At 39.3% G+C, this 105,270-nt stretch overlaps 12 protein-coding genes and 1 long non-coding RNA gene across 25 annotated transcripts; 8 read left to right on the top strand and 5 right to left on the bottom strand.

Annotated features, from left to right (window-relative positions):
- Positions 1-10,838: 10,838 nt before the first annotated feature.
- On the top strand, positions 10,839-16,152 carry Sb (Stubble). The gene is made up of 9 exons (XM_064698581.1): positions 10,839-10,895; positions 11,735-12,295; positions 13,225-13,379; positions 13,456-13,763; positions 14,419-14,812; positions 14,890-15,079; positions 15,178-15,484; positions 15,540-15,689; positions 15,753-16,152. Exons 1-9 carry the CDS (start codon positions 10,861-10,863, stop codon positions 15,885-15,887), a joined length of 2,235 nt encoding a protein of 744 aa, XP_064554651.1. The 5' UTR covers positions 10,839-10,860; the 3' UTR covers positions 15,888-16,152.
- A 127-nt stretch (positions 16,153-16,279) lies between these two features.
- LOC135439773 (uncharacterized) lies at positions 16,280-16,973 on the top strand. Its single transcript, XR_010438176.1, has 3 exons — positions 16,280-16,497; positions 16,550-16,764; positions 16,832-16,973. It is a non-coding gene; the product is annotated as an uncharacterized LOC135439773 (long non-coding RNA).
- Positions 16,974-17,047: 74 nt separating this feature from the next.
- On the bottom strand, positions 17,048-18,233 carry Mic26-27 (MICOS subunit 26/27). The gene is made up of 3 exons (XM_064698564.1): positions 18,078-18,233; positions 17,840-18,013; positions 17,048-17,785 (listed from the first exon to the last, which is right to left on the bottom strand). Exons 1-3 carry the CDS (start codon positions 18,224-18,226, stop codon positions 17,245-17,247), a joined length of 864 nt encoding a protein of 287 aa, XP_064554634.1. The 5' UTR covers positions 18,227-18,233; the 3' UTR covers positions 17,048-17,244.
- A 197-nt stretch (positions 18,234-18,430) lies between these two features.
- Positions 18,431-20,945, top strand: LOC135439770 (growth hormone-regulated TBC protein 1-A). Of its 3 annotated transcripts, none has more exons than XM_064698561.1 (6): positions 18,431-18,588; positions 18,705-19,010; positions 19,122-19,358; positions 19,490-20,121; positions 20,179-20,291; positions 20,346-20,945. In XM_064698561.1, the coding sequence occupies exons 3-6, from the start codon at positions 19,330-19,332 to the stop codon at positions 20,562-20,564; spliced, it is 993 nt and encodes a 330-aa protein (XP_064554631.1). In that variant the 5' UTR covers positions 18,431-18,588; positions 18,705-19,010; positions 19,122-19,329; the 3' UTR covers positions 20,565-20,945. The 3 variants fall into 3 exon arrangements, with proteins under 3 accessions (XP_064554631.1, XP_064554632.1, XP_064554633.1); XM_064698562.1 differs by having other exon boundaries at positions 19,125-19,358; XM_064698563.1 differs by having other exon boundaries at positions 18,454-18,588; positions 18,803-19,010.
- Positions 20,946-22,335: 1,390 nt separating this feature from the next.
- Positions 22,336-24,386, bottom strand: Fer2 (48 related 2). 2 transcript variants are annotated; one of them, XM_064698603.1, is made up of 4 exons: positions 24,052-24,386; positions 23,674-23,864; positions 23,227-23,488; positions 22,336-23,101 (listed from the first exon to the last, which is right to left on the bottom strand). In XM_064698603.1, exons 1-4 carry the CDS (start codon positions 24,258-24,260, stop codon positions 22,762-22,764), a joined length of 1,002 nt encoding a protein of 333 aa, XP_064554673.1. In that variant the 5' UTR covers positions 24,261-24,386; the 3' UTR covers positions 22,336-22,761. The 2 variants fall into 2 exon arrangements, with proteins under 2 accessions (XP_064554673.1, XP_064554674.1); XM_064698604.1 differs by having other exon boundaries at positions 22,338-23,101; positions 23,242-23,488.
- Positions 24,387-29,080: 4,694 nt separating this feature from the next.
- Positions 29,081-49,311, top strand: LOC135439790 (organic cation transporter protein). Of its 8 annotated transcripts, none has more exons than XM_064698590.1 (8): positions 32,727-32,926; positions 33,559-33,943; positions 44,256-44,647; positions 44,735-45,002; positions 45,992-46,259; positions 46,592-46,883; positions 47,894-48,220; positions 48,293-49,311. In XM_064698590.1, the coding sequence occupies exons 3-8, from the start codon at positions 44,270-44,272 to the stop codon at positions 48,437-48,439; spliced, it is 1,680 nt and encodes a 559-aa protein (XP_064554660.1). In that variant the 5' UTR covers positions 32,727-32,926; positions 33,559-33,943; positions 44,256-44,269; the 3' UTR covers positions 48,440-49,311. The 8 variants fall into 8 exon arrangements, with proteins under 8 accessions (XP_064554658.1, XP_064554657.1, XP_064554660.1 ...); XM_064698591.1 differs by having other exon boundaries at positions 32,727-32,896; XM_064698589.1 differs by having other exon boundaries at positions 32,727-32,865.
- Positions 49,312-50,527: 1,216 nt separating this feature from the next.
- LOC135439838 (organic cation transporter protein) lies at positions 50,528-62,113 on the top strand. 2 transcript variants are annotated; one of them, XM_064698663.1, is made up of 7 exons: positions 50,528-51,024; positions 53,461-53,653; positions 57,910-58,309; positions 58,636-58,903; positions 61,055-61,620; positions 61,677-61,822; positions 61,881-62,113. In XM_064698663.1, exons 1-7 carry the CDS (start codon positions 50,660-50,662, stop codon positions 61,971-61,973), a joined length of 2,031 nt encoding a protein of 676 aa, XP_064554733.1. In that variant the 5' UTR covers positions 50,528-50,659; the 3' UTR covers positions 61,974-62,113. The 2 variants fall into 2 exon arrangements, with proteins under 2 accessions (XP_064554733.1, XP_064554732.1); XM_064698662.1 differs by lacking the exon at positions 53,461-53,653 and having other exon boundaries at positions 50,528-51,019; positions 61,881-62,112.
- A 928-nt stretch (positions 62,114-63,041) lies between these two features.
- Positions 63,042-68,367, top strand: LOC135439767 (uncharacterized). The gene is made up of 3 exons (XM_064698558.1): positions 63,042-63,204; positions 67,113-67,957; positions 68,012-68,367. The coding sequence occupies exons 1-3, from the start codon at positions 63,184-63,186 to the stop codon at positions 68,235-68,237; spliced, it is 1,092 nt and encodes a 363-aa protein (XP_064554628.1). The 5' UTR covers positions 63,042-63,183; the 3' UTR covers positions 68,238-68,367.
- On the bottom strand, positions 68,300-69,018 carry Bin1 (histone deacetylase complex subunit SAP18). The gene is made up of 2 exons (XM_064698560.1): positions 68,832-69,018; positions 68,300-68,761 (listed from the first exon to the last, which is right to left on the bottom strand). Exons 1-2 carry the CDS (start codon positions 68,895-68,897, stop codon positions 68,378-68,380), a joined length of 450 nt encoding a protein of 149 aa, XP_064554630.1. The 5' UTR covers positions 68,898-69,018; the 3' UTR covers positions 68,300-68,377.
- A 342-nt stretch (positions 69,019-69,360) lies between these two features.
- Positions 69,361-84,295, top strand: sra (RRM_RCAN_like domain containing protein Sra). The gene is made up of 2 exons (XM_064698559.1): positions 69,361-69,646; positions 82,625-84,295. Exon 2 carries the CDS (start codon positions 82,632-82,634, stop codon positions 83,478-83,480), a length of 849 nt encoding a protein of 282 aa, XP_064554629.1. The 5' UTR covers positions 69,361-69,646; positions 82,625-82,631; the 3' UTR covers positions 83,481-84,295.
- A 582-nt stretch (positions 84,296-84,877) lies between these two features.
- LOC135439776 (organic cation transporter protein) lies at positions 84,878-91,431 on the bottom strand. Its single transcript, XM_064698568.1, has 3 exons — positions 91,116-91,431; positions 86,165-86,802; positions 84,878-86,099 (listed from the first exon to the last, which is right to left on the bottom strand). The coding sequence occupies exons 1-3, from the start codon at positions 91,156-91,158 to the stop codon at positions 85,107-85,109; spliced, it is 1,674 nt and encodes a 557-aa protein (XP_064554638.1). The 5' UTR covers positions 91,159-91,431; the 3' UTR covers positions 84,878-85,106.
- A 685-nt stretch (positions 91,432-92,116) lies between these two features.
- Positions 92,117-93,088, top strand: LOC135439758 (uncharacterized). 2 transcript variants are annotated; one of them, XM_064698548.1, is made up of 3 exons: positions 92,117-92,392; positions 92,470-92,751; positions 92,809-93,088. In XM_064698548.1, the coding sequence occupies exons 1-3, from the start codon at positions 92,234-92,236 to the stop codon at positions 92,998-93,000; spliced, it is 633 nt and encodes a 210-aa protein (XP_064554618.1). In that variant the 5' UTR covers positions 92,117-92,233; the 3' UTR covers positions 93,001-93,088. The 2 variants fall into 2 exon arrangements, with proteins under 2 accessions (XP_064554618.1, XP_064554617.1); XM_064698547.1 differs by having other exon boundaries at positions 92,127-92,392; positions 92,452-92,751.
- mtSSB (mitochondrial single stranded DNA-binding protein) lies at positions 93,001-93,918 on the bottom strand. The gene is made up of 4 exons (XM_064698549.1): positions 93,772-93,918; positions 93,618-93,705; positions 93,421-93,529; positions 93,001-93,361 (listed from the first exon to the last, which is right to left on the bottom strand). The coding sequence occupies exons 1-4, from the start codon at positions 93,793-93,795 to the stop codon at positions 93,142-93,144; spliced, it is 441 nt and encodes a 146-aa protein (XP_064554619.1). The 5' UTR covers positions 93,796-93,918; the 3' UTR covers positions 93,001-93,141.
- Positions 93,919-105,270: the final 11,352 nt, after the last annotated feature.

Raw genomic sequence — 105,270 nt, forward strand, 5'->3', positions numbered from 1 at the left:
ATTTAAAGTGCCGCCTATATTACAAAACCGGAGCCCAGCTCTGGTATCTGTATCTCTATGCCTCTGGCACTGTCTACCGTCTCTTTGGCTGCTTAATATGCGTGTCACGTTGCCGGCCATCAAGTTCAAATTGCATTCGCTGTCAACGCATTGCAACATGGTACGTTGCGGCTGCAGCAGCGGCAGCACCAGCAACAGCAGCGGTAGCGGCGGCACGCGTTGAAATTTTGAAATTAACACTCAATGCCTTGCTGCATTGGCCTGGCAACTGGAGCAACTGCTAATTAAGAAATAAAATTTATCAGCCTCAGTGTTGTGCGTGAAAGCTGACAAAAAGGATAACAGCGAAGCAGGCTGCCTGGTTGGCTGTCTATCTGTCTGTCTGTCGGTCCGTCTGTCTGTCTATCTGTCTGGCTGGCCAGGCGAATGACCTGCACAAGTTTTGTTGCATTTTGCATGCCGATAACTCTGTCAGCGACATGCACACTAATTAGTTCACATTTGTGGCATACAGCTGCACACGGCACTCAACTTGGCACTTGTTAACATTGGGCGACGCCGCAGCAGTTGCTGTCGCCTTTGCAAGAAAAAGACAACAAAAAAAAGAACTAAGCAGAGAAAACAACAAAAACGTAGGCAAAAGTGAGTTAATACTCGTATTGTGGTGCCCGCTGTAGCCAGTTTTTCAGCTGTGCTGCAACTTGTGCTCTGGCCAGTAGGCCTGCTCCTGACTGTCAAATGCAAACGCTCGCTTCTACTGGGCATTGGTGTTACTGCTGCTCTTGCTGTTTGTGATGGTGTTGGTGCTGGTGTTGGTCTATGTGCTGCTGCGGTCAGATGCTGGCGAGTTACTCGTAAAGCATTTAACTGCAAAGCTAATGCACTCACACATATACTACTCACACCCATACATGTGCAGTTAATTAATTTCTTTGTTGTTCTCTACGGTAAATCATGCCACATTGGTGTTGGTGTTGAAGCTGGTGCTGCTGGTGTGCCTCTGCCACATGCACCAGTCGTACCGTTTGAGAGATTTCGCAAGCGAGAGAGCATAAGAATGCCACTTAGAAGCTGTCCCGTCCAGTGTCCCAAGCTGTTGTTCTCAGTTGCAGTCTCTTTGAGTCTGTTTATTGAATAGTTACTGCGAGTCTTCGCGTTGCACTCGACGACGAAGTCTTTTGTTGCTGCTACTTGAACTGCATTTGCATATAAATTAGTTTTGATAGCGCTCAACGCTCCGCACCAAAAAGCAAAACAAAGGCTAAACAACTGAGACTTAGACCAAGACTAAGACTAAGGCTAAGGCTTAGGCTATAAAAAAAGTAGCATCCACTAACAGTTTGATGTTTGTTCTTCGAATGCGTTGCGAAAATCAACTTGGGGCCTGGCTAACGGTTCTCATTAAGTGAAGTACAACAGCGACAGCATTTGAATAGCAGCACTTTTAGTGGGAACAACCACCACACACGACAACACAGTGGGGCCGCGACAGACCCTGAGAGAGCCAAAGACAGGATGAAGCGATAAGTTGGCAATAAAAATTGGCAGCACTTTGGCACATACGACAAACAAAAGACTTAGGAAACGAACTTGCTGCAGTTACAGCAACAGCAGTAGCAGCAGCGACAGCAACGGCAGCAGCAACTGAGCCAGTTAATTGTTAATTGTTGACAACTACTCGTTGTATGCAAAACGAAAAGAAGTGCAAATGTACGTTTAATGAGCAGCAGCCACTGGCAGCGCCTAACAGTGGTATCTGTGGTGTTTGTGGTTTTGCTGCTGAGATGAGAAGCTGGTTGCTGGCTGCAGCTGCAGCTGGTTGTGGCAGTAAGTGCAAGGGAATGATTTGCTTGCCTGGCAAGTTGCACAGATAAGAGAAAACACAACGTCAAATTGATGACTAAGAGAAAACAAATGCATGCAGCGCAAAAGGCAGTCTAAATAGTTAACCGACAGTTACCCTTGACAACTCACAGTTGTATAGGAAAAACGGAACTTGAATTCCTCAACGTAAATATATCGAGTTAATTAATTTATTAATTTTGTGTCATCAGTATTTATTTTTAGCTTAGTCCAATTTTATAACTTTGCGCAAACATTCAAATAATTAATTATTGAAAGGCCAATGTGCTGTCGCTTAAAGCAATTTTACCAAACGGTAAATTCGAATTTAATTTCCATTTGACAGAGGTGTTTTTATATAACAAGATAAGCATTCAGTTCTGCCCCTCGACCCACCTCAACTCCGAATGTTCCTCTCCATTTTTAGCAGCTACCTGCACTAACTAGTTCGTTTGGTCATTTGAATTTTAGTAGCCGTGAGTTCTTGGCCATTCTATTTAGCTGGTAGCACATGAAATGCAAATACGTTAGCGCTAAATAGGGTCACAGAATGTTATTTTTTTCGGCTGCACCCTAAACTTAAAGCTTATCGTATTTTTTTTTGCATAAATTCCCGGCTCGCTTATAACGTATATAATTATGCTTTATTTTGTAGAAATTCGACAGAGAAAGGCGAAAACTACAGCCGAGCCGACCTTTGCTGGAAAGGTGAAAAACAATAAAAAGGAAAACTTTAATCGTAAATCAAAATTGTGCAATAAAATAAAAACAAATATAGCATTTCCAGATGAAAAGAAACAAAGGGATAAACATAAAGTTTTAAAACCAAATTAATTAAGACCGAGTCGAAAAAGTGTTGGTGTATTTTTTATTGTAATGTTGGCGTGATCGTGAAGTTATTGCCCCACAAACTCGCCCACAAATATTTACAAAAGTTTATTGCATTCGAAAGAGAAGAGTGAAAATCAATTAAACAAAAATTAAAAAAAAAAAAGTTTATTATCATTACTGGATCATACACGCAGCTATCGGCCGACTTGGTGTTTTACTAACCATGAAAACGTTGGAAAGTGTGCCGATCAAAGAAAATAATTAACGCATTCTGTGGAGAGCGGCACAGAAAAGTGCGAGTGCGTGTAAAATAAAGCAGTGGCCAAAATGGCAGCCAGTGAAAATCACATTTGATAAGCTGCAGCAACAGGTCATTGTTCTTTGCGACTAGTAAAAATCAGATCGTATTTAAGCAGTCCAAGAGTCTTCAACGATATTCAACTATTATTTCTGTGCAGCGATCCAATTACGAACATTTATGGCTGGCAGCTCTACACTTAATTGAAAGACTAGTAAGTAGCAATATAAAATTTTACTTTTAGAATACTTAAAAAAAGAAACGGTTTTTTTTCCAAGAATACAGTTTTCAAATAAGTTTTCTTTTCTTTTTTCTTCTATGTAATACAAGTCCAATCTTAAAAAAGCTTCAGATCTGTTATTCTTTTGTGGAAAATTTAGAAAATTTAAATTTTTTTGTATTTGTTGTAAATTATCTTTTTTATTACCAGCGACAGCTGTTTAATTGAATTATCAATTAGTTTCATAATATAAATCTCTTAATTATGCCCACAGCGAATTTAAAAAGTAAGTCGATTAAATTTTAATTCCAATTTGTTGACAATAATTTGTAAAACTTTATTTTACAAAGCGTAAGGCTTATTAAGCTGAAATTAACATAATCGTGCTTTAACACACAATTATCATCCAATCATTTTTTTAAACGTTTTCACATTCTAAACGTATTTTGTTGCTCAAATTTAATTTGATTGCTTCACTGCGTCGTCATAAAGCCGGAAAACGTTGCGTATACGCAATGCGACATTCTAATTTGCAAATAAACTTTGTATGAGCGCACGACGACCGCATCGATGTTTTGCAATAAAATTGTTTATAAACTATTACACATACATCAGCATAAGCGTGTGTGCAATGCGAAAGCCAGGCATATGCCGCGATTATCTGGGTATTACGATAATAAAACCTGAAGCCATCTCTCGCGTTGTGTCAGTGCCATTTACTAGCTGCAGGCAGGCTGCCTTCTGTCACTCGCTGTTTGTGTGCCCGTCTGTCCGCCCGCCCGTCTGTCGTCTGTCTGTCTGTCGTTTTATTAGCGAAAGTCATCGAGCAGAATAATTGTTGCAATGTGGCTCCCGTAACTCTGCCCCTTGCCATTACCCTCACCGTTCTCCCCCACGACGATTGCAATCAAGGCGCGCGCTCGTAAAACACAATTCCAATTCACTTGCGCGTAAAACGAAATTTTTAGCTCTTATTCAGACAGCAAATTCGAGTGCGTGTGTGAGTGTTGTTTGCTTTTGGCGAATCTTATTGCAGCTCAGCCAACAACTGTGACCATCTTTGGCTTATTATATAATTTCTATAACCATTATTCCATTTGTCAAAATTCGTTTGCTCAAAATTGGCTAAATGCGTTAATATTTTCTTCGAGAAAATTATGAAATTACTTCAGTTGCGGCGAAAGACCTTGGCTGTAACCCAGCACAGTTATATCATAAAAATGTTGTTGTGCTGCCACTGGGAACAGGTGTAAATATCTAAGAACGAGTGGAGAGGTCTAATGTGGTACCAAAACCTCGACTTAATTAATATGTTAATTATGCGAACAGCTACGTGCAAGCCGTTGCTGAATATTCATTAATATTTTTGAGCGTAAAACAACATAATATTCAAAAATAGTGATAGTTTAGTACAATAAACAAACATCAAATTTCGGATACTGTTGGTACAAAATTTACAGATTTACAGAAAAGAGTTTACAAAGAATATATCGCATTGAAGGCATTGTCAACAAATGTGGAATACTATGAAATATTTAATACTTTAATTTTTTTCAGAACTAAGTTAAATTTACAAAAGTACAATACTTTACCAAATCCCAAAAAAATTAATAAAAATTATCATATAATAAAATTAAAACTTAAAAATTGTAATAACAAAATAAGAAAAAAAATGTTTTCAAATGCCACACCTTTATAAGAAAGCAAGAATGTTGCTGTTGAGTCTGCTGGACTAACAGATACTTTTTATTCAGATGCCTTGTGCTCTTTTATTGTTATAAAAACTGCGGAATAATGCGATTGGCCTCAAAAATTCAATTGGGAATATATATTTTAGTCGATTTTGGAGCAGTCTTAAGTAAATTGAGCTGCGCTCTGTATACCTATTTCTAATGGATATTAATTGAGTATTAACTAAAGGTTATTTTTATATTAATTGACTATTAACTAAAGGTTATTTTTACGACAAGGTGTCGGTGTGTAGATGACATTTAGATAAAAATCCAGACTGCAATAAACAAACATATTCACTCTACAAAAATTTGGTTGTATTCAAATTCATGAATTTACACAGGTCAGTCGCTTAGTAAGTAATATGGAAAGCAATTCAAGGAGTGTGCAGCTCTGAGAATTATAAGCAAGTACATTAATAATAACTCTCTTCAGTTGTTGTTATTGTTGTTTGTTTTGTTGCTGTGTCATCAGTCAGGCCAGGCCATTGACATGCAATGACATCACATTTGTACCCGTAGTCGACAGTATAACTACGAAACTATAATTAATATGACCGCACAGCAAAGCGAGCTACGATTACCTGTTTTGCTGAATGAATGAATGAATGAATGAATAAATACTCGTATATCCACATGCGAGTATCTGTCTGCTCGTGACTATCAACGGCCGACATTTAGCAGCAAACCAATAATTATTTGCATTCATTTGACGAGTCGTTTATTATGACGCCTGCGAAATTGTGTGACATAGTTCAAATACCTATATCCACTCAGGTAGTTGAGTATGAATGTGATATAGAATTGTTTTACCCCGTGCAATAAGTAACTCAACATCTGGTCAGCTCTAGCTGCCCGTTCGTCTGAAGTGGCTGTCTTTGCTGTGGGCCCTATTCAATTGACTGACTGAAAATGAGACAAGTGAATGCTGATTGACCCACTGAAACTGGATCGGGGTAGAGGACGATAGGTAATGGGTAGCCGAATGCTCGGGGCGTGCTCGAGCTTTGGCTGTGGGCACGGCAGCAACGTGCATTTCATGCAAATTAACGACAATACCTCTCCCTGGTCTGACTGTTCATTACAAGCATTTAAAGACGTCTATTTTGAAGATTTTCACTTTCAATCTGTCAAATAGTCGCACTCACGAATGGAGACTCGAGTCCCATTGTTCGATTTTTTGGAGCATTCAATAATGAAAAGTGATTGCCGCACGATTTTATTTTACTTAACTCTTAACGTTTCTAAATGCCAAGTGGCCGGCATGAGAAGATCTTGGCAACGGTTACGATGACGATGGAGACGGTTGCTGGGATCTGTTTTTATTTCTTTCTTTTTTCGGTTTGTCAATGATTCGGTCGCACGTGTTGGCCGGGCCACTTCCGTAGCCCACGATCATGATTGATTTTGAGTTAAGTTTATATTTCTCATTGAAATGGGGCCCTTTCATTTAAGGGTCTTTAATTTTCGGTCCATTGAAGCAGGTGCGACCGTTATGATATTGAAAATAAAGTAACTTATTTAGAATAGATTGCCATGAATAAACAGCTCTCTGCGAGGTTAATCAAGCTGGGCCCGCTGCTAGAGCCAGAACAACCAAACGGGCAGACAACTAAATCTATATTAATTATGCTGCCTACGGTTTGAGGGCAAAATGAAATTATAAGAAGCCGCAGAACTCGACCTTAAAACCAGCAGCGTCATGCTGCTCTGCACAGGGTATAGAAAAAAGCAAATATTTGGACAATGGGAACAAGGCAAAAGGTTCCGCCGGGGTCGCTCTAAATGAGGAAAAACGCTGAAAACCAAACATAAACAAACAGACAAACAAAAGAAGAACCAACAGCAACAACAACAACAACAACAACAATAGCAATAGCTGGGCTCTGGGCACTGGCCATTGGGCATTGGGTTTGTGGCCAGAGACGACTGGTGCAGTCAAAGGTTCAAGTGCAGCGATGCCGTCAGGTTGCATAGCACGGGCCCGGCCATTAGCCGAGGCAGGTTAATAAACCAGAGACACTCGCCAGCCAAGTGATTTATGCATGTGGCCCAGACTATGACACCTAACAGCTTGAAAACGTGTTGCTTTTATTTGGGCTCACTCTTCAAGTGGAAAGCGCATGCAAAGCGATGCCCAACAATGTTGAAGCATCCATCGCTTGACTCTGTTACCTGATGGGCTCACGTTGCGTATGTGTGATGTCTGTTAATGTTGACGCATATAATTGATTAATGTGCCGCGTTCAAAGTTGCAGCTCAACAAACAGGCGCCAGGTGATAGCTAAACAGTGATAGCCGCAAGTTAACGGACAGCTGAGAAATGGGAAAATTCAATTGGAACGCAAATTTAAATAAGTAAAAGGTTTATATCCGCTAGTCCAGCCAAATAATTAGGAATTGTGTAATCAATCAATGCGATCTATAATATATGAAATTGATTTAAAAACACAACTATATAAATGCAATTTTTCAATTCAATAATTTTTATTATTCCATAACTTTTCGAAATAGTGTCGTTAAATGTGTAAAAAAAATATTACTTAAATATCCTAGATGAATACCTCAAAACTGCATTAAAGGATTATAAATACTAATAAAATAATGTTAAAATAACTTATTAAACTACAGATTTTTTATGACAGATTTAGTTTGTTTTTTTATATAATCGTTATCGAAAGTCCAACAAATTTTTGTTTATTTAAAAAGAACTTGCAGAAAATCATTCTTTAGGCTTAGGTTTTAATATAACTTTTGAACATATTCCAAACATTCCTTCAGTTTTGATTTAGTTAATAAAATTTATTGGTATACATGTCTCTTCATTGTAAATAAAGTCTTATTCTTTTATTGTTCCAATTAGTCTCTACCGACATATCATTTATTAGCGAGATTATAATTTGTTCCAAGAAATATCGATGCTGATTTATAGGTACAATGATTTCTATTGCTCACTGTTCTGATCAATTGGGGCCGTCGTCGTCGTCGTATCAGGCCTCTGGCCATGTGTGTTTCACATGGAGAAGCCACTCAAAAATTGTGTTTACGTTACGCGCTGTGATTATAACAAGAGAGTGGCTCAAAAGATGCCGATGCCGATGCCGACGTCGACTTGTAGATGGACATGTGCTATCTAACGTATGTGATAGAAGCCCCGTCTTGAGGCTCAGCTGCGTGTCTGGTATAAAGCTAATGCTGCTGTTGTTGTTGTTGTTGTTGTGGTCGTGTGATCCAGTTGTTTATCTTTTTCATTAGCCTGGGCGGCCTGTCATCTAAGCCGTCGCCTGTCGATCGTCTGTCGATTGACAAAACGCCTACCGGGCAGGTTGGCCCGGCAGCCCACCATTTACCAAACGGGCTGTGACTTTTCCACACTTTACAGCACGCCAGACTCAATCGAACCTGCAACTGCAGCTGCAGCTAAAGCTGAAGCTGGAGTTGGCAGCCTTCGTCTTCGCCTTTGCCTTCGCCTGCGCCTGCGCCTTTGGAGTTAAGAGACTGACGCAAATTGCGCAATTCTTATTACAATTACTTGGCAACTAGCTGCCTATTGCAACATCGGCTGCGATCCACACGTAGTGTATACCTCAATCGTTGGCCTGTTCCGGGCACGTCAGTTTGTCAGTTGCTGTATTTTTCTAATACTTTGTTGAACAAGAACAAAAAAAAAAAAGAAAAAAGATTTTGCTACAAAATTATTCGGCCTTTGGCTTGGCTAGCACCGGGGTTGGGGTCTGGTTCTGTCTGATCGTTTGTCAGTCTGTGGCTACCCGTCTTTTTTCGTTGGGGTCTCTAAAAGATAGTCATTAGCACAAGAGATTGCTTTTGCTACGGCTGCCGCTTCTGCTTCTCAGGGGTTTAAACGGGGTAATTACCTTTCGGGTCTCTCTGTTAAAACAAAAATAAAAAACAAAACGACTACTAAAATAAGCAAAACAATAGCAACTTAACTGATCATTTTGTTGAGGAAATGAAAACGTAACGAAAATAATTTGCAACGGTTCAGGCGCTCAATGGCTCATAACTGGCGTGTGGCAGCCCACAGTTCCCATCGCCGACCGATCGACCGACTGACCGACCCGGTGCCTGTCTTTAAAATAAAGTTATTAGAGTGAAAATTACGATTGGCGTTTGGCGTCTTAAACTGTTATCGATTGAGTAGCCGTTGTGGAAGTCGGAAGCGTTTGTTAGCCTTTCTGTAAATAGATTCGGAGAGATCAAATACTGAAATTAAAGTCATTCGATCTCAATTTCAGTTTCAATCATCAGCTGCTTATATCTGCTCGCAGATGACGTGCAGAAATATTTGGGTTCCAGTTTTCAAAAGATTTGTAATTATCATTAACGTAAATGCCGGGCATTAAATTGTTGAGACAGACCGATAAACGGGTTTTTGGCCATATTTGCGATAAGCGTTACCATCAATCCAAGCCTTTCCAAGTGTGTAAATAATTTACAGTAATTGCTAGTAATCATAAAGATTTCAACACGGATTTTGATGGATACACATAGTCATAACAAGTTGATGTTTTTACTAAACTAGGTCAAGTTTAGAATCATTAACTGCTAAGTGCCTTACCCCAATTTATTAATGTAATTTGTATGTAATTCGGTTAATATTAAGACTAGTGACAGACAAAAAAACTCATTTTTCGGTCTTTCATTGGCATATAGTTGAATAAAGTATTACAGGCCTTATTTTTATAATTCACTTGAATTTATACACTTATGACCTTTTGTCCTCCTCTTTGTTTCTTAATTGCGGATTGCCCTTATGCGCGATGTTTGTGATTTTCATTTACAAATTGTTCATGATCAAGTAACAATAAAATAATTTCGTTTATTTCTCTTCACTTTTAAATTTATTTTTATCCCAATGTATGCTTTGCTAAATTAGCGCCTTTGATTGCGATTTTCATATAGTCGAGTACAGCTTTAAGATATATACTTTGTATGTACTCATATTTGAAATATAAACTTTATAAATATTATCTTGATCACAAGGTTTCGTAAACAATATCTTGATTATTATAGTACTAGCGGGTTTACGCCGGTCTTGCCGTGTTCTAGGCCAAATCGCTGAGACACGTGTTCATTAAGTTCTTATTTAGAGCTCTGAAAATAAGTTTGAAGCAAATCGGACAAAACTTAAAGCTTCACCAAAAAATCGGAGAATCGCACTTTCCACCGAGAAAGCTTTGATTTTGCGTGAAACACGTCTCAAATCATTTTTCATATAGATCCACGGAAATGAATTTGAGCGCGAAACGACACCCACCAAATCTTTGACCACCATTTCCACCAAGAAAGAATGATTTTTTCGAAAAGTGTGAAACACTCCAGAAATGAATTTGAACAAAGATTTTTGAAAATGTGTTAAAGGCCGATCGGATATTAATCAAAAAAGTTTCGTACAAACGTTATCCTTCATCCTTCATCACATAATCCTAGCTTTAACGGCTTGGGCTGTGCGCTGTTCACCAATCAGTGAGTTAGTCAGTCAGCAGGACAAACAGTTTTATATATAAAGATAAGGCATTAAAAGATGTTTTTATTCCAAATATAATATGCGTATATGGTACACTCAGCATCGTAGCAACTGCATTCCCCATCGATTTAATCTGCAATATTGCCGCAATCTTTATACGATAAAAACTAGAAATTGCGGAACCGCTTTGGTAGGCTTTGCATTGGTGGGTGGGCGTGGACCCAGGGCCAAGTGCAGCTCTTGCACCGCATGCATGACCAGTCATATAGAAGTATATACTTATAGTTATCCACTAATTATAGCCCGACAATATACCACTCAACTTTCGAGAGCAAAAAAAAAAAATAATAATAATAAAAAATCAAAAACGGAAAAAAATAAGCTAATAACAAACCTTCGCTTCTTCTTCACTCTACTCCATGACTCCAGACATGCGCCCGGCACGTTACCGATGAAGCAAACAACTTTAATCAGACACAGACACAGGTAAGTTGTCAACCTAGGACTGGGGTTGAGGTGGCGGTGGTGGAGGCAGTCTATGCTACCAGTTTGGGTTACAATATGAGTGCTTGTAGGGAGCTAATATGATTATTATACTTGTATTTGTGGGTGGCTGCGCGTGGGGCATCAGCCGAGACGCAAACATCTAATTTGATGGCGTGTGCTCTGTGTGGAATTGAGTAAACTTTTAATTAAAATTTCAAAATGATTCCGCTTTGATGAGCTCTTGGCCTGGCTGGGGGATGCACGTCTGACGTCTGACTTCAGTCGCTTTTACTTGCCACAAGATAAAATTATTAATTGTAGCATGTGTCGTCGGTTGTAAAACATATATTCGTGCGATCACAATAAATTTTTTTTTTTTTGCTACTATATTTGTTGTTCGCGTTGTGCCAAAACAAAAAACTGATTATGAGGCAAAAGTGAAAAGTTGTAATTAAACCAGTCACTGGCTGGTGTTGCAGTCTAGCAAAAACTGCAACAACTGTGACTGCAACAACAACAACGGCAACGGCACACCACAGCTGGCAATCATAAAGAGTAGAAATCGCTGAGGCGACGTGCCCGTTTTTTAGTTGTAGTTGTTGTGGTCGTTTTTATTGTTGTTGTTGTTGCTGTTGTTGCAGTTGCTTGGAGTGCCCAACATGCGACAAGTGCACTTAATTAGTAGGGATCAGAAGGAAAAGAGGAATGCGGTGGGGAGGGGGAGGGGGAGGAAGGAGGGTCATCTGCAACATGGCCAGTGTTGTGTGCACTGTTCTAGTGTAGTTCCGGCAGGTAACATGTCTAATGCTAAATTGCCCTGTTATTTTCTTTTTTGGCAGAACCGCAGCCCCGAAGATGTGGCCCAAACAGCGTTGGCTAGTCAACAGAGCAACTGCAGCGATACCAGCGAGGAGCAGACACCAAATAGTAGAAGTATTATTAGTAGGCTTAATCTTAGTCAATTGCCTTGCCTCAGCGACGGCGGCGCTTATCACACCACCAGGCAGTAGCAGGGGGAGCGTCGGCAGCAACAGCTATGATTACGAGTCCACAAACGAGGATGACAGCACATCCTTGCCCAGTTTCTATCGCAGTCCGCATCGACTGGACGGCTACTATACGCCAGCAGATCTACAGCGCAGCCACAATTTCAAGATAAGCCCCAAGCCGTGCTCCTTTGGACGCATTGAGGGCACCTGCATGTTCGTCTGGGAGTGCATCAAATCCGAGGGCCAGCACGTGGGCATGTGCGTTGACTCGTTCATGTTTGGCTCCTGCTGTGCCCACAACTATACCGACAACATTGTATTGCCACACACCGCCTTCTCCTACACGCGACCCACCAAGCCCCTGTCACTGCGGCCCCGACCGCCACCGCAGCCGCACAAGCCGCTAATCAGGTGGGTAAACAAAGGCATAATCTAACACATTTTCTTTGAAATTTACATATTATTGGCTTGAGAGTTTTCCAAATTAATTTCTCCACTAACAATTTTAATTTGTACGGCCGCCAAAAGACACACGTTTAGAAAGCGGGGATTTAAAAAAAATAAGAAATGATGGAATGTCATATTTGGGTTAGTTTTGTTCTAGATTTTAGTGAAATATTACTTTGAGAATATTTTATACCTCGGTCTAAACTCTAGTACCGAAATACAAAGGGAAAAAGAAAATGTCGAAATTTTAAGATTTGCAACATTAATACAAAACAAGAAAGTAAGGATACATTCAGATATATTAGAAAAGTGATGCTCGTAAATACTGAGAATCTCGGTTTCTTCCTATAGTAAAGCGATCTTGATAAGACTTGACAGACAAAAAAGTTCTTCATGCAAGAATTTAATTTGTAATCAATCGTTCCTATGGATGCTATATGATAAAGTGGTCCGATTTTAAAGATCCGGTCGGTTTCGTCATATGTACTATCTGCAACAGAAAGAACTACGCAAAGTTTCGGGACGATAGCTTTAAAACCGAGAGACAAGTTTGCATAGAAACAGACGACGGACATGGCAACATCAAATTCAACATTTGTTGACAAAAATTTGTTAAGACTTGTTAAAATGTTTGATTAAAAAAATTAAATTTAGTTGTAGCTTGTACTTATTAAAAAGAAATAAAATCGAAATTCAAGATCTATATCTATATCTCAAATCTGAGATGGTCAAATTTAGAGTTAAAACCAACAATGTATGGCTTATAGGCTTTCATATTAAAAACATTTTTTCAGAGACACTTGAATAGTTTCCACAAATATCCGTCAGTCTAAAAACTCGACATCTACAATTAAATCCTCAGATAATAGCAAATTGTTGTTGTTTTTATGCAGCGGTATGACAACCATAGAGCGTCCACATGGTGCCGGGACACTGGTTATTCGTCCTTCGGGTCCGGTACATCAAGGCACTCTGTCCAGGCCGCATCCGAAGCCGACGACGCCGCCAGATTTGCAGAGTGCGGCTAGCCAGGCGACGGGCAGTTCAAGTGAGTATAGGATGGCGCCTCTTGCATTGTTATGAAAGACTTATGGACTCAAAACAAATAATAATTACACCAACAGATAGTATTTGGCATACATCAACGCACCAGCAGACGCTGCAGCAACAGCCACAGCACCATCACTGGCACATGACCACCGAGCCAAGCTTTATTACCAAGCCGCGACCCACCGGCTGGACCAAGCCCGGCATCGTCAATTTGCCAGCGCCCATGCGCCCCTCCAAGCCGCCAAAGCCCACAAAGAAGCCGATTGTCTACGAGCGGCCACCGCCAACGCCGCTGCTGACGACGTCGTCGTCAACGACAATGATGTTGCCGGGGCAGACGAGTCCGAAACCCAAGCCCAAACCTATACCGACCAGGCCTCAGGTATGTAAATACGCGTCGTCCATCTCGCTGTCTGCTTGCCACAATTCTTCATTCTGTGCCGCACTCTCTGTGTGTGTGATGCATTGATGTCGAAAGCGAAACAAACAAGCGACGAGGTCATTTACTCCTCGATCAGCTCGGACTCCCTAATGCTCTCTGATGCTCTGACTGGGGCCGTAGCAGGCCACAGCCTTGGGGGACATTTTATTGTTTGCACAAAGCTGATGTAAGATTTGTCTGGCGACGATGCTGACGTAGTCGAGAGGTTCGTCTCTGGGGTGTGTTGTTGAGCCCTTGCTGGAAAGGATTAGGGTATCAAAAGAGTGCTTAAACTTATTTGATTGAAAAACCCTTTCATGCTTTAACAAAAAAATATAAAACAGCGATTATGTAAAATAGATCTGACAAAATTAAAAAAAAAAAGTAATTAAAATCATATTGAAACTAAATCTAGACCCCTCTGAAAATTGCATACATACATATTTGTATTCATTTATGGAAAGGGTATTCAAACGTCGAATTGCATGATTCACAATATGTTGGCCTCCGCAGAGATTTAGCAGTGGAATGAAAAATTGATTCTTTGCATGTGAAATATTTTAAGCTCCTTGGGTAACTATTAGCATAATGTTTACCACTATTGGCTACCTTCCAGCTGTTGCCGGGCACATCATTAGCCACGTCCTCCTCATCAACGGCAACAAAAACAACAACGTCGAAGGGCACAACTACAACAACGACCACAACAACAACCACTACGAAACCCACAAAGCCCTACCAGCGGCCCACCACAGTGGGCACGACATCAACATCCACATCCACATCAACAACAATAACGGCAGCAGGAGCAGCAGCAGGAGCACCAGCTGCGGCATCAACCTCGACCAGACCGCGTCCGAATCCAACATCGCAGCAGCCCACACGCCTGCCTATAGTACAGCAGCCGGCAACGGCGGGCATTGAATCCAATGAGATAACGGACTCCTCCACACACGATGCCGGCACAGCCATGCTGGGCCATGTGAAGACCATTTCGGCTGCACGAAGCGGTAAGTTGGAAGTACAGCCACGCCCAATGCATTTGACACAATCCAACTTGTTGTTGCACATACATATACATATGCAGAATGCGGAGTACCGATGCTGACGCGTCCAGAGACGCGCATTGTGGGCGGCAAGAGTGCGGCCTTCGGTCGTTGGCCCTGGCAGGTGTCTGTGCGACGCACCTCGTTCTTTGGCTTCTCCAGCACCCATCGCTGCGGTGGCGCTTTGATCAACGAGAACTGGATAGCAACGGCGGGGCACTGTGTGGACGAGTGAGTAGCAACCACATACAACTGACTGCAATTTCCGCTATAACTGAGCCCTCACACTCTCTCCCTCTCCTCTTCACTTTCTCTGTCTCTATTTGCAGTCTCCTCATATCGCAGATACGCATACGCGTGGGCGAATACGATTTCTCACATGTGCAGGAGCAGCTGCCTTACATAGAGCGCGGCGTGGCCAAGAAGGTGGTGCATCCGAAGTACAATTTCTTTACGTACGAATACGATCTGGCGTTGGTGAAGCTGGAGCAGCCGCTCGAATTTGCGCCGCATGTCAGTCCCATTTGCCTGCCCGAAACGGAGAGTCTACTGATTGGCATGAATGCCACGGTCACCGGCTGGGGTCGCCTCAGCGAGGGCGGTACGCTGCCCTCGGTGCTGCAGGAGGTAAGTGGAGTTATCACACACACACACACACACGCACGCACTCTCACATCTGCTCATTCATTAGGTATCGGTTCCCATTGTGAGCAATGACAATTGCAAGTCCATGTTTCTGCGCGCCGGTCGCCAGGAATTCATACCAGACATCTTTCTATGCGCTGGCTATGAAACGGGCGGCCAGGACTCGTGCCAAGGCGACTCAGGTGGCCCCTTGCAGGTAATTAAATCTCATATTAATCATAAATTGTGATCGGTCTCAGGCTATTCTTCAAAATTGCAGGCTAAATCCCAGGATGGCCGCTTCTTTCTAGCTGGCATCATTTCCTGGGGCATTGGATGCGCCGAGGCCAATTTGCCGGGCGTCTGTACGCGCATCTCCAAGTTTGTGCCCTGGATACTGGAGCATGTCAGATGATAATTATCGTGCATCATATACATCGTGCATGCTCAACTCTTGTTATTGTTTTAATTTATTAGTTGTCTATCTATAAGTTTGTGTGATTTTAATTTAAACGAATCTTAAGCTTAGTTAGCTTCAATTTAACAATTTGCATTGACCGAACTTGTGCGAAATTCGCCACGCCCCCACACACTTAGTCAAGCCCACTAAGTTAGTCTAGCGAAAATTGTTTGTAGGCTGATCTTAACTTGTCTAACATAATTCGAATCGTACTAAATGATATAATGGCATCGATATTTGTATATAGAGGTAAAAAAAAAAAAACAAAAATAATAGAAAAGTCATTTTCATTGTGCAGTTGTTGGTATTTTAGTCTAGGCATTAACAATTAACTAAATCTATATAATTTATAAACAAATTGCATACAAACATCATTATGTTGTATCTTGCCCAAAGAACAAGTTTATTTATAAAGATGAGCTCAAATAAATATATTGAAAATATTGAGAAAAAGAAAACGTTCAATTAACAATAATGTGTAAAAGATAAAAGGTATGAACAAGTTTTTATATTTTCTTCAAAGTTGGATTAAATGGAAGAAAACATTTCAAGCAATTTTTTAAAGGTAAACTAACTCCTATATAAAACAACATGGATCTGAAAACGTTGTACAGCAGATATATGAACAGAAAAATACTTAAAATATATCAAAGTTCCCAGCGTGATCTCTATTCCGATGCTGTCTAGACTGACGACCATTGCCGATTGATCTGCCCTCGCTGCGACAATTACAATAATATAGCACACAGCAATTATGCATTATCATTATTACAATCTTCAATTCAGACGCTTCAGTTCGGCTTTCTGTGGTCTTCAGCTACCCAATGGACAAGTGCGTAAATGATGTACAATTGCAGCTAACGGCAGCCGCAATTTCGACTCATTCATTAACTTTTCAGTCAGCAGCATGTACAGCCTCGGGGTTATGGGAATGATTGGCACAATCGTAGCGATGAGTACGGCTGGGGGTAAATCGATATTACATGTTCCCAGCAGAGTGAATTTCACTTTTGCCAAGTTGACATTTGACACCAGTTGAATAATAAATCAATGGCCAACAATGGGAATGAAATTGGCGCAAGATTCTGCCACAGTTGTAAGAAACACAAATTGGATTTCACTTTTGACACGCAACTTTAGTTTATTGCAGGCAGCAGCCGACAGAATCAATAGAGAGAACTGCTACGTAATATACAGAGGAATAATAAAGATCAGAAATATAGATGTGGGTTTAAAAAAGTAAAATTTGACTAAAATCATAACACATCTGAGCGTTCGGTTCGTATCGCTGGTAATTGCATGTCGCTAATGTTTACTTCTTTTTTGGGAAGATCGTTTCCTTTGCCTCGTCAAACAGGTCTAGGGCCAGAAACTTGAGCTCCTTTAGCGTTGTGGGGAACTTTTGGATTGGCTCAATTGGTATCTCCTCGCCAGGCTTCACGCCTTTGATAAAGTTGTAGGCAACGGCAAAAATCTTGCGCCCCTCGTACAACACAATGCGCACATTCTCCTCCGCCTGGCGTGGATAGCATAGGGATGCGACGGTGCCAGCACCAATTGTCGTATATACAACCTTCTTGAAGAATCCGCCACGTGCGGCAAATATAAAACCAGCGAGTCCACCCATTACAATGGCGCCACTGCGATGCATCGAATTCTGTGGCTCGTTCAGAAAATCGATGGATCGCTGTGTATGGTTCTTTGCAGTATTATAATATTCGCTCACAACGGCAGTTCTTTCGCCCACTGCCTTGTAACCGTTCTGCATTTCCAGGCGTACATAGCGAACGCTTTTCTCTAGACTCGTTTGCAGCGCAGAATCTTTCGGCTTATGCTCTGAACGTTTTTCTGGCCTACAAGATAGGGAAAATAAGTCAAGAGTTTCACAATTCACTCTAATCACTTACACTGGCTTTCGCAAGGAGCCGTAAATGGGCAGTTCACTTGGCTTACAGACAAGCGAGTTGCTCGCTGATTGATTTTCTGGAACCGGCGCGACAGCCACGGCGGCGGCTATCATTGATGCTTTGCGCAGCATTCTTTTATTTAAAGTTAGCCTATGTATGAACTTATCGACGCGTCTGCAAATTTATCGTTATTTATGTGACTGAAATTTATAGTTTGACAAAATTGTATGCTTTTTACCTCAGTTTGTTTGATACATTGCGTAATGTGTCAGCGGCACGGTACGATTGCTTGACCGCGGCATAATGTCGGCAGTTGCACAGCTGTTTGGTGATTGACTGCATCTGGCAACGCTGATACAAAACAGGTTCGTTCAAATAAAATTTCATAAATACCAAAATTGCCGCAATTCTATAATTAAGTAATTGATTAGAACTATAACATTATTTTAGATCGAATTTTGTTAAAATAAAAGTCATGAAATATTATTTATGATGCGAAAACCGGCTACTACTGCAGCAATTACTAAATATTCACTGTTAATAACAGCATATGTTAATGTTGTCGTCGGTTTGCATTGCTGTTATTATTAGAGTTACCGTATATGAATGGAAGAAGAAGAGACGTTTGCTGTTACCTGGTCTCGCGACTCGCGAGGAAAACAAAGTTGAGATAAGATGAAATAATTTATATACAATTCGGTTGAAATATGGCACCAAAGTCCAGGATTTACTCAATGTGACGCCAGCAGGTGAGTGCCAGTACTTATAACCATATGCATTCTGACAAAATTTTAATGCTGAGCCAATAACATTCGCCAACATAACATTAACATTTGCTTGTGATCGAATAATAAAAAATGCACAGAAAAAGGAAAAAACATCAATAAAACCATTGGAAATCGGAACCAGACAACAACAAACAAGTTATCAAACATCTAAACTAACCCAACCTCAATAACACAGTGCAAGCAGAGTGAAAGTCGGAACGTAAAGCGTGTGACAAAAATTTCCCTACACCTGCCACCCACTGCTGCTTGTAATGTTATCAGTGCTCGAGGCGCGCTAAGAACGCGTACGAAAACAACAACAGTAGCAGCACAAAAACAACAACAGCAACCGTGGGTGCTTAGCGCGCATAATAGCAAATTCTCAAGGACACATACAGTAAAAAGTAGGTGACATGGACATTTATAAATAAATTAGCCCGTCAAAAAAAAAAATTATCGATGCTGATTTTTTTTTTTATTATTAATTTATTGCGGGTAAACTTGTAACGCTGTAGCAGCAGGGAGAGCAGCAGCAACAACATAAAGCGGAAGCAGCGAACGTGCGCACAATTTCAAAAAGCAATTAATGGGGGCCATGAACCAAGAAGAACAATTGAGAAACAACGACACCAACAACAACAATATTTGACTAACGGACTAAAAGCCGTCAAATATTTACAGTTTAATCTGAGCAACTGAGCAATAAAACTAGTCATAGTTCATATGGAAGCGACCGCAAGTTCCAAGTTTAGGTAAGAGTAAACAACTATGCCCCTATTATATCCGGTGTATCCCAAGCGATGCTGACGCCCATATAAATATTTCTGTTATTTTTATCAAATAATGGCTACAAATGAAATTGTATAAATTCACTTGTACACAGCAATGTTGACGAGTACGGCTTCAAGCGGAGCGAGAAGTTCGACTATAAGAACTACGGAACGTTTATGGATAATTACTTAAAGACATTGACGCGGCGACGCATCAAATGGGAGGCTATACTGCAACAGAATCCCGATCTCAGCGTGATCAGTCCAAAGATAAAGCGATATATACGCAAGGGCATACCAGGTCCATATCGTGCGGATGTTTGGATGAAAATCACTGGTGCCGATGAGGCAAAGCAACGAAATCCCAATCTATATCGTAGTTTATTAAATATCGAACATTTCAACAAGGAAATTAGCGATTCCATATCAATCGATCTACCTCGTACTTTTCCGGACAATATCCATTTTGATTCCAAAAAGGAGCGCCTCTTCAATATACTCTGCGCCTATGCACACCATAATCGCGATGTTGGCTATTGCCAGGGTCTTAATTATATAGCTGGTCTGTTGCTCATTGTCACGGATGATGAGGAGAAGTCCTTCTGGCTGCTTAAGCATATCGTTGAGAAAATTGTGCCACAGTATCACTCACATAACATGGCCAATCTGTTGCGTGATTTGGCCGTGTTTAGGGAGTTGGTCATAAGGCGTCTGCCAGCTGTTAATCGGCATGTGGAAGACTTGGGTAAGTTTGGATCATCCCTAAAAATCCAAAAATGCACAATAAATCTTCGTGTTACAGGTTTGCCCTACGCGGTGATAGCTAGCAAATGGTTCATTTGCATATTTGCGGAGGTTCTGCCTGTGGAAACTGTGCTGCGAATATGGGATTGCGTTTTTGCAGAGGGTCCCAAGGCAAGTCATTAATATGCACACTTGGAATTTAATCAATAAGAATGCATTTTTCAGATTGTATTTCGTGCAGCCCTGGCCATGTTTATAACCCACAAAAGGGCCATACTGGGCTGCGAGGATATTGCTGCACTGGCAAATCTGTTTCGCGACACTATGATTCAGGATAGCATAGTCACCGACTGCCATAGCTTTATTGAGGCCATGTTTTCGTTGCGTTTGAAACGTAGCGAGCTCGAAAGCTTGCGCAAAGTAGCCGTGCTAAATGGGAAATAACTAAACAAACAAACACAAAACGACCCACAAAAAATCAAAACAAAAACATAAGAAAGCAATCGTAAAATTCAATTATTAGAGATGTAGTTTAAATGTGTCCAATGCGTATATATGTATTATATTTGTATGTACAATTTAATGTGTGTATTTGTGTATAGCCTCATTGTAGCCAACAAATTTGGAGTATTCGAAGCAAAACTAAATATGATACCAAAGTCAAATTCCAATTCGAAAAATAAACAAATTTAACTGCATGCACACATTTGTACAATTTATGCATGTACTTCTGTGTGTGTGCATTAGCAGTAGTTGTAGTTGTTGCCAAAAAAAAAAAAAATTAAATTACAAACGGATAGACCTAGAGTATACCGCCTGGCTAAACGTCACATACACAAGTATCTTTTATGTATGTCTGTAAATTTCATACGACTTTACGTTCTTAATTTTCTTGATCAAAAATATTAGTATTTATTTTGTAGTATATAAACTTTATATGCAGCTGTGTGTTAAAGGAAATTTCAAGCTATACATGTATTTTTTAAAGTGCTTTTAAATTGTTAAATGTTTGCAAATGCCTGTTAGTTGATCGCTACGTACAAACAAACAAACAAACAAAAAGAAAGAAATTACCATAACTATTTACTATTATGTACGTTTGTATTTATAGTTTGAAATACTCACTGTCTACACTGATACTAAATACATATATATATTTATATACATATATCCGGATATATAGTTTGAGGAATTGATTTGTTAACACATACATCGCGTATGTCAGCCTTTTAGGCAAAAACTAACGAACCAGCGAACAAATACAAACTTAAAAATGCTACAGTGTTGTTTATTTAGTGCAACTAAAATGCTTTTGAAATAAATATTACTGCTATTTGTTAGAAATGAAATTGTCTTTCTTTAATATTATGTTTATTTACTTATAAGACAAATGCAAGTATTCACAATTATTTAAGGGAAGACAGACAGGATATGTTATATTTTTGTGTGATCAATTGTCTAATTGGATCTGCTTCAATCAATTGTTATATACCATAGCATACTTTTTGGAGACCAATATTTGGAGTTGGGACTTACTGGATTTTCCGTTCCGATTGAACGTTGAGAAAATTATATAACGTTTTTTTTTTTATGGGTAAAAGGGGTTAAATGTATTTGTGCCAGTGTATGTAACAGGCAGAAGGAAGTTTCTCTGAACCCATAAAGTTTATATATTCTTGATCACCATCAATAGCTAGGTCGTTCTAGCCATGTCCTTCGGGCTGTCCGTCCGTCCGTATATATGAACGCAAGGATCTCAGAACCTATAGGAGCTAGAAAAATTTGGGGTCCTTTTATAGGTCCTCCTACTGCCCGCGCAGTACGAGTTTGTTTCCGATAGTCGATAGCATGCCCCGTTTACAAGTAATCAATACAAATCGATATCGAAATCCTGTTTTTTGAGCAAATCTCGTAAGTTCTAAGAGATAGCGTCACCAAACTTGACATGTAGCTTCTAGAAATATGTATATAACAAGTATCTTTCATTTTATAGCTATCGCCACCTCCCAATACCACCGCTATAAATCTAGTGAATAAACCAATTTGTATTGCACATCAATTTAAGCCACAATTTTAATGCAATTGTCTTTTTAAGAATATACAAATATTTTATAGCATATCTACTTTTGAAAATTTCATCAAGATAGGTTACGAAACACAGATGCTATAAAAGAAAACGTGTAGTTATATATATATATATATTGGCAGCCCACGTCTCAGCGGCAGCTAGCGCAAAGCGCAAGAATTTCTCGCTAAGAGTCAATTGGTGGTATGGCGATTGAGTAGGGGCTGTGGCAAGTAGGGTGGTCTGTTACGAGGTCGGGTCCTATCGAAGGAACTAATTTTTTTATTACATTTATTTTTAACACTGCTAAAACAAATGAGCGCGTAGCGCGATCTGCATTTGGTGTTGGTAGAAGAGGGTTCAGGGTATCTCCTAGTCGGGAGCTCTCGACTAGAGCTTCTTACTTGTTAAACTTCACAAAATATGTTTTTAATTATTTTGAAGCTAGAAATTACTTTCATAATTTCATAGTCTACTAAGCCAGTTTGAATATTTTTAAAATATCCCTTGCTGGCACTCAAAAACAAAGAATTTCTTTCCCCTAACCAAGCGCAACTGAGTTGATCTCGAATAGGCTTATGGCATGCCACAGTGTGCGCCGCACATTGGTTCCGAGGACAATGCCAGGGATGTGAGTAGAGTGCGACGTCCAGGATGCACGCCCAGATTCTCCCAATTGATCCAGGAGAGACGTGCCGTCAAATCGCTTGTATTCCAATTGGCGCGATCTGCTTTAATCTCACCACGCAGACACTTCTCCACATAGGTGAGAGGATCGTAGTCTGTTTGCAGCACCTCGCGCAGCAGCGATATGTAGGCAATGGCCAGGCGAAGGGTATCAATCTTACTCAGACGCTTCTCGTATGGAAATGTGGGCACGTGGACGCGCAGCTCATCAAAGGCCGAATTGATACTACTGCAGAGCGCAAGATAGGAAGAGAGAGAGAGGGAGAGAGAGAGAAAAGAAGTGCTCATTAGTGGACAGTTCGAGAAAGTGCAGGGCATAGCTAAGTGTGCAATGGAAAAGACCATTTAGTGTACCCAGTTGGTGCGGACCTCTGGATGCGTTTCCTTTCCCGCACATTTGCCTGTTGCCGTTGGATTTTGTAACTGGATGCGGCCGCTGCACCATAACTAGCACTCGAGGGTCCCGGTCCCGAGCTAGGACCTGAACCACCTCCACCGCCGCCGCCGCCGCCGCCGCTGCTGCTAGCAGTTGGACTATTGCACATCAAGGGCGTGGTGTTGTTGGAATTTAGCGCTATCAGCGTATTGGTATTAGTGGATGAGTCCAGCATATTTTCTGAGATCAAAGTAAAATGGAGCAGTTTTTTATTATCAGTTTTATAGATCCCATTGGAACAGTCGGTCAAAGTTTATATTAGCTTATATCCACTTGATCGGATTACCTAATGGCACTTCAATTAAATGTCTAGGGGTATTTAAAATTCGAAAATTCGAATTTATTGAAATTATTTGCTGACTTACCATTGCCCTGCTGTAAATAATGCTGTTGAATGTGCCGTAAGTTATTGGAACTGAGACGCAAACCGGACCCGCCAGCCGTGATGCCACCAGATGCACCGGCACCACCGACACCACTCTGATGTTGACCCGCATAGATGCAGGAGGGCAGCTCAGTAATTAGATCATCGTCAAAGTTATGGTAGGCTATATGGCTGTTGGAGAAGTTCATGACTTTTAGTTGGCATTCAATTGCCGTCGGAAATAATTTTTGGAAGCTTGAGGATTTGTAAAATTTTTTATAACTCAAAATTGCCTTTAATTAACAATAGAGTTTATGGAGTGTGTTTTCTATTTTTGCAGAGATTTCCCAAGATTTCCGATATTTTCACTACTTCTCACCTTATGGGGGGCGATGAGGAAGAATCTGGTAATTGATGGCGCGACATTTTTTTGTTTTTCCGCACAATTTTTATAACTTTATATTTTAAAATATTCCAATTGCTACGCTTGTGATGTCCAATAAGTTTGAATGTATAATGAGAACATCTCCTGGGAATTCTGCGTCTTTTATAGCATCGCCGGTCCAATTGGAAATAACACAGTCTCATCAACCCCTAAGTATCCTTGCAACTATTCGCCTGGATTCTGGAGGGCGGAGCTTGTTTAGTACTACAGGGTGATTTCGCGCAAACCTGCTGCCAGCGGAGGCTGTGAGAAAATATTAAGGCATATTTGTTCAAGTGACCTTATTTGTGAAAAATTGTAATAGTTGTTAATAATTTTAAAAAATAATATCTTAAATAGGATTTGCTTTTTACAAATATATTCATTATAGTATTTATGCTTATATCATATTCGTGAATTATAAAAGTTGTTAAAAAAAATGCTTAAGTGATTTTATTATCATAAACTAATATTAATCTAAATTTCGGCTCGGTTTTAAAGTGTTTATATGGTATTTCTGAAAGCAAAGCATACAAACTAAAATCTCATACGATTTATGTTGTTTTTTTTGACTTGTTTACTTAATTTGTTTTTTAATTAATCTGTGGTAAGAGGTAATAAACTTTAGAAACGAAAAGGAGTTAGATATTCCAAGGATTCGTATCTTGTATCCAATATATGTTTATTAAACAGCCTATAAGATATCTGTTGCCATATGCGCCGTTGTGTTCTTTTGAAATTGTATTAGAATGTGTTACTTACATAAAATGTGTGAAGATAATGTCAAGAAATTTATATATGTATTTTATAATTACCTTTGAAACGTTTTTTAAGTAGCGCATATTACAGTTCCCATAACTGACTTCCCACAATTTCCCTTTTGTACTTCACCTGTTTTTGACATTTTGCCAATATATTTCGCCCAGCAGGCGGCAGCCATGTTTGTCCTGGCAAGCTTTGTATGTGAACGCTCAAAATCAGGGGGCCGCCTCTCTCTCTCTCTCTCTCTCTCTGCACTCTATCCCGGTAGACGGCAGCTAGGTGGCATGTGTGCGTTAAGGTTCTCGTGTTGGCTGTTGGTAATGTGAGACCAACATGGTGGCGCATCGCTTTCGAAAGCTGATCGTGATCCAACCTGTTGACATTTTGGCCTCGAGCTAGAGGGTTACTCGGAACGGTCAGATTCCCACGAGACGTCAAATTGAGCGCGAAACTGCAACAACCAGATCACATCGCATAGCAGTCCGTTACAGTTTACAGTTCATTTAACAAATGCCGCGCTATCTATATGTACATATAACATATAGTGTCATTCCTGGGGATACATCTATGTATCTGTATCTCAAAGGGCAGCACTTGAAACCGCAGATTTGTCAACAGCAGACAGACGGGGCAATTGTTGAAATTGAATTATGTTTATTTGATGTTTTGGTTTACGCACAAATTAGCTACGTCAGAGCTGCTCGCCCCGCCCCGCCCAGGCAGGCGACCAGGTCGCGTGCGCTAACCCCGAGGCGCGAAAAACCATCGCCGGCAAAGTCGAACAATGCCGAAACAATATGCTAGGGCGGACGCGGATGCGCAAACCTTTTCATTACCAGTCAAATTGGTTGGCACACGCACGCCGGCGCACACTCCGCGGCGCACAAAGCTGATGACAGTAATCAGTTTTGATGCAGGGTAAGTGCCCCGGCGCCTCGTGTCCTGCGAACCGGTGCAAGCCCAAAGCTGACATCCTTAAGTGAAATCTTGTTACAAACCAATGTAAACACGATTGTTAATTTAACTTCGGCAATCGCTGCAACAACCCCTCGACTGAATATCGCCCAGCAATGACTGGTACCTTACTATACTTGCTCTTCTTGCTGTTGTTGTTGTTATTGTTGTTGTTGTTGTTGTTGTTATTGTTGTAGCTGTGCGGCGGATATGTCATTGGACCACAATTAAATTATCGCATTTCAAACGAATGCGCCCGAGCTAGGCGATAATCGCCAATGCACGCTTCCACTTGGACTTGACCGACTGTGGGAAAGAACGGAAATAAGTAATTCACTCTCATTTGATTTGCATATTATCGTACTTGTCGCTTCTTGGCCTGTCAAACAAAATAAGTGGGCATATGCATATGATTATTTAGAAAAGGATTTAAACGGATCTCAATTTGACTACGTAGAGTTAGATAGAAGAATAGGGTAATAAAAATATGCTCACGGCCACAACGAAAGCTTTATTTATATTATTGTATAATATTTAAATGTTTAATTGAAGTAACTAATCAAATTCATCTACTTGACTTACAAAAAGTTTATTTCTAGCTATGATTATGCGATTCTCAAAATGTCATGTAAGGCTTATTGGTTTTCACGTTTTGATTAGTTTAACAGTTTATATTTTTAGGTGTGTATGTATGTACGTTTATATGTATGTTTTTATATAAAAAGGCAAACAAAGTTTATTTCCCGCTGCACATTAAATAAGATAAAAACGTAATTATTTCCCTATTCTGCGATTCTCATGTCTTCAAGTAAGACTTACAGGTATTAACCACTTATGCAGCACTCTATTTCTTAGAGATTTATAGATGACAAAAACAATTCTCGTGAAATAAAAGTATATGTTAAAAACTTGGGAAGCTCACAGACTTGGACATGGGTTATCTCTTTGCTATATAAAATTTACACATGAAGTTCAACCATCTTTAAAGAATATTTTATTTTTTCTTTAATAAAAGTTTATTCTAAAGGAAGGAGTTCTTTTATATTATCTTTACCTTTAAGAGTGTACTATAGTCTTAATAATACAAACATAGCTTTATAAGTTTCTTTGCCCTGTTCTCTGAAAAGTAGACGCTAAGCCCACAGAAGACACATTCCCAAGGTTAATACATAACTGGTAATATTCAGTCCAATCACTGCTAGTCATATTCCAAAAATGTACTTCAAGGGTTGACGCACGTCAACGTACAAACAACAGCAACAACAAAAGGACAGAAAAACAGATTGGTGGTGTCAAGACGTTTTCGTAGTGCAGTCAACTGGAGCAGCGCCCATCAAACACACTCTTTCACACACACTCCACACCACCCCTAGCTGGTAACTTGGCTTTGGGCTGTCTGGATCGAGGACTTGCGTCTGGAACATATCGATTAGCGTTTTGCATCCACACCAGAAATGGCCAGAGTAAATTTGTCTGTGAATTTCCACGCTGACGCACGACCGGCAAACAGCGACCACTTTTCCGCAGGATAATCTCACCCCACCCCTAACAACTAACCCACAGCCCTCACACCACAATTCGTTGTGGCTGCTTGAACTGCTTGAACCAATTGTCTGCGAAATTGTTTGTTTATTTTGATGTTGTTTAATGCGTGCTAAATCTCTGCCCTATTATGTGGTTACGGTTGAGCAATATCCTGGGAAATGTAAACAGATTCAGCGCCTCCGGTGCGAGGTAAATTCCACTGAGGATATTTTGAAAGCTTTTTCCGTGCTTTTTGGTTTGAGTCCCATCTTAGTTGGGCTTTTGGGGTTACATTTTTGGGGCAAACTTTCAGAGCTTATTTGATTTCACTTGATTCACCGATATCTAATCTAGTGGATTTTAATAAAAAGTGAAGACAAAGTAAATAAACAAATAAATATATATACATATAGTTTGTACAATCCCTCAATATAAAGGAAATAATTGCAAAAACAGGGGAACACTCGATCACGTTTAATAACCCATATAATATGATATCAGAAAAGTTTTTTAAATATCGGAAAACCCATACCGTAAGTATGCATAAAATTGTTTACTTTAAGAGCAAATGAATTTCTTATATGCTTTTACTATAAGATATATATATTTTAATATTTGTTTAAACTGAAGCAACACTTTGAGAGAAAAATATTCAAAATAATTGAAATGAATTAAAATAAATAATTAAATCAATATTGTATTTATTATAATAAAATTTGCTAAATTATTTTATTGGATTAATATATACATTTGTGTGAACTGAATAAGATAGTGTAATGAATAATAATAAGTGAATATTGCCAAATGAATATAAATGAGTTTAATCAAGGAAAATGTTTATTCTGTTTTAAATAATATAATATGACTTGTCTATCCAAAGCATATACTTTTAGCAACTTGTCTCGATTTAAGAAGACTTAACGAACATTTAGCTTGAAATAATTAACTGAGTCGTTGCGGTCATAGATTGACTTCAACAGCTTCAATATTGCTCACCTTCCGTTCGCAATTTTTTCATGGTGTCTAAGACACATCATCAGCTATTTAGACAGGTACTTAGCAACTACTTATTAAACATGTGCAAGTATATTTTGCCATCATAATTATATTGGGTAAACAATAACCTCGGGGTTATTTCAGTTCAACTCGGCGTCTGACGATGTTATTCAGCTGTCAATTAAATTTATACCCGTGTTTTACAGTGTGCTTTGTTTTTATTTTATTCTGGTAAACAAATGAGAATTGCTTAAAATACATTCAATGAATGAGTAAATACATTTTAACGCGCCAATCCCACAACAGTACCCATTCCAACCCATCCGATCCCATCCGATTCGCAAAGCCAATGCCAAACCTCTTGCCGTTGCCCACTCGCAATTATAATATCAGACCAAAACAAACACGACAAAAACCGGCAGCAACACTGCGAATTTATCATTATATATTTTGGTTTTTTTTTGGGGCTACCCAATTCAGTTGTTGTCGTAGTTTTAGTCGCAGACACAGTGCGGCTCAATGGCCAGAGACGGGACGGAACAGAAGTGAGCCGAGGCGGAGGGAGCTGAATGGAAGTGAAGCGACTTTAAGGCTGGCCAGAGCAGCGTTTAGTAAGTCAGTTGGCCGCTGTCCGTTGCACAGTTCGCACGTTGTGCGAAAAAAACTAAAACGCGGCAACAAATTAAAAGCTAAAATAATTGAAACCGTAGCAACAAAAAAAAAAAATATATATATAAACTATAAAATATATACAAGCAACGCCCCAATCGATTCGCATTCGCAAAAGCTAATAAAGCAAATCCCAAAACGGAACAAATGCCAACACGTTTGCCCAATTTGGAATATGCAGTATTAATAATTGAAACGTGATATATGTGGGGCCAGCGCGCAATCCTAACTAGCTGCCAACCACTATTAACAGAGTGCTACCGATACCGAGTGTCGCGTATATAGGGCATTATTAGAGCAACTAACTAGTAGCCACCAGTAGTAGTAGTAGTAGTAGTAGTACTAAGCAAGTCGCATGGTCAAGTGTTGCCGGTGATAAGCGTACCAGCTGCTGATAAGACGGGGGGCGCCAAGTCGTAAAAACTGAAATCAAAGCTCAAATTGCCATTTTGCGCATAATAATAATTAGTTAATGTCCATGCATGTTGATTTCAATACAAAAAGAAAGAACAAAACGAATAAACAATGCCAAAACGTCAAAGTGCTGCTGGCTTAACCCATGACATCCCAGCTGACATGGAACTGGAACTGGAACTGGAGCTGGAGCTGCCGTTGCTGTCGTCGAAGGACCAGGCAAAAAGTAAGTACCACACACACTCGCCATTACTAGGCACCGGGCTATTAAACCAGTTAAGTTGGTCAAACAAAACAAACTGGCACACACCCAAACACACACACACTCGCACACACACACATACTGCTGCTGGTCTTGGCCATAAATCAGTGACATTTGCACACTGCAAGTCGAGCCCGCTTATGAAGCTTAACTGTGCTCCGCAGCTAGCCAAACGGTTCGCTTTGTTCTAATCAAATGCGAATACGAAATATTTGCCTTTAATTTATGAAAATCGTGTAGCGCCAAGAAATCTAATTAGAATATGCACATACATATATACGTATGTATATAGATATGGAAACGGCTCTGTGCAGAATCTTAATCAATGTCTCCCGCTGCGCCTTCGTTTTCATTGATAAATAAACAAAAACAACATATTAATTATTTAAGTGCCAGCATATTAGAAATAAACAAAATGCAAATTCTTTTTGCTTTGCAACAAAAATATCAAACTACGTATATTCTATACGCTTATAAATGTGCGCCAAAAGCGATAAGTGTGAGACCAATTTTATCGCATGCTATTTTTTTTTATATCATGCGAGAAATTTTATAAACGAGCTCTACTTCAAGTTTTCAAATAATTATAAATAATTAACCGAATATTTGCGCGATTTTGTTTTGTGAACTTTAAATTTGGGGTGAGTAATAATTTCAAATTAAAAACACATGTGTATATAACTCATACGCCCCACACTGAACATTATTTGGATTTTTTTGATAAGCTTTCCACTTCGGAAGCATTTCCGTGCATTGTTCCGTGCTTCTGTGCGCATAACAGGATGGAGTATGATTAATATTTGCTTAGAGATAAGCGTATCAATAGGTATTTTGATTCGAGGGGAACCAAATAGCGTTATAGAGTCGAATTTATTGTGTAATTACAAGAATTTACTGTTTCTATATGGATTATTAATTAGTATGTGGTTTCCTTTGTTGATCTGCTTTATAGATACGATAAACATTTGGCAACCTTTTAAACCGGTTTTCACCTCATTATCACTACTGACTCTTCACATTTGGTGATGTTTTACTCAATTAGCGACAATTAAGCAGCTGAACAAAGTTGCCCATTTGTTCTTTGGTTTCATGAATAATAAAAGCGCTTCTTACAAAGTTGTGACTGTTTTTATTTAGGTAAATATTTATAAGCTTTAAAGTTGCAACTACAAAGTTTTTATTGTTAAATAGCAAGAATGTTGCCTATCTAAAGAGTACTTTGGGTACACTGAGAAATAAAGCCTACATTTACACTATTGTTGCACTTTTAAATATAGCTATACTTAATAAATATAATTAAGTCCAAATAACTTATATCCAGTATCAATATGTATAACAATTTAACTGTTTATTTAAAACCCTAGACATGGAATTGTGAACTACAAAAATTATAATACTTAAATTAAAAATATTATTCGTCACTCTAATTCGGGCACACAAATAGAGCCAATTACTCAGCTTAATAGAATTAAATTCAATGTGTTTAATCACATTTATGTATTTATATTTCTGTGTTTCCGCCTTTGGCAATAGTTTCGACATAATAATAATAAAACGAACACCCAGCGCAAAAACTCATTAAACAATCATCATACTCATCAGCATCACCCACCCGAAAAAAAAAACAAAAACCCCCAAACAAATAACAATACAAAAATGTCAACAAATTGTCAGCATTTTTTTGTGATCTATCAAGCAAATTGTCACTGACAGTCGTCGCTCAGCGATCGGTGCTGGCCACGTGCCGGCTAATGGCAAATAGACTGTTACTATAATTATAGCCATAGCCGTGACTATTATAAACTATAACTATACGTCTGCGACTACTGCTTGATCAATGCCCAGATCTGCTGGGCGGGCAGCAAGCTGCAGCTACTAAAAGTGACTTTGATACGGGCATTACTCAAAAGCATTTATGCATTATATTCAAAATAAGAGTAAGTGCGGAAATGCCAGCGTTTCATGTTGAAGATAGGATACCCTTTCTGTAGAAGATCATTAAAGCTTTTGCTGAATAATAAGTTGGGAATGTGCGTTCATATTATTATTAATTTTATTAATATTATTATGAACCTAAATGTTTGCATAGTCTACATAGAAGTGGCTATAATGGCCTTTGGCTAAGACAATAAAACATTTATATATTAGTCTGGTGATTTTAACCCATATCCTCGTCCTTTAGTTCCCGAATATTAGAAAATACAATTTTGCATATCTCTCATTAACTAAAGATAATTCTCACTTTAAGTAGCATGCTATAGCCTTCGCGCTGTTACTTAACGGTAGTGTATAGAGAACGCTGAGTAAAACAATGCCGGCGATTAAGTAACAACAGCAACAGTTTTTCGCGCCAAGCGTGGCGAGCTAAGAGAGCGCAGCCGAAGAGAACGCGAGCGAAGAGAGCGCCCGCAGCTGGTGCAGTAACAGCAGCAGCTGATAGGACGTCGACGTCGACGTCGACTGCCAAAGAATGGTCTTAGCGCAGCATCGGCAGCCCAACGGCAGCCCCCACAGCAATTGGCGCTTTCGCTATCGACAGCATTAACGTTAGCATCAGCGCTGCTGGCGTTGCACAGTGGGGCAGAGTAATTTTTCCTCTGTCACAATTGTGAATCATCTAGGATTTATTCTTAATATTCTTAAAGACAATTAAAATACATATAATAAGAGTTCTTATTATTTTATAGTTTCTTATTTTATTTTATTTATTATTGGTCGATAAAACAAGTGTTAACCCAAGTATTTAATACATATAGCTAGTTACATTCAGTTTTTTATTGAACTAATTTTAAATTGGTTGTGGAGAAGAATATGTCCAGTCTGGCAGATTTGAACGAGTTTTAGGTATTTAAATATAAGAAAATACAAATAATAAATGCATATGATTAAAATATTGGAATATAGAAAAGAGCGTGGTTGAATAAAAATGAATTTTTGATTTTAACTGGCAGAAGTGGGCAATAAACCACAGTACGCTGTCGTTGCGTACAGGAGCAAAAGTTATAAATGTTCTTCGCAATTCGCACGAGAGCTCAGTTGCTCTCGGTCATTCGTTGTGGTTGTATGAACTTGTGCCGCAGCAGCATCAGCAGCAGCAACAGCAGCAACAACAACGACAACGACAAGAACGACAGCAGCGGACAGAGACGACATTGTCGCCATCATTGTCACCATCGCCGTAGAGAATTGTAAGAAGCAACAGCAGGAAGAGTTTTTCGTGTGAGCAGCCAAAGACAAAACGATTTGTGGGTGCGTGAGTGCGCATAGTATAAAATTAAATAAATAAATTAAACAACAGCAGCAAAGACAACAACAAATGCGAGCGGCAACAACATTGTTATGCATATACAATTATACATATATATGTATGTACAAATATGTGCCAATATATAAATGCTTATGCTTATAGTTTTTGTTGTTTATAATAAGCAAAATAATGAAGGCACCCCGCCAATATTTGGACAACTATGACGAGACTTTCTGTTAAATAGAGCATATTAGACGGTGTGAACAGCCCACACACAACAACAGCGACAGTAAAAATATCACCAGACATTTATTTCATCATTTTCTTTCTTGGTCAAGAGCCATCAGTAAATATATTTTATTTGTTGTTCGCTCATTAATTTTATTACAGGCAAAAACTAATTGTTTTTTTTTTTTAAATTTCTTGTTATTGTTGTTGTTTTTGTGATTTTTATTATTGCAAATTGCAACGCTCGCATTTGTTTTCCAAATTGCAATTTGCTGTCGTTTAAGCGAAGCGCGCGCAAATATTTCGTTCCGTCACACCACGCGGCGTATGAGTAACAAATGTGAAATTCATTCTCCCGCGCCCGCTCCTAAATATTCATTGACTAAACCGCAATTATAAATTACAGCTGCATTTACAAATCAAGTGCATTGCGGCTGCAACACGCAATTTAAAAAAAAGAGTCACAAGAAACAATATTGTCTCGCACAACGCTTCGTATGCGTAATGTCATAAACTATTAAGTCGCCAGAGGCCGATTATACAACAATAATAACAATAAACACACGAGGAGCGTTGGTTTTATGTGTCAATTTCCGTTTGGTGCGCTTTTAAAACTTTTAAAAACAACTGACTTCCGCGCCAAGGCATCAAAACAACAGCAACAGGAAGCGGGCTAAGGAAATCGGGCAGGCAACAGAAGCAGCATCCTTGCGGTGCCAATTGTGCAGCAAAACGCGCTTCAGGATTGTCCCACGTCTAGGAGCATCAAAAACTCGTATTGTATCCATAAGGTAAGCTCTTTACGGGAACTGGCAACCTCGCCATGTTGACAACGGCAACATCAACACATGGCATTGGTGTCTGTGCTCTGCCCCCATCCTTAGAGCTGCTCCTGCTGCTTGCATGACCCGCGGATGTGCCCTCAGCGGTGTTTGCTTTGCTTTGTTTATTTATTTGCCTGTTTGTCTGTCCGTCTGTTTTTCTATTTTATGTGTGTGAGTGTGTGTGTTTTAGAGTAAATAGCGACAATAACAATAACAACATGAACAACAATAAGGATAACAAGCAACAACAATGACTTTAGCTTGACAGATTGCAGAACAGCTGCCTGAACTTTGTATCCACAGATATTCACATATATTTATGTATGTATATATACCAATGTACATTTTGAAAAGACATATGAAAATAAAAAATAGAAATGTTATGGGTACTTGCGCTGGCGAGTCTCTTAACTCTATACTCGTCCATAAATGTGTTGTTATACGTCCCTTGCAACTATATTGTTTATTCGCTAGAGTAGAATAGATGCCTTCAAGTTTAGTCTTTATAATCTTAACCTAATTATAACAATGGGCACAAATAGACATTCGTTGCTTACGATCATAAATATCAAAATAATTTATTTTTGGTTAATTACTCTGATAAGGTTGTTAGGCGAAAAATAGCAGTATTCCACAAATATGGCTTTTTCGGCACGATAATTGGAGTAATTTTTGCTATTCTTAATGACTATTTTGTTCTCAAAAGAATAATAAAATGTACGATATTATCTTTGTATGCTGTGAACATGCTTGTAATTGTCAAGTGATCTTTATAAAATTTATATGCCTAACATAATAGACGTCAAAACATTTTTGGACAGATAGCTTTTTATCTAGTCTATTATCTTCTTTGATCTGCGTTTTAAAATTTGGCCTAATGACATGTAGCAATATGTGTATCAATTTTGAACTAAAATATTAAAGTTTTATTTATTAAAAAGTTGATTAGAAGCATCATAATTGACCATAAATCAGTTATAATTTATAAAACATTCTACAATTATGATCTGTAAAATTTAGATTTCAAAGAATTATATTGCAATATTTCTTATTAGTTGCATTCCTTCCAGGGTCAATGTAGGGTACAGAAATCAATCAAAAAAAACTATAGATAATGTCCACTTCTAAAACAAAAGGATTAAGGCAAATGTACAGTAACTAACATGTCGTCTGTTAGTCAGCAAATATTAAAGGCTTACAAGTCCGCCGCAAAGGGCAAAGGCAACTGAAAAATGCCGAATGCCACCTTTTATGCATGCAGCCAATTGGAATTGGAATCGGAATCTTAACAATGCATGCAAAAATGAAATGAACAAAAAAAAAAGGCTGGGAAAATGAATCAAACAGGGACAAAAAACATTTCTGGCAATCACCTGGCGCCGGTTGCCGCCGCCTCCAGTCATGTTGGGTTATGCTAATGGCGGAAGCTGTGCCTCGATGACGACTGATTGGAAGCGCATAAAAGTAGCAAATCAGTGCGCACTTTGAAATTGAAATTGTAATCAAAAGGAACTCACAATGTGGCAAGAGTCACGGGGCATGTAGCATGATGGGGCATGGGTATGTCTGTATTTGTATGTTGTCGGATTATCGCTGCTTAGCTGGCTAAATTTGAAATTGCCAAACGATTTGCTATTCGATTAAGAAGACAACAGCTGCAAGGGCAGCTGGCTATATGGAAGCATTAACAACAAGAGAAACATACACACACTAAGATAAATAGAAATGGAAATAAATTTGCAAATTCATGTTCACAACAATGGACGCTCATACATATATTGAAAAAAAAAAAATGCGCAAAGCGAAAATAAGGAGATTTGTGGATACCCCTGGATGCCCATGGTACAGATGACCTACATTTTGCTAGTCCAGCCACAGAAAAAAGAAAATAAAGATGTATAAATTCTAGCCAGGCACGGGCACGGGCGTATCTGTTGGTTTGTTTACAACAAATACGAAAATCATGAAGCGACCGACAGGCAAGCAGCCAGGCAAACAGGCAAAAAGTCTGTAAGGACCCTTCAATGTGGCACGACAATGGCAGCCAACTAGTGCGAGCTGCGGACATAACGGATCTGCCAATATTGCAATGTACTCTCGGATAGCTTCTTTTTCCCCGGTTTGTTGCTATTGTGCTAAATTAAATTTGTGCAAAATAAACGATATACAAGCTTCGAGCAGGTGGAAGATACACACAAAGGAAACATTTGCATAATATATCAACACATTTAGCAGTTTACTGCCAAAAGGTTGCACACGCCCACCTCATTATTTCTGCGAATATGTAAATCTTTGTAAATGCCTCACAATTGATTTGCTTTCATTTGATTTTTGAGTGCGTGTGTGTGGGTGCCTTCTGCTTCTTATTTTCAATCATTTGGCATTGTTAACGTTTCGTACTAATTTTATGAGAGCTGTTGACGAAATTGTTAAGCTGATTTCAATTTGTGGCTATCAATGGAAATGAGTCCTTCCAAGAAATTTTTACCCCATAAAAGCAGCCACAGTAGGATAACAAAGTTGCAAATTTAGCACAAGTAATTTGGTAGTTGGACGACCTATAAAATACTGTACACAGCGGTGTATGTGGGTTATTAAAAAGATCGCTCGGCTTGGGCGGAATCCTGCACAATATTCGAATGGAATGGACGAATAGCTATTGCAAATAATTTTTACTTAGCTACTTTGCTTGATTTAAATGGGTATTTATTTTCTTTCTATGTACATTTCTGTATCGAATCTTTTCAACCTCAAAGCTATGTTAAAATTTACTTGAATACATGTTTACACAATATTAATTTTCCTCTACCTATAATTTATAATTCGAATAAATTCTTAAGTCAGTCAACCTCAAAGCTTAGTTAAAGTTTACTTGAATACACGTTTACACAATATTAATTTTCCTCTACTATAATTTATAATTCAAATAAATTCTTAAATCTGTCTCTAAATTTACTTGGATATAAACAATAAGTATTTTTATCAAATATATTTATACTTTCTGGATCTCTTGATAGCACCTTTTTACTTATAAATTAAAGTTTTAATTTATCAACTAACCCTCAAAAGGGAAGATTTTAAGGCGTTATTTAATGTTTGAACAATAGTGGATCCACAACTGATTATTCAAATGAATTAAATTCTCAAATGAGTTTAAGATGAAAGCCAACATTTTATTACCCAAAATCGGAGCGTGTTTCTCTAACTTTGAAGTCAATTTTATTTACATGCAACTATAGCTTTTGATTAGAATTGTTTAAAGCAATAAAACTAAATCGCGTTGAATGTAAATTTGATGTTCGATTTCCTAGCGAAAAATCTCTGTGGTATTTTTCGATACTGATTCATTTAAACGCCAAATTACTTGTAGTTTATATTTTGCGCTGTACAAATAGCCTCATTTACGGCCTGATTTACTGAACGATTAGTCGCAATAGTTTGCCATAAATCTTTAGCAATTTATAGCTAGCTGAAATTATGTACTATTGCTAGAATCTGGTGGGCATGTTTGTTTTTTCTTCCAGCTCAGTTTGATTCATTTTATTTCTCTTTCTGCTCTGCATATTTATGCGTTGAAATGCCAAAATCAATATCTTTAATTGCAAGGCGTGAAAATACCAATGCAGCACGTACACGCGGTTAGTTAAAAAGTTAATCGTTTATAATGTTTATAGGGCATTTGGCAAATAACGTAAATTATGGAAAAATTGAAAAATAATTTACGGTTGTGACTACCGGTCCGTAGCCGTGCAACGCTCTAGCTGAACAAACATTTCGAATCAGTTTGGAATGTTAGTCATAAAATTGTTTTCTTATCCGAACTGTCACATCGCAACACTTGTGGACGTTATTGTAATTAGACTGACAACTGATGAGCTACGCCACGCAGACAGACAGCCCAGATGCCAGATCGACCACTGCCAGTTTCAGAGATAGGCTGTCGTCCGGCTAAATGCCGGCATCTTAGACGCTCTGTGGAACAGCGAACAGCGGAAGCTGTCGACGCCGAAGAGCTAACTAAACTACTAACTATATAGGCGTATATGCGATGCTGTGTCTAGATTACGATTACTATTACCCACTTGGCAGCTTTCTACAAATCGACTGCGAGTGCATTGCCGACTGTGGGGGTTGAGGCAGCCGCAAAGGCAGCGGCAACCGCAGAATGCATTATAAACAAATCCTATAAATGTGCAAATTGCCTGCCAACGTCATTGAGCGTCCTCCTCTTAACATCATTATCATCATTAACATTATCATCATTATTATTATCATCATCGTCAGCATCATTATCATCAACATCTCATAGTCATAGAATGAAAGTGAATGCACTTTTATATGCATGACTGCTAATTACAGCGACAGCTTGTCTATCTCTCAGTCTCTCAGTCAGTCGCGCCCTCCCCCCACCTCCCACTCCCCCTGCTTTCAACCACCACCTCTGCAATTGTCGGCGTGTATCCCCAGAGCTAAACGATTTCTTTTGTATAAAATTATTTAGCACATTTCTCGCTGATTGTGGCGCTTATAATTTCTATTTTATTTTTTTTTTATAAAATGTACACTCGTTTTTGTCACTTTTGGTTGCAGCAATGCAAATACTTAATTGCAGCTAATTAGTTATTCGAGGAAAAGCCTGATGCGGTTTATTATGAAAATTTAGGCTTGTGTTAAATCGTTGAAATTTTAGGTAAATCCGCACGATAGGCCGAGGTCAACACCCTTGGACTTTTTGGCGATTTCCCCAAATTCTGAGGAATGCTGTGGGTGTGACTTTATTTAGGGGTATGGTGGTTAAATAATCCAAACTAAAAAAATATACCCATAAAAATGTCAAGCGTTTCCTTATTTTCTATTCCACTAAAAATTTATATTCTTGTAAGTATTTAAAAAAAAGTTACCAATTAACATTCGTAATATGTTAGCAATATTATAAAATTAAATATTATATGAAACAGACGTTTAACAACGCTCTCTACCATTTGAAAGATGTTGTTTTTTTCGGTACTGTCAATATAATGTCACTTGTTTCCTGTTTAAGTAAAACAATAAACTTTTTCATAATTTAAAAAAATTAATTTATTAAAAATGCTTTTGAGCTGACTTAGCTAATTTTGCTTCTAAAATATTCGTACAAATAGTTGATAGCTAATTATAGCCAAAATCCTATGTTATATTAATATAATGCATAATAGTTTTTATTGACTCCAAAATCTTTATTATTCAAATATATTCATCGTTTTAAGCGCCATTAACAGTTAACACAACTGTACTGACAATGTAATAATTATCATTAAGACTGGTTAAGAATTTTGTTATCGAGAGAAACCCCATATTTATATATAAATAGGCAATTGCGCAAATCTTATGCAGATGATGTATTGAAATGAATTTCCTTTGCACAAATATAGCTCATAATTGAACTATGTAAATTTAAGCAAAGAAATTGCCTATTGTGGGACTTTCTCAGCGGCCAGTTAATTTGAACCGGGCGCTATTTCAACTTTTAATTAATCATACATATGAATAAACCTAGACGATGATGTTGGTGCCGGCTTGGACCTGGGCTTTCAGTGCTGACATTGACTTTTCAATTGAAACAAATCATTATTTGAGCAGCGTGTATATCTTTTTCAATTGAGCGAGCGATGAGCGATGAGCAAAGGCAGCTGCCGCTGGTGCAGGCGTTGGCGCTGGCTGTTGAAGCGTGTCAAAAGATCGCGCCCAAACACATCCGTATCGGATATCATATCGCTCCCGACCAAGTGAACTTGACTTTGAGGCGACGACTGTTGAATGGATGCATATTTATGCATTAGCATGTATTTTTATGATCGCAATATGCATAGATTAATTTTACTATGTGATTGTAATTAGCTATTGGGCATGGACCGTTGCAACTACATTTGCATAGTGTTTGCTAATCAAAGTGCGATGTGTGGGATATCTAGCTGCTCGTATACGAAAATGTATGCCCAGTTTGTAAACAAGCTCTTTGGGGGCAATCAAGTAACAAATTGGCAGCAAAAACTAGATCGACCGATTAATGCAAACTGCGTCAGAGCGCCAGCACTGCATATTTTTGCGAGGAGTGTATTGAATGTTTCAAATACTTACGACCTGCACTTTAGATATAAGTTCAATATATATAGAAATAGGTCGATAATTGGCAATAAGAAAACAACATTTTGTCTTGAGTTGCATATTAAACAGCTTGAGCAAGAGGGTAATATAATCAACTAAGTGAATGCTGCCTGTTGCACCAGCCATTGTGCTTATAAAATGTATAGAAATATTTTATTTTTATACTCTGTACGGCTTGAATATGAGTAATTGGGGTATATTGTGGGATTGCAAATGAATGTAAAAGTCTAAAGGAGATTTCTCTATTAATTTAACCAAGACCATTGATCTATTTCTCTCTATTTAATTTTGACTTATATTTTGGCATCTTAATTGCAGAACAAGTTTATTATAACTTTTAGTTTTTTTCTAGCATACGTGGGAGCCAGGTGCGCTTGGTCAACCAATTTTTACATTTAGTGTATCCATTAAATGGAAAATTAAAGTGTAATTTTATAGTTTGAGGGCTGTTAAGTAATAGCTAATGTATTTTACGGTTATTAATACAGGAACCTTTTAAACGGGCAGGCGCGACTAGAGTACACATACAAAAGATGTAATAATTTTGGCGCGAAATGGGTAACGCATTGTTTGTAGTATTTCCTAGCCAAACGTTTCACTCAATGTCTGGCTGTCAGCTTGAAGCAGATTCTTTCTATTCTAAGATGATTCACTATATACCTGCATCTATTCTAAGATGATTCACTTTATACCTGCATAGCTAGCAAAAAAAAGTTGTATATACATGACCAAAATCGAAGACAATGTCCCCCACTTCAAACTAGAATGTTTTAAGTAGATGTTATTTTTCATAAGAACGTGCATTGTAGTGATGCCAATGGGGGCTGCCCTACAAGTGGGACTGGGTTAGTTGATCTATTGGGCTGCTTGGTCAGTTCCGTTTAGTTGGACAACAGCTGCAAAATGCAATTAGTGTTATTTTCAGCGTGCCATACGATTGCGCATACGCCATGTGTGCCCGCCTGGCGCGAATGAGTTGAAGGTAAAATTGTAATGGCAACGACGTAGTTTATAGCATTGAGATTGAGTCGCCGACACACAAAGTGTTGCCCTCTACCCTCCGCCCTCGAACACCCCTAACAACCCACAACATCCATGTAGCCTACACACCAGCCAGGCCGCTGCGTGCGACGACCTTCAGGGACTGGCTGCCCGTGGGCGCTAACTGCGATGTCAACGGCAATGCCAACAAACAAACATTTACTACTTGTTGTTGTTGTGTTGCATCCCCATGCGACTTCCCTGACCGAAAAGGCAGTGCACAGCAGGTACAGACAACTATTATGTGAAGGTGTGTGTGCGTGTGTGTTGATACGTTGATGCCGCGCATATGTTGCAGCTGCATCGCATGGCGACTATGAAATTGATAATTAATTATCCTGCCAGCGCCTTGCTGGCATCCCCAGTTGCCCGACAATCGTCCTTCTGGCCCATCCGCTCCAGTCAGCCCTGGCTTGCGGCTTTTCGCGGGTACGCTTCGCTTATTGTGTTTACAAGTGCGTGAAAATTTGCGCTTAACTGCTTATCACGTGCGGCATGTGGCATGCGGCGGGCGGCCTGCAGCGTGTGGCGTGAATTTTACTGCGGCCAAGCGGCAACTGGCCACACATGGAATACCAGCAACAGAGACAAACACCCACACAAGCTGTGCTGAGCAAATACGCAAAATGCTAATTTAAGCCGAGTTGAATGCAGCAGGAAAAGTAATGTGCACTTACGCATGAATTATGCCATAATATTCACATAATTATTTCAGAAGAGAGCATCAGCTCTTCATAGTTCTGCAACTAAATTAATCTTTAACAAGCAGGCAACATAAATAAATTAATGTTGTTTACCTTTTGTCGAACGGCTTAAAAACTGTCAAAGAGTTTGACGATTCTTATAGCCCATCATTATCTGGTATCAGCAATAGTACAATGAAAAATATAAATATATTGAGAAAAAGCTGCTGTTCTAGTTATTTTAATTGACATATCCTTATATTGCATACTTCAAATATTACGGCTTGTATGTGCGAGCATTTGGTTACTTTGCGTTCCAATCATAACGCCCACAACCGCCCACATAAATACTTAATGATATTGACGAAATGCCAAATTGATTTCATTTGACGTGTGCTAAAGTGTTTAATTATAAGGCACAAGAACAAAGTTGCCAAAGGATTAACCGCTTAATGTAGCCAAGAAAAAAGCAGCTCAATGAGATTTAAGTCAAACTTTATTTCTTTGTATCGCCTTGGCTTGTAGGAGGGAGGGTATTACTTACTTGTTGGCATTGATATTGTTACCTATGGCTGTATGGAAGTAGTCAGTCACTGGCTGAGCTGGCAAATCCCGAACAAAACCAATGCGCTACAAAGGCGACGCCGACCGCATGAAAGAAAGGCTGCTAGCAAAAAAAAAAACAAAAACGAATAAAGCGCTATCTTCGGCACGCCGAATATTTAATATCCTTTGTACCCAACCATTTAATAATGCTTATAACGCTTTGCCCGTATCTAAAAACGCTTTGCCCGTATCTAAAAAGCACAGTGAAAATAGTTAATGCTGAGTATGGTTAAGATATTTTGAAAAACAAATGGTTTTTCATACATGAATCTCATTTTCGACCGATCGTTCCTATAGCAGCTATATGATATAGTGGTCCGATGTCAATAAGATTTTGCATAAATGTGGGGAACGTATTATAACTTTTAAACGCCGAGTTATTTTCAAAATGTCTTGAGAACGAGAAAAGTTTTCTATACAAAAACTTAATATTCGACACAATCGTTCCTATGTCAGCTATATGATATAGTGTTCCGATGTTGATAGGATTTTGCATATATATGAGACGCATAGTAAAATTATATATCATAATAAAAAAATAAACAAAAAAGTTTTTCATACAAGAACCTACTTTTCGACCGATTGTTCTTATGGCAGCTATATGATATTGTGGTCCGATCCAGAAAGTGCATCAGAAAGAGGGACTTCTGCAAAGTTGCATGAAGATAGCTTTTAAACAGAGAGACTAGTTCGCATAAAAACAGACAGACGAACAGACGGACATGGATATATCGACTCGGATGTTGATACTGATATATACACTTTATGGGGTCGGAGATGTCTCCTTCTATGCGTTATACATTTCAAGACAAAATTATAATACCCTATGTAAGGGTATACAAATTGTTGAACTAGCCAACTGAGAAAAGGACACAAACATGACGACGACCAGTCAGGCCTCCGCCTCCACCCAACGCAATTACATTAAATCTTAGCTATTATTCTTGTTCTTTTACTTTGTATTTGGGTGCACACAACTTTTGCTGGTAACTTGGATCGGACTTTGGCCAGATGTGGTTAATCGCCCACGATGTGATTGAATTCCATCGAACGCAGGTTGTGAGCTTTGGAAACTGGAGGGAAACGGTTGCGGATTCGCGTAATAAATGAAATAGAGTCGCCTTCGCTGCTTAACTTGGCTGCATTTGGCTTTGGCTTTGACTTTGGCCTGCCCGCTTGCCTGTTTCTGAGAGGCTTACTTGGTTTATGACCACCACTGGGCCACTGGAAACTGGCCACTTAACTAATTGCGCCTTTGTGTGCGCCTGACACGCGCCATAAAATTAATTTGAATGCCCTTTACCATTGAGTATAATGGCCATATGCGTGCACCTTGTCAGGCTCTGAAGTAAAACGATGAAATTATGAATACGTATGATATTGAGAGATCACGTATCTAAAGAAAAAAGATAAGAAATTTCTTTAGCTATTATAGACTTGATGAGCTAAGATAATAATAACTTTTTGAACAGCAGTCCTAAGTAAATTAATTAAAAAATCCTATACATCCCCTTTAACCACTTACAGTGGGTTCTGGGTATAAATAAAGAACTTCACTTGTTTTATTTCATTTTATTTATTCAAACTTAAAGTAACTAGAGATGACTACTCTCCAAAGTTTATTTAAAATGTATGTATCTGAAACACTACGTTTCCACCTAGAGATTTTCCTAGTAGCTAAATAATTATTTTACCTATGGAAAGCATTAAATTTGTAAGCTAGCTTAAGTGTTTCTTGCAATACCGTTGAAGGAGAGGTCATGTCAATTGCGACTGATAACAATTTTTTTTTTGCAACCTTGCAGTTCCTTTGTGCGCCATGCACGACACAGCCGGCAAACCGTCCCCCATAACCACGCCCACACAGTCACCGATGGCGGCGGCAGAGCCCGGTGCCGGGCCAGCTGACGATGAGGATGAGACCGATGTGATTGGCGACTTGATGGGTCACTATGGCAAATGGCAGTTAGTCATGACGGTGCTGCTGTCGCTGTTCCAGGTGCCAAACACCTTTCACATATCCTCATCCGTGTACCAGGCGGCCAACAAGGAGTTCTGGTGTCAGCGGCCATCAAATCTCCAGCAATTGCCCGTCGATGTTTGGCGTAATCTGAGCGGCTCTCAAGACAATTGTCATGTGCTTGCCGGCATCGATTGGAGCCAGCTGAGCAACGACACGTTACCCGAACAGATGGAGGTAAGGAGCGTGGGGTGGCCATGCATGAAATTTTATTTAAATCCAAACCCAACCATGGGTAACTAATGCTCTTATCGCGGCTTGCAGCAACAGGCGGCAGCAGCTGCGGCAGCAACTGCCGACGACGGGAAGCTGATTGCCTGCAACAACTGGGAGTACGCGACGAACGACAATGTCGGCAACACTTGGACATCGCAGTGGGATCTGGTGTGCGACAAGGAGCATTTAAAGAACGTGGCCGAGATGTTCTTTCTATTAGGCGTCGCAACAGGTGGCATCATTTCCGGCTATCTCTCTGACAAGTTTGGCCGCAAAACAATGCTCTTCATATCGGCCATTCTGCAGACCATATTCGGTGAGTGGGCTGCGCTGGGCGCCAGCCATTAACAGTGCATCCTTATCCCCATCCCCAGTCATCATCATCATCAGCGTCGCCACATAATTATGATGCTGCAGTGACCTTTACTGCCAGCTCTCCATGCACATATACACGGAAGTGGCATTGACAAATGCCGCCAGTGTCCCCTGTTGACTTTGAACTTGGCATTGGTGGGCGGGGTCATCGTTGAGTTGGCAATGCATCAGTGGATGTGGCTACTGCCGCAGCTGCTGCTGCATTTGCCTGCCTTGTTGTCCTTGTTGATTAAATCACGTTCAATGTAATTGGAACTTGCATACAAAAGGACATTACTATTAAGGGATGCGCACGGGGCAAACTAGACACGTACAGCCTCGCAACGTGTTGTGTGCCCTTTTGTGGCTAGTCGAGAAATTTCTGAGACCGACACTTTGATTTTTTTAATTTTATGCACTTACCTGTTGCCAATTATTTTCAATCGACGGACTTTAATATGCATTATACCATTTTTGAAATTTATATAATTTCAAAGCAAACAAATATTTGTTTGGGCATTTAAATAACATTTAATTTAAAACAATATAATATAAGCAAAAGTTTTTGTTTGTAAATCAAATAATTAAAAAAAATATATATAGCTTCGTTTGTGTTAAGGTTCCCTCTGGATATGGCTTGTGTCTAGAACAATATTATACTTTCGGGCTAAAACCCGATTGGCTTAAGCCCGGTTTGCTTCCTGGGATAGTTAGAGATTTCTTTTGTTATTTCTTTCAACATTTTATTTATTAGATAGAAAATCAATAACATTAAATGTTTCAAAGATAATTGAATAATACTTGGTTTGATAAATGTGATTATTTTATATCTTTTCGAAAAGAATATAATTTTAAATTTAGCAGTAGCAATAATATACATCAGGTTGAATACATGATGATTCTCATTGATATTCTTTAACCATTTATATATTATATATCTCCCACCGACAGGTCTTTGGCTGTATTTCTGCAGTTCCTTTGAGCTATATTTAACGTTGCGTGCCCTATTGGGGCTCGTCTCCGTCTCGGTCACCTACTCCGGCCTCATATTGGCCATCGAGTATGTGGATGGCAAGTGGCGCACCATAGCCGGCATGTACAATCTGTTCCCACTGCCAATCTCGTATATGATTATCTCTGGTCTGGCCTATTTGACGCAAGACTATCAACGTCTGCAGCTGTGCATTGGTGTTCCGGGCATTTTCCTCTGTTTTCTCTGGTAAGGTCAATTAAATTCAAAATATTTCAGCTGGATCAAAAGGTTCTCGTAAAGTTAAACAAAATAAAGACGCTCCTCATGGCGCGTGAAAAGTGTAAACTGCCAATAAAATATCGTCTGTGTTTACATACATATATCTAAATATTTTGTATGCATCTGTGTCTGTAGCGCATAGATCATTGAGTCGGCTGAGCAATAAATGGCAAATAAAGAACCGACCGAGCGTGGGAGTCCCAACTATAAACATAAGACGCCTCCGACCAGACGAGGAGGTGTCTTATTTATGACTGTGGGACTAAGACTGAAACTATGTCGTGCTCTCTTTTTGGCAGGTTTGTGGTGCCGGAATCTCCGCGCTGGCTGCTGGTCAAGGGTCGAGTTGAGGAAGTGAGACGCATCATTGAGGCGGCGGCCGTTTTCAATGGACGACAGCTGCCCCCGGACTATCAGCTGACGCCGCCCACGCAGGAGAGCAGCTCGCAGGACTTTACGTATCTGTTTCGGTCCAGCTACTTGAGGCGCATCTCCATATGTTTCCTGTGCATTTGGTTTACCATGAACCTGGTATATTACGGCATTATCTTAAATATGAGCTCGTTCGGTGGAAATGTCTACTTGAATTCGGTAAGTCGACAATTTACATTAGCACTAAGTGCACATTTAGGCGTCGAGGCGCCGCCAATTTCACTTAATTTGAGCGCATTAGAAAATCTGCTCCATCCCGGAAATTTCCTCTGTAACTTACTTAATTTAACTTGTTTCCATCAAGCATTAAGTCTTAATCTTTGAGTGACAAGTGCGTTGCGTACACATTTAACATTTAACAAGTGCTAAGTGCCCGCCCAGTGGCGAACTGCCCGTTAATTGGATCTGTCATTCTTTCTATGCGCCTTGTCCAAGACAGACACTCGGTCAAAAGGACAGGCAAATGTGTTTACTATCGAATTATGATGTTGCCTACAAGGGCTCTAAATAAATGCTGAGGCGGCTTCTCCTGCTGATGTCCCTGCCCCTCCCCTGACCAGCTGTACAGTCATGTGCGGAATTTGGCTAAAAGCCAATGGCAAATGCTGCATAAAAAAGATTTTTTTTTTTTAACTGAAACTATATTTTTTTAGCTGTTTGCTGTTCGTGGAAAGAATAAATTAATTATTATTTCGTATACTCTATAAAACATTAGAAATTGAAAGAAAAACGAATTTATTAGATGCAAAATGAAATTAAGTTTAACGTTATGTTAATTAAGTATTAACTTTTAAAATGAATCGAAGATGCATAAATTACAGGAGCTTAGTATTTATTTCTGAAGATGTTATTCATCTTATTATAAAGAAAACGTCCCAAATACTGAATCAATCCTACTCGCACTTTTGTTAACTAAACATTTTACTAGAATTTATTTAAATTAATTTAGTAGCTAATTTTGCATAAGTCCATCTAAATGCGCATCACTCCCAGCAAAACAATGGCCAAAGCATTTATCTTTTATTTTTTTGAGGAAATTTATTGCATAATTTATTTTGACATGGCATGGCGCACCTTTGATGCCGCTTTGATTTAGTGTGGCCCGCCGACATCCGAGAGCAAGTGTTTCTCATGTGATGTATCTGTCTGTCTTTCGACTTCTCTTGCAGGCGCTAGCTGGCCTAGTCGAAATACCTGCCATTGCGGTGGCCATGTACATTATCACCAAGGTGGGCAAGAAGTGGCTCTTCTGCGCCACCTTGCTCTGTGCCGGGGTCGCTTGCTGCTGTGCTGCGATCACCGAGGGTCGCGAGGATATGCTCTGGCTGAAGATCACATTCCTGATGATGGGCAAGTTTACGATCAGCGCCGGCAACACTATCATGCCCGTTTATACTGCAGAACTATATCCCACAGCCATACGCAATGTGGGCGTGGGCGCCTGCAATGTGGCTGCCGGATTGGCGCTAATATTAACGCCCTACTTGTCGCTTTTGGTACGAAATAAAAATTGGATAATTCACACAGCACAGAATTGATTCATAATATTTTACAACTCCATTGCACAGAACAAAATCGAGGGCCACCTGTTGATGTCACTGCTAACCGCCTGGAGCATCTTTGGTGGCTTCGTGGTGCTCTTCTTACCGGAGACGGCGGTGCGAAAAAATGCATCATCCGCAACCAGACGCCAGAACGCAGCAAAGCAGGTGTAATAAATTTCAGAGACGTCGTCATAATACGCCTCCCCCCTCTACTCATCCCCTGTCACCTAGGAAATATTTTGGCTGGTCCAAAGTATGTAAATGAGCACACAGGCTACCCAAAAACTACTAACAATCTAGCAATACCAACAATAATCGTTGCCCAGCCCTGATTTGACATATCCATCGCCGCAGCCACCGTCACCTTCCTACAACCGGGAACTCAAGTAAATAGCGCAATTTATCGAATGTCCATTAAATGCCATAATTCAAAGTGTCAGGCAGGACCTTATATGCGTAGCAAGTAGCGAGTATTTAAAAACAAAAACTAAACAACAAAACAAAAAAAGTAGTCAGAAAGTAACAATGGCTTTTAGCTTATAATAGGATAAGAACCGAAAAATACATATTGTTAACAAAGTCACAATTCGGAGTAGGTTAATAGCTTCGGTATCATCGAAGATAATAAATTTCACATTAATATAGTACAACATGGAACATGATGAGCAAATTACTCAAATTACGCAACAGTTAAACTTTTCTCACCCTCGTATCTACTTTTAAGCTTTTAAATAACATCTCAAGTTAATTATTAAAGTTGTTATGAAATAATTTCAAATCGTGGATAATATCGCCATTGTCTCCTGCCCAAAACAATTTTTGTGAGATTTTCGTAGGACAACCGAATAACTAGAAATGAATGTCAAAAAAAGTGTATGTAAAAGTATTGCTAAATTATTTACTCCATCAGCAGCGCTATGCACAGCAGCCAATATATATAAACAAACCAAAAATTCTTGTCGATATGTCTTGTCAATATGTCAACGTATACATAATCTCGTTGTTATTGCCGTCTATTACTAAATGTTTTATAAAAAAATAAATATACAAAATTATTAAATTGAAGTGAAAAATGTAATCTCTGGTAAATGTAGTCAATTAATCACTAGAATAAAATATACACAAACTAAATATCGGTCAATTATGCACACATACATATTAGCTATATATGTATATGTATTTGTATTTGTATATAAGCACATACATACATACAAATTGAGAGCAGCCAATGCTTGTTGTTTTAACTCATCTCATATGGAAATCTGTTCATGTTATTTGGTCGTAACGAAAGATCATCAACAATAATTTACAAAAATTTCCCACAATAATGCATTTAAATAAATGAATGTATGTAGTTCAAAAAAATAAAACAAGTTAGTTTACATGATCAAAAAGCGTGTAAGCAGGCAAAAAAAAAAAACAAAAAATAAAAAAATTACTAGCTTTACAAAATTTCTGCTTTATGAAAAACCGTCAAAATGCTTGCTGTACTTACATATATAATAATAATGTTCTTAATTGTAAGCTTTTATTTGTTTATGATTTACTTGTATTGTACTTACGAGAAAAGTATAATTTTATGTTGTATAGATATGCTTATTAGTGCCAACACTGCTTATTTAAATTCGCAATTTGTAAATTAAATAAAATTCAAAAAATTCGCCATGTATGTTAAGGATGAGAAAATAGAATATGTACAAGAATATACATGAAAAAAAAATACATACGTATATGCAGATAAGATATGAAAGATGAATTTTTAATGTTAAACTATGATAAAACGAGTGTTATCCAGTTATGTTCAAATCTTGATGCAAATGCAAGAATGTATGAAAACTCTTTAATATTCCATCTAGGGGAAGTGCACCCAAACTAAATCATATTTTAAAGCTCATGTTAAATGCTCAATGTGCAACTGGAACTTGGGAAATTAATGTTAATAATGGCATATTTATGAAATTGTTTTAAATCAAAATTATCAAAGCAACGTAAATCAATTAGTGTCAACACAAATATGCTTACAAATAATTAATAAATATGTGGAAATGAATATCTCAACCTCTTTTTAACTCTAGGCCTCAAAGCTACAGCGAAAGCTTCGCAACCTACGACAACTTTCAAGTCGTTGACTTAGGCGAAGTTTAGCGTTTGTGTTTTTATGTTTCTTGCAGCTGGCAACGCCGCCGCATAGAGCTTTCGAGCTTTTTGCCATTTATAATAGCTTCGCCAAACTTTTAACGGATTTAGATCGTCGCCAAAAGCAAAGCAAACAATCAACGGCGCGACTCGGAGCAATACAATCGATCAGCAAATAAATATAAAAACGACACAAATTTTTACTAAGTGTTATACATTTAATTGTTGTGCATTTTTTATTTGCCACTTTGCGATATGAGTGGCGTGCTGCGACGCGGTTCCCTGAATTTCGATTGCGCTGGCGGCAGCTCGCGGGGCAGCCTTGATTCGAACCTTAATGGTGGCTACCGCGAGACAAAGCCAGTGCCAGGCACACCGGAAATAAGTGTAATTGCCATGGACTTTCGTCGCCATTCGGATGACCTGAAGAAGGTTGGCCTCGGGACTGTCACCGCACCCACGCCTAGCCCCGTCAAGGATCTTAGCCAGGACGTCGATAGCGATGTTTTATCAAATTTCTTGGGCCATTATCGTAAATGGAGCTTCATGTGGACATTTCTATTGTGCTTATTCCAGATACCCACCACGTTTCATTTGTTTATGTTTGTGTTTCAGGTGAGTTTCAGCTTATGGATTGCCAAATATTTGCACACTTGATTGCGTCGCACTTTCAAATCCAAATTTTGTACTGTTTTGTGCTGTGTTGCGTTTTGTGAACTAAAACAGATCGAGGGCAATTTGGCCATGCAAAAGTTTTAATAATTGCTTGATTGGGTGATTTGTGTTTTGTAAAAAAGTTGGAAAGTTTTATTTGAATGGACCAATTGGTAGAAGTCAATTTGTTTGGTTTATTTGTCGATTTAATGATTTAATAATATATGATTAAATGTATCTGATTTACATACAACTTAGCGTGAATTCATATAAACACGATGCTTGTACATTTAAATGTAGGTCAAATGGCAGGGTTATATTTTAAATAATATACAAATTGGTGTAATTAAGTTACTATCATAATATTTAGCCTGGAGTGTTCGTCATTCCATTAACTCGAATTTGAGGAACTGTTAATAGAGTAAATAAACAATATAAACACACTAAACAATCGAAACATGGCAGACGGTAATCTTGCTAAAAAAAAAAAAAATGTGATAACAAGAAAGCCCTGAGGATTTTAACTGGCAAGCCAGCCAGCACTTGACATTATTCTTATTGTTGCTTTGGCTCCGTCAACAATTCGTCGAATTCAAAAAGTGTTGAATGAGAGCGCGAGTAATAATCAAAAGCCTATTATCTATCACTAATTTGCCAATATTTCAGGCATTAACAATGTCGCGTGAAACCCACTCATGAGCGACCTTCGAGCAATTTGCATTGGAATCGTATTCCATACGCACCAAATGGGCCTCAGAATTTGAGATCTGCGATCATTTGTCACTGCGCGTATCTGTCAGATACTTTGATTGTCTTGCGTGCTAGTCAATTGCAAGCACTTCGACTGTTCGATTCAGCGTATGTTAATCAAGATAATCATCTAGCGTGCTAATGTGCAATTGGGAGGGTAGCCAAAAAAGAAAAACAAACCGCAGAGTACCTTGACACAGACGGTTCATCATATGGCATACTAAATAAGTAAGAAAATCGCAGCATCAAGATGTCAAGAACTTAAGAGATACATTAGTGTGGCTATTTACCAGTCGATAATTGCATGCTTACAACCCCATATCAATGGGCCATTCTTATGTAAGCATATTATATGTTAATATGGTTATCTAACTACCAATTATAAGTCAAGCTTGACCAAATTATGATTGGTTGCATATGATGCAAGAATTAAAAATTTGCAATCATGCAGTAAATATTACAAGTACATACATATATACATATATGATTATACTAAAATTTCAGAAAATTTTATGAAATTTCCAGGGAAACAGTAAACGTTGTTTTTAAAAAAGTTTATTTTTAAAACGACAGATAAAGAAACGGGCTTGAGAATTGTTATTAAATTGCCATGATCTTCTATTTTTACCTCATTTGCGTATTGGGCTAACAGAATGGACACATTTGGCCATAAAGACTCGACCTTCCAAAGGATTTATTTACTTACTTTTTTTTTGTAAATGTTTATTGTATTGACTCCAAAATAGCATACATTTTTACTACAACACAGTTGAGTTAGGTGATATTTAAATTTAATTTATTGAACTATCCCAAAACTAACTAATCCCTTCCGAACTTTTTATGACCTTATATGTCAAAGCAATTTTGGGAGCGGCGTGATTTTTGGGTACGTTCTGCTATATTACCTGAACCTGAACCCATCCATTAATATGCACATCTGAAATCAGATAAAAGCATCGTGTATGAAATATTAGTCAGGCCTCAAGCTAAGATAATACAGCTTCCATTCGAAACTCCGTTAAGGCCACACAGAAATGTTATACTGAAAAATATTTTAGTTTTTAAGACTTTGAATAATAAAAAATACGAATTGACTGCTGGAAATTTAAACTCTCTCTCTCTCTCTTTACCTCTCTCTCCGTCTCTCTCTCTTTCTCTCCCTCTCTCTCTCTCTCTCCCGCTCTCTCTCTCTTTCTCTCAACGGTTTCCAGATCAGTGATCTAAATTCCGTGCTCAGGTGGGTTAATTTATGCTTAACTTATACTGATCAGTTAAGCGCAGCTCTTTTGATCGTCATTCCGGCTTGTTGAACTTTATCTTAATGCCCCTTTAGAAATCTTGTGTGTTGGCGCACCTGTGCAACTGTGACTTCCACTTCGTTTTCAACACCTGCCTGTCTAACGACTCAGTTGTAATAGTATAGTGCGCGCTTGAGGTCCGCTATATGGCCGAAACTGTCAGAAAATATACATGTAAATCATAAAATACGCACAAAAAATCGAATTTTGCATATGATTATAAACCATGTGTTCGTTCATTAACTGAAATCTTAATTTTCGCAAACATTCTAAATCAGTTGATTGGCGTCAGAAGCCGCAGTCGGTTGACTTTTTCGAGACCAATTCAAATTGTGCGCTCAATATGCAAACGGTTGAAACAAATACGGGCGAATTGTCGCCAATGCTGCTGGCCACGCCCATCAGCGACGACCAGTTGGAGCTACTCCAAATGAAGACACTGCAAAGGCTGTTGGGCTCGACAAGTCGCTGGCAGTGCATGTGGTGTGCCATTCTCTCGATCCACCAGGCCATTTGTACGTTCCACATATTCGTCTATGTGTTTCAGGTGAGTGATCGCCAGAGGCAAGACCTTAGTCTGGCTGTATAAGTTACCCAACTGTATTGCCAGTCGGCGTGGTTGCATTTCAAACGCTTCAACCGCCACATATGAAATAGCCCCACCAATTTCTAACTAAAATGAGCCACATTGATGTTTTGCCAATAGACTCATAAAAATCATGACTTGGTTCTGTAAATGTTGTTTTCCGCCAAAAGCATGCTGAGAAGTGATACTAGTGATAATAAGAAATTGTGTCAATATTTGTGTTTACGTTTAATTGTTCTTTCAAGACACTCTTTTCGCCCATTATTGTTTATTTTGTTTATGATCAGGTTGAGTGACCTTATACGTTCTTAATATAGCACCAAACGCATTTCAATACTTGTGTAAGAATTAATTTATTTTATCATCTCTTAATACACAAACACGTTTGTTGAATCCCCAAATATCTTAACAATTTTATTCCAGTCTGACCAGATAACTGGGTGCTGGCAGGGTTATGAAATGCGATTATATAGATATAAAGATATATATATATATTAATCATTATATATATATATCTCTATATATAAAACTGTTTGTCCTGACTGGCTGACTGACTGACTGACTTACTGACCAACTAATTGGTAATCAACGCACAGCCCATACCGTAAGAGCTAGGCAGCTGAAATTTTCACTTTATGTGATGAAGGTGCACTTTGCGACGGGGTTTCGGGAAATTCCACCCGCACGTGTGGAAAAATCGCGAAAATCGTTTGCATGCAACTTTTTTGCTTACCATCCGATCGGCCCAAAATCATTTTCAAAGATCTTTGTTCAAATTCATTTAGGGGTGTTTCACACTTTTTGAAAAATCCATCCCTCCATGGTGGAAATAGGGGTCAAAGATTTGGTGGGTGACGTTTCACGCTTAAATTCATTTTTATATGAAAGATCATTTAAGACGTGTTTCAGAATCCAAGCTTTCTCGGTCGAAAATGCTATTCTTAGATTGTTTTTTGTTTGTCCGATTTGCTTCAAACTTGCTGTCAAAGCTCTTCATAAGAACTAAGTGAATACGTGTCTCAGCGATTTGGGAAATTTTACCCGCAACAGTGGTAATTTAGCGGAAAGCGATTGCATGAAAGGTTGTTGTTTACCGACCGATCGGTTTCAAACTCATTTTTAATGATATTTGAGAGAATTTATTTTATGCGTGCCACGGGAAAGGCCGGGCGATACCTGCTATATAAAAATAAATATATATTTATATTTATATATTTTTTTTCAACCACTAACCAACTTCAACAGATTTGCAATTTTTTGGCGTCATAACTTGTCTTTGAATTGTTGTGCCTCCAAGAGTTTTCAATTAATTTCCACTCCCATTGATCTATATCAGGTGGCGGCTAGAGGTTGCGACAACCAAGGTTAACTTCGAAAGGTTACTCTCGCGCCTCGGGCCAATAGCGACCGCTAAAATGTCTAAATATATTAATTTATCTACAATAATAAAATAAGCAAACATTTCTGGGCCAGTCTGTCTGCCACCTAGGCACACTGGTTTCAGAATTCACGGGCTGAGAAATATGTACTTTTAGTAATAACTAGTCAAGATGTATGAAGTATAACTAAAACCTGCTGCAGTAGCTTAGTTATCATACAATGACCCCGCGCAATTAATGATAAATAATAATAGGCTATCAAAGCAGCAGGTTTAGATGCTGTAATGGGAATTTTCTTGGAGTATCCGTCTATGTAAATATGAATTTCCCATTTAATGGAATTTAACCACTTTAAAATGCGCGTATTCTAATTCTAGTGCCCAAATATATATCTCGATATTATATAAATATTATATTTTTGTTCAAGTGAAGATTAATTTATACTATAGTAATACAATAATATTAAAAAACCCAGAATTTTAAAATTTGAATTTAAGTAAAAAATATTATGCCCATTCCTATAAAATCCCCAGCCCATCGGATATTTTAACTAAAGAGCTTGAACACTCCACTCTAGTTTTAAATGAACTGACAATAACGACATTGTCTGCTGGAATATGCAATATTAATTGGCTATTAATTAATTGTGTATTCTTAACAATGGATAAAAACAGCTGCTCAAACTTAAATCTAGCATTGTGCGACTGCTGACCAGTGTGCCCGATGTCGTCATTACATTAAATTGCAATCAGGTGCAAAAATAAATGATGTAAAAAAACACACATGCAGACAACAATCGACTGGAACTCGTGCAAATCTATCTGCAAACCCATTCATCTAAACGGCGCAACCGAAGCCGCGTGTGCGATGCGGTGGGTTGAGGTGGGGTGGGTCGCTGGTTGCAGATTGGTGGTGATCATGCGGCTTACCCCACGCTATAAAATTCCACTGTCGGTTCTTTATGCAAATGCCTGAAACGTGACAAGTAAGTGCCGCAGCACTCGAAACCACAGACAAACGGACATGGGACACGGGACACGGACAGTTTATGGCATGAGAGCACGGCATAGACGGCCAACAACAGTATGAACAAACATATAATACATGACCACATAGCGTTAATGAAGGAACAAGACTTGTCGGCAGTTTTGACGAACGTTAACTTTTACTTGTTCTCTCATTAAAACGACTAATTCACTTTCTACGTGCGTAGCTGCTGCTGTTGTTGTTGTTTTAGTGCGAACTTCAACTTGAACTTGAAACCATTTCCTCACACTCACAAAACCACAACAGCAACGGCTACAATTAATGGTATCACGTACGTTACGGAGCCGAACCAACCTGTTGAGGCCTGCCCGGCCGCATAGCGTATACGCCCCTTGCGCCGCAGCTCGAGTTCGAGCTCTCGAGTCCGGTGAATAACCTTTGCCTCTCCGTTATGCTATGTTATTGATGGCTGCCTGCTAAGCAGCTTGCATTGAAGGCTTCATCAATCAGCCTAGCTGACTGGGCAACCAGGTAGCCACGTATCCAGACAGCCGAAAGTTTTCCAATTTCCCGTATGATGTAACAGTCATGCTTAATACCCAATCGCAAAGTCATTGGCCTGCATTTTATTTTCTGGTCGTAGCGAATGGCCGCATAAAAATTGCCATTGACCAATGCGAAACACAAATGCATGCAGCGATAATTAGTCAGTTTGCAAGTGCCACCATAAACGCCTTTTTCTATTAGCTAATTACATAGTACCACATAGTATCAAGAACTTATCGACTTGTACAGAGCATAAAAAAAAATTAAAATATGAAGCAGGCGCAGTTCAATTGTAGTCGTTCGACAATAAAAAACTGATTGTGTTGACATATATATGATGTTTCAATCTAAAAGTGTTTTGCTAAGGCAAAATGTCTAATTAAATTGTTGATTCAAATTGTACTTCCCATCAACAGTCCTATCTCTGTCTTATTGCCCATGTCCTCAGTTTGTTCGTTTTTTAGTAAAAGAGTTTAGCACAGTTCTGAAAATAAAAAGTTTTACTTGACCTTGATATTTATACTATTCCATATTGTGCGTTATATGTTAGGAAAAAAATTGTAAGTTCAAATTGGCTTCAATTCTTTAATTAATGTTTTAAATTGTTGCACTAAATTCCGTTATATAAATTGCCGACTGACCTTAAATGTACCGTTGGCAATTTTTGTGTAAAAGGTAAGTAATTATTTTTATAAAATTATTGTTTTTCCATAAGGTAAAAATGCAACAAATATTTTTTTATAATTAATGAGCACTCTATACAAACATTTAAAATGCTTTATAACAATGAAATAGGAAAATGGCAATTAAAACTAGAGCCGATTTATAATTTCATAGATGTGTAAAGTCATGCAAAAATCGCTGCCATATTAAAGACTTTATATATGATAGTTACAACATGCGTAAATACAATTGTTCCTTATTAAGTTTTGTAAAACATTTTATAAGTATCGAATAAATCAGGCAGAAGTTTTTAAAAGAAGAGTAGTGACAGAGATAGTTCGCCGTTTAAACTGTGTTTAGGTATCTCCTAGTCGAGCATATATTTTATTTAAATGAATAATTTGATGTATTTATAACATATTTAGCTTGAGCTTAATGTCCAGTCAATAAAAAGAAACCAATCGATTCAGGTAAAAGTTCATTAAATTTAAACCCGTTTATTGATTTAGTTAAGTTTGAATTGCATCTATAACTAACTAAATATAACTAACTAAATTACCATTCAGAATTTGATGAATATATTTACAAATTGAGCTTGGAGTAAAGAAAGTGGTTAATATTGAATTCGATTTCATATTGCAGACCGCTCCAAAGGACTTTTGGTGTGCCCGGCCAACAAATCTGCTCGAATTGAGCGTCACGGAATGGCGTAACCTCAGCCAGAGCCCCAATGGCTGTCATTTGCGCGATATTGACTACAGCCAGGTGATCGTGGAGAATGGCCAGCTGATCAACTGGCCCAGCAATGCCAGCGATATGGGCTATAGACAGTGCCAGCAATTTGAGTTCTCCGATATTGATGGCAATGCCAAAACGCTGGTGCAGGACTTTGGTCTGGTTTGTGGAAACAACATAACCAACTATGTGGAAATGTGTTTTCTGATGGGCGCAGCAGCTGGTGCGGTCCTCTCGGGCTGGATCTCGGACCGTTTTGGCCGCCGACACACATTGATGAGCTTTGTGTTCATACAAACTGTTTTCGGTAAGTCCAATAAATAGTTGATGCAGCAATCATGGCAATCACGGGCAAAATTGCATGTCCGGGTGCCAGACATAACAGTTTGAGCCACGTTTATTTTCTAATTGTCATTTAAATGAAACTCTTGCACACTATGCGACCTGTGTGTGTGTGTATGTGTGTGTATGTGGAAAGGGCTTAACATATTTGCCTTTGTCCGCAGCAGGGATTTTAATTGACTTTACATTCTAATTTACGTGCCTGGCCTTGCACCTGACATTCCCAACTGAGCTTCTCACTCTAACACTCTGTCTTATGGCTCGCTCTCTTTCTATACCGCTGTGGCACAGGTGGAATTTTGGCCTTCTCAACATCGGTGGCCATGTTCATGTCGCTACGTGTTATAATTGGATTCGCATCAATGACCGTGACTGTTGTTAGCTTCGTGTTGGTCGTCGAGCTGGTATCCGGCAAATGGCGGACAATAATCGGTATATTAAACATTTTACCAGTCGCCATCTCCTATGTCCTATCATCTGGCATTGCCTATCTCATCCGAGACTGGCGCACTCTGCAGCTGGTCATATCCTGGCCATGGCTGGCCTTGTTGCCCATTTGGTAAGTAACAGCAATGATTTAATGACTGAATACCCGCTAAATTAATACAATAATATATATTATTGTTTATCATTCTCGTATTTAAAGTTTGATAAATCAATTAAGTTGCAAGTTTAAGCACAATTAGTTTCTCTACACTTAACCGATTATTTAAAAACAAAACAATTGTTTTATTACAAAAGTTTTTAAATCATAAATCAGTTGCAACTTTCCCCAATCGTTAAATGAGCAATTAGTAAGATTAAACGATTAAGTCTTAACTTAAATCTTTAAAATGTGCTAACAAAAGTGTAATATTAATGATCAAGCTTAATTTATTTGTATACTTTTTGAACGGTGTTGCGCTGTGAATTTCTCGTTCAGTTTAAGAGCAATATTTTCATTTTGCCCAAACATTTTCACGTTAGCGATAAAACGATATATTTTCTACTGCAGGCATTTATGCTATTAATAAAGACCATTAACACCCCAAAAAACCTTACAATGTAGTTTGATAACAGTTCAATCACTATGAAATGTTTTCAAGCTCTTGAGTAATTATTCTCTTCTACATTTTTGTCCATACGGGGAAGATACAGCAAGAACTGAAAATATATCAACCAAATGAATAGATAATCAAAATATTTATCAAAAACATTTGTGACTAACTAATGATCTAATAAGAGTGCTTGACTAGAGCACAGATAACCTGGTCTTTCCTCGTTTCTGTATATATCACTATATATAAAACTGTTTGTCCTGACTGACTGATCGATTGGTGATCAACGCACAGCCCAAACCGTAAGAGCTACGAAGTTAAAATTTTCACTGTAGTTACCTTATGTGACGAAGGTGCACGCTAAGACGGGGTTTCGGGAAAAAAAATCGCGAAAAATGTTTGTATGAAACTTTTTTGTTTACCATCCGATCGGCGCCAAACTTATTTTCAAAGATCTTTGTTCAAATTCATTTGAGGGGTGGCTCTCACTTTTTAGAAAATACATTCCTCCTTGGTCGAAATGGGGGTCAAAGATTTAGTGGGTGTTGTTTCGCGCTCAAATCCATTTCCAAAAATCCATATGAAAAATATGTAGAAATGCGATTTAAAGATTTGTTGGGCTAAGTTTAAAGTTTTTTCCGATTTGCTTCAAACTTATTTTTAAAGCTCTACATAACAGTTTAATGAATACATGTTTCAGCGATTTGCGAAATTCCATCCACAACAGTGGTAAATTGGCGGAAGACGATTGCATGAAAGTTATTTATTTACCGTCCGACCAGTTTCAAAATAATTTTCAAAGCTTTTTGAGAAAATTTATTTGATACGTGCCACGGTCAAGGCCGGTTTATTCCCGCTAGTATAAATATATAATAAGTTATCATTTTTAAAAATAGAACAGATATATGTATAAGGTTTCCTTTCAACTGTACAGGGTATAAAAACTTAAATATATCTCAAATTAAACAGCTTAACTCACTAATAATAACATCAAGAAAACGCAATGAGAAGAATATATGAATATAATATTTTAGAAATTCCAGGTCCCTAATATTTAGTTACTGAGTTAACATGTGTAATTCTAGTAAAGTTATTTCCATTATGTCATCTGCTAAAAGTAATTTTAAATACAAAAATATAAAAATTAACTTGGGGTAATTATTACGAGTAAGACAAATTGTTAGCTATAGACTCAAATTAACGTATTGTGTTATATTTGTTTAGTAGTTTGTATTTGTTGCATTCGTCGGCTCAAGTATGAGGTCTTTACGAGTATGTGACTTGAGGCCGCTTTAATTGCGTCAAGTAACAACAAAAAGTTTAGCTAACCGTTTTATTGTTATTTCCACGTTCGCATTAAACATCAAAGTGAAAACGAAATGTGTAACAAATTCCTGACAACCACTGACCAACGCTTGACAGCATTTTGTTGCGTGGGATCAATTAAATTTCAAACGGGCAAGGCAACAGGGAACGTTCCACACATTCCTCAGTGTTTATCCCAGAATCTGGTGGGAAGCCCTTCAGATTAGCCGCATTCGCTGAGCTGCAATTGTGTGTAGCTCGGAGTTTGAATCGAATAAAATGAAAAATTCCAAAGTGTCAGTGGTCAGGCAATAAATACCAAAGGCATGACATTGATTCTATTATTTTCCTTTCCGCTGCTTCAACAGGTACTGGCTGCCTGAATCTCCACGCTGGCTCTTGGCACAGGGTCGCCTCGAGGAGCTGGGTCGTCTGCTTGAAGGCGCGGCTAAGATGAATGGCACCACGCTGCCCAGCAACTATCAAAAGACGCTTGAAGCCGCCGTCCCAATGGCTGCCCAGCCCAAGGAGCCATCCCAGACAGATGCAGTCAACGCACCCGTTGAGGAGGGCAAGACCTTAACGGATTCACACAATATGGATCTGCATGTGAATCCACTGTTTGTTGTCTTTGGCAGCAAGTACTGGCGCACCACAGTCCTCACCCTGGTCATTTGGCTCACCCTCATCATCATCTATTTCGGACTGACCCTGCATCTGAGCAATTTGGGTGGCAATATATACATTAACAGCGCTGTGGCCGGCAGCGTGGAGGCAATTTCCATATGTATCAGCATTTTTATAGTGCTCAAAGCGGGTATTAGACGCAGCCTTCTGGGCTACATGCTGCTGCCGGGCCTCTGCTGTCTGGCCACCAATTTAGTGCCCCAGGGCGAAGATAATCAGACAGGCGTCATTGCATTGGCCATTATAGGTGGGTAGCCGATAAATCTGTATGCAGCTTGTCATATAATTTATTTTACGTTCCAGCAAAATGTTTGATAGGTGCAAATAATGCCATTATACCCACCTACACGGCTATGCAGTATCCGACTATCGTGCGTAACTTTGGCGTCGGAATGGGAAATTTGGCGTCAGGCATTGGGCTAATACTGGTTCCGTCCTTGTGGCAGCTGGTAAGCAATTGAGGTTCACCTACCTCTTGTCAACCTAATAATAATTTATATTTTCAAGGAACGTTATGACGCTCTGCTACCTCTTAATATCATGGGAGTTTGTGGCTTGATTGGCGCTGTTGCACTAACTCTGATGAAGGACGTCGAATAGTTAATCTCTTCGTATATTTATTTGATGTAAATTCTATCTGTGATATATTGGAAATATCGGTCAATGGGCATACACAAAATCATTCTTCTCAGCCTTTATTTAGCATTCCTTGTTTTTTATTTACATATTTATATTAAATTTGAATTTAAAATATGACTTTTATAGACTTTTAAATATAGATTATATTTCTATAAATTCTTGAAGTTAATTTGCTTTTTCACAGTAACAATCAGAGTAAGGTTTGTTTACTCTAAGATATAAATATATGTATATATATTGATACACATATATTATTGATCAGCATCAACAGTCAAGTTACCTGTGTATGTGCGTTGGTTTGTCCATATCTGTCTGTGAGTATTTATATGTTCGAATAATAATAATAATTCTGTAAGGTTCAATCGGCTTATTCATATGTATATATATATTTAAATACTTTAATATATATATATATAGATAGATTAACGTAACATTATTATGGCTAGCCTTAGCACGTTAGGTATAGGAATTATCATAATAGGTCAAAAGTATCATAATTCTTTAGTTTTATTATTTCTACAATCCATCTGCCACTTCTTCTCTACTTAGCCAATACATAAACCTCTTGCTTTGAACGGTGTAGCACGCATACGTGGCGCTTAGTGTACCTAAAAGCTCAACTTGGGATTTGTATACTCATAAGTTTCGTTTCGTACATTTTTAAACGCAGCTTTAAGCTCTTGCAACAACCTAACTTTAGCTCTATTCACAGGGTTTCCATCTGTCTGTATTTTTTGCTTTCAAAATCGCGGTAAAAGTAATTTAAAAATTTAAGCACGTTCCCAGATCTCACACACAATTCTCAGCACAGGCAATATCCGAAAAGCGTTTAAAATTTGCAAAAATCATCGCGTTCACTTTCATTTCAAGATGCGTTAACGGCATTAACTGTTTTAACGTGCACATGGCAGCCATAACACGCCTCACATAAATTTCCAGGTGTGTGTGCTGGGCATGAAAGAGACGCAAAGCTGCGACGTGGCTATAAAACCGACTGCGGAGCTCGGGCGCCCAGCATTTCAACGTTTATCGGCTGGCCAAAAGTAACCTAACCACGGCGGTCTCAGCAAAGTAAAATAATTAAAAGTATCTATACTTGAATTTAGGGTATTAAAAATTCGAGTTTTGCGGAAGTGTTGCACAAACGATTGGAGCCACCAGCAACAACAAAATGAAACTGCAACTAATTGCGGTAAGTTTTGAAAGGATCAATCAACACAAAAAGTGTCAAGCACAAGCGTAAATATTAATATTAATATCGAATTTATAAGAGTCGCTCAAAATAGCGCATAATAAATGCAATCGTCCGGCACGTATGCGTATAAGAGCTGCCAAGGTCGTTTGGTTCGCAGCTTAAGATCTCGATCACTGAACACCGATTGAGACATTTGTGTTGTGTATTTGCATTTAATAGAAAGTCTATGAGTGTACTTGTAGCTCAATGCGATGCAGTTAGCAATTAAATATAGCCAATTGACATTTCGTCGCCGATCGCATAAAGACCAAATAACAACGCAAATCGCCGATATCATAAATATGCGATTCAATCATTAACAATTGTCTGTGTAGCAAAGAATTTCAATTGAAAAGTTGGTTAACCAAGCCCTCAGGTCACAAACTTAACGAGCATTTTTTCAGCTTAGCCTCCGCCCCTTTGATTGTAGGCAATGTGCCAACAATTTCAAAAGCAAACCAATGTTGTTGAACATAAGTATCTGGCATTATCTTTGAAACTTGCTACTGACCCAGCGTTAAAGTGCACAGTAATAAAAATTTATTAATTTAAAGATGACAGTTGCTTATTGGAGAAAGGAAAACACTTAATATATATGTATATATCTTTAAATTGCTAATCTGAAATAAAAATAAAAAACTTTTCTTACCAGATTGCAAATATATCTAGTACAACAATATATAAAATTCTAATTAAAATCCGCTTGTTAAGAAAAATATAAAAACCTTCTAAAACCATAAATAACCGTTTCTAATAGGATTTTAATGTTATTGATTGATTGCTTGATTTGTGGGGCTTGTCCAAACATTTTTGCACAGCCTTTGGTCTAATGAGTTTTCTCATAAAAAAGAAATAATAATAGTAAAATCAGAGCAGTAGGTGTTGGCAATTTGTTGAGCATTTTAAGAGCAGTTATGTGTGAATTAACTCAAAATTGGTCACGGCATGTTATTGTGCCTGGCTTATGCATGTGTCTCAAGGTCGTTGCCGCTGTTTGGCCCGGTTCCACTTACGCTTCCACGAGCCACTGACCAAGTTACTTGGGATGCCAAAAACGCACCCAAGTTAGCTGTACACTCATAGCCATATAATGCAAATTCTCGGCACGCACACACACACACACACCACACATAGCAGTTGATCAGATGCAGATACACCAACACAAATAAAAATATATTACAGATACGCTGCTCCATAACGCAATTGGGCGTAGTGTGTTACGTAATGCACGAGCACACTGTGCATACATAGTTACATACATATAAATTTGTATTAAACATAAATAAAGCGTTACATATCTGAGCTCCGAAAGTGCACTGACAACTATTTCCAGTTGGTAAACCGAGAAGAAATACATTCAGGTTGGAAGCTGTTACAGGCGCGAGCATAAGATCTGTGTTGAGTGCAATGGAGTTTTCGGATTTCAATCCCTTTCGGTCAATGGCCAGTCGAGTTATGGCTCAAGGCCAAGTGTCCTTAGCCAAGTTATTGTTACTAATGAGATATTATCGGAACGCCAGAAAGTCATCCTCAGCTCAGTGCCAGTCAACGCACTCCAATGAGATCGCAGACTACGCCCACATGAAAGACTGCTTGCTGGCTAGGGCTTGGCCTGGCATCACTTGAGTAGTGGCTGCACACACAAATGCCGTGCTTTTTTAGTTTCCTTGAACCACGAGGCGCAGCCATAAAAACTAATTAAATTAAATCAAGTTCCCCAAGCAACGAATTACTCGCATTGTTGCAAGTGTTTTCTAAAGCGTGCAAGCCCGGTTTTCAGTCTCTCTTTTATTTTCGATCATATTTTAACGGCTGGCCAAATACTTAGTTCACTTGACCAGGTAGTTGGGCAGCCAGCCAAGCTGTAGTTGAGTCGCTTGGTCACTATAAATGCTGGGCTTGAATGCCCACAAAACAAAGCCAAGAGGAATACCGGCAAAGAAAGCAATGCAAATCAAGCTTTAAACTATTTACTTATGTATATATATATATGTATAAATATTTGTGGAGTGAATGCATAATAAAAATTTGCATAAGCTTGAGTCACAGCGAAATTAGGTGGCAAAACATAAAATAGCTGTACCTATATTTGAAATTACATGAATTACCACTTCTATATGGCTGCAATTCATGTGTGCCAATTGCCTAAATATATATGTATGTGTAAGTCTTTAAGTAAGTCGTTGGGAGTTGCTAGGATTGTTAAATTTTTTTAATCCAAAGCTGGGTATTGAAAACGTCAAAGCACTAACCGAAGATTATAAGAGCAAATGATTTGTATACATATATATAAAAATAACACATGGTTTATTAGCAGATAAAAAAAGATTTAAGTTGTAGGCGTATTTTTTCGATTCCAGAAATGAAATGAAAACATGAATGTTAAACTGATGCGACAAATACAATGGCAACATGTACATAAATGCGACTTGCTTGAGTAGTTGTAGATAAATACGTTTTCTAGAATATGCAATTTATTAAATCATTCGAAATATTACTTCATAAATATTGAGCCGTATCTTTGATTTTATTAAATAAAGCAACTCAGTTACATTGAACAGTTCACAAACAAGTTTACCTAAGCCGAACCGGCTACAGTTTTAGAGTTGAGTTTTAGATTCGTTCAAAGTCAAATGCAAAAAAAAAAAAACGACAGTTTTAATTGTTTTAAGAATATTATAGAATGCCTTTGACGAAATTAAAAGCCTACATATGTATAATGCATCAATTAAAATATATTCGTGAATGTTATAAAGAGATTCGATAGATGCCAATGCCCATGTTATAACTGGTATTGACAACAAAATTTCCAATCTCTCGATATCTCTAACTTTGTGTTGACCCACAGCCCAAAAATGTGCAACAAAAATACCTCCATCGAACCACGACAACCTCGAACCAACAGCGGCGCAGCTGCCGCTCGACCAACCTGGGGTGCTGACCATAGCCTGTGTCACTGATCTCCGGATTGCACTTAACGTGGCACCTAATTAAAAAGTAACTCGAACCGAAACTCAAATTCGACGGCTGGTATTTTGGAAAGTATTCGAGTTCGTAGAAGCCGCCCATTGGCTTGGCGGCCACTTGTCCTAGACACTGACTTCTTTTTTTCATGGTGTTGTTGTTGTGAACCGGAAACTCGGCGTGCTTGAGCTCAAATGGTTTCCACATGCCACGGAAAAATTCGCATAGCTAACTCAAATGGGGTTTTTCTTTTTTTGACTGTGCCACTTTAGGCTGCCGCCAACTGCTGAGGCATGCAAATTACGCAATCCAGGCCGAAATGGCGATAACAACAACAACAACAACATCGAGCGATATTCAACAGTCGATATTTGCTGTTGTTGTTGCCGGTGGTTGGTGGTTGGTGGTGCTGCTAGTGGCTGTTATGATCGATCGCCAGCGAGGCGGGCGAGCAATTTCTGCGATTTGCTTTATGTTCCACATTTATTGCTATTGCAGCTACCTACTCCTGTTGTTGTTGTTGTCTTTGTCGCTGTTGCCGCCACAGCGTTACAATAACAAATTGTTGTTGTAATAGTTAAGCGGCGTATAAATTTAAACCAGTTTTTTTATGGCGACAGCAGCTTAAGAAGTACACAAAAAGCACAAAGTCAAATTTTGGACTTTATTTACATTTGCCGTAAACCACTTTTGTGGAACGCATGTGGAGCACAAATTCAAAAAAAAAGAAGTCCAGTCCAAGCTGCTTATGAAGTACGCACTGCTAATTGGAAGTGTGTCCACGTGATCGATGCCACACTTGGCCAAGCAACCGCAACAGTTGCAACACGTCATGAAATAATTGAGACCATGCCATTTATAGCCCTGCTTTAATGCCTATTGCCCCATCCCTCAACTTGCAGCTGTTGTGCAGCGTCGTCGTCATCGGCTTGGCACAGGCCCAAAACTATCCGCCACGGCTCAACATTCCTGGTGCAGTGCCCGTGTCAGCGCCGATACCGCAACGGCAGCAGGTGCTGCGCGTGCGTCGTCCCGGAGCGCCGCTGCGACAGCAGCAGGCAATCTTGCCCGCGGTCACCCAGCGTGTTGCACTGGAGGAACGACCCGTCACCGAGCCCGCTGAGGACGACCAACCGGATGCATTCCTGCCCAGTTTGCTGCGCGAGCAGCAGCTTGCCCAGGCACAGCAATCCCAGTTCCAGCAGGCGGCCGCCGCCTTCCTGAATGGCCAGCAATCTATTGAGTCGGCCACGCCGGTGCATCAGCTGCTCCAGCATGAGGATAGCCAGCCGACAGCGATATTGCCAGCGCCACCACGCTTTGCCGAGCGTCCCGCAGTTGCCACGCCCATCAACCGACCGTCCTTCAATGACTTTGGCATTGGACGCTTTGAGAACACCCAGCGCTTCGATCTGGCGCGTCCAACGCCCACAGCTGCGGCACCACCACAACCACAACGTGTAGCCGTCATACGCAATAGACCATCCGCTGCAGTACGTCCAGAGGCACCAGCACCTCTACCCGTGGCACGTCCGAGGCCTAAGCCCATTCAGCCGCGTCCCATCATCGATCAGAATCAATTGCAAGATGAGCAACACACGCAGCAGCAGCAGCGTCGCCAACGTCCAGTCGCGCAGACCATACGCAAGTGGCGCGATGAGAACGAAGGTGGCACCATAACCTGGGGATATGAGAACGACGATGGATCCTTCAAGGAGGAGATCATCGGCACCGACTGCATAACCAAGTGAGTGCACACCCCAATCTTTATGAATTGATAATTAAAATTTGCCTCCTCAAGGGGCACTTATGGCTACATTGATCCCGATGGCAACAAGCGTGAGTACAACTATGAGACGGGAATCAAATGTGATCCCAATGCGCGCAACAATGAGGAGGAGCTGCAGGAGAACGGCTTCATTAACTACGAGGAGAATCGCGCTGTGTTGCCCAACGGCCTGGAGATCGACATGACGCAGCTGGGGAAGAAGAAGTCCAAACGTCCCAACAGTATCTACAGAAACTAAACACTCACACACACCCAAACTCCAGTTAGAAATTTAAGTTAAACAGCTCTTAAGTCTTCGCCTTAATTTTACTAATCTGTCTGTACTTTATTATTATTTAAAGTGAAAAATTATATGAATAGCCTGTAAATTCTGCTGACTTAGTAGGGGCGCTGGCGTCGCGTGGGCGGCATGCGATTTGGTGGCGTTATGGAGATATCCAGAAAGTCGCCAATGCTGAACTTGGCCTGAGCCAGCGTCTTGTTATCGTCGATGCCTTTCTGACCAGTGCAGGTGACACCAATTTCGCGCATTTGAAAATGATTATTGCGATAATTGGGGAACACAATCGCAAAATCAAAGTAGGTGCCCTTTTTGCGCGTATCCGGATTCACGTCGCGCACCAGCGAGGTAAGCTCATGCAGCGTCGCATCTTGCCAGGTGTAGATCTGCAGCTCGTTGGTGGGCACATTGCCGTACATATACTCGGAGACGGAGTGGTGCCGGCCCGTGGAGCAAAACACACGCAGCAACAGCGGACAGGTCTGAAATGGCAGCGTGAAGAGGAAGCAGTTTAGTAAATTTGTTGCCGGCATTTTACGTATTAAAACAAACCTTCTCGCGATCAATTTGCTTGATCTGTGTCTTCTCTTCCACAATCATTGACTCAACATTAGCCATGTTATTATCTATTAGTCTTTTTTTCTGGATCTTTTAAATGCTACAACCGAAAACAAATATGAATTCAACGCACCACCGAATAACAACAACTAGAGATGTGCAGATGCTGTGTAACTGCGGCCAAGTAACTGTGATAGTGACTTAATATATCATTAATAGCACAAAATATAAACAGTTTAACAAAGTTTGCATTTATACACATAGATTTACATGTACTGCGTATACATCAATTCACAAATAATCTAAAAGTACAGGATAACATAAATTATATATTTTTATCCTATTTGAGTAACTTTAGAATCAAAATTTCGTTCATCTCTAGTAGAAGTTATGCCATGAAGTTGGCCGCGCTACATCAGCTGTGTTCAATTCAGTGTTGCCAAACTAAATTCGTATTATATTAGGTATTTTTAGAAAAGTAGTACCATATTGCCGAACCAATTTCAGTATATTTGCGCTGCGTGCAGTGGACTACACTTAATTTGACAAAAATAATGCTGAAGCGAAATTTGTGGTGAACGGTTGTGTCGCGTCGCGACTGGCGCAAAATCCGAGAACTTATATTAAACAAATGCCAAAAGGCTAAGCATCTATTATACAGAACGGCAACACGGCTAGATTGTTAATAATATCTACAATATACCAGCTCGCAGTTTGTGTCGTGCTAAAAATTTGCCGTACCCAAGCAGAAACCAAAATATAACATTCTGCCGGAATCGGCGTCAATTTTCTTAAACAGTTTGTAAACGGTAAGTAAATTGGCTCTTAAGCAAAAATGCTGATCGCAATTTAGTTGCCATTGCAATTACAAATTGCTTATGTAATGCGTATGCTGCAGGTAAAGTGGAAGCCAAAGATGCAAGTTTTTTACGTCCAAGTACATACATACGTATATGTATGTACATAAATGTGTTTGTGTGTGAATCTTGTTGTTTTTCGCACTGCTGCTGCTGTGGTCACTCCCTAATTTCTCTCGTTTGTTTATAAACATTGACAGCATACGCGTAAAATGTACGCTGCAACGTAATTGAAATGCAAGCATATTTGTAAAAATGCGCCCCATACGCAGTGGCACATTTTGAAGGGCACAGGAAATTTGTCCTAATAAATTGCGCGTTTTTGTAAGCGACTTCCCTACAGCAGTCGCCGAATACACTGCATGTGTTTTTTCGAAAGCATATTTTAGAAATGTATATTTTCAAAGCTTAAAGTTTTGTTTCTGCTTTTATAGCAACTTCTTATTTATTTATTTAGGATAAAATATATACATATGTATGTACTATATATAAATAAACATAAACATTGGTCAGATCTTCGAGTGTTGTGCCTTTTTTTAAAGAGTAAACCGTATATAATGTTTGTTTTTTTAATTTTGAGCTATATTATTTGTTTTTACATGGGAGTAGTTCTTAATATTTTAGCAAGTGTATCAAAACTTCGGCGTGCGTGTTTTCGCACTCTAACTATGCGACTTTTTTTCCGTCGCTGGTATTTGCGTGGGTGTGAATACGTTTTTAATACCCTACACACATCAAATGCTCAAAAAGGGTATGACACACTGCGCTTTTGCTTGCTTATTTTTAGCTCTTCGTCGTATAATTGCAATAAAAGGCACTAGCCAATCGCATTAGGAAGACTGATGAGATGAATATTGTTAATTTTGGGGTATGTTTAATATCAAATTAATATACATATGTATGTCATGTTTTCCTATAATCAATGTATATGCATAATTTTTGTTAATTATACATCTAAATAAAGATTCTTAAAACGTATTCAAAAAAATGTCCCACTGACTGCGAATTCAGCGATAGTTTAGATTTATTTAGCGCATTCAACCTAATAGCTAGATTAAAAGTCTGCCAACTAGGTTCTATAATTTGTTGTACTTGTCTATGCTCTATGCATAAAAATAATAAATAAACAACTTGAAATCAGTAAAAGAAATGTCAAGACTCCTCGCAAAGATTTATGTTTTTATAGATATGCCGTAGATATTCCTTGTACATATATAAAAAACTTCTCTTCGATAGTCATTCGAATTCCCCTCGTACGCAATAATTTCCATATGTATTTTAAACGTATTATTGATGAGTTCGACCCTCAGTTAACCATACTCGATGATACAGGGTATGTAACAGTTTTCATTAAATCAGTCCATATATTGTTTTTGGTTCTTTGTGCATATGTGTACATGTATACATTTATTTGCATTATTGAATTTCCTCGTCATCTGCTGGCCATCAGCTGTGGAGTCCATTTCGAAAGTGTGTGCAAGAAAGGGAATCCTTCATCCATGACCGTGACTGACAGCCTGTAACCCCAGCACCTATCACAATTGCTGCCTTTGTTGCGGATGTTGAATTTTAAACATTAAGGCGTCCTTGTCTATAGATTTGTTGTTGTTGCAGTTGTTCTTGTTGGTTTTGCTGCTGCTGCTGCTGTTTGAAAATTTTAATTGCTTTGGGCACGCGTTGCGCCCTTTGCCGCTCAGACTTCATACTTTTTGCCAAGCAAAAACAAATTCCCTTAGCAGCACAAGAATCGGAAAATGGAAAATAGCTGAGACGAAGCCGAAAGCAGAGAAGCCAAAAGCAATAAATTCTGAAATGCAAATAAAATCGGCCCTTGTGCAAATGTTTTTATATTTTGTTGCCGCACTGGCTTTTCCCCTTATTCCCCCTGCGTGCGTGTATGTTGTGAGCGTTGTCGTAGTCGTTGCCTCCAAGCACACAAACACACACACACACACAATAGCAGCATATCGTGTAAAGCTCGACCTTGGCATCCATAGCGACCTTTGTCTGGCCACGGGACAATGTCTACTTGGAAGCCTTTGACGGTCGCCAATTTGTCTCCAGACAACGCAGTACCTATTCGTCCCAGTTATCAACTGAGAATCTTATAAATATAAACGCATATTAAAAAATCTGCGCTAAGTTGTTTAAGACAACAAATTTGGAAGTCGATGATATTTATTTCTTGCTAATTAAAAAAACACATTTATTACTGACATTATCAATTTAGCTGTACAGCATACACGACTCGTAATGATATTCCACTTTTTGTAAACACATTTTTCGTCATTCAATGTGTAAATAGTTGAGACGTTTTAATTTAATTTTAAGCGCTCATGATTTGAAAATCAGTCCAAAGCCCGTTCGATTTATTTATTAATTAATTTAAACTTTCGCCCAGATATGCTTTGATGACCATTTTTTATTCAGGTTGGGGATTACGTAAAAAAAAGTATTATTTTTTAAACCTTCAAGACTCAGTGCTGCCCAATGTCATAGAAGCAAATTACCGAAAATAATTATGTTTATAACTTGCAGTTTTGACAGTCCCTTGCTCACCAATCTTGCAGACAGTTAGTCGCTTTTATAAATATGTACAGCTAATCATTTTTATCAGTTTTTCGCTCTGCTAATCACATATTTTTCACATATTTTTTGACTCAATTTCCCTGCCGCTTACAAGTATGTAATCATTAACTATGACGCATTTATGATGTTTTTACTCCGAAAGGCGCAGATAAAATCTGTCATCAGTCAGTGTCTTGGGTCATCAAATGGACAATATGAGGCAAAATTGAATGAGGCACACAATTTTTGGTATTTTGATTGAGGTGACCAATGGGCGTGTGTCTATAAGTATTCGTCTACATAAATATCAGACATACGTAGTGTTTGTTCAGTTTGCGTCGATGCTGACGCAAAAAATACGATGAGTTTTAAAATAAATTCAACTCATCGTTTTTAATATTATATCGGTTGTTATTTGTCTTTTTTTTTCTTCCTATTCTTCCTATTTATATTTTCCGTTTGCTTTTGTTTTAATACGTTTTTTTTGTTAAATACCCAGTAAACTTAAACTCTTTGAAATGGGGTATAATATAGTCGGGTCAATGATATTGCAAACTATATGCAGATAAGTATTGTTTTAAATTTTTAGAAAGCCATGCGAAATAATGACCAATGGTTTTAGTGAGTTATAGTATAAATACTAATATAATATCAAGCTCACTGGGTTTTGGGTGTTGGTGTGTGTTTTTTATACCCTGAACCCATTAAAAATGGGTAAAAAGGGTATAATGTATTTGTGAAAATGTATGTAACAGGCAGAAGGAAGCATCTCCGACCCCATAAACTAAATATATTCTTGATCAGCATCAACATCCGAGTCGATTTAGCCATGTCCGTCTGTCTGTCTCAGAACCTATATAAGCTAGAGACTTTAGCTGTAGGTCCTCCTAGTGCCCGCGCAGATCGATATTCGATAACTTGCCCTGTTTCCAAGTAATCGATAAAAATCGATATCGAAATCCTCTTTTTTTTAGCAATTTTGGTAAATAATAAGAGCTTGAGTCACCAAACTTGACATGTAGCTTCTAGAATAGTATATGTATATCAAGTATCTTTCATTTTATACCTATCGCCTGTTGGAAGTAGAGGGAGGGAGGGAGGAAGAAGAGAAGAGAGCTCCCGACTAGAACCTCTTACTTGTTTTTCTATATACATATAAATATAACAGCCAACAATCTTATATAAATATAAAAACTACCAATTTAATTAAGTATAATCATTTAATTTTTTTGGCATATAATATTATCAATCGATATAATTACAGTTTTTAAATATTTTCAAGAGCGTATCCTCATGTTTAATTACGAATATCAATTTTGAACGAAGCCTGAAAAACAAATCCTTTAAAAAAAGGATTCCGTTGAAATATATACATCTATAGTTAATGATAAGAATAAAATAAATTGATGATTATATTTGACCTGTAATGGGCATCTGCATAGAGCCTTCCCACTTGTTTCACCTGCACTTGGTAATTAACAAATCAGGCACTGGCTCTTTCGTCAATGGGTTACTTTTGAGAATAGGACTGGCTGACGGTATTGCAATTGAACAGACGTCACAGCGAGTGGAACTGCTCGTTAAGCACAATGGAATCAGCGTACTGATTGGCATTGTGGACGCCTTGACTTAAAACATACCTAGTTAGGGCATAAATGCTAGCAATACAATGCCTTTATGTATGTACGTCTTAATTAACGATAATAACAGCGGGTAATTGTTATCAGCGTAGTCGGTAACTGGGGACAACTGCAGTCGGGTTCATTTGGTGCGTCAGCGCCATACTATCAATGATAAGCAACGGGCAATGACGACCACCTTGCCCATTATTTATGATTTAGTTGAAAAAAAATGTGTTTTACCACCGATCTCAGACATAACTCGACCCGTTTCTAATACCCTTGCAGAGGGCGCTTGTAGTGTTCTATTGAAATGTTAATTGAAGCAGAAATTTCTGTTACGAAAAGATTAAATACATCTCAGTCTCTCTGTATCAAAAAGCTGCACTAGGAGTAGTCGCTCAAAGATTGAGTCTTTGTATAAATAACCTGCCAAAAACAATCTTCTACATGGTTCCTAAATTAAAGATGAACCCCATAAAAATCAACCAACAAATGTCATTGATTTTTAAGTCAATTTTATCGAACTTAATAAAACTATCGCAGTTATTCTAACGTGAGCAAAAATATTTATATTGGACTTTTACATTATATAACTCATACTACTATATCATATAGATTTTCCCTAAGATATAAAAGAAAACTCAACTATTAGGAACTTAAACATCTCCGAAAAATGTAAAGAAAATATGAAATAAATGTTATATAACCGTCGAATTTGGTTTAAATCAAATATATTATAATTATCGTGCATTGTCTGCAAGGTTACTTAATCTTCAGCACTTTATTGAGTACTATTTGTTCTTGTTACTGATAATTCGTCTTGCGGTTCGCGTCGTGCTCTGTTTTGGTCAACACATGTCTCATTTGGACACATTTTGCATAAGTTGATGAAACTATTTTTGCGGCAGCTCTGACATGTCGCCAGTTGTTACTGACAGCCAGCAACAAAAGGGCCTGTCTGCGAAAATGTGTCAAAAGACCCAAGGTTGTTCGATAACCATCGAAACTTGTGAGTATAACTAGTAGCTAGTTGGGGTAGTGAGGGGGAACCGGCCATCATTCAATTGCGTCCCCACAGTTTGCGCCTGACATGAGCGTTGACTCAGATAAAAATTCAATTTCTCAACAAGCGTCTCCTTTTATACAGAAATGTTTGATAATAGAAATGCAGTTACGCTATTCAAAACCTAAGTGCTATTAGATAATTTATAAGCGTTTCCTGGTAAATGACGATTAAATTATTCAACAGCGTAGCAAACTAAAAAAGGGTTTCCTTGCGACTAATTATCTGGGCTTTACGCTTCTCCTTCCACTGAAGACGCAATTACAGCGAAAGTATTGTTATCTAAAGAAAATCTGCGTGGGTTTCATAACGCGTTTCTGCAAAACCGTTTATTAGCAGAAGCTCCGTTTTTTCTAGGTTATATTCCGCAGCTATCCTCCATCTACAGTTAATACTTCACCAGATTGCAGGATGTTGCTTAGAGACCTTAAGCAGTTTCTACTATTTTCCATGACCGCATAAGGTGTTCCGACTTTATTTGTCAGAAACCTTTAAGCTTGAGATCAACTTGAGAAACTATTTTATTACACTTTTACTTTTAAGTACGAGTGTTTAGAAATTCCTTAGCCATGCGACATTTCTAAGCTCTCCAGTATCGTTCTTTGGTAGACAGCAAATCCTAATTGGGCATTTTTCTATGTATCCACCATACAGTAGCTATCAAAAAGGTAAGAACCACAGTAGACTTTATTAGCCGACAGAATGAAACCCAGTCTACTCATGGGAATACCAGGAAATGCTCTTAAAACTATCAAATGTCACATACTCAGTGCAAAAGTTGCTCCTGGCTTCTGGGTCTTTGCCCACACTCGTATTCATGCTACGCGTTGCCCTTTTCCACATTTTACCAGCTGCTGTGCCGACAAATTCAGGTCGTCTTGATTTGACTTCATTTCGATAGTTTATACATTGTTTTTCATATTAAAATATATTTTTACACAACGTATTATGGATTTCACTGTAATCTTCATATAGGTATTATGTAAAATATGTAAATATTTTGCTTGAAAAATTTCCCCTGTTGATTGCTGATTTTATAATTGCAACCAATTATAATTATATGTTTATCATTATTATGTTAGTAATAATTAGTTTTGAGTTATTTGATTGCTCGGAATGTATACAAAATTAGTTAGGTTGGGTGCTTATCGACGTGTAAATGATTTTATTAACAGCGTTTGTCTGAAAGTGTCGGCTAATTACTAAAGCTGCCATTGTCATGACGGGCAAGGGCATTGAGCCAGCAGAAAACGAAGCTGCGATGCTGAGGCAGCTTTGTAACAGCATTGGCAGCCCAGAGGCAATGCCAAAGGTCAAAATGCCGCAACAACTCATGCAGCAAAGGCGATTCTATTACACGAACACCCACATGTGCACACGCAATTGACTCGCATGCGGGCAACATAGTTACATAGTTGCGAGGGCAGGCTGAAAAGTAATCGGGATGGACAGGAAAACATAATGAATTAGACGGTGCTTATGGAGATTCTGAATTTAAGCTTGGTCGAACCAACATTTTTGATAAGAGCCGCCTGGGCCGGTCACTCCACAATTTGTTGATCAAATCCACGAAATGTTCATAGAGTGAAGACTCGCGAAATGACTAAAAACGAAGGCTGACACAGCTGACAACAAACAAGATCGTATTCATTAAGGCAATATTATACGAGCTACGCTCAGTAATTGCTTTCACACCTCCCAATACTCCAGATTGGTCTTTTCTTGGCTAGACCGATTTTTTTCAGCCTGCCCTCGTGTATGTATGTGTAAGTGAGTATGTTTATGTGTATTTTACCTCTGAGTCTAGCTGATGGGTGGGCAGCGCGGGTGAACCAGCGATAATTGATAGGATGCGGGAACAACTGTCAAATGGATTACGGGATTACGTTTAATTAGCTAGCTAACCTATTGCGAATGTGTCTAAGAAAACAAAATATATGTTAACGAACTGGCATCAAAAGGCAACTGCATTTGCTAATTTATCATATATATTGCTTAAATATTGCAGCGGTTTCACTGATAACATTGGAATTGGCAATCTCTGTCATTTGTTGCGTGCGGCATGCCCACACGTAACCGCAGATGCCACTCCGCCCAGCAGCAAGATTGTGTATAATGAATATTGCCCATACGCCGTGTCTACATACACCCACACACACACATACTGTACTGTACATAGTGCAGTGTGGCAGGGTGTTCCGTTCACCTTTGCAAACAATTACGAAACGAGCAGCCGCCAACAGCGCCAGCATGCAACCGGCTGGCTGGCTGTACGCGTCGCTTACTGTACAATTATATATAGAATGTTATAAAAAGCGTTGCCAACTTTTAGGTGGGCCCTGCTAAAATCAGAGATGGAAATAGCTCGAGTAGTGGGCGTAGCTTGCTTCTTAATTTAAAGCTTGACAGCCTACATAATTTGTCTAACTAAAGCGACCGATTCTTAATAATAGAGATACTTTACTTTAGTCGATGTCAGGCAAACCTTCTTTGTAGCGAAATCTCCTTATGCTGGTTTATTAAACGTCACATTATGAACGGAGCTAATACAAACGTAGAAAATAAAAAATACATCAATTGTATTCACAAATGCGGAACTATATCGATTCGCCTGCAATGCAATCAAAAATATTGTCAAATGGACCAAAATCCATGAAGATCGTTTTCAGATAGTTGACTTTGAACTCAGCAGCAATTCTTAAGCTAGTAGGCGCTTCGGACAACATGAATACCAATAGTCTGACAACGCCTCGTCTGTGTTCCTCTCTTTAGCAACTGTTTGGTTTTGCTTGTGCATGGTAAAAATAACAATAGTTATGCCTCTTGCTTTGCAAGTACAATTAACTGATGGTCGCCAGAGTGTTGTCACCTTGTTGGTCTTTTTAGAGTGTGCCACATTTTTGTAGATAATTTTGTGAACCTGTGAATTGAAGCTATGTATGGTATGTGCATATCCCTGCAGGTTATAAATGGGCTTTCATTTGCAATACCAAATTGTCCACGTGCCTAGCGCAGACCGCAAATCTGGACGCAAGCTGACCTTTAGTTGCACATCGGGCAATACTTGTTAGGTGAGCAACCACAGCAGCAGTTGGCAATTTAATGTGTGGGTGTGTGAGTGTGTGTTTGCGTCTGTATGTGTGTGTGACTTAAATATGCGGACAACGTCGCATATGAGTTGCATGAGGGTTATACTCTAAATCTTGAATAGGACTGACAGACACAGCCGTAAAAGAAGATGACCATGGGCCGCCTGGGACAGGTCCTCTGAATGTTGTGTACACTGTTGGCCGGCCTGATGGCAGAAACTTTTAATTAAATTTCGAACTGTATGTGCATCAATCATCATATTGGAAAAAAATTGTGCGTTGCATAAATATACAAGTACGTGTAGTACACATAAATGAATGCCGTGTGCAGAGTCCGTTTCGATTTGCTCTGTAAAATAAAATTAGATTATCCCACGCATTGACATTGAAACATGTTGAGTTTGATTTTTGTCCTGAAGGTCACGAAGATTCCCGTTTCAATTGCAGTTGCACTTTATTTGATTAACTGTTACCAGACACGCGCGAACCAAAGGCTCGATTGCATTTTGCACGGAAATCCAATTAAGTTGGTTCAAAGACTTCTTTGAACTTCAAAGGATTTGCAACAGTTGCACGAGCTGCTCGGATAAAATTGTCATACTTGGAACTTGTGCAAAAAATGTTACTGATGCTCAAGTTCGAGTAGTTTTTAAGAGCTTTTGCAACACGCACCTGCAACTGCATTATCCGCATGTCCTTTAAATCTAAAGACTCTCTTTGATCTATTATTAGGCTATGGGCCACCTTTTTATTATAGAAATTCTATCTCTTTGTGTGCCATACAATTTTTGCATCAAACTGATGAGCCAAGATTTGCTTGCTCAACGCCCACTAGGCGCACCATAGAGCTGTGGCTTGGGGCTTCTTATAACGTGATGACAGCAATTATGAATGAGTGAAGGTCGTAGGATAACGAGCGCCAGGCAATTCATCATCATGTTGAGCCGCACTGGACATTCCTTTGTCTGCATTCATATACATCTTGTATATATACATTTACATACATATATATTTTAAAGCGGGCTTCCTTCATTTTGCTTTTATGGCGTCTTTCAGAACGGTACATTGCCATCTGCTTGGCATGCAAACAAATGATGACGTCATGCAGTAGCCACGCGATTTGCATGCAAGCCGGTCGTTTACTAAGGAGTCCTCCCATCATTTTTCTCGCTTACTTGCAGTTTTTGCTTTACTCCCATTACGCTACCTCCAGACTATACTTAGTTGAAACGTATTTCTAGCACCCATTCAGTGAAAGGCCTTAACAAAACGCATACGTCATGCGACTACAGAGCTTAACTTCCGCACTAGTAGCAAATGTGTGTGTATGTGTGTGTGCTTTTTTTTAAGGAAATCAATCATCCAGAAATAGATCGACTCGTTCTAGTCGCCAGCGCCATCGACGTCGTCCTCGTCCTCGTTCTCGTTCTCGTAGACACGTTCAGGTCTACTGCGTCGTTGTCGTCATTTGGGGCCCCTGGTTGAATTTGGCCATTGTTTTTATTGTACTATCTATCGTTCTCGTACATTGTATCTGTGCGCACTGCAAAGCCAACAAAAAACAACGTAAAAACAAGCTTTTCGCGACGGGCGGTCGCGCCGTGCCCTGTCCGGTAGCAAGGGTATTGGTCCGTTGAGCACCCGCAGGCGCAAGCAAAGCGTACTTGAGACCCGCGTCGCACATTTTAAAGTCTGCGTTTGACAGTTGCCTTTCGCCGCAGCCAGGGAATACGTCAATTTGGTGTAATAGCTCCATTGATGGCTAGCGCCGACGTTCGTAATTGCATTTAAGTTTAATGAAAAACAAACCACTAAATTGCTTACCTTCAGCACATTTTCAATGAATTTATCCGATTCCATCTGCTGGTAGTCAATCAATGAAAGTTTTCAACAGGTTTACAGGAAGTGCGTCTTAAATGTGCCGCATGTCTCTCTTTCACTCTCTCGAGTGTTGAGTAAAAACAAAAAAAAAATAAAAATAGATAAACATCAACGCATAATTCTTAGGAAATATCAGCGGTACACAACTATATATACTACATATCCATCAATATATATATTCATAGGAATTATAAGAGCTCTGGAAAACTCTTCATACGTAGCTCTTACTAAAAATCATGACAGTAAAATTCAACGCAAAAGGTATTTATAAAATATGCTTTTGTTTATTGTCCTTAATGAATGCTGACCACATTAAAGCGTATGACTTGGAAGGTTCGGAAATCATCAATGAACTGACCGTCCATTCGGAACAGAGCATAATGGATATATTTTCTTTTGTGTTTTTAACGGATTTAAATTTACAATGTAACTTAAATGCGTACATTTGCGCAACTTGGGTTTTAATTAATTAAGATTTGAGCCAAGTCTGAAAGAAACAAGTAAGAGGTTCTAGTCGGGAGCTCCCGACTAGGGGATACCCTGAACCCTCTTCTTCCAACACCAAATGCAGATCGAGCAACGCGCTCGTTTGATTTAGTAGTAATAAATAAAAAATGAAAAGAAAAAAAAAATAGTTGTACATGTTTACAGAAATTCTTGGAATTTGCGCAGCAGCTATGCTGCTAACACGTGCGCGCATAACTTTTGTGTTTCTTAACCGATCTTAATAAAATTTTCGACAGTACATCTTATTGTAGAATAGAATAAAGAATATTTGTGTATAATCAAAAATGCAATTGCATTTAAATCGTGGCTTAAATTGATGGGCAATACAAGTTGGATAATTAACTTGATTTATAGCTTTGCGGTGGAAGCGGGGAGGTACTTGATATATATATACTATTCTAGAAGCTACATGTCAAGTTTGGTGACTCTAGCTCATATTATTTGCCGAAATTGCTCAAAAAACAAGATTTCGATATCGATTTTTATCGATTACTTGGAAACGGGACAAGTTATCGAATTTTGAAAACAATCTCGATCTGCGCGGGCATTAGGAGGACCTACAGCTAAAATTTCATCTCTAGTCTCTAGCTCTTATAGGTTCTGATATCCTTGCGTTCATACATTCGGACAGACGGACGGACGGACAGACGGACAGGCGGACATGGCTAGATCGACTCGGCTATTGATGCTGATCAAGAATATATATACTTTATGGGGTCGGAGATGCTTCCTTCTGCCTGTTACATACATTTGCACAAATACAATTTACCCTGATTACTCATTTTTTAATGGGTTCAGGGTATAAATATACAGTAATTGTTAAAGCGGAATTCAGCCAAAATCAATCATAAAAAATTATTATAGAAAGAATATAAAATAACAGTCATTTAACTGTCTTAATATACTTACCTACTATAAATGTCGTAAACATATAGTATTGCAAATATAATCATCCCAACTATTTGCTCACTAGTGCGAGCGCTATATAAATAGACCTTGGCCCTCTGTCTGAAAGGAAGGAAGCATTTTTATAGCATACAATTGAGCGCTAATCTAAAACTATGCTTGGCCGAAAATAGTAATCATCATAATAAAACTGGCTAAAAGTTTTTGGCCTCGTGACGGCAAATTGAACTTAGTCACAGGTGCTGCTGTTAACAACAATAACAACGACAACGGGAGCAGCAAGGACGAAGTCAAAGGCGTCAACGACGACGATTACTGCGACGTCATTGTCCTGACGCCAAAATGTTGTCGCGCCGGCTTTGTTCATTTTCATTCATTCACAAAAATTTGCCAATCCTATTAATCACCCAAACCCTACCCCCACCCACTGGCCCCCAGCCCCCTCTTACCCATCTTGTATATATTATAGAACACATATAAGGTATATATAGCCAAGCATAACAATAAAATCAAGAGCAGTTGTGAATCAACAGTGCGTCACCAAAGCTGAGCCAGCCAAGCCCGACGTTGGTGCGGCGGTTCCTATTGATTGCCTTCACGTGCCGATACTTAACTTAGTGCCCCAAACCCTTTTTTCCCGGGCTTCCTTATTGTTTTTCACTTTTCTAAACTAAACTCACAAACCGTCTCGCAATATTTGCAGACACGTCTGTAGTGTTTCGGCTTTGCCGAGCTCGTAAATATTTCGGGCCGCAATTTACGTTTGAAATTTTGTTACGTCAATGAATTGCGCTGACTTTTTGCGCCGACCTAAATGTGGGTTGTAGGCAACATAGCTAATGTGGTTGGTAACGCGATTATTTAAAGAATCTTTTTTTTTCTTAGTGTCTAAAGGGCAATTAAGTTTTCATTTTTTAAAATCACAAGCGTAACTATTCCTTTAAAGGGAAATACGTTCGCAACGTCTAAAAAGAAGTTTTGAGTTGAAAATTGATAAAAAGCAGCGACAGTATTTACTCGGTGATTAGGTAAATTAAAGGTATTCCACAATTGTGAAAGAGTAGAAAACACCTGCTGATGAATACCCTTTAGTGGAGTCCACATAAATACCCAATATTGTCGAAAACTGAAAGGATAAACCATAAAATCCCCTGCTGTTGCTTTCCGCTTACGAAGTGCTGTTAAATCCTTTTACTTCGCCTTTAAGCCACTTTTATGGTTTATGGCTTAAATTTCATTCACTTGGACCTGGACTTATCTTACATTCACTCCCCGCTCTCTGTCTCTCTTGCAGCCCAGCCATGTCCGACGCGGCCAAGTCGAATAACAACGCCGCCAGCTCGGCGGACGTCGATGAGGATGCTGGCGATGTCACACCGACGACAACGAAACCGCGCAGCAATCACAATAACAACAACAGCAGCAAATTGAAATCAACCCAGAATAGCAGCGGCGGCGGCAGCATAGACAAACTCTCACCGGATCAGGACATTTTTATAAATGCCGCCGACGGTCTACCCAGTCAGCATCCGACGCTGCCGCCGGAAGGCGATGTGGATACCGATACAGAGCCAGAGGTGGATGCTGATTCGTTTGATGATTTGCCAACATCTATCATTGTGACCAACATACATTCGGAGGTGTTTGCTGATCCTGATCTTAAGCATGCCATGGAGGAGCTGTTCCGCACCTTCAGCGAGTCGGCCACCTTCCAATGGCTGCGCAGCTTCCGCCGACTCCGGGTGAACTATGACAATGCCGTTGCGGCAGCTAATGCGCGCATCAAGCTGCATCAGTACGAGTTTAACAAAAAGACGGTAATCACCTGTTACTTTGCGCAGCCGGTGACACCCGTTAACAACAAGAATCTACAGCCACCGGCGCCGGTGAAACAGTTCCTTATCTCTCCACCCGCCTCGCCGCCAGCTGGTTGGGAACCGCGCGAGGAGGGTGAGCCGCTTGTCAATCACGATCTGCTCGCGGCCTTGGCCAGTCTAACGCCTGGTGAATCGCACGAGCTACATCCACAGAGCGAGGATCAGCCGGCAATTATTGTGCACACCGCCATGGTGCCCGAGGAAGGGGGCGTAGGCACTGCACTACAACCGAAGGCGCCAATTGTACAAACCAAATGTCCGGAGCGCGCATAGGCGCCTAGCTTGGAGCTTAAAACGGAATGTTTGGCGGCATGTGGAAGAGCCAGCACCAGGGCCCACGCCCAGCACTGAGCATCTAGAAGAGAGATCTCAGAAATGAATAGCTTAACCAGATGAGGAATGGGCACACGGCCAGCGTGAATGGACAGCTGTGTGGCAGCCTGGTGGCTGAGAGTATTTTTTGTAAATAATTTCTAAAAAAAAAATTCGATTGTGATTAATTTACACACGTAGCTATGTTTTATATTAAGTACTTGTACTCTCTCGTTCGAAGCGGATCTATGACTCGGTTTTCCGTACCCATTTAATTTGCCTCGTGTGTAGCCGTCGAGCATTTACCAAACATTAGCTTATCTTAATGTGCGCCAAGTGGAGCTGTTAATTCCAATTAATTCTAGATGTGTTTGTCGTTTGCATACGAAGTCGCGTTGCCTCTATCTCTCTTGGTGTTCGTTTCTATTTGTATCGATGTCAGCAATGTACTCGTTACTCGTGGCCATCCACAAAATATCTAAATGTACCTTCATGCTAAAACACAACATAAGACACAAAAAATTAAAAACAACAACTCTATATGTTTGCGAGTAGCTGCAAGAGCTTTGCACTCAAGATAACGAAGAAACTCCAAATCCAAAGCCAGATATGAATATTTGTATCTATTCGGTTATATCTGTGTATATGTAAATGTTGATCTAATTGTAAGCCAGAGAGAACTCAGATAGTTAAATCTGATATTGAAATACGTACGTAATATGTATACATATTAGCTACAATTTAAAAACGAGTAAATAAACGAAAATATATTTAAATTCAATATGTTCTCAATTGTATCAAAAATCATTAAAAACCCATTTCAAACAAAAAGCAGCCTTTGTTCTCCTAATTGACATGTTATTCATTTGGAAATTTTAAAGAATTCAATGCTTTTTTGGGCCAGAAAATCGAACTTCCTTCTTTATCTCGTAGACGACTTCAAAATATGTATCTATAGAAGGAAGCTGGAATGCTTGCACATCTGGAAAAATTAACTTAAATGTTATTGCTGTTCACAATATCATAGCATTTCTTGTGTATTTATTTTAGCGGGAAACATTTATTTACCGGCGACCTAAGTCCACAAAAAAACTTTAACTAAACTAACATAGATTTTAGCAAGACGTACAGCATACTTTTAAGCTGAAAATGTTTTTACTGGTGGTTGAGGTATTAGCCGAACAATGTGATGCTACCGTAGATGTTTGTTTTAATTTACTATAATTATTATTGTTAGCATAGGATAAGACTATGAGAGACAGACTGAGACCCCCCACCTACCGAGTCTGCAGTCCTCATTCAAATTAGTTTCTCCCATTACCGAGCACAGCCCTTTAAAGCCAAGAAATAGCATCAAATTTATAACACAAAACACAAGTCTTAAACACGAGCGAGAGACAGCGACCTCATGGCATCATATGATTGGAAGCCTTTGGTCCGCAGTGTCTCAAAGGCGATTTTTCAATTTATTAACATGATAAAACTTAACTAAAGTTACACTGCAAAAGCAGCTGCTGTTTTTGTGGGTGTGTGGCGTGTGTGCTTTATGAGAAGGGTTAACAAAAAAAAAAGAAAAACTGGCATTTATTATTTGCTTTCAATGGTTTTTAGCGGCACCATTTGCTCGGGATCGTCGGGATAAGTACTGTCCTGGCGCTGTTTGCGACCAGCACATTGACTGAACCAGGTGTCGCCCTTGCCAAAGTTTTCGCCATCCTCAATGGACTCTGGCATGGGCTTGTTCATTGTCTCTGGCAGGAACATAACCCAGAAGCCCGACAAAAGGGCAACCACACCGAAAAGCACAGCTGGAATTTTGGGATCAAACGAATCCCCGAGCAAAGTGATCAAGGGAGTCAGCGCGCCAGAAAGACGGGCACACATAGAACCCAAGCCCATGGCTGAATTGCGCACCACTGTGGGAAACAGTTCCGCCGAGTAATTATAGATGACAGCGAAGGAGCCAGCGATGAGCAATTTGCCCAACATAACAATGCTGGTGGAAAGCGTGGTACCCTGCGCTATAAAGGCCGCCACAATGCAGCAGAGCCCGCCACTGAGCATTAGAGTGGAGGTGATGGAGCGACGTCCCAGGCGATCCAAGACAAACACAATGGTTATATAGCTAGGAAACTCCACCAGACCCATGAGAAACAGTATGAGATAGGGATTGCCGTAAAGCTTGCCCGCGCTGAGGGACAGGCCATAGTAAACAATCGAGTTGGCAAACCAGCAGAGGCACACATTCAGCGTCTTCATCCGTAAATTGGGCGTGCGGAAGAGGTCGCTGAGACCGGCACTGGACTTCTCCTCAACGGCAGCCTGTTGCTTGGCCTTCTGCACAAAGTAGTCCTTGTCTAGTGGTATGCCAGAGCCGTTGATGCGCAGTCCCTTGGCTACAATGTCCACAGCCTCCGCAGCGCGTCCCTGCATCCAAAGCCAGCGTGGTGACTCATCCAGCAGCCACCAGTGGGCCAGAAATAGGCAACCGTGGAGGCCATACACCACCTGCAACAGTTGACGATCCTTGATGAGCGCACCCCAGCCGGCCACAAGCATTATGCCGCCAGCAAATACAGCCTGCAAATCCGAAGAAATTCATTATCTATGATCTAAAAAAAATTGCTCTTAAAAAATGTACTTACTTGAAACGTAATGCCGCAAACTGTGCGCTTGCTGGGACCCACCAGCTCCATGGTCAGCACAAAGCCACAGATATAGGCGCCAGCAGAGCCCACAATTCCTAGCAGAAAACGCGCTACCATGACCGAGAAGTATTCCGGTATAAAGGCCACGCCCACACCAATAAACAGCTGCAGCAGCGCCGACCAGCAGAAGACGGTCTTGCGACCCACCTTATCCGCCAAGCCACCCAATGTCACAGCTCCTGTAAATGTGCCCAACATGAACACGGTCTGAATTATGGCGCCCATCCAACGGCGATCGCAGACAAAGTCCCAGTCGATGGTGCGGGAGGACTTGTAATATGTCGTATCATACACATACTTCTCGCAGGGTATCCGGCTGTGGTCCCCAGCGCTCGCATTGAACATCAGGCACGATTCCAGATCTCCGGTTTCCGTTACCGGAATAGCGTCGATAATAGGGCGGGAGTGCCAAGTCTCTGAGACCTGGGAGAGACTACTGTTGTCCACTCCGGCAATAAAGCAGCGATGCTCGGGCACAGCGGCAACTGTCACCAGGGAGAGCATGTGCATACCCGCCGTGAGAGCAGACAGCACTTGCAGGAAGAATTGGGCAAATTGATATTTACCGAATTCACCTTAAAGATAAAAGTTAATCAATCAATTTATCTTATTTAATTAGCTATAAGAAGGGGAAGTCGGCTAATGTACGAATCTAACAAAATAAGATAAGTAGCATTAGTTATTCAACGTCAATGGGGATTTAGATTTGTATGCATGGCTATATAAGAATTTTAGGCAAAATTTGTAATTTAAAACGAGGGTTGTCTTGAATCAGTAAAGCATAATAACATTTGAAATAGTTTGTTGCATATAGCTTAAATAAGTTAAAATCACAACTTATTATGAAATTCATCAGAACGTAAATTGTCAGAAATTGTATTTATTTTCCATAATTGTTCGAATGAATATTAAATGGAGCAGATAAGCCCAATTGGTCATGCCACATTGATTTTGGTAAGTATTTATGACGGTTTCATGAAGTTCCCTGAATTAAACGTTTCAAGAATCCGACCAATTTAAGCTGATTTAATATGAATAACAATTCGATATATTTATATATAGACTCTTGATGGAATTAAAATTATTGCATTATCCACTTTCACATGTCACGTGTATGGCATAACGAGTTATCCAAAAGCACCAGAGCTCTTTGAGTTGCCAAATTGGGTTATCAGATACTCGTTGATGGGCGGAACTCAACCTCAACACATTTAACGGTGCCGCCAGAATTGTCGTCACTCCGTAGACGTTGCAATTAAATCAACTGGAATTTATTCAATTCGATTTCAATTGAAAAGCATACAAATGCGCGGTAAACTATTTGCCAACTGTGTTTTGGTTTTGTTTGTTTTTTATTCTCTTTTAGTTTTCTATGAGCTAGCTATTGACGTCGTGAGGAGCTCAAAATGCATGGGCCTGTTATACTTTTGCATGGACTGGGCTCTGATCTGGCTGCTCGAGGGCAGGCACTGTGTAAATTTCTTTGGACATAGCCTAGATATTTGACACATGAACGGTCCAATGTTCAATCGGCAATTACAATTGATTTGCGGTACAAACTAAAACTATAGCAATATTGATTTATTTGAACTCGTTCAAGCGGCAAACATCAGCAGCTAGACGGAAAAGCGACAGAGAATTCCCACACGTGATACCATCGTCTAAGAATTTAAAAAACTACTTGGCTGATTACACAATGGGCGTGAAATTATGTCACAGATCTCTCGCAGAAACAGTAGTTTTTAATTAATACCAATTCTACATTCTGACGATATTTAATTAAACCCAATTACGTCTTATATGCATAATCAGAACAACAGGCGACCGATCGATAGGCGACGATAATGAAATTGAAAACAAAAAGCATCAGAAATACTGACGGATTATCAGAAAATCAGTCCCTAAAATAAACATATACAGCACCAGTTTATGGCTTGTTTATGGGGTTTATTATGCTAGAATATTGGCCCAGTTTGATACCAAATGGCCCTTGAGCACAATAACGCGCACGAATTGTTTGTTTTAGTAATCAAACATAGCATAAAACGTGTATTTGCGATACACTGTCGCCATAAATGGAGTATATTGGATATCTGTTACATTTTATAACTCTGAGAACGTTTGTTAAATAGATCAAAGTGGTTTATTAAAACGTTAAGCTGTTAATCGAATCAAATACTAAGCAAATACAAAACTCAACAATCATGATTGATTATGTTGGCATCTCTAAATTGGTTATAATTCAAGCTACAAACCAACGAACCACAGAATAAAATATTTGATATTCTGACCAATTATTTGGCTAAAATGCAGTCAGATTAACATGTCATGTATTAATTAAATTATATAATTTGGCGCATTATTACGACTCATTTCTGCTTTTTGACATTCAATCCTCTTGGACTCTGCAAAATGTTTCGTTCGTGCATATTTTTTTTCAATTCAACGCCCACATTTTATTTGAAGAGGGTTCGACTCGCTAAAATTAAACAAAATTACATTATAAACCAAATATTCATATTGGTTTTTAGTTTCCCAAGCGCACAGAGGGCCATTTGGAACATTGCGGCTAGTTTGGCATTGGCTTATAATTCATATTTGCAATCTATGTGCATTAAAAAGTTTTTAATTACACACTAGCTTACTTATTGCAAAACCGTAAGCCACAAAAATGAACAAAGCCAAATGTTGCACAAAAGAATAGTGTGGATCGAATTTTGCTGTCATGACTGCGGTGGGCGGATGTGTGTGGTTATTGTTTGGTGATGGATTTTTAGTTTTTCATATACACGTTTAAGTGTTCTTTAGTTTTCATAATAAATTTCATAATTGCAAAATTACGGATAACTAGTTGAATAATTCAGAATGATTTTGTTTCTAGGTCAGTACCTACTTCATTATTAATTCAGAGAGACTCGCACATATTTCAATTCGAGACATCAATTTAATAGAATTCAGTCTCGACTTTGAGGACTTCCTGGATATATTATAAGCACCTAAGAAAGAATCTTACGACAGATGAGAATTTATTAAAACCTTTGAGCAGTCACAAAACAAAGCATGTTCCATTATGGACTATATAATCTGGCAAAGACTTACATAACTTTCATATGTTTATAGCTATTATAGAATTGGACAACGAAAACTTCGTTCGATGTAAAATGTCAATAGATTCAAATTTAAGTTCCTAAAATGTTGATTAAGATCTGATTAGATTAGTGCAACTGTGTGCCCCGCAGATAGCAAATTTTAATGGTATAGATTATTATTCAACCTTTGGTTATTGCAGGAATTCGATTTTGGATACATTTCCTATTTAAAATGAAACAAAACTTTGCCCCCAGTTTGATAAGCGCTGTTATCGGCATGCCCTTAATATAAATATATGTATATATTTAATTGTCACCGCAAGATAAGGTCATCAAATTTTGGTAATTGTTAAATTTATTTATTCAGTCTTGAGGCATGACTTTAACGCAAGCGGTAAAAGAACAACTACAAAAACTTCTGAAGTCACGAAACATTCGAGTACTTGGGGTTAGCGAATAATTAAGACATCACCTTGAATACAGAAACCGCTCAGAAATAAACGCATATGAGCAAAAATGGAAATGAAAATAAAATGCAAATATTAGAAATAAAATCGAGACGAAACCTGTTTGCGGACTTTCGAATTTCTTGGCATACGTACATATGTACCGACAGTAAAGAAGTATTAACATATACTTTAAAATGTTGTTACTCCGCGGAAAAAGTCGCAAATGCGGTCCATTATCTCTTACCGGTTGAGCTTCAAGCCGTGCGTGAATGATAAAAACTTGTTTTCTGCCCACGTGCGTAGGCTTTCATAAATAACTTTAAAATTCACAAATTGTGATTTGAAAAGCTTGCACAAATGCATTTTACGATGTGCCCGCAATTGTGCTGTCAAATTACCCAATAAGTTCAGCAATAAACGAATAAAAACTGATTGATCTCAGCTTGACAGCTGCATAATAGATAATATTTATGGCTTGAGGGTCTTGATACGTAAGGTATAGAGAACCAAGCAGTTCCACAAATGAGCTGTATTACCAATTAGACAGAACTATTAAGTCATTTAGAGCGCGGGGCTGGGCATTTATAAAAAAACAGCACAGTGGAATAACTATTTGTTATGCATTTCCATTGATTTACAATAGATAAACTTAGCATACAAAGAAATCTTTAATAGCTTTACAGCTGCTCGCATTTAATTATAAACGTGTGAATTAACTGAATACACCGCAATCCCATCCTAAAGTTTTACAAGCAGCTCATCTGCAACCGCGTGATGCTGCGGTTTGTGTTTCGCATTGAGTACCTTTCGAAAGATACTTTTTCTAAATGTAATTCGTAACTTGGCTGACGGCTTAGCGAATGAATGATTGAAGCTCGCGATTCGCATGTGTGATTGCCCGTTCCCAATTGTAACGAACAACCTCTGTCAGCCCGTCATACACGTCCGTCAACCTTGAGATTTATGAAATTAAAAGAAAAGGGGCAATTAAAATTGTATTAGTTAGCACGGCGCTTTTAAGCACTTTGGCGGCAAAACTTAACGGACCGGCGACGTAGATTAAGAAAAGAACAGATTATACTATATGTATGTATGGGACATTGGGCCAAGCCCTTCAAATAAATTAAAATGATAACAATATCTAGAGCAGGTGATAATTAAAACTGACAGTCGGCTAACTGAATCTAACGTTCAGTTAATGCAGTTCTTGCCTGGATAAACGGAAATGCCGCATCTGCCGGCCGCGTGATAAGCGCAAGCATGTCTGATAAGCGCCGTTGATAAGAACAGGCACGCTTGGTAACGGTCAATAAGTCTTTGACCTACTGCTGTGCACACATTAATACTCACCCAACTTGCCCATTAGGTCCTCCAATACATAATCCACAGCCATATTATCTTAAATGCTGTGCGCGGCACTTAAAAAACAAGTTGGTTCCAGGTGGAAATACCTTTATTTTATTAATTAACTTGTTCAAGTGCTAACAATTTGCATTTTCCGTATACTTCTGATTGGTGTTATACAATTGATGTAACAAAAGTTGCGTCTCAGATTATCAGTGGCACTGGGACAACCGAATTGAGGATCGGATTGGAACTCCAAGCAGTTCAATTTGCGCTGGAGATTGGCAAGCGCCGCCGAACGGGCAAAAAGCTGAATGCGAACTGAATGGGCTTTGAGTACGCCAAATGTTTCGAGTCGTGACTGAATAACACTCACATACTGAAACATGAAAACAAACAGATACTCACACAAACAGCGATAACGAACCGCTCCCGCTCACATGTGGCAGAGCTTCGCAATTGAGAGTGGATCGGATCGCGGTGTGTGAGTATTTGCTGAATTTGTTGTTGCTATTTTGCTATTGTTGTTGTTTATGTTGTTGTTGGGCTTCAGTTTGCTGACATAGTTCTTGATCGATAAGCTTGGGAATCAATAGAGAGTATACCTATAAATCAGCATCACATGTGTGTTTCTATACAGCTTATGGCTCGTCAGATTAGGTTGTGTACAGTGCGGGAAATACAGGTAAGATCAATATGCAAACCATCTTATACCAAAATATTATAGTACAATTTTGACTACCATAAATGACACATGTAATAGACTTTTGGATTAACTTATCATACGGTTATTATACCTTCCCTTTTAGTAATTGTAAAGTTATCTTCAAGAAATAGATAAAATAAATATCAAGAAAAACTGCTTAATTTATGAATAAGTGTAATCATCCGTTTGTTATAATTAGTGAAAAACACACGTTTGTCTACATGTAAATTTGTCGTTAATCTATATACTTTGAACATTGAACATTATTAGCTCAGTAACCTGTTTGTAATATGTTTTTGATGATCTAAATCAAAAAAGCAATCCTTTTACTGTTTGACTTACATACATATGTGTTATACAAGGATTTGTACTAAATTATACCGTCTTTTAAATTCAACTTTCATCTTTTTAATTTGCAATGCATGAACCATCGATATCGGACCCAATGTCCTTTTTATACTTGGACTTGTTATCAAATCTTTTACTAGAAGACGCAAACGAAATCGGAAAAGAGTTCGATGTAAAAATGAACTTTATACGCGAACAGGAACGGAGCTGTTTGGAGAATGCAAAACAAGTGAGAGACCAAGCTTTAGTCCTTTACGAAGATATAACAAGCCTTATAACTGTCTGCAGCTTATTTCCGTTGATCAGTTTATAGAATCGATGAGGGAATGTCTCTTTCAAACGGAGCTAGAATTACAGGAGAACGAAGCTGATTTGCTCAATGTGGAAAAAACCATTCTGCGTTACGAGGCATCCTACATAGATTTTTCCAAGGGCCCAGATCCAATTCGTCTAAGGCCTAGCAGCTACCTGGTTTTCTTAAAGCTACTTTTATCGGCGGATTGCTCGGCAGCACAATGCAAAAATCTAAGGGAAGAGCTCGACCAATATAATAATGAGGCCCTGGAGCGTTTAGACTCTCCTAAATTGGTAAGAATTCGTAAGACCGAGCCTTCCTACTAAATCACGTTTAATGTATTCCCATAGATCACCAAGATCATGGACTGTCATTTAAAGACGCTCAACTCACTGGAGAAAAAGTTGGATCAGCTGCAATCTTTGGCTGACAATGTGGCCAAAAGCTATGATCAAATGATCAACAAACTTAAGATTAGCAGCCTGAGCACCAAGTGCAGCTGCCAAATGGCAAATATTATCAATCATACACGCATGAACTGATTACAGCATAGTTTTAATGTATTTGAAAAAATAACGTTTAACATAATGAATATGATACATATGTATGTAGGTATTTAAATGCAACGCATGTTCAACTGTGTTCTCAATATTCTTAAGATTAGGATAATGTTTGGCTTGTTGTTAGTTGGAGTCGCGGAAGAAGAGCACATCATCTGCTATAATGCTGGTGCTTGTCTTTTGATTGCCCTGCTGGTCGGTGATCTCACCATAGGTAATCTTTCCCTGAACCATGGTGCGTTGGCCCTTCTTCAGGTACTCCAGCACCGTGTCGCGTAGATTCGGCTTGAAGACAACCACTCGGTGCCAGTCGGTGCGTTGCGCCCAGTCACCGTTCTCATATCTGAGCGATAAATTGATATCAAATGGATCTTTTGCAATCTTTTGGTAATTTCAACTCACTTGTAATTGGTGTGTGTGGCCACGGAGAATGTTACCACTGGATGCTCCTGTGAGCCGCGCAGCTGCGGATCGGCTCCCACTCGTCCCAGTATAGTAACGGTATTGACAGCTGCGTTTTAAATGTATAATTGAAACATGTTAGTTTGGGTATGTATATTAGCATATAAATATGTATATGTATACAGGTAACTGCTCACTTTTTTCAATTTTGGCGGGTGCCGCGGCCGTCGTGCTTGCTGCACCTCGTGCCGGCAAATTGCAAAGTCCATTTAAGACTGGCTTAAGCTACAAATGCAACAATTGTTACTATTATACATATTTTGCTTGTCGTTGTAAAAACGTAAAACTTACAATCCGTTTACTTTGTTGCATCATGTTCTCGGCGTGCTTTGTAAAGCGGCAACGCGATTTTAATTTGTTTAAACAGCTGTTTACAACTAACGCAGCCAACTTAACCTAATTTGCGTATGCCTGTGGCGCACTCTGTTGTGAATTTTGAAAGCATATCGACTAATCGATAAATTATTGACTCGCTGTACACATATCCGTTACGTGTGCACTTATTTTCAAAATTAAATTTTTTAAGAACAAACGACAATTGCTAAGCATAAGTCCAAGAAATAATGTCGACTTTTTCTGACTTCGTTTATCAACAGATGCCTGTTGTAGTATATAAATCAGTTATGTAGCTACTAAAGCGTTGGTATACCAGCAAGTGCATAGGCGCCGTTGTCGCCTTCATCAACACTAATGTATTACAGAAGTTCCATTAATTTTTCAAATACATTCCTTCTGATTATGGCCAACAGTGTAAGCCTAGGAATCTAAACAATTGTCTGATTAGCCAGCTTAGAATGGGAGTGGGGAATAACCCAGTGCTAATAGGAACTCTTACACAAGACCGCATGCTCTATCGGATACTTCTGGAACTACAAAATGTTGGCAGAAAAAGCTAACTGCTATAGCACTTTTTCTGCGGAACTCTTAAATATGAAAATAGTTTTGTTTGAATAGGGCGCGCTCTATTGGTTGTTTTATAAAACTGATTATTTTGAGTAGGTAAAGCAGGCTGCCACTGAATTCGAACCAAGTGCAATTATCGGGCGCCAGTGGCGCTTTGTATATTTTGTTTTGTAGCAACTTGATTAAATTTGTATTTCACTGTCTCCAAATAAAATCCATACAGATCTACTTGAAAGGCCTTGACATAATATGTGCTATATAAATTGTCAATGTTAAATTCCGTTCAATTCTCTTTTCTGCTTAAAGAAATGCCTTTTGTACATGTTAGAGATAGTTCTTAATTTTGCATAGATAGAATATCCTCTATTCAATAATTAGCCAATGTGAAGCGATTATAAGTACAAAAGAACAGTGGTAAAAATATTAAAATTAACCTTAATACAAGACAAGTTAACCTAAATATGCAAAGTTAAAGTAAAAAAAATTGAGAAATACAAATCAAGTACTCAAGGCTTGCCTCAACTTTCAATTAAGTATGGCATACAGTTAAACGAACGCAAGTCGGAACAGGATGTACGATCGCCGATTGTCTTCGCATATGGCCGAAGCTTCAATTACGAGCCACCATTAGGGGCAGCTCCATTTTGTTTTTGGCACAGTTGATAAGCTGTCAAGGCCCACAAGATGTCGGCATTGATTTCCACTCGGCAGAGAGAGGCGGTGCGTCCAGCTGCGTTGAACCTGAAACAAAACGGAAGAATAAAATCGCTAGTTTAATATATTTTCGTTTCTCTTGTTTTACTGCAACAGCAGCCTCAGCCAGCTCAGAGGCGCAAGAGCAATAACAACGACCAAAACAACCAAACCAACAACAACAACAACAACAACAGACACAACAGCAACCTCTCTACAACTCTACGACTTTGCATTCAAATTCAGGCGATGACGACAGCCAACCGACAACGGCAGGCGGGCAGGCGAAGTAGTTGTTGTCGTTGTCGTTGTCGGAGTCGGTGCCGTGCTGGTGCTCAAAGAATACGGCCAGCCCTAGCCCCAGCCCAGGCAGAGTCTTGAAGTTATTCCAATAGTGAGTCACAACAGCCATTTCGTAGGGTGCTACGGCAGTTAAAGATAGTATGGCCGTCGGCCGACTACAACGGATGTAAAACTTGAAAGGGTTTCAGTTTTACAATCTTTTTAAATTTTATTTCAAAACGTGTCTAAGTTACCTTTTAAATACAAATACATACAAAGATACGTATTGGAAATCCCAGATTAAGAGCCTTAAATCTGTCTACTGCTATTTGATATACATCTATATATAGATCAAAAAGATCTTATAAAATTCTCTCATCTTAACCCTTAGACTAAAATATCTTGTTGTCTATTTGCAATTAAGTTGAGGAAAGCGTTTGATTTCTTTAAAATTTCTTAGATATTCAGTCCAATGAATTATTGTGTCGGGTGCCCAGGACGCGGACTCAGTTTTTATGATCAACTGAATGATATTGACTATTATGTTATTAATATTTAGTTTATAGAACCGTGCTATTTCCATTATATAATATGTTTTTCCCATTTCTTCCTATATTATGTAGCGCATAGCATTCCTCAGTGTAGCCCCAATCTATGGCATTATTCATGCTGTCGTTTTTTAGTGCTGTCGTCGTCGGGCGGTCGGTCGGTCTCTCGGTCGCTCTGTCGCTTCGCCTCCCCTCGCTTCGCCTCGGCAGCCTTACCATGCCCTGCCTGGCCACTGCCGTCGTTTGCTGGCGTTGTTTCCAGAGCGCGCGTGTAGCTGGGCATTTGTATGTGTGTTCGTATACGTGTGTGTATACTGGTATCTGTGTGGGTTGCGTATCTGTATCTGCTGTGCATGAGGCTATGGCTATGGCTCTGGCTATGGCTCCGGCTGTTCGTTGTTGCGATACTAACGAACGAACGTCCCAAATGTCGACGTTGCTTTTGCTGTTGTTGTTGCTTTTTGTATATTTTCAGTCTGTAGAGCAAACGGCGAGGCACGGCGCTCGAAGAGGGAGCTGGCTGGTTGCTGGTTGCCGGTTGCTGCTGTTGTTGCTGTTGCTGTTGCTGAAGTGGTTGCTGCTGGCTGGGCTTCTCGAGGACGTCCGTTCGTTCGTTTCGTAGCGTTTCGTTGCGTTTCGTTTCGTTTCGTCTGTTGGTTCGTTTGTGCGTTTGCGTGCCAAACCAACAGCAAAAACAACAACAACGAAAACTCATATTCATTTTATAGTGAAACTCAGCTCAACGCAGCTTAAGCTTAATGTACAGCAGTAGCAGCAGCAGCAGCAACATTCCACCAACTGGCAACTGGCAGCTTGAATGTTGTTGCTGTTACGGTTTGGTTCGTTGGTTGGTTGGCTGCTTCGATTGCTTCGCCTTCGCCTGCGCGAAGGTTTTTGAAAAACGCGCGCAGCTGTTACAGCAATTGGGTAACATTAGCCAGAGGAGCCCATTTAAACTACAGCCATAGCTTTGTCAGACCAACAACAACAACAGAACAGATTAATACAAAAGCTGCATTAAAAGAACCCTTTCCCATGTCAATGTTTCGCAACCAATAGAACTCTCAGGTATAGTCCAACTGAAAATTGCATTAAAAATCAAAGAAACTTGTGCCTGCATCTGCATCTGAAGCTGACTGCGCACATTTTGCAAAATTTAACAGAGCAACAGAAACAGAAACTGAATCGCAACCGAACGAATATTCGCATTAAAGTTTATTTCGAAACCAACTCACTGCCAGCAGCAGCAGCAACAACAGCTACAACAGCAGCAACAGTGGCAGCGGCAACGGCAGAAAAAAAATACCCAACAGCAAAGCAAATGAAAAACGCCAACGAACAACGAACGAGCCAACAGCCAACGAGCGCACAGAAAGCAGCACACAACAACAACGGCAGCAGCAGCAGCACCATCACCAACAACAACAAAAAAGAAAAATGAAAAAAAAAATCAAGTAAAATTACGACAAGCAAAGAGGCGGCGGCGGCGACGACGGCAGAGGCAGCGGCAGTAGCAGCAACGTCGAAAGAAAACAAGAAACTTCATGGCAGCAACAAAGCGTGAGGGGAGCAGAGCGTCAGAATGGCAGCGCGAGTGGGGAGCGGGACCAGTGGGAGAGAGGAAAGCAGCCACACAAAGTGTGTGACTGTTTGAGTGTGTGTCGGTGTCTGTGTATGTGTATGTGTGTGTGCGTGTGTGTGCGGTGGGGCGAAGGTGAAGCATGCGATGGCGTTGGCTGCTATAACGTCAGGCAAGTCGACGACGAAAACGACGACAACGATGAAAAAACAACCAGCAACGAACGAACGAACACCAGCGCCAGCAAAAATGTATAATAAAAGTAAAACAACAACAACAACAACGAGAATAACAACGACAGCATAAGCAGCAAACGTTGAAGGCAACAACGACGGCGATGCTTGCAACTGCGACCAGTGCCAGTGCCACGCCAAGCAGCCAGTCAACTATCCAACAACCAACACAGGGCACAAGCTGCTTCCAGGAAAGCTTATACCATATACCCTTTATCCTGGTAAAATAAATTAATGGGAAACCTCAGATAGATAAATATATATATATATATGTATATATATATTCATTTTATATATACATATATATTTATATATATAATATATATATATATTATATGATAAATACTTTTATTATATACAGACATTTATGTATATGTACATATATACTTTTCATGCATTACATCTATTCCAAATATTTCAACATGTATTCGAAAAGATTTAACTATCATTTCAAATATCTCAATGATACGTAAAAAAGGTCTTACGATCATATGAATCTAATAAACTTCTAGATTCGAACAAGAATATAACATATATAACAAATATATCCAGCAAACATAAATATTGCTCTGTTTATTTGGTTGACATACTAATCAAATTTCAGTAGAGTATTTTATATGGTAGATGTCTCAAAAAAAAGTTAAGATTGTGTAAGATATTTCCAACGATTCGTAGTATACAACTTATACCAATAGTGTTGTTAGTTAGATATCATCCAGAATCCTATAAAATATACCCTTATACCGAAAATAGAGTTTCCAGAAACAGTAATTATTGGTAATGAGTTGACTCTTAAACTAAAACTATTATATATTTTTAATTTGTTTTTGGAAAAGTAAGCGAGACTTCAACGAGAATCATTTTTCTTTTTGGAGAGAACTCTTAAAGATCATTATTAAAAGAGAATACCTATAAAATGATTTGTACTTGCTTTGCTGTATTACTAAAAGTTCTTAATACTAGTATCTGTGTTGTAAGCATAATTATTAGTTTATAGGGTAGACTCCTCGGAAGGGTATACAAATTGAAAGAGCGGATATTTTCAGAGTTAGAGCTGTCGTATTCGTATTCAGAGTCGTCGTCGTCATCGTGCGAACTCGGAGCACACACAGAGAATGGAGCAGCAACAGTGACCGAACATTAAAGTTGAAGTAAAGCTGGAATTTGTGCCTGGGCCTCCGCTCCGCCTTGCCTCCTATGCCCGCCTTTTGTAATCAGAATAAACGAATATTCGCTCAAGCGCTGCACAGTGGTGCAAGATGGAATCGCAGTGAGTATTCAGGATTAACGAATGCCTAGAACTCCTCCTGAAATGCTTTCGATTTTCTCATTAATAAATTGTTATATAAAACAAAGTTTTTAAAGATATAGATTCGATAAAGATAGAAATGCAGCGGCTTTTCGCAATCGTTATAGGATAAGTCTGATTAATGTGCCAAACTATTGAATTAATGCACATTATTATTCAACTATAAACAAAAAAAAACATTTCTAATAAAAATCTTTTTAAGGAAGTGATAGTGTTGGAATTTTCAGTTTTAAATATTACTATAATTATGTAAATAAAGTCTATTACTCGAGAACGGTTCGACCGATTTGGATGATTCTTTTATTTTATAGGTAAGTAATAAAATAAATATACATACATTTTTTATTTTGACCCTTTGTATTACCAAATTTTGCATGTATTTTAGCTCATTGTCTGTCTTTTACTGGAGAGCAGTATAGAATAACAATGTGCTAATCAGCTGTACCACTGTTCTCTCCAATCAAACAACCTTACCAAGCAGCAGGGCAAAACGCAAATGTCAAGACGAACGAGCGAGCCCAACAACAACAGCAACAACAACAGCATCAGGAACAACGACGGCGGCGATGAAAACGCCAAGGAGTGGGCGGCATCCCAATTGCTGGAGCTCTAGTGCCGGTTTGGCGTCCAGGAGTAGAGAGCGAGACCTAAAATATTCCCTGCAGCCCCAAAGCGCCCCTCCCCCCACCCCCTCCCCCAAAACACAGAAACACATTTCAGTACGATAAAGGAAATGCCACACCACTGTGACAATACATTTGCTAGAGCTGGCCCCCAAAGTCAGTGCGCACCGTAGCCCGGATAGTCGTCCTCGGTTGTCGTCTTCGTTCTAAGCGTCGCACATGGTCACATACCACAGAGTGGCGCGCACTGTGCTGGATCCCTGAGTCAGAACCTGCAAGTCGGCAACGTCAACGGCAACAAAAGCAACAACAACAACAATGTCGATTCTCGGTCCGCTCTTATTCATTCGATTTTGTGCTGCGACGCGGCGGCTGCTTCATGTGCTTTAGTGCCGACCCAACACTGGCACCAGCACCAGCACTATCCAGCAACAGCAGCAAAAGCAGCAACATCAACTCTGGGCTCTGGGTCCGCTGTTTGAATTTTGTTGCCGCTGCCTTTGGCTTGCTTCATTCCCATTTACAGCGTCAGCTCTGAAACTCTGGGCTTGGGGCTCTGGCTCTGGCTCGGGCTCGGGCACGGGCTCTGTCTCGAGCACTGTGGCTGCGGCTAGTGCCGTCTGCTGCCGTCTGCTGCCGTCTGGTTTGCTGGTTCTGGTTCTCAAGCGAGCACATGGCTAACGACAACAGCGTCGTTGACGACGCCGACGACGACGACGACCAGTTGCCATTTGCGCAACCAAGACAAAAAGAAAAAAAGAAAAAACCCAACAGCAACATCGATCGATGTGTGTCTACAAAATTAGTGGGAGCCATAGTCTTAGTCGGGCACACTAAGTGGTGGGTGGTACATGAATAATTAGCATATTTTGGGTAAAAATATATATCTAGAGCACATGAAGGATATAAGTACAAATAATATATATATATATATATATATATATATATATATATATATATGCATATGCCTTAAAAGTTTCCAGAAAGAAGAGCTATCAGGCGAGCGAGTGGGGATCACAACATACCAGGGATGTGCTGCTACATTATACAGATAATCCAAACAGTTATCCAATCTATCAATAGCATATTATTTTCTACTCATAATTGTAGATCCACCATGAACCAGATAAGTATTTAAGATAAGTAAATTGCCCTTTTCTATAAGAACATTTAGGACATATTTTTGAAATTATATTTTACCTAATTATATTGAAATCTTCTTTATAAATTGTCTATCGAAAATCTTTAAGATTATAAACTGATATCGTTATAATTTTTACTATGATCAATTGTATGATGATAATTAAAATAAGTTGGATATCTCGTACATTTTATCTGAAGTAAAGGCTGAATTATTTTTTAGATATTTGTCTGTATTTGTAAAAATTAGATTTAAAATATTTATTTTATTAATATCGGTAATATTAGTTTTTGTTAAGTTTCAGGGCAGCAAGCCGAACAAAAGTCTCGATTTTTCGGTTCACGGCTCGAACCAACTGCCTGCTTAAGGATCTTCGTTCGTGATTTTCGTCAAACATTATTAAGCAATTCAATTTTTACTTTGCAAATCCGCACACTTTCTACTGATAATACTGAAATCTATACGTATTTTCGTTAAGTTTAATGTTTGGATCTACCAAAATTAGTTAGAAAAATGCAGTGGATGGGCTCTAGTTATTTTCGCTTTGTAGCTGGTGTCTTAATTTGTTTTCTTAGAGTTTCGGTTCAGGTTTCGGTTCGGATGTTTTTTGGGAAACTGGCTTGAAATGAGGTTTGGTTCAGTGTATAAAAATTAATTATAATTAGGGGCTCTAGCCGGTTCGGCCTTAAACCGGCTTGCAGCCTTGCTTCGTTTTAGTAAATCTTAAATATATGATGATGTTATTATTAATACAATTTTTTTATTTAAAAAAAATTCAATTTAAATGTCATGTTAAAATCAATAAAATCTAAGCTACTTTGGCTATTATAGCCCATTTAAGGCCATTACCTCTGGAAATAGGACACAGTGTAAGCCCAGTTTTGGTTAGTGATATTCCCACAGTTTTGAATACTCTTCAGGCGTACGTGCGTCCTATTTAGCTGTGCGGTTAAATGGGGCCCCTCGACTTCTGTTGAAACAATGCCAAGTCAACGGCGCACAACTTTTGGGCACTTCCCAGTCGCTTCGGCTTTAGCTTCAGTCGTTGTGTGTCATCAAAACAAACAGCAACAGCGCAAAAATATGCTGATAAAACCTGAAAATCGAATGCGTCATGCGCCCCCAAAAACTGAACTTGTGGCGATTGTATTTTGAATTTTGTTGTTGCTGGGCTCTGCGAATGTTTTCGCTTGGGCAAAAAGTTATCGATTGCGCTCAGAGCAACGCTGGCAGCTAAATTTGAACACACCGCCGGCGCTTGGCTACATTTCAAGGATGTCGTTTCCATTGGGTCAGCTATTGGGTCTCCATCCAGGCAAGGCCTAACTACTTCTAAAAAAGCCAATGCGCCGCCGTCGCTGTCGCAGTTATCCTTCAGTTATCCAGAGCCAGAGCCTGAGCCTGAGCCAACAGCTGGGAACGGTTTCTAGCCATTGGCGCCTGCAGCCACGTTTGGCAATTCGGCGCACTCTGAGACAGGCACACACATGGCTAAAACCTCATTCATTTAGTTTTCGCAGAGCGACAGCAACAATAGTTTGTTTCAAGCGTTGGGGGAAGGGGGTCGGGCTCTTTACCGGCTGTCCTGGCTGTTAGGCAGCCCCAACTCATGGCCCAATGCATAAAAATCTAAGGGAAGCGACAGGCGGATAAAGGGTGTTGCAGCTGACGAGGAGCTGCTTTCTATTTAGCCGCAGCAATGGAACACCCTTTAAAACGGCACACATTTCAGGCCGAGCTGGACTGTCAGTCGGTCGGTCGCTCACTTTGCTATTCAACGAGCCAAACGTGAAGCAGGACGCGGACGCGGACGCAGACGCGGACGAGTGCGCGAAGTCGCGGGCGCGGGCGCGGGTGCAGATTACATTCGTTTAGGGTGAATGCCGCACTGCCACCCGTTCGTCCGTATGCCCGTTCGCCTGTCAGCCAGCAACCACCCAATCTGCCAGCCACCCATCCACCCATCTACCCATCCACCCAGCCACTCGTTCGTCCTCGTCCTCGTCCTCGCCGTTGTCGTTTGTTTGTCACAATAGGGCAAAAGTTTCACTGTAACCGTTATGCGACCCACAGACACCACCGCCCCAGCTCAAAGTGTAACCCAAATGTCTGCCAGCCAAGCCAGTTACCACCCAACCACCCAGCCACCCACCACACGATCTGCCAGCCAGCAACGTTGTCGGCATCGGCACAACGAGCACCAACAAAGCAAAAAACACGTGCAGAAAATAACAGACTGGAAGTTACCCTGATATCGATTTGGAATTAGATAAGATGCTATATATATCAAATATTATTGTATTTGAAGATATCCCTATCTTACTATCCTATCTTAATATTTACCCATATAATAGACAAAGAATCATTGGAGACATTCAGAAGAAAACTCAAATTTAATTCACGATTAAATACCTGAAGAATTAGTGGTGAAGAATAGACTCAAAGTTCTCTATGAATTCAGCTTTATATGGTGAGTCCATATTAAATTCTTAAGCTAAAAAAATGAATGCATACAGATATAAAAAATCAATTAAGTATCATAGAGAAATATACATTCAAGTATTGTTATAATATCTAAAAGGTTTCTTGACATAGCAGCTTTTAAGAATCTAAAGATCACAGAAATCATGAAATAATTTTTTTAAATGTTAAAGAACTTTAAAAGAATTAAAAATATCATTCCATAGTTAACAAAATATGATAATCAATGATTTAACCCATTTTCCAGCAAGCGTGTTGATAATTCGTCTATGGCTGTTTTATTCATTTCATGGTTATAGGGTATAAAAACTTGCTCTGAAATACGATGGACTATACATACAGCTATAGTAAACACACACATACATATAAATACACTGAAAGCATTAAGCTTTCATGGGCGTGTATGTGTTTGTGCATCTGTGTGCCTATGTGTGTTTGTGTGTGTATATGTACGAAACTTTTATTGTCAGCACAAACAGACACACGCACACACTCACACACACCCTCTACGTTGCCTCTATGCTCGAGCGAAGGATAAAATGCTGCAAATTCACGGCAACAACAAAAACAACAACAACGGCAACTACAACAACGACAGCAGAAGCAGCAGCAGCAACAACAACAAGAACAACAACAATGTACAGCAACATCGACAACGGGGCACACGGTACGTATACGTATCCATCAGATAGAAAAGGCATCGAGCAGCATGCTGAAATAATGAAGCAGCAAGGACTCGACTCGACTCGAGTCGAGCAAGGCAGTCAGGAAAGCTGGCAAGCCTTGGCAGGCAGTCGACTTGGCTTTGGCTTGGCTTGGCTTGGCCTGGCCGAGAGACCAGAATGAAAACGAAAATGGAAAATGTGTGTTTGGATGGGCGATTGGAGGCAGCGAGACGAAATGGCAGAAGCTGTTGTTGGGGCTGAAAGGAACGTCTCCGACAAGGATATTGCGCACGAGGACAGGATGGCTGCCTGGCTGACTCGTGGTGTTGATGATGATTACAGAGATGCGCAGATAGAAGCTGAAGTCAGGCAGCTAGAGCTATCCAAACAGGCGAATACGAATCGGGCAAAAAGCGTTTGCTTGCTTCGTTCCTTTCGATGTGAAAATGCCATCCTGTTGTTGTTGTTATTATTATTGTTTTTGTTGTTGTGAAAAGTCTAACACGCCAAGAATGTACAGCGTTGTTCTTGTTGCTATTGCCGTTGCCGTTGCTGTTGCCGTTGCTGTTGCCGTTGCTGTTGCTGTTGTAATGTGCTTCTCCCTGCCAAGCGCCGCCTGCTCGCCTTGTTATTCAACAAACAGCAGCAGAGGAGCAGCAAAGCAGCAGAGGCAGCACCACCAGCAGCAGCAGCTCCTAGTCAAGTCTCTGTGCACGAGTAGCTGAAAGGTCTGCTTGAGCCTTGGTCGTCTTGTGTGGATGTGGATGTGGCATGGATTGGGTTGGCTTGGTTTCGGCATGAGATTGAATGGTTGTGTGTGGGCTGTGGGGTTGCGTTGAATTGCGGACTAACACAGAACCAAAGAGCCCGAAAATATATTCGACTAGAAATGTTTATTAAATTTCTTGCATTTAAGCCTTGAGTTGTATTTTGAAATTAGAAAACGGCTGCCGCTGCCAAAGACAAGCGTTTCCAGTTTGCCAGCTCAGTTGGCCATCACAATTAAAGATGTTTCGGCATTAATGATTAAATGCCTTCGAATTGTTATGCGAATACGGCTGACAGGCAAATATTGTATGGTGTTATTCAAGTTCCAAACATGCATTGTTTTCTTTTAACTACCATTAAAACCAACCTTATTCATTATGTTCGAAACTTGGATGACCATTGTGCGAGCTAAAATGCATTTACTTTTTGCAATGTATGTCGTTCATAACCTTTAAGCTTTAATCTTATTAAAAATTACTTTAAGATATACTTATTACATTAAGTTAGTAGATTAGCTCATATGTGTTCCCCAATAAATAGATGGCCAATGTCAGATAGATTAATT

The sequence above is a fragment of the Drosophila montana genome, unplaced genomic scaffold, assembly GCF_035044405.1.
Source record: "Drosophila montana isolate Dmon_TW-CO22-7 unplaced genomic scaffold, ASM3504440v1 contig_779_1, whole genome shotgun sequence".
NCBI lineage: Eukaryota > Metazoa > Arthropoda > Insecta > Diptera > Drosophilidae > Drosophila > Drosophila montana.

Bases quoted from the DNA above. Each gene is read 5' to 3' on its own strand.
- Sb (XM_064698581.1), top strand. From the start codon at position 10,861: ATGAAGCAAACAACTTTAATCAGACACAGACACAG. The intron at 15,080-15,177 runs GTGAGTAGCAAC...CTCTATTTGCAG, and splicing joins GCGGGGCACTGTGTGGACGA to TCTCCTCATATCGCAGATAC. The intron at 15,485-15,539 runs GTTATCACACAC...CTCATTCATTAG, and splicing joins TGCTGCAGGAGGTAAGTGGA to GTATCGGTTCCCATTGTGAG.
- Mic26-27 (XM_064698564.1), bottom strand. From the start codon at position 18,226: ATGAAATTTTATTTGAACGAACCTGTTTTGTATCAGCGTTGCCAGATG. The intron at 18,014-18,077 runs GTAAAAAGCATA...ATAAATTTGCAG, and splicing joins AATGTATCAAACAAACTGAG to ACGCGTCGATAAGTTCATAC. The intron at 17,786-17,839 runs GTAAGTGATTAG...CCTATCTTGTAG, and splicing joins GGCTCCTTGCGAAAGCCAGT to GCCAGAAAAACGTTCAGAGC.
- LOC135439770 (XM_064698561.1), top strand. From the start codon at position 19,330: ATGGAAGCGACCGCAAGTTCCAAGTTTAG. The intron at 19,359-19,489 runs GTAAGAGTAAAC...ACTTGTACACAG, and splicing joins ACCGCAAGTTCCAAGTTTAG to CAATGTTGACGAGTACGGCT. The intron at 20,122-20,178 runs GTAAGTTTGGAT...TTCGTGTTACAG, and splicing joins TCGGCATGTGGAAGACTTGG to GTTTGCCCTACGCGGTGATA.
- Fer2 (XM_064698603.1), bottom strand. From the start codon at position 24,260: ATGAGACTGTGTTATTTCCAATTGGACCGGCGATGCTATAAAAGACGC. The intron at 23,489-23,673 runs GTAAGTCAGCAA...CTTTGATCTCAG, and splicing joins TTATTTACAGCAGGGCAATG to AAAATATGCTGGACTCATCC. The intron at 23,102-23,226 runs GTACACTAAATG...TGCGCTCTGCAG, and splicing joins CAGAGGTCCGCACCAACTGG to TAGTATCAATTCGGCCTTTG.
- LOC135439790 (XM_064698587.1), top strand. From the start codon at position 29,527: ATGCCAAAACGTCAAAGTGCTGCTGGCTTAACCCATGACATCCCAGCT. The intron at 44,648-44,734 runs GTAAGGAGCGTG...CGCGGCTTGCAG, and splicing joins CGTTACCCGAACAGATGGAG to CAACAGGCGGCAGCAGCTGC. The intron at 46,884-47,893 runs GTAAGTCGACAA...CTTCTCTTGCAG, and splicing joins GAAATGTCTACTTGAATTCG to GCGCTAGCTGGCCTAGTCGA.
- LOC135439838 (XM_064698663.1), top strand. From the start codon at position 50,660: ATGAGTGGCGTGCTGCGACGCGGTTCCCTGAATTTCGATTGCGCTGGC. The intron at 58,904-61,054 runs GTAAGTAACAGC...CTGCTTCAACAG, and splicing joins CTGGCCTTGTTGCCCATTTG to GTACTGGCTGCCTGAATCTC. The intron at 61,823-61,880 runs GTAAGCAATTGA...TATATTTTCAAG, and splicing joins TTCCGTCCTTGTGGCAGCTG to GAACGTTATGACGCTCTGCT.
- LOC135439767 (XM_064698558.1), top strand. From the start codon at position 63,184: ATGAAACTGCAACTAATTGCG. The intron at 63,205-67,112 runs GTAAGTTTTGAA...CTCAACTTGCAG, and splicing joins TGAAACTGCAACTAATTGCG to CTGTTGTGCAGCGTCGTCGT. The intron at 67,958-68,011 runs GTGAGTGCACAC...TGCCTCCTCAAG, and splicing joins GGCACCGACTGCATAACCAA to GGGCACTTATGGCTACATTG.
- Bin1 (XM_064698560.1), bottom strand. From the start codon at position 68,897: ATGGCTAATGTTGAGTCAATGATTGTGGAAGAGAAGACACAGATCAAG. The intron at 68,762-68,831 runs GTTTGTTTTAAT...CTGCCATTTCAG, and splicing joins AGCAAATTGATCGCGAGAAG to ACCTGTCCGCTGTTGCTGCG.
- sra (XM_064698559.1), top strand. From the start codon at position 82,632: ATGTCCGACGCGGCCAAGTCGAATAACAACGCCGCCAGCTCGGCGGAC.
- LOC135439776 (XM_064698568.1), bottom strand. From the start codon at position 91,158: ATGGCTGTGGATTATGTATTGGAGGACCTAATGGGCAAGTTGG. The intron at 86,803-91,115 runs GTGAGTATTAAT...TTTATCTTTAAG, and splicing joins GGACCTAATGGGCAAGTTGG to GTGAATTCGGTAAATATCAA. The intron at 86,100-86,164 runs GTAAGTACATTT...TCGGATTTGCAG, and splicing joins TTTGCGGCATTACGTTTCAA to GCTGTATTTGCTGGCGGCAT.
- LOC135439758 (XM_064698547.1), top strand. From the start codon at position 92,234: ATGCATGAACCATCGATATCGGACCCAATGTCCTTTTTATACTTGGAC. The intron at 92,393-92,451 runs GTGAGAGACCAA...AACTGTCTGCAG, and splicing joins GTTTGGAGAATGCAAAACAA to CTTATTTCCGTTGATCAGTT. The intron at 92,752-92,808 runs GTAAGAATTCGT...GTATTCCCATAG, and splicing joins GTTTAGACTCTCCTAAATTG to ATCACCAAGATCATGGACTG.
- mtSSB (XM_064698549.1), bottom strand. From the start codon at position 93,795: ATGATGCAACAAAGTAAACGGATT. The intron at 93,706-93,771 runs GTAAGTTTTACG...TTGCATTTGTAG, and splicing joins TGCAACAAAGTAAACGGATT to CTTAAGCCAGTCTTAAATGG. The intron at 93,362-93,420 runs GTGAGTTGAAAT...TTTATCGCTCAG, and splicing joins GCCACACACACCAATTACAA to ATATGAGAACGGTGACTGGG.